At 38.4% G+C, this 116,093-nt stretch overlaps 1 protein-coding gene and 1 long non-coding RNA gene across 3 annotated transcripts; one reads left to right on the top strand and one right to left on the bottom strand.

The window, feature by feature from the left end:
- Nucleotides 1–6,642: 6,642 nt before the first annotated feature.
- On the bottom strand, nt 6,643–76,184 carry UFL1 (UFM1 specific ligase 1). 2 transcript variants are annotated; one of them, XM_006058050.4, is made up of 19 exons: nt 75,998–76,184; nt 74,667–74,812; nt 73,279–73,307; nt 57,620–57,717; nt 56,975–57,089; nt 54,407–54,537; nt 29,837–29,895; nt 27,686–27,832; nt 24,852–25,027; nt 24,039–24,218; nt 22,211–22,331; nt 19,842–19,958; nt 16,856–16,973; nt 15,597–15,763; nt 15,385–15,515; nt 10,219–10,299; nt 9,790–9,875; nt 9,113–9,293; nt 6,643–8,494 (listed from the first exon to the last, which is right to left on the bottom strand). In XM_006058050.4, the coding sequence occupies exons 1-19, from the start codon at nt 76,072–76,074 to the stop codon at nt 8,276–8,278; spliced, it is 2,379 nt and encodes a 792-aa protein (XP_006058112.1). In that variant the 5' UTR covers nt 76,075–76,184; the 3' UTR covers nt 6,643–8,275. The 2 variants fall into 2 exon arrangements, with proteins under 2 accessions (XP_006058112.1, XP_006058113.1); XM_006058051.4 differs by lacking the exon at nt 75,998–76,184 and adding an exon at nt 75,619–75,945.
- LOC123327706 lies at nt 11,329–15,467 on the top strand. The gene is made up of 2 exons (XR_006542382.1): nt 11,329–11,461; nt 15,311–15,467. It is a non-coding gene; the product is annotated as an uncharacterized LOC123327706 (long non-coding RNA).
- Nucleotides 76,185–116,093: the final 39,909 nt, after the last annotated feature.

Here is a 116,093-nt window from a genome sequence, read left to right as displayed (position 1 = left end):
ATGATAAAGATATTATGAAAATGAAAACATTGTGATGAGCAGCAACAAATTGATTCAGTGAAAGGACAAGAGAACATTCAAACTATTATAAAACATTCAGTCTAACATAAAACCTATTATTAGTAATAGCTTTTAATTCTCATGATGCCACGGGTAGACTGGCATTAATTTTCTCCTTTTAAAGGTGAGGAAGTAGAGTCCAGGAGTTATAAAGTTGCCTATGTCCCCATGTAGTTATGGAACCCCCTTTATTGCCCCTGTGTTTTCCTGAGAGGGTAATCTTCATTCACGCATCCAACCTAAGATCCTCCCGCTCCATTCTCAAACTATTCCACATAGCTCCATTAAGCTCATAAAATATCTTAGTTAACACTCCTAAGAGTAACTGTCTTTAATCTTACCTGAAATTTCTCATCTCTGCCATGTCCATTTCTTTTTGAAATTCTCTTCCCTTGGTCTCACTAAGTCATTCTCTCCTAATTTTCTCCTTGGGCTTAGCATCTTCAATCTCCTTTCCCTTTATTCACCTCACCCTTCCCTAGAACTTCATTCTCAGTTCAGGATGCTTCTCTACACTCTCCATGGGTTTTCTCATGAAAACGATCAGTAATATGACTGCTAAGCCTGTATTCTCAGCTGGTATTGCTGTCTAAGGTTCTAGGCCTGTATCCTATTGTCTCTTCGCTTGTATCCTCTTTGCACAGAGGTCTGTAGGCATCCCAAACAAACACTTATCTTTTCCCCACCTCCCACTGTACAGATGAGGTCTGCTGCATTTCCTGTCTCAGGACATGGCACAATCACCTAATCCATCATACCTTGGACTTCTCACTTTCCTCAGTTAGTCTCCACCATCCCCATTATTCATCCCCATCCTCAACTTCTGGTGGTTCTACTTTGTTAAATATTTCCTAGATTTGTCATTATCCCTGCATTCTGGCCCTCACATTTCTCACTTGGATTGTTGTTGCTGCTGCTGCTGCTAAGTCGCTTCAGTCGTGTCTGACTCTGTGCGACCCCATAGATGGCAGCCCACCAGGCTCCCCTGTCCCTGGGATTCTCTAGGCAAGAACACTGGAGTGGGGTGCCATTTCCTTCTCCAATGCATGAAAGCAAAAAGTCAAAGTGAAGTCGTCCAGTCCTGTCCGACTCTTCATGACCCCATGGACTGCAGCCTACCTGGCTCCTCCGTCCATGGGATTTTCCAGGCAAGAGTACTGGAGTGGGGTGCCATTGCCTTCTCCAGGATTGTTGTTATCAGTCATAAAACATTTGGCATCTACCTCAGTCTAGTCCCCTTCTATAATTTCTTTGTATCACTATAAAACAATATTTAAAGATATATTTATTGAATTATAAAATACACGCTTCTTGCAGAAAGTCTGAAATAATGAAAAACATTGTTAAAATGACTTGAAATCCAAGAGAGTCACAATTCATCACTCAAATATCTTTGAAATATTCTGTATGCATACATGTAGCTATACGAGGAAATGTTTATGTATTTTCATGCAAATGCTTACACAGCTATAGTTAAATACGTTTAATAAGAAAATCAAAACCACACTGCATATATCTTTTTTACTTAATATACTGTGATTTTCCAAATCAAATATTTTTGAAGTGGCTGTAAATAATGGCTGCAACATAATGAAGTATGTGATGGAATAATGTTTCCTCTTTTTTTCCTATGATCTGTTTTCTTCAACACTGAAACTTAGCCTCAGCATTTATAATTTATGACTCACAAGACTTAGATTCTTATGGGAAAGAGAGAAGAAAAAAAATAGAACACTCTAAGTTCATTAATTTAAACATTTAGTTTAAGGCTGTACTTTACTAGTAAGTAAAGACAGTTTAGTAGGAAAACAATTTGCTAAAATGATTTTTTCTTCTTTATAATGAATAATAAACACAGGAGAAAACCTGTGGGGATTTTGTCATAGCTTGACTAGTCAGAGAAAGGATTTTTCTTTGGTGGAAGACTGCCTCCGTTCCTTGAGAGATGTATCATCCACATTTCTATCAGAGGCTGGGGGGAAAAGATTTGTACACGTTTTTAAGTTCACATTTTACTTCTCAGGAGACACTGATCTCACAAATAATACATACATTTTAAAGGATTTTGGCAAACTGTCAAATTGCCTTTTAGAATGGATGATCTTTTTAAAAGACAATCACCTCACTTCCCTGGTTAATCTTTAAAGGCAACCTCTTGCTTTTAGGAGAATGGCTAACTTCTCAGCTTAAATGTAAGCCATTTTGTGATTCCCCCTCCTCAAGTCTCTCCAGCTTCATCTTACACTACTTCCCAAATCATTTTTCATATTTCTCATACTTTAGGAATTCCAAAATTTCTCGCTTCATATTATCTTAGTAGTCTGGAATCTCCTTTTCTTTGTCCAGAAATGCCCTTACCAGGCTAGTCCTACTTTTCTTAAGGGTCACCTCCAGCTGGTTCAGTTCCCCTCCCTGCAGTACAAGACAGTTTGACTTTCTTCTCCCATTACATCCTCTGCTTGCTGCTCTCTAAACACTGTATTGAACTATAACTGTTGATTCTTGCCATCACCTTGAAAGCAAGACACATTTTTAAGATCTGTATTCTTATTCTTTGTACTTAGTTGTCTTACAGGATCCAGATTATTGAGCCAAGGATTGAAACTCACCATGTCCTCTCTTTCCTCCATCACACCCCAATATAATCCCTTCCTTCCTGCTCTTCAAACACACATTCAGGTTAAGTCTTACTACTAATCATTGAAGAGGAACAGAGGTGCAAATAGAGACAAGCCTGGTAAAACAGATAAAACACAACATTGGGAACCTTAAAAAATTTAATACCTGTTTAATGTAGTAGTTCCTTCTTTTTGTGTGTGATGGAATAAACAGTGTGTGTTTATGTGTGGTTTAATGTAGTAGTTCCTTCTTTTTGTGTGTAAATGGAATAAACAGTTTTTGAAGATCCAAAAGTCAGGCTTGCTTTCTTAACGATTTGGAAAAAGTCTGACCTGGGTTCTATTTTTTTTTTTAAATTTATAGTTGATTTACCATGTTTCAGATATATAGCAAAGTGACTTTTTAATGATATATATATGTATATATATACACACATACATATATGTGGTACACACACACACACACACACACACACACACACACACTTCCCTGGTGGCTCAGATGGTACAGAATCTGCCTACAATGCAAGAAACCCAGGTTCGATCCCTGGGTCAGGAAGATCCCTTGGAGAAGGAAATGGCAACCCACTCCAGTATCCTTGCCTGGAAAATCTCATGGGCAGAGAAGCCTGGCAGGCTACAGTCCATGGGGTCACAAACAATTGGACACAACTGAGCGACTAACACTAAAACACATGCACACACAAATATATACATATATATTTTTCAGATTTCCCATTATTGGTTATTATCAGATATTGAATATAGTTTCCTGTGCTATACAGTAGGTCCTTATTATCTATTTTATCTGAAATTCCTAACTTATCTCCCCTCTACCCACTGCTATCCCCTCTGGTAACCATAAGTTTGTTTTCTATGTCTGTGAGTCTATTTCTGTTTTGTAAATAAGTTCACTTATATGGGCTTCCTGGGTGGTGCTAGTGGTAAAGAACCCAACTGCCAACGCAGGAGACATGAGACTCGGGTTTGATCCCTGGGTTGGGAAGATCCCCTGGAGGAGGAAATGGCAACACACTTCAGTATTCATGCCTGGAGAATCCCATGGACAGAGGAGCCTAGAGGGCTACAGTCCATAGGGTCACAAAGAGTCAGACACGACTGATGTGACATGGTACGCATGCATTTTTTAGATTCTATGTGACACCGTGTCTCTCTGACTTGATTCAATTAGTATGAAACTCTAGGTCCATCCATGTTGTTGCAAAGGGCATTATTTCATTCTTTTTTAATGGCTGAGTAATATACTATAGGAAAAGTGAAAGTTGCTCAGTCATGTCTGACTCTTTGCAACCCCATGGACTGTACAGGCCATGGAATTCTCCAGGCCAGAATATTGGAGTGGGTAGCCTTTCCTTTCTCCAGGGGATCTTCCCAATCCAGGGATCGAACCCAGGTCTCCCACATTGCAGGTGGATTCTTTACCAGCTGAGCCACAAGGGAAGCCCAATATACTCTCTCTCTCTCTGTGTATAATATATATGCCACATCTTCTCTTCCCATGTATCTTTTGATGGACATTTATAGGCTTCTTTTATGTGCTGGCTACTGTTAAGTAGTGCTGCTGTGAACACTGGGGTGCATGTATCCTTTCAAATTAGAGTTTTTGTCTTTTCAGGGTATGTGCCCAGGAGTGGATTGCTAGATCATACGGCAACTCCATCTTTAGTATTTAAGAAACCTCCATACTGTGCTCAATAGTGGCTGCACCAATTTATATCCCCACAAACAGTGCAGGTTTTCTTTTTCTCTGTACCCTCTTCAGCATTGTTTATAAACTTTCTGATGGCCATTCTGACCAGTGTGTGGTGATACACCTCACTGTAGTTTTGATTTGCATTTTTCTAATAATTATTATGTTGAGCATCTTTTCAAATACCCATTGACTATCTGTATGTTTTCTTTGGAGAAATGTCTATTTGGATGCATTGCCTATTTTTTTATTGCTTTTTTGTTATTGAGTTGTATGAGCTGTTTGTGTATTTTGGAAATGAATCCCTTATCAGTCACATCATTTGTAAATACATTCTACCTTTTGAGGGATGTCTCTCCATTTTCTTTGTGGTTTCTCTTGCTGTGCAAGGGTCTTAGGTTTAACTAGGTCCCATTTTAAAACTTCTGTTTTTATGTTACTCTAGGAGATAGATCAAAAAGTTACTATTTATGTAAAAGAGTTTTCTGTGTGTTTTCCTCTGCAAGTTTTATAGTATTGTCTTACATTTAGGTCTTTAATTCTATTGAGTCTATTTTTTTAATATGGTGTTAGATAATGTTGTAATTTCATTCTTTTACATGCAGCTGTCCACTTATGGAAGACTGTCTTTTTTCCACTGTATGTTTTCCTTCTTTGCTGTAGATAATTGACCTTAAACACATGGGCTTATTTCTGGATTCGATTCTGTTCCACTGATCTGTGTGTCTGTTTTTGTGTCAGTATCATACTTATTTGATTACTGTAGCTTTATATTCTTAAGTCAGGGAGCAGGATTCTTCCAGCTCTTTCTCGAAACTGTTTTGGCTATTTGAGGTCTTTTGTGTTTACATACAATTAACATTTTTTTGTTCCAGTTCTGTGAAAAATACAATTGGTAATTTGATAGGGATTACACTGAATCTGTAAAATGCCTTGAGTAGTATGGTTATTTCAACAATATTGATTCTTTTAATCCAAGCACATGGTAATCTCTTTCCATCTGTTTGTGTGGGCTTCAGTTTCTTTTATCAGCATCTTAGAGTTTTCTGAGTACAGGTCTTTTGCAGTTAAGTTTATTCCTAGGTATCCTATTCTTCTTTATATGGGTTTCCTTATTTCTAAAATTTCATTGTGAGCATCTAGAAATGTAATGGATTTCTGTGTATTTATTTTGTATCCTGCAACTTGACTGAGTTCATTGGTGAGCCCTAGTAGTTTTCTGGTAGTATCCTCAGGATTTTCTATGTATAGTATCATGTCATCTGCAAATAGGGACAGTTTTACTTCTTTTCCAATATGTATTCATTTCTTTTTCTTCCATTGCTGTGGAGTCCTGGGTTCTCTTTATTCTCTTGTTTGTGTAGTGTGGCCTTCAGAGGGGAACAACTTGAGTGAATCTGTAGGCTATTTTAATAGCCATAACTTTAATAGTGCTCTCAGATTTTGTGGACAATCTACATGCCAAAATTTATAAATTTGTTTCTTTCAATTTCCTTATATACTGTGTACAGTGGGGTCAAAGGCTTCATTGGTATTAGTCAAAGAGAGCAAAACTTCCATTGTCCCCACCCAACTCACGTAAGTTAGTTCTTGATAGAAAAAAAATCCCATTTGGTTGTGGGTCAAGTGGCATTTCTGAGGAAGGAATGAACTGTTTCTTTTCACTCTACAGACACACTACTTCAAATTACTGCTGCACTTTGACTTCACCCTTGGTGCTTCATGGTCTGACTGAAGTACATTCTCCAAAAAGTTCAAGATGGGTCTATATTCAGGTTAAGCAACTTCTACATTTATTTTTCTAATTTCGTATTAAGGTCTTTTTGGGAAATACACTGTTGATTTTTGGTTAAGATATGCCATTGTTCATTGACTCTTTCTGATGGTCAGAAATGAGTTTCCTTTGACTATTCAAAAACAAATGGTCTGGAGATACTACATATGAACATAAATACCTGAGCATATTATTCAAATATCCCTGCCATTATGTGCAACAGTAAGAAGTACTAATAGCAGATAAAAGTTTAGCTATACATTTGCTGAAATCCAGGTAACTGAAAATGATTTATTAAGGTGAAATGGTTCATGAATGGCAAACTTGCAAGGAATGAAAGGCACAGAGGACTATGGAACTATTTTTGTGTACAAACGTAATAAAATCCTCTAAAAATATTCAGAATAAAAATTTTAAAATGTAAATACATTACACATATACATCAATCCTAGTAATTAAAATAGAAGATTCAAAGTATATAAAATTTAATAGAAAGAGAACTTTATTCTAAATAACATTCTTAAATCTGCCCATTAAGAGCACAGTAAACATTTAACAGTTTTTATTTTATTAATGAAATTAGATTTTTTACATACAAAATCAGCTAAGTAATTTTATTTACAAAAATAATAAAGAAACTGCATATTTATTGTGGAAAAATAACCATTTTGATAAAAGAAAAAGAATTTAATGAAAGTTTAATGCAACAAAGTAAGAATGGCTTTTTGTTTCATGGTCTGATACTTTGACTTAAATGTGGATTACTCTGGTATCTCTTGAAACCTAAGTAATAAGATCTTTAAACAAGCACTGAATAAAAAATTAGGTTGGGTGTATTCTGGAAGCTGAATCAACACGACTAAGTGGAGTTTGTGGTCACAGAGGATTTGTCATTTTTCTTCCTTTGCCCTTATGAAAATACATTAATAGAAAATTACCAATGGAAAATATTTTAAAATTTGTTATATTCCTATCAACTTTGACATTGCTTAGCAAATTATATTAATTTCTTTCAATCAATGTTAATACTTTGTCTAGAATTAGGGTAGAGGTAGACTAATCTTTGTATTCAAACATTTTAAAACATTGTTTTAAATGCCATATAAGGAATAATATAAAATAGTATTTTTTTAAATATTGGAGATTTAATTTACTATTATATTTTAAATAATTCCTTTTTTATATACAATAAGTTGTTGCTTAAAACTCATTTGATTAAAATTATTACTCCCAGGAACTATTTTAGTCTTTTAATTGCTAATCTTGACAAATTAAGAATACCTATTTCTAAATAAGCTTCTATTTTTGAAAAAGTCCCAACGATTTAAATGCATTATAGATCCCCTACAACAAAGTATTAGGTGACAGTGTCTACTGATATGAAAAATGAAATTCAGAAATGCAAACTGGGTTATATAAAACTATTTGTACTACATTTTTAGTAAATGTGATTTAACACCTGTAAGTAGTAAATTATACTTTTTCTCTCACTCTTGTTAGCATCTTATTTTAGAATAGAGCACAGAAATGCATGGGACTCTCAGGTATTCTTCTACATCTGTAAACACATCCCTGAAGCCCCCAGACACACAGTTCACTCTTGTGGGGGGAATGAGAGGCCCTCAGTTGGCAAACTTCTTTTGAAGCGTTCTCTATTAATTTTAAAGAAAAATACACTATTTTCCTTTTGATACCAAAGGTTTTTCCTTTCTTTAAAAGACACTGACCACATTTTAAGTTTCTATGAAAATTATATTTACACGTCACCTGAAATCTAGTAACACAACAAATGAGTCCTTTCCTAGAGATAAAAGATATCAGAAAATTTATTTTTCATTCACCTAGGAAGAAAATAAACTTGAAATGTATAATTTTTAGAATAATGTGAAAAAGAAACCTTCCATGGAGAGCCCAATTTACAAAAATTTACATTTTTTTAAACTTACAATGAATACAATGCTACTGTTTTAACTGAATTGTGGGTGTGGGAGGTGCTATTGGGGGGATTCTGGACTGTGAAATGAGTATTTTTTTTTTTGGTAACCACTCACCTTTAACTTATTTAAAGTGAAAAATATTTACTGTATGACAACATTAAGTAAATTAAAATCATCACTCTTCTGTCACTGATGACTTCCTAGATTTGAGAACAAGGTCTTTAATGGATGAGGAAAGCTCCTGAAGTTCTTTACGAGTTGTATTGATGATATCCTCTTGTTCTTTGTCTAATTTATCACTCAAGGGATCTTCTCCCTGCCCAGTCTTCTTATTTTGACTGACTAAATGCTTTACAACCAAACCTTGATACTTTACTAAAAGAGTATGTTGATCCTGTGAAAAGAGAAAGGAGAGGAAGGTTAACAAACATGATTTAATTTTCTGTGGGACAAAGTAAGATTTATTCAACCATTATACACTGCAGGTCTTCATCTTTACAAATTACTGGTCATAGAAGTAGAAAGCTGAATCTAGCAAGGTCCTTGCTCTCAAGGAGGTTCCTTGCTCTCAAGGAGGTTAGTTTGGGGGAGATAAAACAAGAATACAGATAGTTTTAATGTAAGTTGACTGAGCTGGGTCTATCACCAAAGATAAAGTGACATGAAAGTTCAAAGAAGCCAGTTTACTTCTAGCTGAGAAGTCCCTCAGAAGAATGTGTGTTGGGTAAGACTTTTTAAGCTGACCCTTGAAGGACAGGTTAAACCTGCATAAACTGAAATGGAAGACTGAACATTATTATATCACTTCCAAAAGCTTAATTTCTAAATTCAGAATATTCTTTACCATAGATCTTAAAGGATCCTGAAACATTCCTGAACTATGCTGAGTTTTAAAAATCAATCTCCTCCTTCACTGTTCCCATTCTAGGAAGCAGAAACATGATGTTAATACACTCAAAATATTCAGAATCTAAAAGTTTTAAAAGTTTCAAGTACACTGAAAATATAATACCTCTGGAATTTTACTATTCAGAAAAGCAATGATCTGGGGGACACATCTTCCAGGTGCATGGAGCATGCTATGGGTTGAGAATTGAAACAACAGAACCGATGTGAGATGCAGAGTAAGAGCAGGGTCTTCTGTGACTTTTAGCTGTTCAACCAGTGCTTGTCGATGCTGAAACAGTACCTGCCTAAACAAGAAAGTAACACAAGCACGTTATCATATTCTAACAAGTTCTCACCAATTTCAGTTCTTCCCTTCTGTAGTCATTTTTAGGTTTCATAAACAATTTAAGGGACCTTTTATGCAACAGACACATAGTTCTGAACAGCATTGATAAACTAATATGCTAAAAAATAATAGAAAAACTATATAGATAGACAAACTATACATCAGAGATTCTCAAAGTATGCTTTTTATTTTGAATTGTAGGGTATCAAACAGAAGTGCCGTGGTTTAAATAAGGCTTCCTATAAAGAAGGTCTTAAGGCTAATAAGAATTATTAATTCCTAGGCTTGATCAGATATGGGATTAAGAACTCTGATACCTTATTCCATTGGGTCAGAGAGGGACACTTAAGGATATGAAGACTGACTACGTTTGAAGGTCTACAGCCATTTAGATACAACAGTTCTCTTTGCAGGATTCAGACAGACTCCAATTTCAGACATTAATTCAGTGTTACCTTTCTCTTTTTTTGTCTCCCTTCTTCAACATAATATCACAAGCTTCTGCTGCAGAATCCAGACAAGCAAGAAAGTCTTCTATGCTCTGGAAAGGTGTTTAAACCATTACTTACTTTTATAAACAGTCGCCTAAAGAAAAGCAGTCATTTAATGCTGTTTTATAATTTTATACCCCAAATACAATTTTTAAAAAGGTCATTTTGTCATTAGGTTTGAAACTGTGATTTAGGACTAGACAGTAAAGTGTCCCCCGCTTCATCTCTTTATTCACCCTCCAAAGAGGCTTCATCTCTTTATTCACCCTCCAAAGAGATGTCTTGAGTGTAGATTAATAGTTTTAAATTTAGTTTTCAGTTATTTTGATAAAAATCTATTCAAAGATCACAAATTCTAGCTCAAATATCTGAATACAGTAAAAATTTATTTACCTTTTCATTCAGAGAGTTGTGGAGTTTTGTGAGAGTCACTTTTGTTTCTTCTGATAATTTACTTAGAATTTTTTTTCTTACCTATAGGGCAAAAAAAAAAAAAAAAAAAATCCTTTGAGAATTGTATATGTACTACATGTCAAAGCTACAGAGTACACCATGAGAAACGCTGGGCTGGATGAAGCACAAGCTGGAATCAAGACTGCTGGGAGAAATATCAATAACCTCAGATATGCAGATGACACCACCCTTATGGCAGAAAGTGAAGAACTAAAGAGCCTCTTGATGAAAGTGAGAGAGAGTGAAGAAGTTGGCTTAAAGCTCAACATTCAGAAAACTAAGATTATGGCATCTGGTCCCATCACTTCATGGCAAACAGATGGGGAAACAGTGGCAGACTTTATTTTTTTGGGCTCCAAAATCACTGCAGATAGTGATTTCAGCCATGAAATTAAAAGATGCTTACTCCTTGCAAGAAAAGTTATGACCAACCTAGACAGCATATTAAAAAGTAGAGACATTACTTTGCCAACAAAGGTCCGTCTAGTCAAGGCTATGGTTTTTCCAGTGGTTATGTATGGATGTGAGAGTTGGACTATAAAGAAAGCTGAGCTCTGAAGAACTGATGCTTTTGAACTGTGGTGTTGGAGAAGACTCTTGCGAGTCCCTTGGACTGCAAGGAGATCCAACAAGTCCATCCTAAAGGAAATCAGTCCTGAGTGTTCACTGGAAGGACTGATGTTGAAGATGAAACTCCAATACTTTGGCCACGTGATGTGAAGAACTGACTCATCTGAAAAGACCCCGGTGCTGGGAAAGACTGAAGGCAGGAGGAGAAGTGGATGACAGAGAATGAGATGGTTGGATGGCATCACTGACTCAATGGACATGAGTTTGAGTAAACTCCAGGAGTTGATGATGGACAGGGAGGCCTGGTGTGCTGCAGTCCATGGGGTCACAAAGTCGGACACGACTGAGTGACTGAACTGAACTGAATATACATTCAAACAAAGCAAAACAAAAAATGTGTATTATCCTTGTTCTTAAATTTCAGACTGCAAACTTGGGATAAAATACGCTAAAATACTTTAACATCAGAACGCTAGTCAACAGCTAGCCAAAGAGGCTAGATGCAGCCTGCACTCATCCCATTTGCTCCTGCAGTAAAACAGGAGGATCAGAGAGCACGTGAGTGAATGAGCACATACCCACTGTTCATCTTGCAAGAAAAAGAGAATTTGGGGTAAGAGCTGCTCCTTATCTTTTCCATTGTGGTGGGAAGAGTATTTTTCCCTAAGGCCAGTTGAGGGAGCCCCACTCATAAATATCAAGCGTATCTATAAGTGAGGGGACTTGAGCCATGGATAGATGGATGCTATACTGTCTGGTGTGTGGAACTTTACCGCACTCCACCCCAGATATGCTTTGTAAAGTTTGGTGGCATTTGTGGACAGTCTTATGGCTCCTCCTAGTGCAAATGTTCTAGAGGAGGCCTTACTGGAATGGTGTGGGCAGCAGGCTCTAAAATTACAGTGTCTTGGAAGACTGGACAACCTACTGACTCCTGTCCTCCATGTTACACCAATCTTCCTGTGGCCCTTGAAGGGCATGGGACAGAACCCATGTATTTCCCACAGCGGAGGTTAGCATGCAGGCAGGTACATGAAAGAGTCCACATAGCTGGCACTCACTATTCAAGCTGAAGAATGGAAGGGAAACAGTGCCTTTCTTGGACCTCTGTTTGGGGGTTTAGGGAGAGTCCTTGATATGAGAAGGAGTTGCATGATAATAAAAACATTTCCCCCAAACAGCCTATCTCACTTATGTGACAAATGTCACATCAGGAGAGGCCACAAGCATTAGGCTGATTTGGTTTGAACTGGATCAATGCCAGTGATATGCAGTCAGTCTCATAAAGGCAGTTTTGTCTCTCATTCTTCCTAATCTCCAACTTTAAGTGGATCCAGGGTGTGGAAGGAGAGGAGGATGGGGCAGACCATACTTTTCTTCCTCTAGGCAAATAGGAGCCATAGCTCCACCTTACACTGCAAAAAGGGAAGAGAGGAGCTTTGAATTTGAGATTAGAACTTAAGAAAATGAACTGGAGTCAGTCTAAATAAATGAGACAGTGTCACGAAATGAAAACTGCAAAGTTATAGAATCTGGTCAGAACTCTGGTAAGGGATATACAACTCAACAGAAAAAAGGGGTGTGACACAACAATAATTAGGAGGAAATAAAACCTGATTTCAAAATAACTGAACACCATTACTCTTCCCCCTCTCCCCACCTTGTTCTGGCTATCTCATGGGATTCTAAACTGTTGTCCTAGCCTAGACCTCTAAGGATTGTTAAAATTTCAGCTGTTTTATTTCCTGTCTCTGTGACAGACACCTCTTCTCCCTGAACATCCACCTTAGGTAAGCCAGTCTATTTATCCTACCTCTTTGGATAGTCACCTTCATTCTCTGAAAGGTTATCTGGTAAAATTAATTCCAATCTAGGTCATCTGATTAGCTTAAAAGAAGATTTTGTACATTACAGAGCTTATTTGTGTGTGCATGCTTAGTTAAGTCCAACTTTTTGTGGCCCCCTGGACTACATGGGCCAAATTCAGACTTAAATTGAAGAAAGTAGGGAAAAAACACTAGACCATTCAGGTATGACCTAAATCAAATCCCTTAGATTATACAGTGGAAGTGAGAAATAGATTTAAGGGCCTAGATCTGATTAGAGTACCTGATGAACTATGGACGGAGGTTCATGACATTGTACAGGAGACAGGGATCAAGACCATCCCCATGGAAAAGAAATGCAAAAAAGCAAAATGGCTGTCTGGGGAGGCCTTACAAATAGCTGTGAAAGAGAAGCGAAAAGCAAAGGAGAAAAGGAAAGATATAAGCATCTGAATGCAGAGTTCCAAAGAATAGCAAGAAGAGATAAGAAAGCCTTCTTCAGCGATCAATGAAAAGAAATAGAGGAAAACAACAGAATGGGAAAGACTAGAGATCTCTCCAAGAAAATTAGAGATACCAAGGGAATATTTCATGCAAAGATGGGCTCGATAAAGGAGAGAAATGGTATGGACCTAACAGAAGCAGAAGATATTAAGAAGACGTGGCAAGAATACACAGAAGAACTGTACAAAACAGATCTTCACGACCCAGATAATCACGATGGTGTGATCACTCACCTAGAGCCAGACATCCTGGAATGTGAAGTCAAGTGGGCCTTAGAAAGCATCACTACGAACAAAGTTGGTGGAGGTGATGGAATTCCAGTTGAGCTATTCCAAATCCTGAAAGATGATGCTGTGAAAGTGCTGCACTGAATATGCCAGCAAATTTGCAAAACTCAGCAGTGGCCACAGGACTGGAAAAGGTCAGTTTTCATTCTAATCCCAAAGAAAGGCAATGTCAAAGAACGCTTAAACTACCACACAATTGCACTCATCTCACATGCTAGTAAAGTAAAGCTCAAAATTCTGTAAGCCAGGCTTCAGCAATACATGAACTGTGAACTTCCAGACATTCAAGCTGGTTTTAGAAAAGGCAGAGGAACCAGAGATCAAATTGCCAACATCCACTGGATCAAGGAAAAAGTAAGAGAGTTCCAGAAAAACATCTATTTCTGCTTTATTGACTATGCCAAAGCCTTTGACTGTGTGGATCACAATAAACTGTGGAAAATTCTGAAAGAGATGGGAATACCAGACCACCTGACCTGCCTCTTGAGAAACCTATATGCAGGTCAGGAAGCAACAGTTAGAACTGGACATGGAACAACAGACTGGTTCCAAATAGGAAAAGGAGTACGGCAAGGCTGTATATTGTCACCCTGTTTATTTAACTTATATGCCGAGTACATCCTGAGAAATGCTGGGCTGGAAGAAGCACAAGCTGGAATCAAGATTGCCGGGAGAAGTATCAATAACCTCAGATATGCAGATGACACCACCCTTCTGGCAGAAAGTGAAGAGGAACTCAAAAGCCTCTTGATGAAAGCGAAAGAGGAGAGTGAAAAAGTTGGCTTAAAGCTCAACATTCAGAAAACGAAGATCATGGCATCTGGTCCCATCACTTCATGGCAAATAGATGGGGAAACAGTGGAAACAGTGTCAGACTTCATTTTGGGGGGGGGGCTCCAAAAGCACTGCAGATGGTGACTGCAGCCATGAAATGAAAAGATGCTTACTCCTTGGAAGGAAAGTTATGACCAACCTAGACAGCATACTGAAAAGCAGAGACATTACTTTGCCAACAAAGGTCCCTCTAGTCAAGGCTATGGTTTTCCCAGTGGTCATGTATGGATGTGAGAGTTGGACTGTGAAGAAAGCTGAGCTCTGAAGAATTGATGCTTTTGAACTGTGGTGTTGGAGAAGACTCTTGAGAGTCCCTTGGACTGCAAGGAGATCCAACCAGTCCATTCTGAAGGAGATCAGTCCTATTGGAAGGACTGATGCTGAAGCTGAAACTCCAGTACTTTGGCCACCTCATGCAAAGAGCTGACTCTTTGTAAAAGACCCTGATGCAGGGAGGGATTGGGGGCAGGAGGAGAAGGGGACGACAGAGGATGAGATGGCTGGATGGCATCACCGACTCGCTGGACATGAGTTTGAGTAAACTCCGGGAGTTGGTGATGGACAGGGAGGCCTGGTGTGCTGCGATTCATGGGGTCCATGGGGTCACAAAGACTCAGACATGACTGAGCGACTGAACTGAACTGGACTACATGTGGACTGCCATTCTTCTCTGTCCATGGGATTGAACCTGTGTATCCTGCACTAGCAGGTGGATGGATCCTTTACCACTGTGCCACCTGGGAAGCCTAAGAACTTATCTTTTTTAAAAGAGATGATGTTCTCCTGTTACTTTCTATATGCTAACAGGAAGTAGAAGGCCAAGCATGCATGCTATCATATTTATTACAGCCATTTCCAGACACAATGTCTAGTATTTCCTTTTATTATTACTGTTAATAGACTGGTCATATTACCAGTCCTGGTAGCAACTGTATATACAGTGTACTAAACCTGAACTAAAAATCGGACAGATTTCTAAAAACTCCTTCCTGAATTTCATTTTCCTTTTAGGATGTGAGAAAATAAAATGTGCTTGGACTTCAAAGCAAAACACATCAAGAGTGGCAAGAAAAACACTAACTTACTTCACTGGTAATGGTTGCAGGATCATCTACTGCCATCATTAAGTCCGAAGCTAAGAAGTTGAAAATGAGATTAGTGATATCAGTACACACTGTTTTCAGCAAGTGTTTTGTAAGAGCAGCTTGGGTATCATCTGGAAAATAAAGATGCTTTATTAAAATGAATGTCTAAGAACAACTGAGAATCAATGAAAAAACACTATTAAGTATAATACCTGTAAAGAACTTCATCCCTTTTTCAAATAATCGAATATTATTGTAAAGGTTTGAAACCTCTTCTTGCAAGTCCTTGATCGTGCGCTTTCTACCAGTTCCAGAGGCTGAAGAAGTTGAAGTCATGTAAACTGAATGTACCACCTCGAGGTAAGTTTTATTTAAAGGTCTATGAGTAAGATAAATATATTTAGTTCATTAAAATGCCCTGGGTTTATGTAGATAGGAAACTTTGCTTCTATGGATATAAGGCTTTAAAAAGATCTCTATTTAAAAAAAAGAAGATTTGGAGAATGGTTCACAAGAATTTTTCCTCTAATTCCAGAAATTAAAATTAAGAATAATTAATTTGAAGTTATAAAGTAATTAAACTTATTGCACTAAAGACAATAAGAAAAACAGTTTTAACAAAAGCTTCAGTTCAAATTCAGTTTAGAGCAACTTTTTAAATTAGGTAATCTGGTATAAATACAGCAGATTATAAATTTGTTTCCCATTCTCAGGAATAATAACTTAAACTCTCAATTTCTAAAGTACTATAAGAAGATCTGTATTTTTAAAAATCCTTATGCTAAACACAGAATAGACTTTTAAAATGTAGTGGCAAATGGTTAACAGTAACTATTTTGACTTTTTATATATGAAAAATATAACTATGTAACATGTTTATGCACAAGAACATTCATTTAAATTTTTTAAAATTTGACTACAAAAGCTCTGTTTCTAAATTCAAAAAGTTAGTTAGATGCACTGGGCTCCTGGATTGCATTTAGAGAAGCTTATACATACAGACTAACTTGTGGGAAAACTTCATGGTAGTTAGGGATAGTCGTTATATACAATTTATTTCTGTATAAAAATAAATTTAGCCTGGCTCATTTATAAGGTAGTGCTGTCTAAATTTATTTTCTCTAAGGGCAGTTTGTTACTTTATTTTCTCTCTACAAGTGCACTGTTTATCTTCTGTTTGACAGAGAATAATCTTTTCATTTTAGATGTTACTTTTCATGCAATGTTGTTTTCTTCCAACTAGGACTGGAAGAGAGAAGGAGATGAGACTGCCTCCACATTCCTGCCCTGTATTTTCGGCACTGCCTTGCCCAGCACACTTAAATATTTGTTGAACTACTATAAGCAAACAAAATCTAGAATTTAGTGACTTAAATTTGAAGTTTTGAAAACAAAATATGTTTTCAATGAGGGTGTGAAAATTTTAGTAACTCACTAAATCTCTACCATAAAACAAAAAACATATACTTGCTTTATTAAATACTCTGCAAGCTCAGAAATAAACTCCTCAGGGGCATCTTGTAAGTGTTTTCTTAAAAAATCCTCAATCTCATCCTGGAACATAAAAGTAATCTCTGGTTTCTTCTTTCCTGTAAAAAAAAAAATGAGCCACAGGAAAAAACAAAGTAAGCAACCTACAAGCAAATAATATATTTAATAAGATAGTAATTTATTCACTGCTGATCATAAAGTCTCTAATGTTAACTTTTGTCACCAAAATTGCCCATGTCAAATAGCAGTAAGCAATGAAAACACTGTTAAAATAGAATATATAGTGGCATTTCGAGTAATAACATTTTAACTTGTTTTCTACATGTCAGTCAAAAATAGTAACGATGATTCTCCCCCTAATCTAACTAGGATGATGCAAATATCTGGAAATCAAAACAATCAAGTGGATTGTTAAAATCTTAGGATAAATTTTTTGTTGAACAATGGATACGGAGCAGACGGTCCTTCTTTATAAATATTTACTAAAAATCAAATCATCCTTATAATCAAGTGAACCACAATTCTAGTAGAATGAAGCTAAAAACTGTCTTTTTGAACAGGCATGGATGAAAAAAACCTACAATTTTATAGCCATAATTATTTTTGCTCTCACAAAAATAATTCTATGCCAAGGAAAATTTGTATGTAATGGAAATAATTGTTAACTGAGGAAATGTCATGCCTACTCACTTACTTGGAAAAGTATGGGTTGCAAAGAAAACTAACAATATTTCCATAATTAATTGTTAAAGTATAAAAAACTGATTATTTCCAGCTAAATTAGGTTATTGCCTCTAAAAGTGAAACCTTAGAGATAACAGAAGAGCTCAAAAATCAATTTTCAGTATGCATCAAGATCTAAGTACAGCTCCTTCTTGTAGCTTTAGGATAGGAAAGTACTATCCTTTTTTTTTTCCTGAGTTTTGCTATTCATTCCTGCTCTCTGACATCAAATAGTATTTGACTAGTTATTAAACTGTATTATTTCCTTCCGGTAATCTTTTACACAGAGTTGAGCGTGTATTTTAGCTGAGAATCAAACTGCATCCCCCATTTCTGAGATTACAACAAAACAGTTTTTCAAAAGCACTGAAATTTGCCTTTTCTTTAAATTCTTTTATAGCTCCTGTCCTACTAAACTATACACAAAAGGAGTATCACAATGCCTCAATTACTTAAGACTACAGATTTTAGAGAAGTATTTTCTTAAATGCCCCTTCACTAACTCCTTGTTTAACCTCTGAGGAACTCATACAGAATAGTCTTAATGCTAATTAAAAATAAGGGTTGAGTTCACAGTTTCCAAGATACTTTTCTGTTAATTAATATTGCTTTATGTATGTTGAGAACAGTACCTATTTTGACTTATTTTAGAATACTTTAGACAGATCTTAAGCAATTGTTCTATTACAAGTAGTGGCATATTAACATCTGAAGCCTTGTCACTTGATATTTATACTTCCCAAGCCGATAAATAATAAATTCTGTGGAAGAGGTAAAAAAAAAAATCTCAAATCATCATTTCAAGTTTCTCTTTGTGCTGGGGAAAAGGAGAAGGGGAGGTATCATAGTTTCATTAATTTTTAAAACAAACATAAAAAAAATCATACTTTTATTTAGAAAAGCAACGTAAGGTGTGTCTTGCTAACTTAACCATACCAAATACTAACTAAAGTCTAGATAAAGAAAGATTCATATATCTAGTTCCCCTGCTTAGATACAAGCAACCAACCAATTAGGTGTTACCATAAAAATTAAAATTATTTTTAATAATTTTTAATTTAAATAATTTTGGATAAAATTATTATTAACTTCAATTTGCAGAGTCACTTTTCATAAAATGTTCTACTTTGCTTTGCATGGAAGCTGGGAGACCATAAAAATCTATGCAAGCTGTAACTGCAAAGTGTTTGTAATAAACAATGGGAAAATTTATGATTGTTCTGTAACCTTTTAAAAATGTTTGTGAAAACATTCAAAGTTCTTATTGCTGGTTATGAATGTATATGGAAATGAAAAATAAGACTAATAATTCTAATATAGTACATTGTAATTTAGTGCATCAGAAACACTGAGAATGGAAATACTTTCTTTGTAAAAAACTTATCAAGAATAATTTGAACACTGCTTACCTTCGTCTCATCCTGTAACTTAAAATACAGAGCAAGCACCTTTTCTATGCCTGAGCAAGCTGTCATATTCCCTTTTTAACTCTCAATCAGCTTCCAACATTTTATTCTTTGCCCTCTCAACACTGTGAAACACTTATGAGAATTCCTTTAAGGTGAAGCTTTTTTGTCAATTTCATACCCTGAAGACATCTTTATCCTTTTTGTCATAATCATTTCCCTTATTTACGTCGTGTGCTTTACCAAGCTCCTCTGTGCAGCTAAAGTTTCTTGAACAGAGGCAACTTCAACATTCCCACAGTCAGATATTTCTTCTACAACTCCACTTATTCTTGATTCATATTTCCAGTGTTATCAGTTTCCTTTGCCACACATTCATCTTTGTTGGCCAATTTCCTCTTTTGATTATGCATTTTTATAAAATGTCACATGGATTTATCACTGGGGGACAAGGAGGTAACACAAACTACATGCTGTGTTTTCAGTGCATAAAGCAAGTTAAGAGACGCACAGTGATCAGTCTTTGACAAACTTGGAAATAAGTGATGTGACTGTCACAGACCATGATGCACATCTGTTATTTATGTGATCTGTGGACTAAGGAGCCAGCAGCCAAGTCTGTACCTTATGCAATTACTCAGTACACTACCCTGGTGACTGAAATATGAACTGCATTGTTGGGGTACTGGTGTTATTTAACTGTGAAATTGTGCCCAGTGAAACTCCACAAAGCAAGGACTTCCTGCATAATCACAGACACCTCACTGTATGCATCTTAAGAAAGTAAGTTAAAAAAAATCACACACATACAAAGGAGAAGTAAAATGAGCTACACACCTGTGTGAGATGACTCATCATCACTATCGTCATCTTTTCTTCCTTTCTTCTTGGTTTTTTTAATTTTGTACTCTCGGGCATTGCTGCCACCGCCTCCTCTCACGCTTCCACTGCCCTCTGATGGGAAAATGACATTAGTTAGTATTACCTAATACTGTTTTTAGAAATAATGACACTATATTGCCAAATAAACTTAACTTTTAGCCACTTTTTAATGTTGTGGTTTATTAAAATATTTTAAAAATTCAAACAATAAAAATTAATAAATAATAAGATGAAATATTTGAATTAAAGCAACTCACTTAGATAGCCTATTTACTCTAAATGCAGTCTTTCTGTAATAACATCTATTTTCTGAAGCTTTGACTTTTTCCTGGCCAAACTCATCCCTTTAGCTTCCTTCTATCTTCCTCAAAAGTGCCCTAAGTTGTTTATCTCTGTTACCACAGCCTCACTAACAGCCCCTATTCCAGTACCTCACAAATTTGGGTTTGTCTTCTTGATTGAAAGATTATTCCCCAGGTTTACAGGAGACATGCTGACTCTCCCACCACCCTAAAAAAGACAATGAACTTCTTGACAGTAGGGAGCCTCTCTCACTAATGTTCACATCCTCAGGGTTAAGGCAATGCTGGACAGATAACAGGCACTCAATAATTATTGACCATAAATTGGTTAAGTGGAAAAATATCAATCACCTACTGGCCAAATAAAGACTAAAAAAATACAAACCAAGAAACAGACTAAGACACTATCAATAAATTAGAGTATTCCTCTATTATATATCTACATTTAAAATATCTATTTGACAAAATAAAATAATAATGGGATTATAACATTGAAAATTATTTCATAAAAGATTCATTTTTAAAATAGAATGATATATATATGTATAAACAAAGATTCTTGTTCTAAACTCTAAGTAGAATTCCCTTAAAGTCAAAGTGAACTGAAAGTCACATAGTCATGTCTGACTCTTTGCAGCCCCATGGACTATACAGTCCATGGAATTCTCCAGGCCAGAATACTGGAGTGGGTAGCCGTTTCCTTCTCCAGGGGATCTTCCCAACCCAGGATCGAACCCAGGTCTCCCACTTTGCAAGCAGACTGATTATCAGCTGAGCCACCTAGATTTCATCATTTTCTGTAAGTTCTATTGCTTTTATGATAGAAAAACACAACTTTCAAATTAAAGTTTAAAGTGAATGTGTTTTTTACATTTGGTAATACATTTCTTATGGTAAATATGTTTGACATTATTCCATGAACTGTAATTAAACTATTTAACAGCAGTATCAGAACACCAGATGACCCTGAATTTTAAGAAGGATATAAAGCAGACTAGTTATACTGATGTAAGTACAACCAACTGATTAAGTGGATTTAAATCTTCAAATAACAAAATATGCATTGCTATGAAAATTATGATTTTTTACAGTAATTTACCATATTCTAGTTTTCCTAGAATAGAGAAATTTCAGAACACCATTATTGACTTTGTAGAAAAAGATTTTTGAAGAGAAAAATAATCTTGAAGTAGTGAGCTTCCACAGCAAATAAAGTTTTTATAATGGATGTTCAATATAGCTGTATTTATTGATTAAATACGTTGAATATCTAATTTCTTTAACCTTGATATAGCACTAATAAAATTTTTCATACTACAAAAAGTATGGAAAATGTGTGTTAATTTCCCAATGCAAGTTACTAGTATACCAGTGATACCTAGGATAATTTCCAGTGATTCTAAATTAAAAGAATACATAAAAACAGGCCCTCAGGAAATTCATTCACTCAATAAATACTTATGGAGCACTTAAAATATGCCAAGGAGTGCTCTAAGTATTAGGGAAACAATAAATGAGATGGAGAAGATTCCAAAATGATAAAAGACATCACAGTCATAAAAGTGATGTAAAAAACTAGGAGAATAATATATGGAGACTGACAATGTTGTCTACTATTCTGGGTGGTGGTTGGGCAGGCCTCTGTGAGGAAATGACATTTCAAGGGGAGCTCTTGATGATAAGAAGGAAACAGTTACTTGAATTCATGAGACCATTCCAGGTAGAAGTGAACATAAACTTGCAAAGTCTGAGAATCAAGAAGGAAAAAGAAAGCTACTAGGGCTGGAACATTAAACAGCAATGGGAACAGGAGGTCATGAAATTAGCTTAATTCTCACAAAATGAAGAGTAACCATCAATATTTTCATTTTTATAATCAAGTTAATTCATTAGCAAAAGATGTGGTTAATATCAGCAGGTGAATTAAACAAAAGGCCTTCCTAAAGGTCTGATAAATACAAAGTTCATGGCAATGAATAAAAAACTCATCTTGAATCTTCCATGTTGTTAATAATTTGTTACCTGTTGCTTTCCTCCTTCGTTCATCTTTTTTATCCTTTTTACTTGTATTAATGCTTTCTAAAATGGAGATTTGTTTCAGATCTTCTTCAGTGATTAAATGAACAGGATTGTTTTTCATTTCCTGAAATAAAACATGCTTATTTTTTGTAGGCAAATATATAAAATATTACAAAATGCATAAAATAAAACTTGTTTATATACTCATATCCTAATTGTTTTTTGTTTGGTTTCACTGCTAAGAATTATAGAGCTTTGTCTCAGCTGCCACTCAGATTGTTAGTCCTTGCCCCAAATCAATCTCCTTCCCTGTTGTCCTTGACTTCTTGTAATTATCACCAGGTAATGAGAAATCCTATGCTTGATCACTTAACAACTAACTGGTCACACAGTACTGGATATAATCCTCTTTAAATGTTATTGGCTAATTTTGCCACTGCCTACCAGGTGACCCTTTCTCCCTCTCTTTTCAAGACTCCCATGGTCTAGTACCACTTGGATATCCGAGATGACTAGAAAGATAATGAAATCTCCATTCCCACAATAATGATCACATATAAGTTGCATACTTAGTCATGTAAACTCTTCCCCACTCTGGACTCATTCTTGATCTCTGCTTTTTTATAAATTTATGTTAGAAACAATGAACTATTTAAAAGTTCAGAAAATGGTTCTAAATCTGTAGTGAAAAACATTTTGTTGAAAATATTTCCTTTTCAGTTTTCCAATGAAATGTTGTATCATTTTGTTTGAGTGTCATTTTATTTGAAATGACAGTTCAAACAAAGGAATTTTTTTCCCCCTGAATTTATTTTTGTGGTTGGAGGGAGGAAAACAAGAAAAAAAATGATAGTGTTAAACTGCAGTTTAGTGAAAGGTCACAAATGAAAATAATAATGTAGTCCTTTACTAACTGGTAGCTAACATGTATCAGACATTTTATTTACATCATTCCTTAATTCACATTTATCCTTTTAAGAATAGGCATCATCCTTTTCTTTGAAGATGGGGGAACTGGAGGTCTATTAGTCAAACACCTACAGGGTCAACAAGCTGAAATTAGAACTCAGGTTTACAGATATCAATCCAGTGTACTTTACACTCCTCTCTGCTGGTTTGCAGGCCAAATATAGAAAAGTTATGTCATTTTAAAGACTATTAAGGAGCTTAGAAGGAATACAGATAAACACAAATTATATACTTAATAGGCCCTCATGAATTATTAAGTCTGAGATATAAATGGGTTTTTTCTACCTATTTGTGAGCAGGCTTTATTATGGGGGTGCTGTTAACCAGAAACATGAATTCAACAGTCATTAAAGCAGACATGGTATGACCTCTGCTTCTAAACACTTCCACAGCAGTTGCTCTGAGGAACTAATCAATGTGGATAGTAACAATTTCTTTCCTCATTAAGTCATCTGGCTGGTAACTACTAAATAGGTAAAATTATGAGGTTCTGCTAGATATAGTAAATATAATGTGTATTGATAAATAGATACACTCTATATTATGCATATAATACACTGGTATCATTTTTATGGATTTTAATGTTGGACAAATACTCTCAGGCGATAAGTGTATAATTTCATTGATAAGATTTTGATTTATAAAATCAGCTTCCTATGTTCTAACTTCTATATTCTGATGGGAATGAAGGAGGAGAAAAACAAATCCAGGAGAGGAAATAAGGAATGATGCAGTGAAGGAAAATAATGTATGAAACAGTTTTCAGTTTTGGGTATATGGCTTACCTTATTTTCAAAAGTCATCAGATGACTGTAATGTGAAAATACTGTTAAATCAGTAGGCGAAAGGAAATCTGGCATACCTTTTCAGCTTTCTGGTGCATCAGTTCACTGAACAGGTCTGTACAATCATTTATAAATTTTTCACTGACTACAATAGTATCACTAAAGACTACAGCTGAAGCCTGTTTGCTGAGTGCTCTCATTACATGTTGCAGCAATATTGCAGCATCTTCAACTGATAAGGAACTGGGTAGCAGAGGCTAGAATTACAAACAAAATGAAAACAAAGTATAAGTGCGATATAATACAGATCAACCATTTGTTATGTATATGCCCTCCCTAAGTGATCTCATTAAGTTCAATGGTTTTGGAACCATCTATATGCTGAACAACCTCCCAAATTATATTTCTAATTTTATCACCACTCTGAACTCTGAAATCACATGTCTTACTGCTTCCCTAACCTACCTCAACCCATACCTAAACAGGCATCTCAAACTTTAACATGTCCTGTTCAAAACAACTTGGTTTGTGCCTCCGGGTGTGTCCAGAACCCAGCTCCCATCTTCTCTTCCCCACTGTTCCCTGATCTTAACCAATGGACCCACTTTCCATTCCGTTAATCAGGCCCTAAACCTCCAAGTCACGCTTCCTTCCTCTCATAAACTCACAATCTAACTTCAATTCTTGATACCTTTGTCTCCAATACACATTTCTTCTTAGCTCTTTCTACCATCTGAAATTATCATTTTCATTATATCCCTCTCCCTCCCCCAACCATGAAAGTATTCCTCCTGAGAGCTGTATCCTAATTCTTAAAATGGTCATATACTAGTGAAATACCAGCTGTTCTTGGCTTAAAGGAAAATTAAGAAGAAAAAGATAAAACATACTGCAATATCAACCCATGTTCCAGAGCTGATGGCTTCCTCTACTGATGCTTCCACCTGATCCACAAGTCCTTGGCCAACACAAGCTGCTTTCAAAAACAAGAGTTGTGTAGTCTTATATCTTTTCTTTATGTAGCTCATAGCATCTGGGATTCCAAGTCTGGATAAAGCATCAAATTCTAGAAATGCATTACAAGATTGGAATAGAATTGTTAATCACTCTTAGAATTCTTAGAAAATGTTAAGTTCTATCAAAATCTATTCTTTGGGAATGCATTGTATTTTAATAGAATTTTTCAAGAATATAACATATCACAGCCTCTTTCCTAGTTATATTACCTTGTGCTGTGTTTGCACGCATGCTCAGTTATGTCCAACTCTTTGAGACCCCATGGACTGTAGTGTGCCCGTCAGGCTTCTCTGTCCATGGAATTTTTCAAGCAAGAATACTGGAGAGGGTTGCCATTTCCTTCTCCAGGGGATCTTCCCAACCCAGGGATCAAACCCTTGGCTCCTGCTGCGTCTCCTATACTGCAGGCAGATTCTTTACTGCTGAGCCACTGGGGCCCTATGTTACACTCCCAAATTTTTATTACTAAACATATTTGTAGATAAATTGGTTCAAGTACTTCATTAATCCTGCTTTGTCTTTTACTCTCCAACTGAGGAGTCGAAGGGAAGCATGAGGACAAAAGACAAAAGGGCAATAAAAATAGAACTGAGGATAAAGGAATGTAATGATTAGAGAAACAAAAATTGAAATTTTTCTTATCACAGCAAAAGGAATGGAATTTATTTTTCAAATGTTTTAACAGACAATTGACGATAGCAATTCTCTAGTCTAATTTATACTAATAAAAGATCTAGTATATAAAAAGTAAAATATTTAAGACTTAAATTTGCAGCCATTAAAGTTACTGGAGATAGCTACCAACCTCTCTTTGTCCTCAAATAATAATATTTAAGAAAATTAATTACAACAAAATTTTAATTCAAATCCTTCGCTGCAAAGGCACATTACAGAAAGTCAAGAAAATGTAAGTCAAACCAGTACTCATTCTAGCACACATTTAAACTGAACGCTAATGACTTGAGAAACCTATATGCAGGTCAGGAAGCAACAGTTAGAACTGGACATGGAACAACAAACTGGTTCCAATTAGGAAAAGGAGTTCGTCAAGGCTGTATATTGTCACCCTGCTTATTTAACTTATATGCAGAGTATATCCTGAGAAACGCTGGGCTGGAAGAAGCACAAGCTGGAATCAAGATTAACGGGAGAATTATCAATAACCTCAGATACGCAGATGATACCACCCTTATGGCAGAAAGTGAAGAGGAACTACAAAGCCTCTTGATGAAAGTGGAAGAGGAGAGTGAAAAAGCTGGCTTAAAGCTCAACATTCAGAAAACGAAGATCATGGCATCTGGTCCCATCACTTCATGGGAAATAGATGGGGAAACAGTGGCAACAGTGTCAGACTTTATTTTTTTGGGCTCCAAAATCACTGCAGATGGTGACTGCAGCCATGAAATTCAAAGACGCTTACTCCTTGGAAGGAAAGTTATGACCAACCTAGACAGCATATTGAAAAGCAGAGACATTACTTTGCCAACAAAGATTTGTCTAGTCAAGGCTATGGTTTTTCCTGTGGTCATGTATGGATGTGAGAGTTGGACTGTGAAGAAAGCTGAGTGCCGAAGAATTGATGCTTTTGAACTGTGGTGTTGGAGAAGACTCTTGAGAGTCCCTTGGACTGCAAGGAAATCCAACCAGTCCATTCTAAAGGAGATCAGCCCTGGGTGTTCTTTGGAAGGAATGATGCTAAAGCTTCAGTACTTTGGCCACCTCATGCGAAGAGTTGACTCAATGGAAAAGACTCTGATGCTGGGAGGGATTGGAGGCAGAAGGAAAAGGGGATGACAGAGGATGAGATGGCTGGATGGCATCACCGACTCGATGGACCTGAGTCTGAGTGAACTCTGGGAGTTGGTGATGGACAGGGAGGCCTGGCGTGCAGCGATTCATGGGGTTGCAAAGAGTTGGACACGACTGAGTGACTGAACTAACTATCTAATGACTTATAGGTTACTTATTTTTAGGTAACTCATCTCTCGGGTTTCTCTAGTGGCTCAGGCAGTAAAGAATCTGCCTGCAATGCAGGAGACCTGGATTCGGTCTCTGGGTTGGGAAGATTCCCCTGGAGAAGGGAATGGCAACCCACTCCAGTATTCTTGCCTGGAGAATTCCATGGACAGAGAAGCCTGGTCCTCTACAGTGCATGGGGTAGCAGAGTCAGACATGACTGAGTGACTAATACATACACGCACTACTTGTTTTAATGATTAAATTCAATCAATGTATTTCATCCAAATGATGGAACCTCAGAAACAGAATTTAGTACAACTTCAATGTTTCTGAAATAGTGGATAACTAATAAAAATGATAAAACTTACAGCCAATAAAGTATTTCTAAGATTATGTAAACCAGGCAACTTCATAAGTTATAAGTTATAAAAACAATTACTTTTTATGAATTAAAAAGAACTGGAAGTATTTGATATATAGTATCACATTACTGGAAGGCTGGTAACAATCAATACCAGCTTTGGCCTTTCTACATTACAACTGTTCAGTGACTATGGAATTAAACTCAGTTGCATGACTCACAAAAACCTTCAATGTGACTACTTTCATATTCAAAGAGAACCACTCTAGTGTGCTGGCCAACAGTAAAGTACATGTGTACTCACTCCCAGGGTTAATACAGTCTTTCTAAGAATGTGTTTAACATTAGAAATGATTTTTCGTTTAAAGAAAAAAAAAAAAAATTTACCCAGATAGCCATTCTGCCTGAGAAAAGAATCCACCCAAGTACTCTGTGTTCTGGAGTAAATGTCAGGGATAAACACTGCCTTATCCTGTCTCCCACCAACCACAGTGCCTCGTAAGCGTCCATCATTAACAAGTTCTTCAAGAACAGCTTAAAAGAAAAACAAATAGAAACAGAGCAGATAAAAATCTCAAAAACACTTTACAATTTCACCATTTATTTATTATCCTTAAAAAAAGCAATTTAAAATTCAAATTGCCTACTAAATAAAGACATTATATTTTAGACAAAACTTTTCTGCCATTTATGAGAATACTCATGTCATAAATTTAGGAAAATGTGTCAACTAGATAAAGATGCTGAACTGTAATTCAAACTAATTAATATTAATGTTGAACTGTTTAGTCTGAGTTATTTTGGAAAAACATTCCATTATCTATCTCATGATTAAAAGTAGATGACTATACACTTTCAGAATAGATAATACACAATCACTGGTGTAACCAAGTTCAATATTCTCATATTTAGAAAATCAAGACACCTGGATCCTATTAGAATCAACAGTGTAAAATGAAGCCATGAAAATCTGTATAAATTATTATACTTCCACTGTTTAAACTGAAGCAACACATTAAAACCCTACCTATAACAGAAGTATAATGCATGGTTAAGAGGATGGGTATGGACCCAGATAGTGTAAACTTCAACTCTGCCACCTACTGGTGCTGCTATTAACACCAAATTTATGCTTTTTATTTAAACTGTAACACTTAACTACACTACATACTTTGTTGTTTTAAATACCAATCCCCTAAAAAAAAGATAAAGCAGATAGGAAGTAGTTATTTCTAAGTGTACCAACAAGAGCATTCAAAAGATGCCTGGGACAAAATGATTCAGGAAACTTAGCCTTTAACAGAAATAAAAATTAGTTTTAAAAATGAATTTCAGAATTCCATTGCTGAGTAAATTAGAATACATCAGAAAGGTCTAGATTTCAAACACATAATTTAAAATTTTGTGTGATTGTACAACACAAATCCAAGCTAAATTCAGACCAAAATTATCAAGTTATCAGTTATTACTTAAAGAAGTTTACATGATAATGAAATTCCACCAAACCCAATTAAGCAGATTCCAAAATACATCACATTTTTAATTTTAAATTTGTCTTAAAAAATTTATCTCCACATTCTGAAAAACATAGTGAATAAAAATTAAACTTTTGGTAGTAAATAAAAATTAAACTTTTGGTTCTGAATTTGAATTTCTTTTCCATTATTTATTTTAATTCTTATACTTGCATAGATACCGGAGTTGAAAAATTAAGCCACTGCTTTAAAAAATTATTCCAGCCAAGCTTAGGAAAAAAAAAAAAAAGCCTTCAAAACCTCTTAAGAGTTTCACAGATGAAGAGCGAAAGAACTCAGCCATATATATACATATAAACTACCACATTGTTAATCGGCTATACACCGAGACAAAATAAAAAGTTTACAGTTTGAAAAAAAAAGTTTCACATACAAAATAGGCAATGGACCAACATTATTTTAGAGAATTACTTATTTTTTAAATGCTAAGAATATACTTTTAATGCTATAAGCTTTTTTTAAAATTTTTTTAGCTAAACACCCCATGGATGATAACCCACCAGCTAGCTCCTCTGTTCATGGCATTTTCCAGGCAAGAATACTGGAGTGGGTTGCTATTTTCTACTCCAGAGGATCTTCCTGATCCAAGGATTGAACCCAGGTCTCCTGTATTGCAGGCAGATTCTTTACCATCTGAGGCACTAGGAAAGCCCCCACACACTTACTTTCATAAAAAAATTTAGTAAAAATTGGTAAGAACAAAGTGAAAATTATTCTTAATCCTAAAATTTTAAATCTCTCTATATATGCATACACACAACAGAGTATTTTATAGACACACACAATTTCTTTAAAAATCCCATTCTTTTGAGGTACCTAATACTACATGGTGAATATAACAGATAAGACACATACATGAAAAATGGTATAGAGAAACTTAGCAACTAGAAATATTTTAATAAGTTTTAAGATTAAAAGAGGTAAAAATACTATAATTAGTTAAGTTTTATATTTAGTCTATTCAAAAGCCAATTATGTGAAATGCAATTTAAATCAAACTCACAGTAAAGAAGCTGCTCCTGAAATCCATATCTTGAAATCAAAGAATTCACTGCTGTAGGCCTTTATGTAGAGGAAACAAAACAAAAACCTTTTTACTGATTATAGAGTTGCACATAGTTAGGAATTAAATAAACTAGTATGATTAGCTTATGAAAAAACATAAATTAATTTAGAAGAAAAAAAATGAAGGCAAAAATTGTATCAGAGATCAAGACGGTGGAAAAGAAAGATGTGGAGTCCATCTCCTCCCATAAATACATCAAAAATGCATCTACATGTGGAGTAATTCTCACAGAATACCTTCTGAAAGCTGACAGAACTCATACAACTGAAGTTGCAAGAAAGATCACCAAGAAACTGGGTAGGAAGAGAAAAAGGAGTTGGGACAGGATCTATGCCCTCAGAAAGGACCTGTGAAAGAGGAAAGGTTCCTTCACCCTGGGAACCCCTTTCACTGGCTGAAATGTCAACCAGGACGGAAAGAGAGCTTCGGAGACTGGGGAGTGTGTAGTAACTGGTCTGCCACAGGCAGAACAGAGAGAGATTGGCACTAATGGTCCTGTCCACCTCGCTGCAATCCCTAGCCAAGGACACACGTCTGCTAGTGGACATCACAGGCTGAGTGCTGAAACTTGGGGTCCAGGGGACAGGACAGGGGTTGGCTGTGCAGAAACAGCCTGAAGGAGGTGGAGTGCGCTTCAGAGGTGTAAACAGGATTGACCCTGAATCTGCTGTAGAAGCCCCATTGTTAATACAGTAACCCTCGAGAGAAGGGAAGAGCAGGGCCCCACCAGAGCATCTTTAATCTCTGTGTGCTCAAAGCAGTGTGGATCTTCCTTTATGAGCTCTGGGAGGATGCAAGAGCTGGAGTGATGCCCACATTTGGAGGTGGGGCTGAAATCTGAGCTGTCTCAGTGGCTGATCGATCTATAGATTTATGCCATGCTGGTGGTTTTGCAAGCTCAGCACCTGTTGGACATACAAGCAGATTACTGGCGCTCCTGTGGCTGGGGCAGGTCTGGCATTAACAGTTGCAAGCTTTGGGGGCATGCATATATACAGGTGGGACTGGGGTCTGTAGCTCTCATGGCAGGTCCAGGTGTGTGACCATGACAGTTTAGGTGCCTAACTACAGGGGACCTGAGCCTGTAGATCTGTGCTAGTGGTTTTGTGAGCACAGTGCTTGAGGGTAACCCAGGCCAATTTCCTGCGTTCCAATGGTTGAGAAGGGGTCAAGGGCAATTCCAACAGTGCACTTTATGAGCCCACATGATGACTGACAGGCAACACCACAGAGTGCACTCCCAGTGGGCAGCTTCTGCAGAGGAATTACGCAGTGGTTTCTCTCCCAGTGGGAGCACTCCAGTCCTGCCTTTCTCATACCACAGCTTTGAAATGGATCTGGGGATTTCTACTCCAACAACTGGGGAGCAGCTCTGTTCCCAACAGGGCTCTGAGAACCACAGAGAGAAGAGGAGGCCCTGCTCAATATCCACTGGAAGCTCTGGTCACAATAACAGTCACACCCCCATCAAGGGGATAATGGCCAGCACATACTGAGAAAAGACTTGACAAGCACCTGTACTAAAAAGAGCCCTCGCACCAAATATTAGACTCATGCAGGCTACCCAGGGATGCTCCTACATAAAATCAGTCCTCTAAGACCACAGTAGATAGCTATTTCTCCTAAATTAACAGAGTCAGAAAAATGTAAGTAAAATGAAGAGGGACCATACCCATTTAAAAGATCAAGACAATTCCCCTGTAAGGAAAAGATAAAAAAAAAAAAAAAGAAACAAACTTATCCAGTCTACTAGACCCTGAGTTCAAAAAGGAGGTAATAAAACTACTGAAGAATTAAGAAAGGTTATCAACAGAAATGCAGATCTCTGTAACAAGTTAACTATAAAGAAGAATCAAGAAAAACTAGAAAACTTATTTGTTGAGATTAAAGCCAAGTTAAAGGAAATCAATAGCAAAATGAATGATACAGAAAATGAATAAATGATCTGGAAGGTAGAATAATGGAAATCACCCAATAAGAGCAGCAGACAAAAAGACAAATGAAAAACAATGAAAGCAATATATGAGACCTATGGGATAATATGCAGAAGGCAATGGCACCCCATTCCAGTACTCTTGCCTGGAAAATCCCATGGGCAGAGGAGCCTGGTAGGCTGCCGTCCATGGGGTCTCGAAGAGTCGGACACGACTGAGCGACTTCACTTTCAGTTTTCACTTTTCACTTTCACGCATTGGAGAAGGAAATGGCAACCTACTCCAGTGTTCTTGCCTGGAGAATCCCAGGGACAGGGGAGCCTGGTGGGCTGCCGTCTATGGGGTCACACAGAGTCAGACACGACTGAAGTGACTTAGCAGTAGCAGTAGCATGGGACAATATAAAGTGTGCCAATCTGTGCATAACAGGATCTCAGAAGAGAAAAGGGGATTGAAAACACTGGAAGAAATTATGGCTGAAAATCTCCCAAATCTAAGGAAACAGATATCCAGGTAAAGGAAGCACAGAAGCTCCCCTCCAAAAAAGATGAACCCAAACAAACCCACAATAAGACATATTATAATTAAAATAGCAAAGTTAGAGAAAGGTTTCTAGGCAGCAAAAGTAAAAACAGAGTTACAAAGGGAACCCACTTAAGCCTATCAACTGATTTCTCTACAAAAAGGTTTCAGGCCAGAAGAAATTGACATTTGAAAGGGAAACCTACAACTTAGCAAACTCTACCAGCAATAATGTCATTTAAAATAGGAGAGAGAATTACTCAGACAAGCAAAAACTTAAAAAAAATACAGCAATACCAAACCTATCCTAACAGAAATATTGAAAGGTCTTCTTTAAATAGAAAAGAAGGAAGAATCTGTAGGGGGGGAAAAATCACAGCTGAAAAGTAAATGACTTAAATAGGCCACTACACAGATTAAAAAAATACTGTGAAAGAAAGTGACAACAACTACAATGACCAGCAAAAGGATAAACATGAAGGTGTGAAAGAGGGCATCAAAATCATAAAATATGGGGGAAAAGAGTAGTAAAATATAGATTTTTAAGAGTATGTTTGAGCCTATATGATTACCAGTTTAAAGCAAGGGTTTGGAATGTGTTAAAACATCTGAAAAATAGAGTAATCACAAATCAAAAACACACAATAGATTCACAAAACCCAAAAGAGAACAAAAGCATAATACAAAAGAAAACCATCAAACCACAAAAGGAAAGACAAAAAGAAAAAGGAACCATTAAGAAATACAAAACAACTGGAAAACAAGGTTTAAAATGGAAATATATACCAATAATTACCTTAAAGGTCAATAGACTAAATGCTCCAATCCAGTCAAAGAGTGGCAGATTGGATGAAAAAAAAATAAGGGCCTACAATATGCTGCCTACAAAAGATCCACTTTAGGGGGCAAATGACACATATGGATTAAAAGTGAGGGGATGGATAAAAGTATATCATGCAAATAGCAGTGGCAAGAAAGAGAGGCTAGCAATACTCATTTGAGGAAAAATAAACTTTGAAATAGAGACCATAAAAAAAGATAAACTAGGACACTATATAATGATGAAAGGATCAATACAAGAGGATATTACACTTGTTAACATATATACACCCAACTTAGGAGCATCTGAATACATAAAACAAATACTAACAGACATAAAGGGAGAAATTGATGGGAATACAATAACTGTAGCAAACTTCAGCACCATATTCATATCAATGGAGAGATCTTCCAGACAGAAAATCAATGGTACACTACAACAGATTTAATTGATATTTTCAGGACAATGCATTAAAAAGATCCAAGAATACACATAGTTTCCAAGTGCACATGGAACATTCTCAAGGAATGACCACAGATGAGGGGCTATAAAACAAACCTCAACAAATTGAAGAGGGTAGAAATTATTTCAAGTATCTTTTTTGACCACAACAGTATGAAACTAGAAATCGACCACAGAAACAGAAACAAGAAAAAAAAAACTGTTAGTGGAGACTACCCAACATGCTACTAAAAAAATAATGGGTCATGATGAAATCAAACAGGAACGCTGAAAATACCTCGGGATAACTGACAATGAAAGCACAACCATACAAAATCTCTGGGATGCAGCAAAAGCAATTCCCTTAGAGGGAAGTTCATAATGATACAGGCTGTCCTCCAAAAACAAGAAAAATCTGAATTAAACAACCTAACCTAACACCTAAAAAAACTAGAAAAAGAAGAAAAAATAAAACCTACAACAAACAGAAGGAAGGAAATAATGAAGCTCAGAGAAGGATAAATAAAATAAGTTAAAAAAATTAGAAATAATCCAATGAAAAAATGGGTGGAATACTTAAGACATACATTCCATAAAAGACATACAGATGGCCAATAGGCACATGAAATAATGTTCAACATTGCTAATTATTACAGAACTATAAATCAAAATTACAATGAGGTATCACCTAATACCAGTCAGAATGATCATCATCAAAGTCTATAAATAAATGCTGGGGAAGGTGTAGAGAAAAAGGACCCCTCCAACACTGTTGGTAAGAATGTGAATCTGTTACAGGGACTATGGAGAACAATACGGAGGTACCTTAAAAAACCAAAAACAGAGCTACCATGTGATCCTGTAACTGCACTCCTGGGCATACAGCTAGACAAAACTATAATTTGAAAAAAACATGCATCCCAATATTCATTGCAGCACAGTAACCTAATGTCCATTAGCCATAAGAAAAATGGTACTTTCTGCAGAAACATGAATGGAAGTAGAGACTATCATACTAACAGAAGCAAGCCAAATAGCATATGATATTGCTTATATGTGAAATTTTAGAAAATGATATGAATAAACTTATTTACAAAACAGAAACAGACCCACAGGCATTGAAAACAAATTTAGTTACCCAAGGGGAAAATGGGGGGAGAAATAGGGGAGGGATAAATGAAAATCTTGGGATTGATACATATACACTACTATATATAGGGCTTGCCTGGTGGTTCAGATGGTAAAAAATCTGCCTGCAATCTGGAAGACCTTGGTTCAATTCCTGGGTGGGGAAGATCCCCTGGAGAAGGAAATGTCAACCCACTCTGGCATTCATGCCTAGGAAATCCCATGTACAGAGGAGCCTGGTGGGCTGTCATCCATGCAGTTGCAAGACTCAGACACAACTTAGTGACTAAACCACCACTGCTATACATAAACAGATAAACAAGAACCTACTGTATAGCATGGGCTTCCCCAGTGGCTCAGGTGGTAAAGAATCTGCCTGCAATGCAGGAGACAACCTGTAGTGCAGGAAATGCAGGTTCAATCCCTGGTCAGGAAGTTCCCCTGGAGACGGAAATGGCAACCCACTCTAGTGGAAAATCCCATGGACAGAGGAGCCTGGCAGCCTACAGTCCATGGGGTCACAAGAGGTGGACATGACTTCATGATTAAACCGCCACCCAAGCCAGGCTTGTGAACCATGAACTTCCAGATGTTTAAGCTGGTTTTAGAAAAGGTAGAGGAACCAGAGATCAAACTGCCAACATTCGCTGGATCATTGAAAAAGCAAGAGAGTTCCAGAAAAACATCTATTTCTGGTTTATTGACTATGCCAAAGCCTTTGACTGTGTGGATCACAATAAACTGTGGAAAATTCTGAAAGAGATGGGAATACTTCTGGGTGAACCAGAAGAACTTCCAGAGTTCCAGAAGAAACCTGTATCCAGGTCAGGAAGCAACAGTTAGAACTGGACATGGAACAATAGACTGGCTCCAAATAGGAAAAGGACTACATCAAGGCTGTATATTGTCACCCTGCTTATTTAACTTATATGCAGAGTACATCAAGAGAAACGCTGGACTGGAGGAAGCACAAGCTGGAATCAAGACTGGCAGGAGAAATATCAATAACCTAAGATATGCAGATGACACCAACCTTATGGCAGAGAGTGAAGAAGAACTAAAGAGCCTCTTGATGAAAGTGAAAGAGGAGAGTGAAGTAACTGGCTTAAAACTCAACATTCAGAAAACTAAGATCATGGCATCTGGTCCCATCACTTCATGGCAAATAGATGGGGAAACAGTGGAAACAGTGTCAGACTTTATTTTTTGGGGGCTCCAATATCACTGCAGATGGTGACTGGCAGCCATGAAAAGACGCTTACTCCTTGGAAGGAAGTAGACAGCATATTAAAAAGCAGAGACATTACTTTACCAACAAAGGTCCGTCTAGTAAAGGCTATGGTTTTTCTAATAGTCATGTATGGATATGAGAGTTGGACTATAAAGAAAGCTGAGTGCTGAAGAATTGATGCTTTTGAACTGTGGTGTTGGAGAAGACTCTTGAGAGTCCTTTAGACTGCAAGGAGATCCAACCAGTCCATTCTGAAGGAGACCAGTCCTGGGTGTTCATCGGAAGGACTGATGTTAAATCTGAAACTCCAAAATTCTGGCCACCTGATGCGAAGAACTGACTCATTTGAAAAGACCCTGATTCTGGGAAAGATTGAGGGTGGGAGAAGAAGGGGACAACAGAGGATGAGATGGTTGGATGGCATCACCAATTCAATGGACATGAGTTTGGGTAACCTCTAGGAGTTGATGATGGACAGGGAGGCCTGGCATGCGGCAGTTCATGGGGTTGCAAAGAGTCAGACACGACTGAGTGACTGTACTGAACTGAACCACTGTATAGCATAGGGAGTTGTACTCAATATTTTGTAATAATCTATAAGGAAAAAGAATCTGAAAAAGAATATATATACATACACATATACATATATAACTGAATCACGTTGTTGTACATCTGAAACACACTGTAAATTAACTATACTGCAATTTAAAAAAAAAAATAGAAAAAGAAAATCAATAAAACCAAGAGTTGGTTCTTTGAAAGGGTAAACAAAATTACAGACCTCTAGCCAGGCTCACCAAGAAGAAAAAGAGAGAACCAAATAAAACAAGAAATGAAAGAGAAGAAATAACAACCAATATCACAGAAATACACAATATCTGTTATAAGAGAATACTATGAGCAATTACATGCCATCAAATTAGACAACCCAGAAGAAATGGACAAGTTTCTAGAAATACACAGTCCACCAAAACTGAATTAAGCACAGATAATTTGAACAGGCTAATCAGTTTAAGTAAAATAGCATCTGTAATAATAATAATGATAAAAAAACTCTCTGCAAACAAAAGTATAGGGCTGGATGGCTTCAATAAGGAATTCTAGCAAGTATACATAGAACTTATAATGATCCTTCTCAAACTCTTCCAAAATACTGAAGAGGAGGAAATACTCCAAAAGTCATTCTATGAAGCTACCATCAGCCTGATACAAAAATCAGACAAAGATACACCTGAAAGTAGCACAACACTAGAAATAACTATACTTCAATTTACAAACATAGAAAAAAAATCAGCCCACCAAAACTGAATCAAGAAGAACTACATAATTTGAACAGACCTATCCCTAGAAGTAAAGTAGAATCGTTAATTTAAAAGCTTTCTACAACAAAAGTCCAGAACTTGATGGCTTCACAGGCAAATTCTACCAATCATACAAAGAATTATACTGATCCTTTTCAAAATCTTCCAAAAGACTGAAGGGGAGGAAACACTCCCAAAGACATTCCATGAAGCCACAATCATCCTGATACCAAAACTAAACACACCATCAAAAAAAAAAAAAAAAAAAAAGAAAAGAAAAGAAAATTACAGGTCAGTATGTTTGATGAATATAGATGCAAAAAATATCAACAACATATTAGCAAACTGCATCAAACAACACATAAAAAAGACCATACACCATGCCCAAGTGGAATCTATCCCAAGTTCACAAGAATGGTTCAACATATGCAAATGAATGTGATAAACCATATAAAGAAAAGAATAGACAAAACCACATGATCTCAACAGATGCAGAAAAGCATCTGACAAACTTTCATTATAAGCAGATGACATGATACCATATATCAACAACCATTCATGATAAAAATTCTTACCCAAGTGGGTAAGACAGAACATATCTCAACATAATAAAAGCTATGTATGACAAATCCACAGATAAGGTAATAGTCAATGGTGAAAAGCTGAAAACTTTCCTAATAAAATTTTGGAACAAGACAAGCGTGCCCACTCTCACCACTTCCGTTCAACAGAGTATCAGAAGTCCTAGCTGCAGGAATCAGACAAAAAAAAGCAATAAAAGGTATCCAAAATGGAAGGGAAGAGGTAAAATTTTCATTATAAGCAGATGACATGATACCATATACAAAAAAACTCAAAAGATTCCAAGAGATGATTCTATGCATGGACATCACCAGATGGTCAATATTCTTTGCAGCCAAAAATGGGAGATGCTCCATACAGTCAGTACAAACAAGACTGGGAGCTGACTGTAGCTCAGATCATGAGCTCCTTATTGCAAAATTCAGGCTTAAACTGAAGAAAGTAGGGAAAACCTCTAGGCCAGGTATGACCTAAATCAAATACCTTATGATTATACAGTGGAGGTAAATAGTTTCAAGGGATTACATCTGGTAGACAGGGTGCCAAAAGATTACAGATGGAAGTTCATAACATTTTACAGGAAGAGGTGACCAAAACCATCCCAAAGAAAAAGAAATGCAAGAAGGCAAAATGGTTTTGAGTAGGCTTTACAAATAGCTGAGAAAAGAAGCTAAAGGCAAGGGAGAAAGGGAAAGATATACCCAACTGAATGTGGAGTTTCAGAGAAGAGCAAGGAGAGACAAGACGGCCTTAAGTGAATAATGAAAAGAAAGAGGAAAACAACAGAATGGGAAAGACTAGAGATCTCTTCAAGAAAACTGGGCATATTAAGGGAACATTTCATGCAAAGATGGGCATGATAAAGGACAGAAACGGTAAGGACATAAGAGAAGCAGAAAAGATTAAGAAAAGATAGCAAGAATACACAGAAGAATTATACAAAAAAGTCTCAATGACCTGGATAACCATGACAGTGTGGTCACTCACTTAGGGCAAGACATCCTGGAGTGTGAAGTCAAGTGGGCCTTAGGAAGCATTACTATGAACAAAGCTAGTGGAGGTGATGGAATTCCAGCTGAACTATTTAAAAATCCTAAAAGATGATGATGTTAAATACTGCACTCTGTATGTCAGCAAAATTGGAAAACTCAGCAGTGGTCACAGGACTTGATAAGGTCAGTTTTCATTCCAATCCCAAAGAGGGGCAATGACAGAAGACTGTTCAAAGTACTATAGAATTGTGCAAGCTTATGCTGCATGTTAGGCTTTAGCAGTTATGTGAACCAAGAATTTCCAGATGTACAAGCTGGTTTCAGAAAAGGTAAAGGAACCAGAGATCTCGTGCCAACATTCGTTGGATTACAGAAAAAGCAAGAGAATTCCACAAAGACATATACTTCTGTTTCACTGACTACACTAAAGCCTTTGAGTGTGTGGATCCAACAAACTGTGGAAAACTCTTAAAGAGATAGAAACATCAGACCACTTTACTTGTCTCCTGAGAAACCTGTATGCAGGTCAAGAAGCAATAGTTAGAACTGGACATGGAATAATGGACTGGTTCCAAATTGGGAAAGGGGTATGACAAGACTGTATACTGTCACCCTGCTTATTTAACTTCTATGCTGAGTATATCATGTGAAATGCTGGACTAAATGAATTACAAGCTGGAATCCAGACTGCTGGGAGAAATAGCAACAACCTCAGATATGTAGATGATACCACTCTAATGGCAGAAAGTGAAGAGGAACTAAAGACCCTCTTGATGAGGGTGAAAGAAGAGAGTGAAAAAGCTGGCTTAAAACTCAACATTCAGAAACTAAGATCATGGCATCTGGCCCCATCATTTCATGGCGAATAGAAACTAAAAGAGTGAAATGGTGACAGATTTTCTTTTCTTGGGCTCCAAAATCACTGCAAATAAGCACTACAGCTGTGAAATTCAAAGATGCTTGCTCCTTGGAAGGAAAGTTATGACAAACCTAGAAAGCATATTAAAAAGCAGAGACATCTTTTTGCCAACAAAGGTCTGTATAGGGAAGTCGCTCAGTCGTGTCCAACTCTTAGCGACCCCATGGACTGCAGCCTATCAGGCTCCGCCATCCATGGGATTTTCCAGGCAAGAGTACTGGAGTGGGGTGCCATTGCCATCTCCAAAAGGTCTGTATAGTCAAAGCTATTATTTTCAGTAATCATATATGGATTTGAGAGTTGGATCATAAAGAAGGCTGAACACTGAAGAACTGATGCTTATGAATTATGGTGCTGGATAAGACTCTTGCAAATCCCTTGGACAGCAAGGAGATCAAACCAATCAATCCTAAGGGAAAGAAACTCTGAATATTAACTGGAAGGACTGTTGCTAAAGCTAAACCTCTAATACTTTAGCCTCCTGATGCAAAGAGGCCACTCATGGAAAAGATTTTGATGCTGGCAAAGAATGAAGGCAAAATGAGGTAGGGGCGGCAGAGGATGAGATGATTGGATAGCATCACAAACTCAATGGACATGAATTTGGGCAAATTCCAGGAGGTACTGAAGGAAGGACAGGGGAGCCTGGCATGCAGCACTCCATGGGGCTGCAAAGAGTCAGACATGACTTAGTGACTGAACAACAACAAAAAACTCCACACAAAAACTACTAAAACTGATAAACGAATTAAGCAAGGTAGCATGATATAAGATTAACATATAGAAATCTGTTGCATTTCTTTATACTAATAATGAAAGGTGTCAGAAACAGAAAGTAAAAAAGCAATCCTTTTTAAAATTGCATCAAAAAATACTTAGGAATAAACCTCATCAAAGAGGTGAAATACTTAGATGCTCAGAAGTACAAAACATTAACAAAGGAAACTGAAGATGATGCAAACAAATGGAAAGGTATCTCATGCTTTTGGACTGGAAGAGTTAATATTGCTAAAATGACCACAGTACCCAAAGCAATCTACAGATTTAATGTGATCTGTATTAAATTACTCATGACGTTTTTCACAGGACCAGAAAAATCCTAAAATGTGTATGAAACCATAAAAGACCCAGAATTGCCAAAGCAATCCTGAGGAAAAGGAACAAAAGCAGGAAGCTCAACCCTCCCAGACTTCAGATAATATTTTAAAGCTACAGTAATCAAAACAGCATGGTATTGGCACAAAAACAGACATCTAGATCAATGGAACAGAAAAGAAAGCCCAAGGAATTCCCTGGTGGTCCAGTGGTTAGGACTCGGCATTTCCATTGCTGATGGCACAGGTTCAGATCGGGGAATTAATATCCTGCAAACCACATGGCAAAACAAAACCAAACAAAATACAGAGAGAGCTTAGAATAAACCCACCACCCATGGTCAATTTATCTTTGACAAATGAGGCAAGAATATACACAGAGAAGAGTCTCTTCAGGAAGTGGTACTTGGAAAGCTGGAGAGCCATATGTAAATCAATGAAATCAGAACACTCCCTCACACCGTACACACACACAAAAACTCAGAATAGCTTAAAGACTTAAAATGTAGGACATGACACCATAAAACACCTAGAAGAGAAGACAGGCAAAATATTATCTGACATAAACTGTAGCAATGTTTTCTTAGGTCAGCCTCCTAAGGCAACAGAAATAAAAGCAAAAACTAACAAATGGGACCTATTCAAACTTTTAAGTTTTTACACAGCAAAGAAAACCATAAACAAAATAAAAGGACAGCCTACATATTGGGAGAAAATATCTTCAAATGATGTGACCAACAAGGGATTAATCTCCAAAATATACAAACAGCTTACATATCTTAATTAAAAAAACCCAAAACCCAACCAAAAAACGTGCAGAAGACCCAAATAGACATTTCTCCAAAAAAGACATAGAGACGGCCAATACGCACATGAAAAGATGCTCAATGTAACTAGAGAAATGCAAATTAAAACTTCAATAAGGTATCACCCTCATATGGGTCAGAATAGCCAACATCAAATAATAAATACTGGAGAGGATATGGAGAAAAGGGAACCCTCCTACACTTTTCATGGGAATGTAAATTGGTAAAGCCACTATGGAAAACAGTATGGAGGCTCCTTAAAAAACTAAAAATAAAGTTGCCATATGATTCAGCAATCCTGCTTCTGGGTATATAAACCAGTCAAAACTATGATTCAAAAAGATGTATGCACCCAATGATCAAAGCAGCACTATATACAACAGGTAAGACATGAAGCAACCTAAGCATCCATCAACAGAGGAATGGATAAAGATGTGGTACATATATACAATGGATTACTACCCAGCCATAAAAAAAGGATAAAATACTGCCATTTGCAGCAACATGGATAGACCTAGAGATTATCATACTAAGTGAAGTTAAGTCAAACACAGAAAAACAGATATCATATAGTATCATTTGGATGTGAAATCTAAAATATGATACAAATGCTCTTATTTAAAAAACAGACTCAGACACAGAAAACAAACTGATGGTTACAAAGGAGAAAAGGGGTAGGAGAAGGATAAATTAGAAGTTCTGGATTAGGAGACACTAATTACTATAGATAAATAAGGTTCTACTGTATAGCGCAGGGAACTATATTCAATACCCTGTAATAAACTATAATGGAAAAGAACATGAAAAATATATACATATATATGTACACCTGAATTACATGCTTTACACGAGAAATGAACACAATACTGTAAATTAACTTAAAAAAAACCACAAAACTGCACCAAACTTTATATCCTTAAGCAGAATTATGCTACTGAAATACCAGGTAATTGATCTGTCTTCCTATTCCAAGATCAATTTCCTTTCCAACCAAAATTTAACTTCAGATTTAGTGATTTTGATCCTGGGTGTTCATTGGAAGGACTGATGTTGAAGCTGAAACTCCAATACTTTGGCCACCTGATACGAAGAGCTGACTCATTTGAAAAGACCCTGATGCTGGGAAAGATTGAGGGTAGGAAGAGAAGGGGATGACAGAAGATAAGATGGTTGGATGGCATCACTGACTCAATAGACATGGGTTTAGGTAGACTCTGGCAGTTGGTGATGGACAGGGAGGCCTGGCGTGCTGCAGTTCATGGGGTCGCAAAGAGTTGGACATGACTGAGCGACTGAACTGAACTTAGTGATCTTGACTATCTGCTCTTTATTATATATTAAGTTTTTGTTTATTCTATTCTTTCTGTCTGAGAGACTGTCCTCACCTGGGAAGTCACTGAATCTTATATGATTTTATTTTTGAAGAAAAATGAGATCATACACAAACTGAAAGGAAATTGGAATGCTGTATTCCAGTTAAGGAATTTGACTGGGAGAGATCCACTTTAATTAATCTCTTTTGTTTATCAATATTTTCTGTAATGACTACACATATTTTTTAAAACAGCTTGAATGAGATATACAAAACTTACATATAAATCTAACCAATTCTAAATACAGCAATGACCTCAATAAATTAATAGAGCTGAGCAACCAACACCACAATCCAGTTTTAGAAGGTTTCCATTACCCAAAAAATTTCTTCCTAGATGTCTGCAGTTAATTCCTGTTGCCACTTGTAACCCAGAGAACCACTGACTGGATTTCTGCCTCTACAAATGTGCCTTTTTAGAGATTTCTCATAAATGGAGTCAATATGTGTCTCGTGCATTTGGCTTCCTTTGAGTGAGTGAGTGAGTGAGTGAAGTCGCTCAGTCGTGTCCGACTCGTTGTGACCCCGTGGACTGTAGCCTACCAGGCTTCTCCATCCATGGGATTCTCCAGGCAAGAACACTGGAGTGGGTTACCATTTCTTTCTCCAGGGGATCTTCCTGACCCAGGGATCGAACCTGGGTCTCTTGCACTGGAGGCAGATGCTTTAACCTCTGAGCCACCTGGCTTCCTTTACTTAGCATGTCTTTGAGGTTCATGAATAATAAAGCAGAGATCAGCATTCATTCCTTTTTATTGCTAAAGAGTATTCTGGTATATGGATATACCACTTTTTGTAGTTTATCCATTATCAGTTGATGGACACTTGGATTATTTCCAGTTTGGGGCTATTATGACTAAGGCTGCTATGAAGATTTGCTTCATGTCTTTGTGTGGAGATATGCTTTAATTTCTTTTGGATAGATTCTTGTGAATGCTTTTCTTTTATAATAATTATAATTTAAGTAAATCATTAAAAAAAAATCCAGATTTTTTTCTGACTCCAATTCTTTTCTTCCCTATTTATTTTAAGCCAATTATACCAGTTCTCTAGTTTAGGTTTAGTCTTTATTTTTGTTCTTATGCACTAGCCAGAGACTCATGCAGTGCACAAACAAAACCCTGTGCTTACCAGGATCCCAGGAAAGAAAGGAGCAGTAACCACCACATGACACTGAGCCAGACCTGAATCAGTGTTTGAGGATCTACTGGAGAGGCATGGGTCAGCAGTGACCTGCCATGGGGACAGGGACAGTTGCCAGCAGTCCTAGGAGGTGCGGCTTGTTGGCATAAATCCTCTTGGAGGAGGTTGTCATTAGGCCTAACAGAGACTATACCCCTTCCACAGAGACTACAAGACTCCAGGACTGGACCACCTCAGGCCAAACTACAGGGAGGGAGCACAGACTCACACATTAGCAGATAATTGGATTAAACATTTACTGAGCGTGGCCCTGCCCACCAAAGTGAAACTGAGTTTTCCCCACAGCCAGTCTCTCCCAGCAGGAAGCTTGCACTAGCCTCTTATTCTCACCCATCAGTGGGCAGAGAGAATGAAAACCACAATTACAGAAAGCTAACCATATGATCACATGGATCACAGGCTTGTGTAACTCAATAAAACTGTGAGTAATGCCATGTAGGGCCACCCAAAATGGATGGGTCATGGTGGAGAGTCCTGACAAAACGCAGTCCATTGGAGGAGGGAATGGCAAACTACTTCAGCATTTTTGCCTTGAGACCCCATGAACGGCATGAAAAGGCAAACAGATATGACACTGAAAGATGAACTACCCAGCTCAATATGCTACTGGAGAAGAGCGGGGAAATGCTCTGGAAAGAATGAAGAGGCTGAGTCAACGTGGAAATGACGCCCAGTTGTGGTTGTATCTGGTGGTGAAAGTAAAGTCCGAAGCTGTAAGGAACAGTACTTATTGTGTAGGAACCTAGAATGTTAGGTCCATGAATCAGGGTGGTCAAATTGGAAGTGGTCAAACAGGAGATGGCAAGAGTGAACATCGACATTTTAGGAATCAGTGAACTAAAATGGATGGAAATGGGCGAATTTAATTCAGATTACCATTATATCTATTACCGCAGTCAAGAATCCTTAAAAGAAATGGAGTAGGCCTCATAGTCAACAAGAGTCTGAAATGCAGTACAAGGGTGCAATCTCAAATACAGCAGAATGATCTCCGTTTGTTTCCAAGGCAAACCATTCAACATAATAGTAATTCAAGTCTATGCCCCAACAACTAATGCTGAAGAAGATGAAGAATGGTTCTGTGAAGACCTATAAGACCTTCTAGAACTAACATCAAAAACAGATGTCCTTTTCATAACAGGGTATTAGAATCCAAAAGTAGGAAGTCAAGGGATAACCTGGAGTAACAGGCAAGTTTGGCCTTGGAGTACAAAATGAAGCACGGCAAAGGCTAACAGTTTTGCCAAAAGAACGCACTGGTCATACATAGCAAACACCCTCTTCCAACAACACAAGAGATGACTCTAGACATGGATCATCAGATGTTCCATACTGAAATCAGGTTGATAATATTCTTTGCAGCTGAAGATGGAGAATCTGTATACTCTCAACAAAAGCAAGACCAGGAGCTGACCGTGACTCAGATCTTGAATTCCTTATTGCAAAATTCAGACTTAAATAGAAAAAAGTAGGGAAAACCACTAGGCTCTCAGGTATGACTTAAACCAAATCCTCTATGATTATACAGTAGAGATAACAGATTCAAGGGATTAGATCTGATAGAGTGCCTGAAACACTGTAGACAGAGGTTCATAACACTGTACAAGAGATGGTGACAAAACCATCCCCAAGAAGAAGAAATGCAAAAGGCAAAATGGTTGTTTAAGGAGGCCTTACAAATAGCTAAGAAAAGAAGAGAAGCAAAAGACAAAGGAGAAATGAAAGATATACCCATTTGAATGCAGAGTTCCAAAGAATAGCAAGGAGAGATAAGAAAGCCTTCCTCAGTGATCAAAGCAAAGAAATAGAGGAAAATAATAGAATGGGAAAGATTAGCGATCTCCTCAAGAAAATCAGAGATACCAAGGGAACATTTCATGCAAAGATGGGCTCAATAAAGGACAGAAATGATATGGACCTAACAGAAGCAGAAGATAGTAAGAAGAAGTGGCAAGAATACACAGAAGATACAAAAAAGATCTTCATGACCCAGATAACTACGATCATGTGATCACTCACCTAGAGCCAGACATCCTGGAATGTGAAGTCAAGCTGTCCTTAGGAAGCATCACTATGAGCAAAGCTAGTGGAGGTGATGGAATTCCAGTTGAGCTATTTCAAATCCTAAAAGATGATGCTGTGAAAGTGCTGCATTCAATATGCCAGCATATTTGGAAAAATCAGCAGTGGCCACAGGACTCGAAAAAGTCAGTTTTCATTCCAATCCCAAAGAAAGGTAATGCCAAAGAATGTTCAAACTACTGCACAATTGCACTCTTTCACATGCTAACAAGGTAATGCTCAAAATCCTTCAAGTGAGGCTTCAACAGTATGTGAACCAAGAACTTCCAGATGTTCAAGCTGGATTTAGAAAAGGCAGAGGAACCAGAGGTCAAATTGCAAACCACCACTCAACCATAGACAAGTGAAGGGAATCCAGAAAAACATCAACATCTGCTTCACTGATGACGCTAAAATCTTGACTATGTGGATCACAACAAAATGGAAAATTCTTAAAGAGATGGGAATATCAGACCATTTTACCTGACTCCTGAGAAGCCTGTATGTAGGTCAAGAAGTAACAGAACTGAACATGGAAAAATGGACTGGTTCAAAATTGGGAAAGGAGCACATCAAGGCTGTAAACTGTCCCCTGCTTATTTAAATTATAATGCGGAGTACATCATGCAAAATGCTGGGCTAGATGAAGCACAAGCTAGAATCAACATTGCTGGGAGAAATATCAATAACTTCAGATACGCAGATGACACTACTCTAAAGACAGACAACAAAGAGGAACTAAAGTTTCTTGATGAGGGTGAAAGAGGAGAGTGAGAAAGCTGGCTTATAACTCAACATTCAAAATATTAAGATCATGGTATCTGGTCCCATCACATCATGGGGAAAAAATGGAAACAATGGCAGATATTATATTTTGCTCCAAAATCACTGTGGACAGTGACTGCAGCCATGAAATTAAAAGACGCTTACTTCTTGGAAGAAAAGCTATGACAAATCTAAATAGTATATTATAAAGCAGAGATACCACTTTCCCAAAAAAGGTCCATCTAGTCAAATCTATGGTTTTTCCAGTAGTCATGTACGGATATGAAAGTCTGACCATCAAGAAGACTGAGTGCTGAAGAATTGATGCTTTCTAATTGTGCTAGAGAAGACTCTTCAGAGTCCCTTGGACAACAAGGAGATCAAACTAGTCAATCCTAAAAGAATTCTACCCTAAATATTCATTGGAAGGACTGATGCTGAAGCTCCAACACTTTGCCCACTTGATACAAACAGCTGACTCATTGGAAAAGACCCTGATGGTGGGAAAGATTGAGGACAGGAGAAGAAGGATGAGATGGTTGGATGGCATCACAAATTCAATGGACATGGGTTTGAGCAAACTCCAGGAGATATGAAGGACAGGGAAGCCTAGCGTGCTGCAGACCATGGGGTCACAAAGAGTGGGACATGACTGAGCAACTGAACAACAAAAATATGACTAACAGACTTTTAAGTTATTCAAACTACTTGACCTTCTCTTGTTGACTATTTAAAACATTATAATTTTTCCATATAACAGACCTAGGAGAGCAGAAAATATTAATTCAAAATATGACTTAATATTTAAAACCTCTGTATGGGGATTTTTGATTCAATTATTATTTTTACCAAATTTCTATATAGGCCAATTTGGTTTTATTATTTTACTTAAAATATTCAGCTAAATTATCTACAGTTCCTGAAACCAATTAGCCCCTTCATGGATCACTGTCTTGTGGTGGTGAAGGGACGTGTCAGACTCAGTGAAGCTATGAGCCATGCCATGTAGGGCCACAAACACAGACGGGTGAGGTGGAGAGTTCTAACAAAACATGGTCCACTGGAGGAAGGAATGGCAAACTATTCCAGGATTCTTGCCATGAGAACCCAATGAACTATATAAAAAGGCAAAAAGATACGACACCGAAAGACGAGGCCCACAGGCTGGATGGTGTCCAATATGCTACCGGAAAAGAGCAGAGGACAACTACTAATAATAGCTCCAGAAACAATGACGTGGCTGGTCCAAAGTGGCAGTGACGCCTGGCTGTGTATGTGTCTGGTGATGAAAGTAAAATCCAATACTATTAAGAAAAGAATTACATAGGAACCTGGAACGTTAGGTCCACAAATCAAGGTATATTGGATGTGGTCAGCAGGAAATGGCAAGAAAAAATACTGACATCTTAGGAATCAGTGAACTAAAGTGGATGGGAATGAGTGAATTTAATTAAGATGACCATATATCTACTACTTCATGGGGTTGCAAAGAGTCGGACACGACTGAGCGACTGATCTGATCTGATCTGATACCTACTACTGTGGGCAAGAATCCCATAGAAGACGAAGCAGTCCTCATAATCAACAGAACAGTCTAAAATGCAATACACTTGGGTGCAACCTTAAAAATGACAGAATGATGCGGTTCATTTCCAAGACAAGCCATTCAACATCAGAGTAACCAAAGTCTATGCCCCAACGGATGTGGAAGAAGCTCAAGTCGATCAGTTATACAAAGACCTACAAGACCTCCTAGAATTAACACCAAAAGAATATGTCCTATTTAACAGAGGGGACTGGAATGCAAAAGTAGGAAGTCAGGATACCTGGAGTAACAGGCAAGTTTGGCCTTGGTGTACAAAATGAAGCAGGGCAAAGGCTAACAGAATTCTGCCAAGGGAAAACACTGGTCAAAGCAAACACCCTTTTTCAACAAAACAAGAGACGACTTTACACATGGACATCACTAGATGGTCAATACCAAAATCAGACTGATTACATTCTTTGTAGCCGAAGATGGACAAACTATATACAGTCAGAGAAAACAAGACCTGGAGTTGACTGTGCCTCAGGTCATCAGCTCCTTATAGCAAAATTCATGCTTAAACTAAAGAAAGTAGGGAAAACCACAAGGCCAATCAGGTACGACCTAAATCAAATCCCTTATGATTATACAGTGGAGGTGACGAACAGATTCAAGGGATTAGATCTAGTAAATAAAGAACTGAATAACTATGGACAGAGGTTCATAATATTGTGCAGAAGGCAGTGAGCAAAACCATCCCAAAGAAAAATAAATGAAAAAAAGGCAAAGTGTCTGAGTAGGCTTTACAAAGTGGTTGTCTGAGGAAAGAAGAGAATTGAAAGCAAGGGAGAAAGGGAAAGGTATACTCAACTGAATGCAGAGTTTGAGAGAAATGCAAGGTCAGAGGAGAAGGCCTTCTTCAATGAACAGTGCAAAGAAACAGAGGAAAACAAAAGAATGGAAAGGCTAGAGAACTCTTCTAGAAAACTGGATATATCAAAAGAACATTTCATCCAAAGGACACATTTCATAAAGGACACAAACTGTATGGACCTAACAGAAGCAGAAGTGATATAGAAGAGATGGCAAGAATACATACACAGAAGAACTGTACGAAGAAGATCTTAATGACCCAGATAACCACGCTGGTGTCATCACGCATCCAGAGCCAGACATTCTGGAAGTGTGCAGTCAACCAGGCCTTAGGAAGCACTGCTGTCAGTAAAGCCAGTGGAGATGATGGAATCCCAGCAGAGCTATTTAAAATCCTAAACGACGATGGTATTAAAGTGCTGCACTCAGTATGTCAGCAAATTTGGACTATCCAGCAGTGGCCCCAGGACTAGAAAACTTCAATCTTCATCCCAAATCCCAAGGGTAATACTAAAGATGTCTGAACTACTGGACAATTATATTCATCTCCCATGCTAGTAAGGTTATACTCAAAATCCTTCAAGCTAGCCTTCAGTGGTTTGTGAACTTTAAGAACTTATAGATATTCAAACTGGGTTTAGAAAAGGCAGAAGAACCAGAGATCAAACTGCCAACATTTGCTGGATCACAGAGAAAGCAAGGGAATTCCAGAAAAATATCTACCTCTGTTTGATTGACTACATTAAAGTCTTTGGTGGATCATAACAAACTGTGGAAAATGCTTAAAGAGATGGGAATACCAGACCATATTATCTGTTTCCTGAGAAACCTGTAGGCGGGTTAAGAAGCAATAGTTAGAACCTTGTATGGAACAACTGACTAGTTCAAAATTGAGAAAGGCATATGACAAGGCTGTTTATTATAACCCTGTTTCTTTCACTTTTATGCAGAGAACATCATGCAAAACACTGGGCTGGATGAGTTACAAGCTGGAATCAAGACTGCTGGGAAAAATATCAACAACCTCAGATATGCAGATGATACCACTTTAATGGCAGAAAGCGAAGAGGAAGCAAAAAGCCACTTGATGAGGGTGAAAGAAGACAGCAAAAAAGCCAGCTTAAAATTCAATATTAAAAAAACTAAGATCATGGCATCTGGTTCCATCCCTTCATGGCAAACAGAAAGGGAAAAGGTGGAAGTAGTTCCAGATTTCCTCTTACTAGGCTCTAAAATCACTGCAGATGTTGACTGCAGCCATGCAATTAAGAAACGAATGGTTCTTGGCAGGAAAGTTATGACAAACCTAGACAGTGTATTAAAAAGCAAAGACACCCCTTTGCTGACAAAGGTCTACTAGTCAAGGCTATTGTCTTTCCAGTAGTCATGTATGGATGTGAGAGCTGGACCATAAAGAAGGCTGAGTGCCAAATAATTGATGCTTTTGAACTGTGGTGCTGGAGAAGACTCTTGAGAGTCTCTTGGACTGCAAGGAGATCAAACTAGTCAACTCTAAAAGAAATCAACCCTGAATACTCATTGGAAGGACTGATGTGGAAGCTGAAGCTTCAATACTCTGGCTAACCTGATGTGAACTGCTGACTCATTGGAAAAGATCCTGATGCTGGGAAAGACTGAAGGCAGAAGAAGAGGGTGACAGAGGATGAGATAGTTGGATGGCTTCACCAATTCGATGAACATGAACCTGGGAAAACTCCAAGAAATGGTGAAGGGCAGGGAGGCCTGGTGTGCTTCAGTCCATGGGTTGCAGATTTGGATACGACTTGGCAACTGTACAACAACAACAAACCAATTAGGTCCAATTACATGCTCTGTGAATTTTGCTCTCCTCTGTTTATCTTATTACAAGCTTCTCATGTTTTTTATTTTCTGTTCCTTTCTACCTGAACGTATTCCTACAAACATGCAAAGGGCTCCTTGAAGAACTCTATCTTAAAACTACTGGGTGCATAAATTATTGTGGATGTTCAATAAAAGTTTAATTGGACTGCACAAAATTTCTAGCTTTTTTAGTACAATGAAACTTAGCTGCTGGATTTTTATTTCAACTTGGAATTGCAACGTAGTTTACCTACATATCTCATTCTTCTAACTAATTACTTCAGTGTGAACTCATGGTTTTTGATACACAAAAATAAAAATGCAAAAAAGAAAATATACATATAGGGGTGTACATGTATGTTGTCGTTGTGCCACTCAGTTGTGTCCAACTCTTTGTGATCCCATGGACGCCAGGCCTCCCTGTCCTCCTATGTGTATCCTTTAGCTTGTCTGCTGAGGGCTTGGGAGCAGGAACAACCCAAACAGCAATAAACAATCTAGTGTCCAGATCTTGGTTTCTATATACTCTACTAAAATGGCTGATTCTAAGGTTGAACAGGCAAAGGATGAACTGAGCCTGGAACTCCTTTGTGTATCAGAAAGAAAAGAAGTATTGGAAAGATTGAGAAATGTCAAAAGAACAAAGAAGCCAGGCTGAAGGGCATTCCACTAGCCTAAATCAGAGGCAACCTGAAAATCTAAATAATGATAACAATGGATTATAATCCAAAGAATGATACAGAAAACCGTAAGTCTGTAGTGATTTAATAAATGAATAAATTGAAAATTTGATGAAAAACAGGGTAACTCACAAGATCTCAAATTGCCCTCCCCACAAATAATTACAAAGGGAAACAAAAAACCTTAATGAGAAATCTACATACATTCTTATTAAGAAGTTACAATGCACCTCATCAGTAATTCCTGGAGAAGGAAATGGCAACCAACTCCAGTATTCTTCCTGGAGAATCCCATGAACTGAGAAGCCTGGCAGGCTACACACCATGGGGTTGCAAAGAGTCGAACACGACTGAGCACAACACAGCAGCATCAGTAATCGGAAAAATCTAAATTGCATGCCACCTGATAGGGTTCAATGACAAAGACATATAATTACTTCTGTGATATTCCTGCCAATGATGAATAACCTGAATTATCAGTAGAATCATGTAGCAGAAAGAAAAGAATGAATATTCTCATGAAAGTAAGGTAGGTATTCGAGATTGAAAGTGACCAAGCAGACTTGACAAGTAAATGCAATATGTGATTCTGAACTGGATCCTTTTTCTATATAGAATACTATTAGGATTCAACTGGTAAATCACAAATGGGATCCAAAGATTGGATGGTAGTAATGGATCAAGGTCAATTTTCTGATTTTGAGGTTTGTATTGTAGTTTTAGAGGACACTGCCCTTGCTTATAGGAAAGAGACTAAAGTATTTTTGGTCATGGGACATAATGTCAGCTACCTTCTTTCAAATGGGACAGAATTTGAAAAAAAGGTTCTCTTTCAACTTTTCTATTAATATAAGCGTGAGATTAAAAAAAGAGAGAGAAAGAATACTATTGCATTAGATTGCGAGCTCTCTCTTCTAACCTTCTATTGTTTTGTTCTACTAGGGCCCTGCATGTATCAGGTATTCAATCAGCGTGCCTGATTTACTGAATGACAAAAGGAAATCACTGTGGCTGCCATGCAAAAGAGCATCCTGAAACACAGTAAGAATAGAAGAGGAGGGACTTGTTAGAAAGCTACTAAAACAGTCCAGTAAAAAATGGCCTGAATTGGTGAGAACGGTGATGTCAGAGAAGTAAATATTACATAAATATTTAGGCTATGACTTCAAAAGATGTTGTGTTATGGAAACGGAGGTAAGAGAAAGGTGGCATAAAGGACGACTCCCAGGTTTCTGGCAAAACCAACCTGATGATTGCGTTTACTGATAATGGAAATACAAGTGGAAGAATTCAGAAGAGACGAGGAGTGGGACAGCTCAGGACAGTGAGTTAAATATGTTGAATTTGAGGCACTTGTAAAACACTTCAATAGAGATACTGTACAAGTTGTATGTGTCTGGAACTTAAAAGTAAAAGCACCTATGCAGGAAGTGCAGGACTGAGAAGAGAAGATGGCCTCAAAGAAAACTTTCAAGGCTAGTGAATGGAGGAAGAGCCAGAAAAGCTGACTTATAAGGCACAGCCAAAAGAGGTTAAGAAGAAACCAGGAAAGTGTGGTGTTAAAAAAAAAAAAGAGAGAGAGAAGAGAAGAGAACATTTCAAGAAGAAGACATAATTGGAGTTAAATGGTGCTACAAAGTCAAGTAAAACTTTAACGAGACTGACATCATTGCTATGTACGTGGAAGAAGCCAGATGGGTAAGCTGAGAAGTGACAGAAGGTAAGAAAACTGAGACAATAACTGTAGACATCAATTTGAGATGGTTCCCTTTAAGGAAAGGAATAAACAAGATGGTAGAGGGAATGGAATCCAGGGTTAAGAGAGGTTTGATTGTTTTAAAATGGAGAAATCTGGACATTTATATGCTGGGGGACCAAAAAAACTACTGAGATAAATTTAATGACACAGGAGAAAAGAGAAAACTGAGAATGCAGGTTTTCTTAATTCCATGCTGGAGTTTGTCACAGAGGCCCCAAACATTCAGTTAAAGTGATTTTGAAAGTACAATGGTTATTCATTAGACTACTAGAATTTTATTTAGTAAAGAGTTCTAAAGTCATCCAGCACCATCTGAGACTCAAAGAAGTTAGGTGACTACATGGTTACTATATGATAGAGCTATGACCCAGGGGTTTCTAACTGCATGCTCTTTCCACGATCCCAGAGTGACTATATATGATCTGAGTATTCTGCAGAAGTGCATTTGGGGTCTTAAGGGTGGTGAAGTAGAAGAAAGAGATGTGGGTTGGAGATAATGTGGATACATTCTAGAGTCTGGAATCCCCATTCCTATTTCATGGAAGTTCCCCTTCTGTTTAATAAACTAGGGTCCTGAATAAGATTTAAGGGAAAAAAAAAAAAGGCAAACAATGATCAAAGAAATGTAAAAATACACATACTTTAAAACTTGCTTACCGGGTAATAGCACTGAACAGTCCACGGATGCGTGCTTTATGTCTAGATACAAAAGCTTCAGTAAATATTACTCCTCTGTTATCAAGATCAATGTGTCCATTAATAATTCTACCTAGTCGCTGAGTTAGTGCCTGAGGGTAAAGATGGATGAAAATTCTTATTAAAATGATAGAACAAAATTACAGATTTACATTTGTACAGGTTTACTAAAGTCATGCGGCATGCTGATGTTGTATTAATCATACGTTGAGTAATTTCAGCAAGCATGAATTAACAAGATATATAAAGTAAAATGAAGACTTAGGATCTAGGAAACTTCATAATCTTATGACAAGAATTGAATGAGTCTGATAACTGATATGTTAAAAAACTCGGCTACCTGCTAATAAGGCCATAGGCAGCTTGAAACACAGACAACCAAGACATTTACAAGGATCCTGGAGAGGATTCTATATGGAACCGCTAATACTAACAGAGAAATAAATATTATCCCAAGATTCTGCAACCTAGGGATACATAAAACCTGAAAAGTTATACTCTGTGATGCAAATATTAACAAATTGTGGCCATAAATCTATACTGACAGACAACCTGATTTCTTGGTAACCTGAGGAGAGCATTTCTCCACAGCTACACTATGACTGGGATCAGGTTTGTGAAATAAGCTTGGACATACTTCCCTTTCCAGGACAAGTTAAATCTATTCGAGTCAGCCTGGCTGATACTTCTATGGTACAGAAAAATGGTTTCCAAACAACTTTTAAGGATCCATTTTTTTGCTGCCCCATGAGGCATGTGGGATCTTAGTTCCGTGAGCCAGGATTAAACCCATGCCCTTAGCATTGGAATTGGAAGCTCAGAGTCTTATCCACTGGACTGTCAGGGAAGTCCCCCAAACAACTTCTTAGTGAGCTTTTACAATACTGCCTATGATACTGAGAAAAATTAAAACTGAAAAAAGAAACCATACATATTTCTAAAATGTATCAGTAGCACAATAAGAAACCACTTGATCTGTTCTGATATTTTAATGTAAAACTGACTAAAAATATCTTTTTTTTTGCCTTCTGTGATTTACATGTATTTGCTCATTTTATCTTCTGTAATTTACATACACTTGCTCAGGAGCTTAGTTCTCCTGAAATACTTTGTAAAACAGATCTATATGCTCAATGGTATTTTAGATGCAATGAGGAGAAATCACCCACTTAAAATGAGTGAGTAAATCTGTTTCATTATAAATTAATCTCATGCAATTATGGTTTGGTAATTTCTGTAAGATGGATTTTTTTAAAGTATACCTAAAATGATTTGGCTTTTCCCTTATTTGTTCCAGTAAATATATAAACAAAACCATCATTAATTGAGTACTTCCTCTAGGCCAGCCATTTCACCAGATATACCATGTATTTGACACCTCACTGACATCTATGAGAGACAATTATTCCCATTTTCAGATATGTAACTTGAAGCACAAATAGGCATAAATATAATTTTTCTGACCCTAAGTAACAAAGCAGTGTCATAGACAGAATTCAAATCATGGCCTGTTTAACTTCCACTGTTCCAAACAGACTTCTAAAACGTTAAACAACTTTAAGAAAACCAAAATAACAAGGAAATAGCCTCTATTTTCAGGCACCATTGTAATTTAACTTATAAAGATAATTTGATTTGAGTATTGACCACAAGTACCAAAAATTAAGTGACTATAAGCCATTCCTTGATTTCTCTCCCTATCATGCTCTCAGTTTAGAGGAGGAAAAAAGGTGACATCAAAAGAAGTTGGTACTATTGACATTTGGGGAAGAAAATTTTCTATTGGGAAGGAATGCTCTGTGCACTGCAGGATGTTCAGCAGCATCTGTGACCTTTACCACACAAGATGCCAGTAGCACCTCTTATAAATTATAATCTTCATCAGCTGTTTCTTAAATTATAACTAGCAATCAGAACTGAAGATTTCCTTGCTAAAGAAGCATTCAATAAAGATATACACTTCTGGTATACTTGCTACTGCATCCAAGCAGGCTGAGACCTTAAGTCTACCAAGTTTAGGGTATCTCTGGGTTCAGGAATGGAGAAGGCAATGGCACCCCACTCCAGTACTCTTGCCTGGAAAATCCCATGGATGGAGGAGCCTGGTGGGCTGTATAGTCCATGAGGTCGCTAAGATACAGACACAACTGAGGGACTTCACTTTCACTTTTCACTTTCATGCATTGGAGCAGGAAATGGCAACCCACTCCAGTGTTCTTGCCTGGAGTATCCCAGGGACGGGGGAGCCTGGTGGGCTGCCATCTATGGGGTTGCACAGAGTCGGACACAACTGAAGCGGCTTAGCAGCAGCAGCAGGGTTCAGGAAGATGAAAATCACTTCTAAACAATCTTATCAGAGCCATCAATGTTTAAGTATCCCCCAAATATATTGCTAGAACATAGTCAAAACTAGAGAATAGTCAAAACACTTGCAAAAAAACAAATAATAGTAAGTCTAGTTTATTCCCACCCTTTCAAACTTGGCATTTATTTCAAAAGACAAATTATACCATTAAGGAAAAAAAATACCTGTGTCAGAAAGTTTCCAGGAAGATCATACGTTTTACACAGTTCTGCTATGGTTACCTGACCACTTTCCTGTAATTTATCATTTACTTCTTCTGCTAAACGATCCAAATAGTTCCTAATAGTTTAAATTAAAAAAAAAAAAAAGAAAAAAGAAAAACTTAAATAAGAATAATAATTTTTCTCTATCTTTTTATGTTTAATTTCTGCTGCAATAAGGCATTCCCCAAAAGTAATTAATATGGTATGTTTAGGTAAACACCATTCATTAATCATAGTCTGAAATTTTTCTTATCAATGTAACTAAATGGAAGGTTAATCAAATAAATGCTGAAATTGTTTTCAACAATTAAAATTCTACAGTCATTTTCATTAGGACTTTTTAACAATTCTGCTTTCAGAGTTAAGCTCACATAGGAAAGATGATAAAAATTGTGTTTTGTGTTGCTTTAAAACAACAGAAAAAATTAAAAGTTCATATTATTCCCAAATATTCCACACAAGTAAGCACTTACTTTTTAAGTACAATAATGAAAATCAGTACTAGAAGAGTACTAAAAAATGCCGTAGTGCCACAGTTATTCTAAATTTAAGTATAAACTTACAAAAAAAGAAACACAAAAAGGTATTCTTAATTATTGTACTTACTCATCTATCAGTTGTCCCAACACTAGTTGAACATGTTTTTCTGATTTAACAATGTCACCAATTCTATTTTCAATATGAGTCAGATCCACATTAATTACCTGGAAAATAAGTACACATTCTATTAGTGATAAGTTCATATTGTTTTAAAATTTGAAATTATATATTTTAGAACTTTTAAAAAAATGAAAACTTACTTCCCCTTAGATGAATTTCAAACTGATTTGAAATATTATAAAAAATCTCAAACAATTAGGGGCTTATTGCTCATTCACTTTCATTTCTGAACCTGTAGACTTTCACTTGCTAAGAAAGCTTGCACTACAAAAATCACACAACTTCAAAGGTCTTTTCACCTCCAGAGTCCCACCTAGTCTCCAGGGAGGCAGACAGGAGTGAGAGGGAGCGCCTGAAGCAGTGCAACAGCCAGGTCCTGACCTGCTGACATCATGCAGTGAGTCTGTGAGTCTATGACCCAAACTGCCCACTGCCTCTGAGCAATCACTGGACTGCTGCCCTATGGGGAGCCTCCTGGCCCAAGGACCATCCCAGCCCTGATTCACTCACTCAAGAGAGGCTCTGTAGGCCAGCACTCAGGGGGTCAAGCCTGCTGATACATCTCAGCCCATGGTGTGATCCATGGGCTTGCAAAGAAGTCAACCAAACCCACTGTCAGCGTCGTGAATGAGGTTTCTCAGCAGATCCTGGCTCGTGGTTCTGAGGTAGGAGGTAGATGGGTCCCTGAGCTAAACAGCTGGATATTGTCAAGTGGAGTAAACTGGACCTTTGCTTCCCCTAGACATTTCAAGGATAAACTTAATAGCAGAAGCTGAGCTCTGCTGGAGTCAAGAAATAAGATGACTACATCTATCACTCCTGAGATCAGGATCTCCAGGACTGCACATGTGTAGAAAGACTTGGGGGTCAAAAAGGGAGGGGCGCTATCCCATAATAGGTGCTGTCAATCTCCGATAGGCTTCCATGCTGGAATCCATCTTGGCAATAAGATGCATAAGTATATTAGGAAGAGCCTTGAGTCAAGTCTGAGGTGGGAAATGAAGAAAGATGACTGGCCAGAGGAAATAAAAAACCAAGGAAAAACTGCTTCCATATAAGTGATTTAAATCACCTCTCTGGGATGCTCCTCATTAGGGAGGACACCCACACTCTTTCCTGTGTGTGTATTTCTGCTTTGTTTTAAATAGACTGCTTCTTTGTTCTCTTTGCATGTACTATGCTTCCAATAAATTTTGTGTCTGCTTTAAAATGTCTCTTTGTGGAATTCTTTCTCTGAAGAAGAAAAGAACCAAGGTCCTCTCACTTGCCATCATCATCATCATCTGGTGCCATGATTCGGACTGCTGCCAAGGTAATTTGCAGGTCTCGCTCAACTATGGCAAGAGATCTCTGCATGCACTATCTTCTTTGCTTCTCCTTTGGATTGTGCCTTTCTTTCCTACTTATCTTGCACAGAAGGGCCTGTTTTTCACTACATATGTTCAACATCCTCCTGGGAAAAGATCTTTTGCTTTTTATTTCTAAACTGCCAGTGCTGTCTTCATCAGGCTGAGTGCACAGGTACCCTGAGGTCTTATCTTTGTTACAAAACACACACATCTGAAATAATTATGCTTCTCAACTCTAATTCCTCCAAGAGTTTTTCCTTTTACTTCTCAGCTGCCCCCCTCACCCTGACCCCAGGCTTTGGCAACCCATACACTGCTACGGACAGCCTAGTGAGCTGGCCAATTCTCGGTAGATCACAACATAAATTTTATAAATACTCAATCCTGAGGAGTACACCCCAGTGTAGGAAATCTTGTTATAGGACACAGGGGAGATCTGTTGTCTATAAAGGCTTAAGGGAAAACCTGGCAACTGCTTTGCACTGGTTCAAATGTCCACCATAGGCAGGGAGGGAAAGCACCTTGAAAGGAACCAAAGCTGACCAGAGATGTCTGCTTAGAAAGCAGTGAGGGAGTAGAGGATGCTCCAAAGCCCATCAGCGTAAAGATCAAAGGTAATTCAGAGGATGTTATGAATCCCTTACAGGTGCCTCCTAGTAATGTTTCCAGGATGCTGGACTTCATTTCTAGGAGTGCTGTTCTTGGTTGCAGGTTATTCAACTTGGGAGGATCTCCTTCTAAACCCAAAGAAGCACCCCTTGAAAACGCTCCTAGGACACTAAGTTTTTTTGTTCTTTCTGTCCACTTTCAGTTATAAACACCACTGACAGTACCCCTGGGACAACATTTCATCAGCCAGTCTGCCCCTCTTATTAGTGTCAGTTTAAGCACTATTTGATTTAAATTTTAGCTATAAAACTATGAATACAAAAAAGGTAATCTTTTTTGACACTGTGAGACCACAATATTCTTTAGATTCCAGAGAAAACTGGTTAAAACTCTTTTGAAATTGCAAAATTGGTTCTTTCTTAAATTTGTTTTTAATTGGAGGATAACTGCTTTACAATATTGTGTTGGCTTTTGCCATACAACAACATGAATCAGTCATAAGTATACATATGTTCCCCTCCCTCTTGAACCTCCTCCAACTCCATCCCACCCCTCTAGATTGTCATAGAGTACCACTTTGGGTTCCCTGTGTTATACAGCAACTTCCCATTAGCTATCTATTTTACACATGGTAATGAGTAAAAATGTGTTTCATGCTTTTCCCTCAATCTGTCCCACCTCTCCTTCCCCAACTCTGTCCACAAGTATTTTCTCTATGTCTGCATCTCTATTCCTGCCCTACAAATAGATTCATCAGTACCACTTTGCTAGATTCCACATATATGCATTAATAATGTACTTCACTCTGTATAACAAGCTACAGGCATATTCACCTCACTATAACTGACTCAAATACATTCCTTTTCATGGCTGAGTAACATTCCATTTTTTAAATGTACCAAAACTTCTCTATCCATTCATCTGTCGATGGACATCTAGGTTGCTTCCATGTCCTAGCTACTGTAAACAGTGCTCTAATAAACACTGGGGTACATGTATCTTTTTGAATTATGGTTTTCTTAGGGTTAAAGTTCCAAAATATAAAAGCAATTCATGCAACTTACTTAAGAAAAATAAACAACCCAATCAAAAAAGTGGGTGGAAGACGTAAAACAGACACTTCTCAACAAAATTGGTTCTTTTGTATAGGCAATTAGAGAAAGTTAGCTTGTTAAAATATTTTTTTCCTTTGGAATTCTGACCTTGAGAGAAAACACACCTAGAAGAAAGCTTGAAGTTAACTCTTACTATGTCCTTGAGATACAAACATAGCCCACTTTTCCTGGGACTTTGCCCTTGGATTCATTAGTAGAACTGCAAGCCAAGGTTTAAAAAAAAAAATGTAAAGAGGCATTTTAAACCTTGAGCAGAAACTGTGAGACCTCTGTTAGTCTGGATTTATGTATGTCTCCAGTACGTGTCTTTGCCTTTGGATAATATTGCTGAAGTTAATCTGTGTGGATCACAACAAACTGTGGAGAATTGAAAGAGATGCAAATACCAGACCACCTTAACCTGCCTCCTGAGAAACCTGTGTGCAGGTCAAGAAGCAACAGTTAGAATCCTACATGGAACAAGTGACTGGTTCAAAACTGGGAAAGGAGTACATCAAGGTTGTATATAGTCATTCTGCTTATTTAACTTATATGCAGAGTACACCATGTGAAATGCCGAGCTAGATGAATCACAAGTAGGAATCAATGTTTGTGGGAGAAATATCAACACCCACAGATATGCAGATGATACCACCCTAATGGCAGAAAGTGAAGAGGTACTAAAGAGCCTCTTGATGAAGGTGAAAGAGGAGAGTGAAAAACCTGGCTTAAAACTCAACATTCAAAAAACCAAGATCAGTGCTGTTCAGTTCAAGATGGCGGAGTAGCCGGATGTGTGCTCATCTCCTCCTGCAACACCACAAAAACTGCAACTAGCTGTTGATCAACCACTGACAGGAGAATGCTAGAACCCACCAAATAAGATACCCCATGTCCAAAGACAAAGAAGCCACAACAAGATGGTAGGAGGGGGCACAATCACTGTAAAATAAAATTCCATTCCCGTGGGGTGGGTGACCCACAAACTGGAGAACAATAATATCAAAGAAGTACTCTCATTGTTGTGAAGCTTCTGAACTCCACATCAGGCTTCCCTGCCTGGGGATCTGACAAAAGGAGCGGGAACCCCCAGGGAATCTGGCCTTGAAGGCCAGTGGAATTTGTTTGCATGACTTCCACAGGACTGAGGGAAACAGAGACTCTAATCTTGAAGGGCACACACAAAATCTTGCAGGCACCAATACCCAGAGGAAAGCAGCAGTGACCCAACAGGTGACTGAACCAAAACCACCGGCTAGTGTTGGATGGTCTCCTGTGGAGGCATGGGTTGGCAGGGGCTCACCACAGGGACCAGGGCCCTGGCAGTGCATCAGGTTGGGAAAGTCTCCCTTGCAGTTCACCATTAATGTTACCATAGAGCCCACAGGAACCAGTGGTCAAATTGCCATATCCGTTGGGTCATTGAAAAAACAAGAGAGTTCTAGAAAAACATCTATTTCTGCTTTATTGACTATTTCAAAGCCTTTGTGTGGATGACAACAAAGTGTGGAAAATTCTTAACAGATGGGAATACCAGTCCACCTGACTGGTATTCTGCATGCAGGTCAAGAAGCAACAGTTAGCCTTGACTAGATAGACCTTTGTTGGCAAAGTAACGTCTCTACTTTTTAATATGTCTAGGTTTCTCATAACTTTTCTTCCAAGGAGCAAGGGTCTTTTAATTTCATGGCTTAGTCACAATCTGCAGTGATTGTGGAGCCCAAAAAAATAAAATCAGCCACTGTTTCCCCATCTATTTGCCATGAAGTGATGGGACTGCATGCCATGATTTTAGTTTTCTGAATGTTCAGCTTTAAGCCAACTTTTTCACTCTCCTCTTTCACTTTCATCAAGTGGCTCTTTAGTTCTTCTTCACTTTCTGCCATAAGGGTGGTGTCATTTGCATATCTGAGGTTATTGATATTTCTCCCAGCAATCTTGATTCCAGCTTGTGCTTCATCCAGCCCAGCATTTCGTATGATGTTCTCTGCATATAAGTTAAATAAGCAGGGTGACAATATAAAGCCTTGACATACTCCTTTCCCGATTTGGAACCATGTCTAGTTCTAAATGTTGCTTCTTGACCTGCATACAAATTCCTCAAGAGGCAGGTCAGGTGGTCTGGTATTCCCATCTCTTTCAGAATATTCCACAGTTTGTTGTGATCCACAGAGTCAACAGCTTTGGCACAGTCAATAAAGCAGAAGTAGATGTTTTTCAGGAACTCTCTTGCTTTTCTGATGATCCAGTGGATGTTGGCAAATTGATTTCTGGTCCCTCTGCCTTTTCTAAATCCAGCTTGAACATCTGGAAGTTCACAGTTCACATACTGTTGAAGCCTAGCTTGGAGGATTTTGAGCATTATCTTCCTAGAGTGTGAGATGAGTGGAATTGTGTGGTATATTGAATTCTTTAGCATAGGCTTTCTTTGGGACTGGAATGAAAACTGACCTTCTCCAGTCCTGTGGCCACTGCTAAGTTTTCCAAAATTGCTGACACACTGAGTGCAGGACTTTCACAGCATCACTGTTTAGAATTTGAAATAGTTTGACTGGAATTCCATCACCTCCACTAGCTTTGTTTGCAGTTATGCTTTCTAAGGCCCACTTGACTTGGCATTCCAGGATGTCTGGCTCTAGGTGAGTGATCGCACCATCATAGTTACCTGGGTCAAGAAGATCTTTTTGTATAGTTCTTCTGTGCATTCTTGCCACCTCTTCTTACTATCCTCTGCTTCTATTAGGTCCATACTATTTCTGTCCTTTATTGAGCCCATCTTTGCATGAAATGTTCCCTTGGTATCTGTAATTTTCTTGAAGAGATCTCTAGTCTTTCCCATTCTGCTGTTTTCCTCTATTTCTTTGCACTGATCACTGAGGAAGGCTTTCTTATCACTCCTTGCTATTCTTTGGAACTCTGCATTCAAATGGGTATATAATTTCTTTTCTCATTTGCCTTCAGCTTCTCTTCTTTTCTCAACTATTTGTAAGGCCTCCTCACACAGCCATTTTGCATTTCTTTTTCTTAGCGATGGTCTTGCTCCCTGTCTCCTATACCATGTCACGAATCTCTGTCCATAGTCCTTCAGGCACTCTATCAGATCGAATCCCTGGAATCTATTTGTCACTTCCACTGTATAATCATTAAGCAATTTGATTTATGTCATACCTGAGTGGTCTAGTGGTTTTCCCTACTTTCTTCAATTTCAGTCTGAATTTGTCCATAAGGAATTCATGATCTATGCCACAGTCAGCTCCCAGTCTTGTTTTTGCTGACTGTATAGAGCTTCTCCATCTTTGGCTGCAAAGAATATAATCAATCTAAGTTTGGTATTGACCATCTGATAATGTCCATGGTAGAGTCTTCTTTTGTGTTGTTGGAAGAGGGTGTTTGCTATGACCAGTGCATTCTCTTGGCAAAACTCTGTTAGCCCTTGCCCTGCTTCATTTTGTATTCCAAGGCCAAATATGCCTATTACTCCAGGTATTTCTTGACTTCCTATTCTTGCATTCCAGTCCCCTATAATGAAAAGGACATCTTTTTTAGTGTCAGTTCTAGAAGGTCATGTAGGTCTTCACAGAACCATTCCACTTCAGGTTATTCAGCATTTCTGGTTGGGGCACAGACTTGGATTACTATTATATTGAATGGTTTGCCTTGGAAACGAACATAGATCATTTTGATTCCTAAGATGTTGATGTTCACTCTTGCCATCTCCTGTTTGACCACTTTCAATTTACCTTGTTTCGCGGACCTAACATTCCAGGTTGCTATGCAATATTGTTCTTTACAACATCGGTATTTACTTCCAGCACCAGTCACATCCACAACTGGGTGCTATTTTAGCTTTGGCTCCATCTCTTCATTCTTTCTGCAGTTATTTCTCCACTGTTCTCCAGAAGCATATTTGGCACCTACCAACCTGAGGAGTTCATCTTTCAGTGTCCTATCTTTTTGCCTTTTCATACTGTTCATGGGGTTCTCAAGGCAGGGATACTGAAGTGGTTTGCCATTCCCTTCTCCAGTGAACCATGTTTTGTCAGAACTCTCCACCATGACTCATCTGTCTTGGGTGGCCCTACATGGCATGGTTCATGGTTTCATTGAATTAGACAATGCAGATGGCCAAAAGCATGAAAATATGCTCAACATCACTAATTATTAGAGAAATGCAAATCAAAACTACAATCAGCTATAACCTCACACCAATCAGAACAGCCATCATCTGAAAGTCTCCAAACAATACATATTGGACAGTGTGTGGAGAAAAAGGAACCCTCCGAACACCGTTGGTGGGAATGTAAAACTGGTATAACCATTACAGTGAACAGTATGAAGTTTCTTAAAAAACTAAAAATATAACTACCATATGGTCCAGTAATCTCACTCCTGGGCATACATCTGGAGGAAAGCATATTTTGAAAAGATACATTCACCCCAATGTTCACTAGGGCACTATTTACAACAAGTAAGACATGGAAATAACCTAAATGTCCACTGACAGAGGAAAAGATATAGAAGATGTGGTACATATATAGAGTGGAATATTACTCAGCCATTAAAAAAGGAGTGAAATAGAAGTGAAAAGCAAAGGAGAAAAGAAAAGATATACCCATTTGAATGCAGAGTTCCAAAGAACAGCAAGGAGAGATAAGAAAGCCTTCCACAGTGATCAGTGCAAAGAAATAGAGGAAAACAATAGAATGGAAAAGACTAGAGATCTCTTTAAGAAAATGATGGACTCAATAAAAGACAGAAACGGATGGACCTAACAGAAGCATAAGATACTAAGACGAGGTGGCAAGAATACACAGAAAAACTGTACAAAAAAGATCTACACGACCCAGGTAATCACAATGGTGTGATCACTCACCTACAGCCAGACATCCTGGAATGTGAAGTCACGTGGGCCTTAGAAAGCATCACTATGAATAAAGCTAGTGGAGGTGACGGAATTCCAGTTGAGCTAGTTCAAATCCTAAAAGATGATGCTGTGAAAGTGCTCTACTCAAATGCCAGCAAATTTGGAAAACTCAGCAGTGGCCACAGGACTGGACAAGGTCAGTTTTCATCCCAATCCCAAAGAAAGGCAATGCCAAAGAATGCTCAAACTACTACACAATTGCACTCATCTCACACGCTAGTAAAGTAATGCTCAAAATTCTCCAAGCCAGGCTTCAACAATACATAAACTGTGAACTTCCAGATGTTCAAGCTAGTTTTAGAAAAGGCAGAGGAACCAGAAATCAATTGCTAACATTCACTGGATCATTGAAAAATCAAGAGAGTTCCAGAAAAACATCTATTTCTGCTTTATTGACTATGCCAAAACCTTTGACTGTGTGGATCACAATAAACTGTGGAAAATTCTGAAAGAGATGGGAATATTAGACCACCCGCCCTGCCTCCTGAGAAATCTGTATGCAGATCAGAAAGCAACAGTTAGAACTGGACATAGAACAACAGACTGGTTCCAAATAGGAAAAGGACATCAAGGCTGTACATTGTCACCTTGCTTATTTTTCTTATATGAAGAGTACATCATGAGAAATGCTGGGCTGGATGAAGTACAAGCTGGAATCAAGACTGCCAGGGGAAATATCAACAACCTCAGACATACAGATGACACCACCCTTATGGCAGAAAACAAAGAAGAACTAAAGATCAAGAACTCTTGATGAAAATGAAAGAGGGGAGTGAGAAAGTTGGCTTAAAGCTGCACATTCAGAAAACTAAGATCATGGCATCCGGTCCCACCACTTCATGGCAAATAGATGGGGAAACAGTGCAAACAGTGGCAGACTTTATTTCTGTGGGGCTCCAAAAATCACTGCAGATGATGACTACAGCCATGAAATTAAAAGACACTTGCTCCTTGGAAGAAAAGCTATGACCAACCTAGATAGCATATTAAAAAGCAGAGACATTACTTTGCCAACAAAGGTTTGTCTAGTCAAGGCTCTGGTTTTTCCAGTAGTCATGTATGGATGTAAGAGTTGGACTATAAAGAAAGCTGAGCACTGAAGAATTGATGCTGTTGAACTGTGGTGTTGGAAAAGACTCTTGAGAGTCCCTTGGACTGCAAGGAGATCCAACTAGTCCATCCTAAAGGAAATCAGTCCTGAATATTCATTGGAGGGACTGATGTTGAAGCTGAAACTCCAATAGTTTGGCCCCCTGATAGAAGAGCTGACTCATGTGAAAAGACCCTGATGCTGGGAAAGATTGAAGGCAGGAGGAGAAGGGGATGACAGAGGATGAGATGGCTGGTTGGCATCACTGACTCAATGGACATGAGTTTGAGTAAACTCCAGGAGTTGGTGATGGATAGGGAGGCCTGGCATGCTGCAGTCCATGGGGTCACAAAGAGTCGGACACGACTGAGTGAGTGAACTGAACTGATACACAGTACTATGTATAAAATAATTAACAAGGACCCACCGTATAGCACAGGGAATACTATCCAATGTTCTGTAATAACCCATGTGGGAAAGGATTTTGAAAAAGAACTATAAATCAACTATACCGTGAAAAAAAATAAAAAAATTTGAAAAAATAAGAAATTAAACCTATTCACACAAAAATGGCCAGTTTCCTGCATATAGTGTAGTGTACCTTACTGATGCCCCCTAATGGATCACAGCTTTGTCAAGGTGAAGGGGCTTGCAAAACTCAATCAACCTATGAGCTATGCCCTGCAGGGCCACCCAAGACAGACGGGTTATGTTGGAGAGTTCTGACAAAACATGGTCCACTGGAGGAGGAAGTAGCAAACCACCCCAGTATTCTTGCCATGAGAACCCCATGAACAATAGAAAAAGGCAAAAAGATACAATATCAGAAGATGAGTCCCCCAGGTTGGAAGGTGTCCAATATGTTCCTGGGGTAGGGCAGAAGGCAATTATCCCAGATTGATAGCTCCAGAATGACTGAAGCAGCTGGGCCAAAGCAGAAACAATGCTCAGCTGTGGATGTGCCTGGTGGTGAAAGTAAAGTCCAGTGCTGTAAAGAATGATATTGCATAGGAACTTGGAAAGTAGGTCCATGAACCAAGGTAAATTTCATGTGGTCAACCAAGAGATGGTTAAGAGTGAACATCAACATCTTTGTAATCAGTGAACTAACATGGACGGGAATGGGCAAATTTAACTCAGATGACCATTATATCCACCACTATCTCACATGCTAGTAAAGTAATGCTCAAAATTCTCCAAGCCAGGCTTCAGCAATACGTGAACCGTGAACTTCCTGATGATCAAGCTGGTTTTAGAAAAGGCAGAGGAACCAGAGATCAAATTGCCAACATCCGCTGGATCATCAAAAAAGCAAGAGAGTTCCAGAAAAACATCTATTTCTGCTTTATTGACTACGCCAAAGCCTTTGACTGTGTGGATCACAATAAACTGTGGAAAATTCTGAAAGAGATGGGACTACCAGACCACCTGACCTGCCTCTTGAGAAACCTGTATGCAGGTCAGGAAGCAACAGTTAGAACTGGACATGGAACAACAGACTGGTTCAAAATAGGAAAAGGAGTACGTCAAGGCTGTATATTGTCACCCTGCTTATTTTTCTTATATGAAGAGTACGTCATGAGAAACGCTGGACTGGAAGAAGCACAAGCTGGAATCAAGATTGCCGGGAGAAATATCAATAACCTCAGATATGCAGATGATACCACCCTTATGGCAGAAAGTGAAGAGGAACTAAAAAGCCTCTTGATGAAAGTGAAAGAGGAGAGTGAAAAAGTTGGCTTAAAGCTCAACATTCAGAAAACGAAGATCATGGCATCTGGTCCCATCACTCCATGGGAACTAGAGGGGGAAACAGTGGCAACAGTGTCAGACTTTATTTTTTGGGGCTCCAAAATCACTGCAGATGGTGATTGCAGCCATGAAATTAAAAGATGCTTACTCCTTGGAAGGAAAGTTATGACCAACCTAGATAGCATATTCAAAAGCAGAGACATTACTTTGCCAACAAAGGTTCGTCTAGTCAAGGCTACGGTTTTTCCTGTGGTCATGTATGGATGTGAGAGTTGGACTGTGAAGAAGGCTGAGCACTGAAGAATTGATGGTTTTGAACTGTGATGTTGGAGAAGACTCTTGAGAGTCCCTTGGACTGCAAGGAGATCCAACCAGTCCATTCTGAAGGAGATCAGCCCTGGGATTTCTTTGGAAGGAATGATGCTAAAGCTCAAACTCCAGTACTTTGGCCACCTCATGAGAAGAGTTGACTCACTGGAAAAGACTCTGATGCTGGGAGGGATTGGGGGCAGGAGGAGAAGGGACGACGGAGGATGAGTTGGCTGGATGGCATCACTGACTCGATGGACGTGAGTCTGAGTGAACTCCGGGAGTTGGTGATGGACAGGGAGGCCTGGTGTGCTGCGATTCATGGGGTGGCAAAGAGTCGGACACGACTGAGCGACTGAATTGAACTGAACTGATGGGCAAGAATTCTGTCTACCAGATATAAGCCCTTGAATCTATTCATCACCTTTACTGAATAATCATAAGGGATTTGATTTAGGTCATACCTGAATGGCCTAGTGGTTTTCCCCACTTTCTTTTAGTTCAAACCTGAATTTTGCTGTAAGAAGCTGATGATCTGAGCCACAGTCAGCTTCAGGTCTTGTTTTTGCAGACTATATAGAGCTTCTCCATCTTTGGCTATGAAGAATGTAATCAGTCTGATTTTGGTATTGATCATCTAGTAATGTCCATGTGTAGAGTTGTCTCTTGTGTTGGTGAAAACGGGTGTTTGCTATGATCAGTGAAGTCTCTTAGCAAAGCTCTGCTAGCCTACAAGAGTCTAAAATGCAGTATTTGTGTGAAATCTCCAAAACAACAGAATGATCTCAGTTCATTTCCAAGGCAAACCATTCAATATCACAGTAATCAAAGTCTATGCCCCAACCAGTAATGCCACAGAAGCTGAAGTGGAATGGTTCTATGAAGACCTACAAGACCTTCTAGAACTAACACCAAAAAAAGATGTACTTTTTATTATAGGGGACTGGAATGAAAAAATAGGAAGTCAAGAAATACGTGGAATAACAGGCAAATTTGGCCTTGGAATACAAAATGAAGCAGGGCAAAGGCTAGCAGAGCTTTGCTAAGAGACTTCACTGATCATAGCAAACACCCGTTTTCACCAACACAAGAGACAACTCTACACATGGACATTACTAGATGATCAATACCAAAATCAGACTGATTACATTCTTCATAGCCAAAGATGGAGAAGCTCTATATAGCCTGCAAAAACAAGACCTGAAGCTGACTGTGGCTCAGATCATCAGCTTCTTACAGCAAAATTCAGGTTTGAACTAAAAGAAAGTGGGGAAAACCACTAGGCCATTCAGGTATGACCTAAATCAAATCCCTTATGATTATTCAGTAAAGGTGATGAATAGATTCAAGGGCTTATATCTGGTAGACAGAATGCCTGAAGAACTATGGACAGAGCTTTGTAACACTGTACAGGAGGTAATGACCAAAACTATCTGAAAGAAAAAGAAATGCAAGAAGGCAAAGTGGTTGTTGGAGGAAACTTTACAAATAACAGAGGAAAGAGATGTGAAAAGCAGTAGAGAAAGGGAAAAATACATCCAATTGAATGCAGAGTTCCAGAGAATAGCAAAGAGAGATAAGAAGGCCTTCTTCAATGAAGAATGCAAAGAAACAGAAAAAAACAGAATAGGAAAGACTAGATATCTCCAAGATAATTGCAGACATCAAAGGAGTATTTCATGCAAGGATGGGCATGATAAAGGGCAGAAACAATAAAGAATTAACAGAAGCAGAAGAGATTAGTGGCAAGCATACACAGAAGAACTGTACAAAAAAGGTCTTGATGACATGGATAATCACAATGGTGTGGTCACTCACCTAGAGCCAGACATCCTAGAGTGTGAAGTCAAGTAGGCCTTAGCAATCATTACTACCAAAAAAAAAAATAGTGGAAGTGACAGAAATCCAGATGAGCTATTTAAAATACTAAAAGATGACTGTGTTAAAGTGCTGCACTCAATATGTCAGCAAATTTGGAAAACCCAGCAGTGGCCATAAGACTGGAAAAGGTCAGTTTTCATCCAAATTCCAAAGAAAGACAGTGCTAAAGAATGTTCAAACTATTGGACAATTGCACTCACCTCCTTGAGCTAGTAAGGTTATGCTCAATATCCTTCAAGGTAGGCTTCAGCCGTATTTGAATCAAGACCTTTCAGATGTACAAGGTGAGTTTGGAAAAGGAACCAGAGATCAAATTGTAAACATTCACTGAATCATAGAGAAAGCAAGGGAATTCCAGAAAAACATCTACTTCTGTTCTACTGACTATGCAGAAGCCTTTGACTGTGTGGATCACAACAAACTGTGGAAAATTCTTAAAGAGATGGGAATACTAGACCATCTTACCTGTCTCCTGAGAAACCTGTATGCTGGCCAAAAGTCAACGGTTAGAATCCTGTATTGAACAACTGACTGGTTCAAAACTGGGAAAGGAGTATAACAAGGCTGTATATGTCAGACTGTTTATTTAACTTGTATGCAGAGTACATTAGCGAAATGCTGAGCAGAATGAGTTATAAAATGGAATCAAGACTCCCAGGAGAAATTATCAATAACCACAGATATGCAGATGATATTACACTAATGGCAGAAAGTAAAGAGGAACTAAAGAGCCTCTTGATGACGGTGAAGGAGGAGAGTGAAAAAGCGGGCTTAAAACTCAACATTAAATTGCTGGGAGAAATAGCAATAACCTCAGATATGCAGATGATACCACCCTTATGGCAGAAAGTGAAGAGGAACTAAAAAGCCTCTTGATGAAAGTGAAAGAGGAGAGTGAAAAAGTTGGCTTAAAGCTCAACATTCAGAAAACAAAGATCATGGCATCTGGTCCCATCACTCCATGGGAACTAGATGGGGAAACAGTGGCAACAGTGTCAGACTTTATTTTTTGGGGCTCCAAAATCACTGCAGATGGTGATTGCAGCCATGAAATTAAAAGATGCTTACTCCTTGGAAGGAAAGTTATGACCAATCTAGATAGCATATTCAAAAGCAGAGACATTACTTTGCCAACAAAGGTTTGTCTAGTGAAGGCTATGGTTTTTCCATTGGTCATGTATGGATGTGAGAGCTGGACTGTGAAGAAAGCTGAGCTCTGAAGAATTGATGCTTTTGAACTGTGGTGTTGGAGAAGACTCTTGAGAGTCCCTTGGACTGCAAGGAGATCCAACCAGTTCATTCTAAAGGAGATCAGCCCTGGGTGTTCTTTGGAAGCAATGGTGCTGAAGCTGAAACTCCGGTACTCTGGCCACCTCATGCAAAGAGTTAACTCATTGGAAAAGACTCGGATGTTGGGAGGGATTGGGGGCAGGAGGAGAAGGGGACAACAGAGGATGAGATAGCTGGATGGCATCACTGACTCAATGGATGTGAGTTTGAGTGAACTCCGGGTGTTGGTGATGGACAGGGAGGCCTGGCGTGCTGCGATTCACGGGGTCACAAAGAATCAGACACAACTGAGCTAGTGAACTGAACCAAAGGTCATAACATCTGGCCCCATTCCTTCCTGGCAAATAGAAGGGGAAAAAATAGAAGCAGTGACAGATTTTTTTCTTCCTGGGTTCCAAAATTACTGCAGATGGTGACTGCAGCCATGAAATTAGAAGATGTTTGCTTCTTGGAAGGAAGGCTATGACAAACCTATACAGTGACAAAGGTCTGTATACTCAAAGCTATGGTCTTTTCAGTAGTCATGTACAAATGTGAGAGTTGGACCATAAAGAAGGCTGAATGCCAAAGCATTGATGCTTTTGAACTGTGGTGCTGGGGAAGACTCTTCAGAGTCCCTTGGACAGCTAGGAGATCAAACCAGTCAAGCCTAAGGGAAATCAACCCTGAAAATTCTTTGGAAGGACTGATGCTGAAGCTAAACCTCCAATACTTTGGCCACCTGATGCGAAGAGCTGACTCATTAGAAAAGACCCTGATGATGAGAGAGATTGAAGGCAAAAGGAGAAAGGGCAGAAGAGTAAGAGACAATTGGATGGCATCATTGATCCAATGGACACGAACTTGGGTGAACTTCAGGAGATGGTGAGGGACAGGGAGGCCTGGCATGCTGCAGCCCATAAGGTCGGAAACAGTTGGACATGACTTTGCCACTGAACAACAACAACAAAACCCTTACTGATGACATGTACACTTGTATTTTCTAAAAATATTTTCTAGGTTTAACTTCCACATACTAAAAACAAGTCACCATGAAACTAGTGATTTTTCTCTCAAAATTACATAAACTCTATAATTAAATAAAATGGTAACTATGAGTTTATTTTTTAAAGAATAAAGTATAAGCAAGTCAACTGAGAAAGAAAAACTTGTTAAACTGATTAAATGTATCAGTGAAGGTCATATAATTATTTCTTCACAAACACAATACGATACCAATATCAAGTGGCTACTTAAGGCATTGAAAAAATTAGTAACATAAAAAGTTGAGAAATCAAAGTAAAAACTGTTACAAAGCTGAAATTTACCTGTTGCAGATCAACGATGTTTACTCGACCTTTAAAGAAAAGACATTCATTTAAGTTATCAGAAAGTAAATACCAGCTCCAAACTGCAAATTCCAACATATTTATGTTTTGGACATTTCAAGATCCAAAACATAAATCTTTCTGCAAAGGACACAATGAAAGTGAAAAGTGAGAGTCACTCAGTTGTGACCGACTCTTTGTGACCCACCAGACTGTAGTCCACCAGACTTCTCTGTCCATGGAACTCTCCAAGCCAGAATACTGGAGTGGGTAGCTGTTTCTCCCAAGGGAGGGATCGAACCCAGGTCTTCTGCATTGCAGGAGGATTCTTTACCATCTGAGCCACCAGGGAAGCCCAAGAATACTGGAGTGGGTAGCTGTTCCCTTCTCCAGCGATCTTCCCGACCCAGGCATAGAACCAGGGTCTCCTGCATTGCAGGTGGATTCTTTACCAACAGGGCCACAGTAATTAATGCCTTCAAAGACAAGTTATTATCATAATAAGTATCCATGGCTAAAATATAGAGGATAGCTTATTTTCAAAGTTCCATGTGTCATATCAAACTAATAACCAGCATCAGCTGACACTGAGTAGGGCAGACCTATGAGGGTTATTTTCATCCCTTCACAATTTATCTACTGTGACCAAAGACATATTGACAACAAAATTCAGATAAATTATTTTCAATTATTTGAAACTGGTATGTTATCACTTATTACCTAAAGAATATCTGTTAAGCATTTCAAATTATAGCTAGTATTTTATTAGGACTATGCAGTAAGATAAAAAACAAACACCAAGGGTATATCTAATAACATCTAACAAGTTGTCTTCACAGATGCATCTATTTTAATCAAACAGTATTCAAATTTGCTCAGTAATTTTTTCATATTTCAAAAACGCAATGGAAACAAAAACTTTTTCGTGTTTGTAGTAGCTTTTCCTACAATCTGATATAACATCATACTAAATTATTTTGTAATTTGCAAACAAAATTTAAAAAAGACCATTACAGTCTTGATTTTCAATGGTCTGTAATTTAAAACCTCTGTTCCCTTTTCATAATTATCACCTGATAACAGACAGCTAAGTCCACCCTGAGTCACCCAATAAATTCAAGAACTGTGAAAAGAAACAGCTGATTAATTCACAAACAGAAGACATAACTCAAAATAAAAAATGCGATTCTGTAAAGTGACAATATTTGACTTCATTTAAATTATATAATGTTCACCCAAATCTATTTAAAAGTATTAAAGCTGATTATCATATTAACAATTGAGAAGGGTGTCCTATAACCTCCAAATCATTTATGATTTATGGTTTGAAAGGTCATGCCCAGGCCCCTTTCCAAAGAACCAGAAGAAAAAACTAAGGAATTACTTACCACCTCGAACATGTAGCTCATCTCTCATTTCTTTACTAATTTGGGCTGGAGTAATATATTCCTTCCCATCAAGTGTGTGAACTACTTCCAGCTGTTTCTGAGCAATCAATTTATTCACAATCTCAATGCAGTTCCGTTCTGACAATCTGAGGGAAACAAAAGTTTTAAAAAAGGAATTTGTTACATCCAGTGTTCAATAATGTTTAAGGAGATGTATGACAATGGGTTTTTAAAAGTTTGGACAGTCATTAGGTTCTATATTACAGCATCTGCATCTTTTTTAGTATAATACTAATTCAATACATTTAAAAAAATTCTAGGGCGTAAACAGGTTTACATTAACTTAAATCATGTAGTTCATTGTTACAAATCTATTTTAGATTTCGAGTTTGCTCTTTTAGGCATGCTTCTAATCTTCAATGTAAATAGAAAAGTAAAGACACGTAATTTAAGTAAAAGAAAAAACACGTCCTACTTTTGGTTCAACTTTCGCTTTCGCTTCAGTTTAAAAAAAAACCAAAATTTTATTTTATTAAATGCATAGTTGCCTCACTCCTATCTATAAGCTTTCTAAGCAGGACACCTAGCTAGGCCATGGCTAGGCCAGGAAAACCATAATTTGCAACTGATAGTTACACAAACACTTAAGTGTCCTCATTTGCTAGCAGTGATACAAAACACAGCATTAGAGGATTAAAGTCTTTAGCTCCAGGAGGAACAAGGCAAGAAGTAGTCAACAGATAAAAAAGGGTTCTATTAGCGTTATAGGTGTTCCATAAAGGTGAAAAGCAAATTTAGGGGGCTTTTTCAGGACACACCTCCAAAAACGTCAAGTGTCTGGAGTCCCTAAAAATGACAGATGGGAGTATGGCTCTGGCCTAGCACACCTATACTGGTGAACAAGAAGGCAAATTGTTTACGGACTCAACATAGTATTTGCAAAATACTGTACCTTGGGGTTAGCCTCTCCTTTCAAGCTCTAAGTCTGGAAGTGTATAATAGGCAATGACGCTTCAGGGACTTGCTAACAGTTAAGCAAGGATCAGAGGGATAGTCTTAGGAGTGTCACCGGCCCCAGCCATTGAGGTGGGGTGGCCTCGCCTGCACCTTGCTGGGGCTTGGAAGGGGTGGGAAGGAATGTTCTACGTCTTCCCCACCGAGAACTATTTTGGAAACCGCATTCCAGTCTCTGGGAGGAAGGGAGGGGGCGGGAACGCTGACAGGGGATGGGAAGGTCCGGGATTCAAGGCCTGGGGTTTGCAGCCTCAGATCGCGGAGTGGCCACCCGAGGCTATTTTGGACTCCACAAACGGAGAGGGAGGGTCAGGCACCTTTGCGTGGCCTCTGCGAACTGCGCCCGCTGAAAATCTGCCGCCAAACGCCTAATCTCTTCCCAGGCGTCCGCCATCTCGGCCCTATTCGCCCAGCCGCCGACGAACCGCGGACACGTCAGCCCAAAGGTCGCGGGAGCCGAGGCGGAACGGGCCGCGCAGAGGGACAAGAGACTCTCCGCGACGCAGCTACGGAACGTGCGCGACTTGCGCCGGCGGGGGCGGGGCCAGAAAAGCAGCAGCCCCGCCCTCCCCGCGCGGGAGGTTTGTCCTGGGCTGTGGGATCCCTCGGAGAAGGCAATGGCACCCCACTCCAGTACTCTTGCCTGGAAAATCCATGGACGGAGGAGCCTGGTAGGCTGCAGTCCATGGGGTCGCGAAGAGTCTGACACGACTGAGCGACTTCACTTTCACTTTTTACTTTCATGCATTGGAGAAGGAAATGGCAACCCACTCTAGTATTCTTGCCTGGAGAATCCCAGGGACAGAGGAGCCTAATGGGCTGCTGTCTATGGAGTCGCACAAAGTCGGACACGACTGAAGCGACTTAGCAGCAGCAGCAGTGGGATCCCTTCGCGGCTGCGGAGAGCCAGCCCTCCAGTTTGTGTACTCGTCTGCCAGAAAGCCAAGTTAATAAAGTGTTACTTCAAGGGTTTGTTTGCATTATTCCTAATATTTTGGCGCAGTGATAATAAAGTTAAGCACTCTTTTTTTTTTCTTCCCTGCCCTCTACTTGATTTATTTTGGCGAGGCGGGGGAGGAGCTGTTCCCCAACCTGCAGTTAACATTAGGTCTTCTCTGTTAACGTAGGGCAGTTCGATTTGTGTAGGGAATCATGCTATGGGTCACAGAGTTCCTTTGGATTTTCCCATAACATTTTACAGGAAAACCTGAACGAAGGTTTTGACTAATCCAATAAGGTAAGTAGCTCAGCAGTGTCTGACTCTTTATGACCCCATGGACTGCAGAATGTCGGGCTTCTCTATCCTTTCCCAGCTCCCAGAGCTTGCTCAAACTCATGTCCATCCAGTCCGGTGATGCCATCCAGCCGTCTCATCCTCTGCTGTCCCATTCTCTTCCTGCCTTCAATCTTTCCCAGCATCAGGGTCTTTTCCAATGAGTCAGTTCTTTGCATGAGTTGGCCAAAGTATTGGAGCTTCAGCTTCAGCATCAGTCCTCCCGATGAATATTCAGGACTGATTTCCTTTAGAATTGACTGATTTGATCTCCTTGCAGTCCTCTCAAGGGGACTCTCAGACTCTCAAGAGTCTTCTCCAACACCACAGTTCAAAAAATTAATTATTCGGTGCTCAATTCAAGATTGTAATTTGTAGAGACAGCTTGTGCTGCCTAAAAGGATAGTCACTAGACAGATGAAGCTATTTAAATTAATTAAAATTAGGCTGGAAGAAATACAAGCTGGAATCAAGATTGCCAGCAGAAATATCAATAAACTCAGATATACAGATGACACCACCCTCATGGCAGAAAGTGAAGAGGAACTAAAGAGCCTCTTGATGAAAGTGAAAGAGGAGAGTGAAAAAGTTGGTTTAAAGCTCAACATTTAGAAAGCGAAGATCATGGCATCTGGTCCCATCACTTCATAGCAAATAGATGGGGAAACAGTGGCAACAGTGTCAGACTTTATTTTTGGGGGCTCCAAAATCAATGCAGATGGTGATTGCGGCCATAAAATTAAAAGACGTTTACTCCTTGGAAGGAAAGTTATGACCAACCTAGATAGCATATTCAAAAGCAAAGACATTACTTTGCCAATAAAGGTCTGTCTAGTCAAGGCTATGGTTTTTCCAGTGGTCATGTAACGATATGAGAGTTGGACTGTGAAGAAAGCTGAGCTCCAAAAAATTGATGCTTTTGAACTGTAGTGTTGGCGAAGACTCTTGAGAGTCCCTTGAACTGCAAGGAGATCCAACCAGTCCATCCTAAAGGAGATCAGTCCTGGGTGTTCATTGGAAGGACTGATGCTGAAGCTGAAACTCCAATACTTTGGCCACCTCATGCGAAGAGTTGACTCATTGGAAAAGACTCTGATGCTGGGAGGGACTGGGGGCAGGAGGAAAAGGGGACAACAGAGGATGAGATGGCATCACCGACTTGATGGATGTGAGTTTGGGTAAACTCCAGGATTTGGTGATGGACAGGGAGGCCTGGTGTGCTGTGATTCATGGGTTCCCAAAGAGTCGAACACGACTGAGCAACTGAACTGAACTGAACTGAAGATTATATCAGAAACAAACAAATAGAGATTGAAAACATAATGTTTTCAGTAACAACCCCCCAACTGAAATACTTAGGTATAAATCTAACAAAATATGTATAAGATCTACATGAGGAAAACTACAAACTCTAATGAATGAAATCAGAGAAAAACTAATTAAAGGGAGAGATAGTCAATATTCATGGATAGGAACAGTCAATATTGTCAAGATGCCAATTCTTCCAGACTTGATCTGTAGATTCAGTACAATCCCAATCAAAACCTAGGTAACTGTGGCTTTGTAGTAGAGCCTGAAGTCAGGTAGGTTGATTCCTCCAGTTCCATTCTTCTTTCTCAAGATCGCTTTGGCTATTCAAGGTTTTTTTGTATTTCCATACAAATTGTGAAATTATTTGTTCTAGCTCTGTGAAGAATACTGTTGGTAGCTTGATAGGGATTGCATTGAATCTATAAATTGTTTTGGGTAGTATACTCATTTTCACTATATTGATTCTTCCAATCCATGAACATGGTATATTTCTCCATCTGTTAGTGTCCTCTTTGCCACAGTTATCAAGACAGTATGGTACTGGCACAAAGACAGAAATATAGATCAATGGAACAAAATAGAAAGCCCAGAGATAAATCCACGCACATATGGACACCTTATCTTTGACAAAGGAGGCAAGAATATACAATGGATTAAAGACAATCTCTTTAACAAGTGGTGCTGGGAAATCTGGTCAACCACTTGTAAAAGAATGAAACTAGAACACTTTCTAACACCATACACAAAAATAAACTCAAAATGGATTAAAGATCTCAATGTAAGACCAGAAACTATAAAACTCCTAGAGGAGAACATAGGCAAAACACTCTCTGACATACATCACAGCAGGATCCTCTATGACCCACCTCCCAGAATATTGGAAATAAAAGCAAAAATAAACAAATGGGACCTAATTAACCTTAAAAGCTTCTGCACATCAAAGGAAACTATTAGCAAGGTGAAAAGACAGCCTTCAGAATGGGAGAAGATAATAGCAAATGAAGCAACTGACAAACAACTAATCTTGAGAATATACAAGCAACTCCTACAGCTCAACTCCAGAAAAATAAATGACCCAATCAAAAAATGGGCCAAAGAACTAAATAGACATTTCTCCAAAGAAGACATACAGATGGCTAACAAACACATGAAAAGATGCTCAACATCACTCATTATCAGAGAAATGCAAATCAAAACCACTATGAGGTACCATTTCACACCAGTCAGAATGGCTGCGATCCAAAAGTCTACAAGTAATAAATGCTGGAGAGGGTGTAGAGAAAAGGGAACCCTCTTCCACTGTTGGTGGGAATGCGAACTAGTACGGCCACTATGGAGAACAGTGTGGAGATTCCTTAAAAAACTGGAAATAGAACTGCCTTATGATCCAGCAATCCCACTGCTGGGCATACACACTGAGGAAACCAGAAGGGAAAGAGACACGTGTACCCCAATGTTCATAGCAGCACTGTTTATAATAGCCAGGACATGGAAGCAACCTAGATGCCCATCAGCAGATGAATGGATAAGAAAGCTGTGGTACATATACACAATGGAGTATTACTCAGCCATTAAAAAGAATACATTTGAATCAGTTCTAATGAGGTGGATGAAACTGGAGCCTATTATACAGAGTGAAGTAAGCCAGAAAGAAAAACACCAATACAGTATACTAATGCATATATATGGAATTTAGAAAGATGGTAACAATAACCCTGTGTATGAGACAGCAAAAGAGACACTGATGTATAGAACAGTCTTATGGACTCTGTGGGAGAGGGAGAGGGTGGGAAGATTTGGGAGAATGGCATTGAAACATGTAAAATATCATGTATGAAACGAGTTGCCAGTCCAGGTTCGATGCACGATACTGGATGCTTGGGGCTGGTGCACTGGGATGACCCAGAGGGATGGTATGGGGAGGGAGGAGGGAGGAGGGTTCAGGATGGGGAACACATGTATACCTGTGGCGGATTCATTTTGATATTTGGCAAAACTAATACAATTATGTAAAGTTTTTAAAAAAAAAAACCTAGGTAATTTATTTTGTGGATATCAACAAGCTCTTTTTAAAGTTTATATGAAGAATCAAAAGACCCAGAATTGCCAACATGGTGTTGAAGAAGAAGAAAGTTGAAGGACAGACACTGCCTGAATTTAAGACTAATTACAAAGATACAGTAATCAAGACAGTGTGGTATTGGTGAAAGAATAGACAAATATATCAATGAAACAGAATAGAGAGCTCAGAAATAAAACCACATCAGTTCAGTTCAATTCAGTTCAGTCGCTCAGTCGTGTCCAACTCTTTGCGACCCCAGGAACAAAATCAATACAATGGAGCAAAGATAGTCTTTTAAGTAAATGGTACAGAAACAACTAGGCTTTCACATGCAAGAAAGAAAAGAAGAATCTAGATATAGATCTTACACTCATCATATGAGTTAACTGAAAATAGATCACAGACCTAAATGAAGAATGCAACTATGAAACACCTAGGAAATAACGGGAGGAAATTTAGATGACTTGTAGCATGTCAGTACTTTTTAGACACAACAACAAAGGCACAACAGATAAATCATTGATAAACTGGACTTCATTAAAATTAAAAATTGCTCTGCAAAAGTCCATGTCAAGAGAACAGAAGACAAGCCACAGCATGGTAGTAGATATTTGCAAAAGACACATCTGATAAGAACTGTTTTTCAAAAGATATAAAAAAGTCATGACATTCAACAATAAAACAAAAAATGAAAAATGGACCAAAAATTTTAACAGATAACTCACCAAAGTAGATATACAGATGACAAAGCAGCATATGAAAAGATGCTCCGTATCATATATCATCAAAGAAATAAAAATTTAAACAATGAGATGCCACTACACACCTATCAGAATGACTAAAATCTGGAATGCTGACAACACCATATACTGGCTAGGATGTGCAGCAACGGAATCCTCATTCATGGATGGTAATGCAAAATAGTACAGCTATCTTGGAGACAGTTTGGCGCTTTCTTACAAAGCTAAACATGCTCTTAACATATGATTTAGCAATCACACTCCTTGGATTTCACTCAAAGGAATCAAAAAATTATGTCCACATAAAACCTGCACACAGATGTTTATAGCATCTTTGTTTGTAATTGCCCAAACTTGGAAGCAATTAATATTTCTTTCAAAGGGTGAATGGGTAAATGAACTATGGTACATACAGCCAATGGAATATTATTCAATGCTAAAATGAAATGAGCTATCAAGTCATGAAAAGACATGCTGAAAATTTAAATGCATATTACTAAGTGAAGGAAGCCAATCTGAAAAGCCTACATACTGTATAATTTCAACTTCATGACATTATGGAAAAAGCAAAACTATGGAGATTGTGAAAAATCAATGGTTGGCAGCATTTGGGAAGGGAAGAAGGATGAACATGTGGAACACAGAGGCTTTTTTAAGACAATGAAAATACTCTATATGATACTATAATGAGAGACACTTGTCATTACACATTTGTTCACATAAATTGAATGTGCAACATCAAGAATGAGCCATTATGTAACTATGGGCTTTTGGGTGGTTTTGATGTGTAAATAAATGTAAGCATATCGATTGTATTAGTAGCAAATGTACCACACTAGTAGGGGATATTGATAATGGAGAGGTTATAAGTGTGTGGAGGAATGGCGTATATGGGAAGTCTCTGCATGTTTCTCACAGTTTTGCTGTGAAGTTAAAACTGCTCTAATAGTAGTCTTTAAAAATACATGTATCATTTAATATTAGTTGTTTAGTCACAATAGCTACCTTTCAAGTGTTCAATAGCCACATGTGGCTCATGGCTATCTTATGGGACAGTATAGAAAACCAATTTTATCCTCACCAAAAGTTCTATTGGATGGCTCTGGTTTAGACCATTGATAAGGGCACACATTTGTTCAGATTCTGAGATCATGAGATTCAAAGCAACCACCTCCAGTTAGCAGCCACATATCATAACTATAATTTCAGTCATTTTGAATGAAGGATAAACATTTGAATGGGAAATAGTTCAATGTTGGACAACCTCTGATAGATTACCCGATAGGATAATGGTAAATAGCACAAGTGGCTACTGAATAAGAGATGAGAGATTCCTTTTAAGAATAAGCTTGTGTAGATTTGAAAAACAGCATGTCAATTCTCTAGAATATTTCCTAACAGAAATTTTTATTTTCTACAAACCTAAGTCAGATTTTGACATGTTCATTATGTGGAAAGGACTCAAGGTCTTTTCAGCTACACTGGTATGTGGTTGTGGCACCATCCTTAGATTCATCTAAGGCTAATTAGATATTCTAACATTTGTAATGTGGGTTGTTGGCTTCACTGAAATGGCAGAGGATGTGATCCTGTAAAGTTCCTCCAAGATAAACTTTCTCCAACTCAACTAGGAAAATGAAACAAAACAATGGCAAAATGGGTATTTTCATGCAAGTCAGTATTTACTATTTGTTACTGTACAGAAATTACAGAGATATTGTTAATTACATGGCTAACATTATCTTATTGCCCTTTGGGATTTAACAGTTACCTCAATCCCACCATGAAAAATGGCACTATAATCCTACACATAGAAAGCATCAATGTCTCAGGAAACTAGTATGAGTCACGGGTGGAAGAAATCCATTTGCTTTTAGGGCAAAGAGGTTGAGATTTTTTTTTTTCCTTTTGGTTGCTGTGTGGCATGTGGGATCTTAGCTCACCAACCAGGTATAGAACTCATGCTCCTTGCATTGGAAGAGTGGAGTCTTAAACACGGGACTGCCAGGGAAATTCCTGGTTGTGACTATTAAGAGGCAATTTCTTTTTTCCCTTCTGAGGTTTCAATGAATGTTTGATTGTAGGACTACCTCACGAGCAAATGAGAGTAATGGGAGAAAGAACAAAGAGGACTAATTGGGTATTAAATAAAAAAAAAGTCAATGAAAATAGAGATTATTATGATGTTGAAGAGATAGGCAGTGAATCACTCAGGGCTTATAGAATCAGAGAGTATCAGGGCAGGAAAGGCTCTTCAGATCATCCATGCTAATACCCATCTACAGCAATAATTTCTTTGCAAGCTTGTGGCAGATTATGTACTTTTTGCTTGAACACTTAAAATGATGAAGTGTTCCCTTCTTTGCAGGGCAGATTAATCCTGTTTGGGACAAATCTAACTGTTAGAAATTCCTTCCTTATACTAAAGCAAGATCTGTTTCCCTGTCACTTCAATATTCTTTCCTTGGGTGACTCAGAGGATGATTCTAATATATCTTTCCCATGACAACTCTTTAGATATTCAAAGCATGTCCCTCTTGCTTTCTTTTTCCAAGTTAAACATCTCAGATACTTCAATTTTATCTCCTGACAAGATCTCCAGATTTCTAAATATCTTGGCTACCCTCTCTTGTTAAACTCTAGCTTGGCAATGTCAGCTTTAGAAACTGATGCCCAGAAGGAATTTAGTATTTTACACATAGTCTGACTAGAGCGGTGTCAGTGAGATTAATTTCCCTAGATATTATACTTCTGTTAATTGGACTCTTGGCTTAAATTGAGCTGGTAATGAACTGTATCTGACTGGTATTTATCTAAATTGCTATCAAACCAAGTTCAGTCTATTCTGTACCTGAACAAATTAATTTTATTTGATAACTTTCACCTTGTTATTTTTGACCCATTCATTCATTTATTCTTTCAACAAATAGTGTTTGAGGTCTACTATATGCCAGAATTTATGGTATACCCTGGGGATATCAAGAAGAACAAACTATTATTAAGCTCAACTAATTAGCTGAGATTAGTTCAAAAATTAACTGTGTCATTCAACATTGTTATTTCTGCCATCGCCTGCCTTCTATAGTGATTAAGTATTCAACTTAATAACAAAATTGATTAAGAGTGAATCAAGGATATATGCCTGTGATAACTGGTGACACTCATACAATAAGATCTTAGATTTAAAAAATTTTAGAGCCAGAAGAAATTTAGGAACATCTAATAGTGTGATTCATATATTTTTTAAAAGAGAGTTAGCATAACTATAACATTGTCTTAAACACCATGCATGTGTCTGTTCTAAGTTACTTTAGTCATGTCCGACTCTTTTTGACCCCGTGCACTGTAGCTTTCCAGGCGCCTCTGTCCTTGGGATTCTCCAGGAAAGCATACTGGAGTGGGTTGCCATGCTCTCCTCCAGGGAATCTTCCTGACCCAGGTTTTGAACTCACATCTCTTAAGTTTGCATTGGCAGGTAGATTCTTTACCACTAGCACCACACCATGCTAGTCCTTTTGTTTAAGGGGAAGATCATGGAATATCACCTGGTTTATAGAATTTCATAATTCAAATTTATTAATCTGAGGAGGAGTAAATTTTTAAAGATTTAGTGTTAAGAAATTCACACTATTTTCTACTAGCTACCATTTTAAAGATTTAAACTGTATGAAGTCATTTACTTAATGATTTCTCTTAGAATATGTCCTATTTTGCATATTGTTCTTTTTCTTCTTACTCCAAAATAAAGCTTAAAATTCCCTTTTGATATCGGTCAGTTTTGCTGGGAGGTAAGGGAGCAAATTTCTGCTCATTGTGACCTTTCACCCTCATCAGTAAAGCAATAACCAGCATAGCTTCTGGTTCCCGTCAGTTTATCTTTGGTATATAATCGGTGTAGTCTTGACCTATGAGTTAAATGCATGTAAACTATAAAATTTTATGTTTATCCTCCCTATTTATTCCTCACTAAGGCAATGGCACCCCACTCCAGTACTCTTGCCTGGAAAATCCCATGGACGGAGGAGCCTGGCCTCCGTCCATGGGGTCGCTAAGAGTCGGGCACGACTGAGCGACTTCACTTTCACTTTTCACTTTCCTGCATTGGAGAAGGAAATGGCAACCCACTCCAGTGTTCTTGCCTGGAGAATCCCAGGGACGGGGGAGCCTGGTGGGCTGCCGTCTATGGGGTCGCACAGAGTTGGACACGACTGAAGCGACTTAGCAGCAGCAGCAACTCCCATGGACGGAGGAGCCTGGTGGGCTGCAGTCCATGGGGTCACTAAGAGTCAGACACGACTGACGACTTCGCTTTCACTTTTCACTTTCCTGCATTGGAGAAGGAAATGGCAACCCATTCCAGTGTTCTTGCCTGAAGAATCCCAGGGACGGGGGAGCCTGGTGGGCTGCCATCTATGGGGTCGCACAGAATTGGACACGACTGAGGAGACTTAGCAGCATCGGCAGCAGTGTTATTTGTGATTATATTGTCAGAATTTCATTTTAGAGCCACACCTTTTGTGCTACTATTTATTCCAAAAGCACTAAGCATTCTTTTGTTTCCAAGGGAACAAATTCTATATTAGTCTTTTCTGGTTTCACTTTCCTCCCAATTCCTTCACAATACTGTATTTAGAGCCAGACTTATTAGCTCCAGGCAACACTTGCTTTCCTGTATACGCTTCTCCACAGTGTAACTCCCAGGCAAAACGACAATAAGGCAAATTCGTAAAGGAACAAGTTAGTGCTCTTGTCAGTGCTTGAGCTTTGTTCTCCAAGGAGCTGAAATTTCTTCTATTTCACCAACAAAATATGATTTAAAAGAATATATTGCCAGCTTGTATCAGTGCTAAGGCAGTCGTGTGTAGAGTTAATAGACACAGAAACACATTCTAAAGAAGTACTTAATATCTGTGCTTCCTGCCAAGCAAGGGAAAAGTTAGGCTGGCCCAGATCTCCAGGAGCAACTTGTGTCTTTCTTTTTATTTTTCTTTTCCTCCCCTTGTTCTTCTCCTTGTCATCACCATCATAATTATCATCTTCCTTCTCCTTTCATTTCTTTTTTTGTACCATTGGACAACATTCACCTTTTTCATCCACTCCTAATCCTTTATCTCTGGCAACTACTAGTCTGGTATTTGTATCTATGAGTTAAAAAAAATTTTTTTTTTAAAGATACAACATATAAGTGGTATCATTCAGTATTTGTCATTGTTTGATTTCTTTCTTTTCTCTCTTGTTCTTCCTCCTCTTTCAGTTTCCTCCTTCTTCCTCTATGTATTATTTATTAATTACCCCAACAAGATGACATGTTGTAAAGGAATAGGACTTGCAGCAGATGCTACTCTATAGCAGCAGCAGTGACAACATCTGGGAATTGTCAAGAGCCACAGCTGGCATCCTTAAAATTCACCTTCCTAAATTTCATTTTGAGGAGATGGCTTCTGAAAGTAAGTTCAGCCAAGTTCCTAAAATGCCATAATCAAGAGTAGTTGGCATCTATCCTATTTCGTGTGAAAGGTAAAAATATCCTCGGATATATAGATATACAGGCTATGCAACTGCACTCTTTAAGGCAAATCTTATGCTCTTTTAAATGAATTTGTTATTCTGAATCTTAAAAAAATGCTTATATTTTAAATGAATTGAGTTTGCTTATGAGGGAGATATTGTCACTGATATCTGTTATTATCCACCATAGTAGCTATATTTTTGGGTAATTTTTTCATGTACTAAACATTTATTGTCTTTCTCTGTAGCTGTTTGACCACAGCAATTCTAATAGATTTTATAGGGTCAGAAAACACACATATACAAGCTAACACATCTAGGACTCAGGGCAGACCACTAATCAATGATGGCATTTGTCTTGCCAAGCCTGGAAATACCTCAGATTTCTTCGCAATGTTCCAGCCAACTGCTAACAATATATCAGAGTTGGTACTTGCTATGAAATATATTTGTCATTCCAGAGCAAGGCCATATCTCAGAAATAACCTCATGTAAAAAGATCTGTGGACAGTGGTATCAGAAACGTAAGGGTCACTGATCAAGGATGTCAGAAATCTCTCTGATTGGGGAATTTTGCCAGGAAAATCAGAGAGAAATCCTAATTTCTCAGGAGCCAGGAATTGATGAAAGGTAATTCTGATTTGAAGTAAATGTCAGATGGAAGTGAAAAGAGAAAACGAACTTTGGGGCTGTACCTCTAGATCTGTATACTGTCTATCTGTGTAGCCACCACTCATATTCCTCTCATTCTATTGAGCATTTTGTGTGTGTGTGTTCAAGATGTTGCCCAATCATGATATCATAGGTGTTCCCTGGGACTAGCAGTCCAAAGGAGGAAAGAAAAAAAACATTTATTTTCAGTTTTGTGTTCCTACTACATGGAGGAAGGAGCTCCATCTGTTTAACCTTTGCTGTTGTTGTTCAGTTGCCAAGTCAGGTGCGACTCTGCAACCCCATGGGCTGCAGCACACCAGGCTTCCCTGTGCCTCATCTTCTCCCAGAGTTTGCCCAAGTTCATGTCCAGTGAATCAGTGATGCCATTCCAAACATCTCATCCTCTGTTACCCTCTTCTCCTCCTGCCCTCAGTCTTTCCCAGCATCAGGGTCTTTTCCACTGAGTCAGCTCTTTATATCAGGCAGCCAAAGTATCAGAGCTTCAGCTTCAGCATCAGTCCTTCCAAAGAACTGTTGTTGAGTCGCTAAGTTGTATCCCACTCTTTGCTGCCCCATGGACTGTATACAGCCCACCAGGCTCCTCTGTCCATGGGATTTTCTCAGCAAAAATACTGGAGTGGGTTGCCATATCCTTCTTCAGGGGATCTTTCTGACCAACAATCGAACCCGACTCTCCTGCATTGCAGGCAAATGCTTTACCACTGAGGCACCTGAGAAGCCCCTTCCAAAGAGTATTCAGGGTTGATTTCCTTTAAGATTGACTGGTTTGATCTCCTTGATGTCCAAGGGACTCTTAAGAGTCTTCCCCAGCACCACAGTTAGAAAGCATCCATTCTTTGGTGCTCTGCCTTCTTTATCACAACAAACTGTGGAAAATTCTTAAAGAGAGGAGAATACTAGACCACCTGACCTGTTTCCTGAGAAATCTGTTAGCAGGTCAAGAAGCAACAATTAGAACTGGACATGGAACAACACACTGGTTCCAAATTGGGAAAGGAGTACATCAAGGCTGTATATTGTCACCCTACTTATTTAACTTATATGCAGAGTACATCATGAGAAATGCTGGACTGGATGAAGCACAAGCTGGAATCAAGATTGCTGGGAGAAACAATCTCAGATATGCAGATAATTCCACCCTTATGGCAGAAAGCTAAGAAGAACTAAAGAGCCTCTTGGTGAAAGTGAAAGAGGAGAGTGAAAAAGTTGGTTTAAAACTCAACAATCAGAAAACTAAGATCATAGCATCTGGTCCCATTGCTTCATGGCAAACAGATAGGGAAACAATGGAAACAGTGAGAGACTTTCTTTTTTGGGGCTCCAAAATCACTGTGGATGGTAACTGCAGCCATGAAATTAAAAGATGCTTGCTCCTTGGAAGAAAAGTTATGACCAACCTAGATGCATGTTAAAAAGCAGAGACAACAAAGATCCACCTAGTCAAAGCTTTGGTTTTCTAGTAGTCATGTATGGATATGAGAGTTGGACTATAAAGAAAGCTGAGCATGGAAGAATTGATGCTTTTGAACTGTGGTATTGAAGAAGACTCTAGAGAGTCCCTTGGGTTAAAGGAGATCCAACCATTCCATCCTAAAGGAAATTAGTCCTGAATATTCATTGGAAGGACTGATGCTGAAGCTGAAACTCCAATACTTTGGCCACCTGATGCGAAGAACTGATTCATTTGAAAAGACCCTGATGCTGGGAAAGATTGAAGGTGGGAGGAGAAGGGGACAACAGAGGATGAGGTGGCTGGATGGCATCACCAACTCAATGGACCTGAGTTTGAGTAAGCTCCAGGAGTTCATGATGGACAGGAAAACCAGGCGTGCTGCAGTCCATGGAGTCACAAAGAGTCAGACATGTCTGAGCGACTGAACTGAACTGCCTTTTTTATTGTCCTTTTTAGCTTAGTGATTCTCATTTTTTACTCTCAGGAATATTTCATGGTCTTAATCATTTTGAGTATCTCCTATGGAGCTTTTGTATATGCGTTATATCTAACAACATTTATCATGTTAAAAATTAAAACAGAAATAAAATAATCATTGAAAATGTTTTCAGTAAATGCCTGTTAACATATATATTTGTGGTAAAATTATCAGTCTTCTAGAACAAAAAAAAAATACTGAGAAGAATGTATTGTTTCACATTTTTGTAAATTGTTATAACATTTGGGTTTGCCAAAAGAAAATTCAGAGAACTTTACTTGATACAAATATTTTATTGATTAAGAAACAAATAACTTGTGAACAAGGAGACTTCAAAACTAAGCGTGGTAAAAGATTGACTTTCAAAGTTATAGCTCAGGTTTACAAAGCATGAGTGAGGGAGTACAGTGATTCTTATTGTGATTGGTAACTAGAACTTTACAATTTTTTAGGGTAATAGCAATTTATTATTTGAATTGTTTGTATATATGGTCACTTGATTGGCTAGGAAGCTGTAAGTTGATGCTGATAAGAGGAAAACTAAAGCTTCCTTTAAGGTCAGAGTCAGCATTATAGGGAAATTGCTGCTGCTGCTAAGTCGCTTCAGTCGTGTCCAACTCTGTGCGACCCCAGAGACGGCAGCCCACCAGGCTCCCCCGTCCCTGGGATTCTCCAGGCAAGGACACTGGAGTGGGTTGCCATTTCCTTCTCCAATGCAGGAAAGTGAAAAGTGAAAGTGAAGTCGCTCAGTCGTGTCCGACTCTTCGCGACCCCATGGACTGCAGCCTACCAGGCTCCTCCGTCCATGGGATTTTCCAGGCAAGAGTGCTGGAGTGGGTTGCCATTGCCTTCTCCGATAGGGAAATTGGGGCAGGTTTAAATTTTGGTTACAAGACTATAAGCATTTAGCCTAGAGGTATATTCAAACTGTGCCCTCCCTTTTAGTGTCTTTTTAAAAGGTTAATAGAAAGTAGCTAGTTTCTTAATTCAATTTGTTAAGCTATCCACACATCATGCAGTCTCCAGAAAATCTCACTATATACTCTTGACAAAATAAGTGTGAAAAAGGCAAATAATGTCTTAGTACTATTTTGAAAATAGTTTTGACCTTGCAGAGCCCCCCTTGAAAGATTCTAGGGACATCAGAGGTTCCTGACTGATGTTCCCAGACCTGACTCCTTAACCCATTCTGGGAAGACTGCTGACTTGATGTAAAATGAATGCTGAGAGTCTCTTGGTAGGACTGTCTCTGTCATTTTTTACCATGCAAAAAGTATCAAGCTTTTGGAAACAATATATGTTGACTGAGTCAATTTATTCAATTAAATGTTTATTGAAGATATTTTCAAAATCATTGATTCAGAAATAAACATTACTTAGCTGACAAAGGTCTGTCTAGTCAAAGCTATGGTTCTTCCAGTGGTCATGTATGGATGTGAGAGTTGGACTATAAAGAAAGCTGAGCGCCAAAGAGTTGATGCTTCTGAACTATGGTGTTGGAGAAGACTCTTGAGAGACATGGACTGCAAGGACATCCAACCAGTCCATCCTAAAGGAGATCAGTTCCAAATGTTCATTGGAAGGACTGATGCTGAAGCTGAAACTCCAATACTTTGGCCACTTGATGTGAAGAACTGACTCATTGTATAAGACCCCAATGCTGAGAAAGATTGAAGGCAGGAGGAGATGGGGAAGACAGAGGATGAGATGGTTGAATGACATCACCAACTGAATGGACATGAGTTTGAGCAAGCTCTGGGAGTTGATGACAGACAGGGAAGCCTGGAGTGCTGCAGTCCATAGGGTCTCAAAGAGTCGGACATGACTTGAAAGACTGAACTGAACTGATAAATAAAAAACGGGCCTCCCAGGTGGCTCACTGGTAAAGAATCCTCCTGCCAAAGCAGGGGATGCAAGAGACACAGGTTTGATACCTGGGTTAGGAAGATCCCTTGGAGTAGGAAATGGCCAGCCACTTTAATATTCTTGCCTGGAAAATTCCATGGACTTAGGAGCCTTGTGGGCTTGTAGGGTCGCAAAGAGTAGGACACGACTTAGGACTCACCCAAATAAAAAACAATGTGGTGTAGGAAAATACCAGAAAAACTGGAAAGTTGAGATCTGGAGAGAAAATGATAGTGTAGGGTTTCCCTGGTGGCTCAGTGGTGATAAATCTGCCTGCCCAAGCAGGAGACACAGGTTTGATTCCTGGTCTGGGAAGATCCCATGTGTTGTGGAGGTACTAAGCCTGTGCACTACAACTATTGATCCTGTGCTCTAGAGTCTGGGAGCTGCAGCTACTGAGCCTATGAGCCACAGCTAATGAAGCCTGTGCACCCTAGAGCCCATGCTCTTCAAAAAGAAAAGGCACAGCAAAGAGAAACCTGAGTATGGCAATAGGAGAATAGCCTCTGCTCACTGCAACTAGAGAAAGCCAATGAAGCTATGAAGATCCGGCACAGCCAACAAGTAAATCAATCAATAAATAAAAATTTAAAATGACAGTGTAGATATTCAGGCCATGTAACTTTGTAAAGTTGCTCATTCATTTATTTAATAAATGTTTATTGAGCACCCCGCCAAATAATTGATGCTTTTGAACTGTGGTTCAAGTGGAGAAGACTTTTGAGAGTTCCTTGGACTTCAAGGAGATCCAACCAGTCCATCCTAAAGGAGATCAATCCTGAGTGTTCATTGGAAGGACTGATGTTGAAGCTGAAACTCTAATACTTTGGCCACCTGATGCGAAGAGCTGACTCATTTTAAAAGACCCTGATGCTGGGAAAGATTGAAGGTGTGAGGAGAAGGGGACAACAGAGGATGAGATGGCTGGATGGCATCACTGACGCAATGGACATGAGTTCGGGTAAACTCCGGGAGTTGGTGTTGGACAGGGAGGCCTGGTGTGCTGCAGTCCATGGGATTGCAAAGAGTCAGACATGACTGAGTGACTGAACTGAACTGAACTGAACTGATCCAGGCATAGGGGATACATGAATGTGACTAAGACAGTCCCAATTGTTACCTTTATTGAGCTTATCTTCTAGTTGTATAACTTGTATCCTAAATATGACTTCAAGCAATATAAGAATGAAACAAAAAACCAAAACCAAAATCAAACAAACTAATATGTCAATCATAAGATAATCACTGACAAAAGTAAAAAGGACCTCTCTGGGGAAGCAAAGATTTTTGGAGATGTTTTAGAGATGATTTTTGGACATTTCCTACAGAAATGTCATAATGGATTTCATAAAGCTATTTCTTAAACCCTGCATTGATGAAAGCTGATGGCATGAGAACACAATGCAGCTGAGACTATCACAGAAACCACTTTTTATGAAATGAACATTATAATCCATTTGTTGCCAGTCTTATGAGACCATGACTCTAAAATGAAATTACTTTTCTTTTTTATATTCACATTTTCATAGTACAAGCCCCTACTGGTCCATTAGAACTGCATACTGCCTATTGAAAATTAGTCCCAAGGCTCTAGCTTATAGCAAGAGGGCCAGGAAATGTAGAGGAGCACAGGATATTTGATGGGAAGTAAATGTCTTATACAGAAGGAACTTTGAGGGAATAGTTCTTTTGAAGGGAAGTTTTTGTTGCTACTGTTGTTTTCAGAGTGGGAAAGAATGGTTTGTGTTATGCCCTGAATTGTGCTTGCCCCAGATTTATAGGTGGAAGTCCTAACCCTCCTTCCCCCCTCATCAGAATGTGACTATATTTGGAGATAGGGTCTTTAAAGAGGTTATTACACTAAAATGAAGTCATTAGAGTGGTCCTTAATCCAATATGACTGATGTCCTTATAAGGAGAGGAAATTAGGAGACAAATTTACAGAGTGAAGACCATATGAGGAGAGAGAGAAGAGGCTGCCTTTAAGCCAAGGAGACAGGTTTCAAAGGAAATCAATCCTAACAACACCTTGATCTCAGACTTTTAGCCTCCAGAATTGTGAGAAAATAAATTTCTGTTGTTTATACCACCCAAACTGTGATACTTCATTATGGTAGCCCTAACAGACTATGAATATATGATGAGGGAAGGAAACCATTGACAAGGAGGAGTCAAAGGTATGAGGGGAAGGGAGGAAGAGGCAAGAGGTGGGGTGAGAATCAGAGGGAGAAAATCTCAGCAGAGGTAGGAAAGTATGGGATGAAACCACAGATAGATGGTATAGTGAGTTGAAAAAGATATTCCTGTTAATTTCCTAAAATCTGTGAATAATATATGATAAAAGAAATGGTAAAGTTAAGTCTCTTGAGAGGAAAGTTTTATTTTGGGTCATCTGTTGTTTAGTTGCTAAGTCGTGTCCAATTCTTTTAAGACCTCATGGACTATAGTCCACCTGGCTCCTTTGTCCATGGGATTTCCCAGGCAAGAATACAGAAGTGGGTTGCCATTTCCTTCTCCAGTGGAATCTTCCTGACCCAAGGATCAAACCTGTCTCCTGCAATGCAGGTGGATTATGTACCGCTGAGCCACCAGGGAAACCCACTTGGATTATCTGCTGCTGCTGCTGCTAAGTTGCTTCAGTCTTGTCCGACTCTGTGCGACCCCATAGACGGAGCCCACCAGGCTCCCCCGTCCCTGGGATTCTCCAGGCAAGATCACTGGAGTGGGTTGCCATTTCCTTCTCCAATGCAGGAAAGTGAAAAGTGAAAGTGAAGTTGCTCAGTCGTGCCCGACTCTTAGCGACCCCATGGACTGCAGCCTACCAGGCTCCTCCGTCCATGGGATTTTCCAGGCAAGAGTACTGGAGTGGGGTGCCATTGCCTTCTCCGTGGATTATCTGAGTGGGCCATAAATGCAATCACATATATCCTTGTAAGAGGTAGGTAGCAAGAATTTCAAGACAGACACCAGAAGAGCAGAAGATAAAGTGATGCAGCCTCCAGTCAAAGAACATCTGGAGCTGCCCAAAGCTGGAAGAGGCTAGGAAACTTCTGTTATTTAAGTTTGCAGTAATTTGTTACAGTAAACACAGAAAACCAAAGAGGACTAAGCTTGGATATCAGAGGCAACAGTTTTTCCTTCTAGACCTGAAGTACAAAAGTAAGTATGGTTATACAATGATTATCTTGGAGGTGGTGGTGATGAAGTAAAGTAATTGGAGACTCTCCATTTTGTATATAATGAACCTCAAGAACTTTTCTGATTTTTTAATTAGGTAGAAAACTCAGAGTTTAGACTGGAGCCCAAATATAATAGAAATCATTGAGTTTCCTTTAAATTTTTTAAAAACTTTTAATACCAACAGTAAAGCTTCTTAATTTGCTTCTTTAAGTCTTTAGTTATAAATAAAACATTAGAGGGTAAACAGTGGGTCAGTAAGAAAATACCCAACTCCTCAAGCTGTGTATTTTTCATAAGTTGTTAGAAATTTTCAATTGCTTTCCCTGAGGTTGAAGCAAATTTCATAACAAGATTGTTTCTTTGAAATATGTTAACATTACAATGTTCTAGATTATGATATACTGCAATATGTTAAAATCTAGTGATTTTTCTTCATAAAAATCCATAATATTACTATGATTGAACTCTGCTTCAGAATTTGGTAAATACACGGTTTTTCTAAAATCTTGTATTTGTTATCACACTTATTGTGGCAGGTGGGGGAACATTTGGGTGAATGTTTGTTGTTAACAGAAGGATGAATTAGTTCTGCAGCATGAGTTGGCATTCTGTAAAATCCATTCACAAAATAATTGCTTACTGGAGTTTTTCATCATTATAGCTGAGAAAAAGACGCATCTGTGCTCCTTGCAATATGAGACATTCATCTATCAAGCAAATGATACATGCTAGAATAGATTGGGATACAGAGGGAAAAATATTCAGTAGTTCTACTTGAAACTGATCCTAACACTAGTGGCAGAATTGAGATTCAACTCTATAGCTATACCATGAAAAGCCACAATAACCATATGGAGGTTTCACACATTTTAATTCTGTTTATGATAGCTTTCTTTTGGGTAATTTGGTAGAGAAAAACAATATGAAAAAGAAACATGTTTAGAAGTCCACAAAGTATTACTAATTATTTATGGGCTTTCAGAAATTTGATATATTGCCATCTTAAGTGAAGAAGAAATGCTCTAATTTAAATGTACAGCATGAAATAATATTTTAAATCCAAAAATGTTTTCTCTTCCTAATAACATTTGTTCAACAACATACAAGCCCCAAAATGGAAAAGGACACTGTATGTGCCTGGGTGTTAGTGAGGGGAACAGGAGGTACAGGAAAAGCAACCACAGGAAACATCCTTTGGTACTTCTTGAACCCCAAAGATTCTTTGTTTCTTATCTCTGACATCCTTCACTTCTTTCCAATTCTAACAACCACCAGCAACCTATCTCATAAATTACCTAAGTCTAGGGAAAAGTCATTCATTTTTGTACTCAACAAGTGTATACAGCACAGTACCTTGTTATTGTTCAGTTGCTACGTCATGTCCGACTCTTTGTGACCCCATGAATTGCAGCACTCCAGGTTTCCCTGTCCTTTGCTGTCTCCCAAAGTTTGCTCAAACTCATGTCCATTGAGTTGGTGACGTCATCCAACCATCTTATCCTTTGTCGTCCCCTTCTTCTCCTGTGTTCAGTCTTTCCCAGCATTAGGGTCTTTTCCAATAAGTTGGCTCTTCACAGCAGATGACCAAAATATTGGAGCTTCAGCTTCAGCCGCAGTCCTTCCAATGAATATTCATGAATTTCCTTTAGGATTGACTGGTTTGATCCCCTTGCTGTCCGAGGGACTCTCAAGAGTCTTCTCCAAGATCATGGTTCAGAAGCATCAATTCCTGGCACTCAGCCTTCATGTTCATGTTCAAATTTTCACATCCATTTGTGACTATTGGGAAAACCATAGCTTTGACTAGATGGACTTTTGTGAGCAAAGTGATATCTCTGCTTTTTACTATACTATCTAGGTTGGTCATAGCTTTCCTTCCAAGGAGCAAGTGTCTGAATTTCATGGCTGCAGTTACAGTCTGCAGTGATTTTGGAGCCCAAGAAAATAAATCTGTTACTGTTTCCATTTTTCCCCCATCTATTTTTCAAGAAGTGATGGAACCAGAATCCATGATCTTAGTTTTTTGAATATTGAGTTTTAAGCCAGCTTTTTCACTCTCCTCTTTCATCCTCATCAACAGGCCTTTTAGTTCCTCTTCATTTAGAATGGTATCATTTGCATATTAGAGGTTGTTGCTATTTCTCCCAGCAATCCACCTTATACTTGATTTTTAGCAGCTGAACAACAACTTGATTTATATATATATTATATGTATATTTAAATATATAATTATTTTATAATTACAGTTATTTTTATATATTTATAAAAAAAGTTATGAACTGTTTTGTTGATTCCTTCTTTTTGTACACTGAGGGTTATATGTATTTATGTTTTTGTTTGTTTTTGTATGTTTTATTGTTGTAGTTTAGTTGCTAAGTTGTGTGCTAAGTTGTGTTTGACTCTGCAACCCTTGGATTATAGCCCACCAGGCTCCTCTGTCCATGGGATTTCCCAGGCAAGAATGCTGAAGTGGATCGCACTTTCCTTCTCCAGGGTGCTTTATTGATTTCAGTTTACATTTTACAACATATCTGTATTTAAAACATAATTGTATCAAAATATAGCTTAAGTCATACCACTTGTGCTTTTAAAAACATTTGATGGTTCTTCATTGTCAAAGAAATAGACTCCTAAAAGTCTCCTGAAATAAACCTACACAACCTATTCCCAAATAATAGCCCCAGCTGCAGCCTGAGGAAGGCTGGGATCCAGGCTTGTGCCACATTATCACTCTTTTAGTACCTGCAGGATTCCTGGAAGACTGCAGATTTACACACAAAAGTTTATCTTTCTGAAATACCCTTCCCACTCTTGTTCATCCCTGGCAAAGTAGGTTTCCTCTCATTTTTGCTCTAACAATCTTTATCTGCTCTACTCTTAAATATTACAAAAACCTGTGAAATGGAGTATTTCCTGCCATATCAATATACAAGGATGTCATCAGTTCAGTTCAGTTCAGTTCAGTTGCTCAGTCGTGTCCGACATACGCCAGGCCTCCCTGTCCATCACCAACTCCTGGAGTTCACTCAGACTCACGTCCATCGAGTCAGTGATGCCATCCAGCCATCTCATCCTCTGTCGTCCCCTTCTCCTCCTGCCCCCAATCCCTCCCAGCATCAGAGTCTTTTCCAATGAGTCAACTCTTCGCATGAGGTGGCCAAAGTACCGGAGTTTCAGCTTTAGCATCATTCCTTCCAAAGAACACCCAGGGCTGATCTTTAGAATGGACTGGTTGGATCTCCTTGCAGTCCGAGGGACTCTCAAGAGTCTTCTCCAACACCACAGTTCAAAAGCATCAATTCTTTAGAACTCAGCTTTCTTCACAGTCCAACTCTCACATCCATACATGACCACTGGAAAAACCATAGCCTTGACTAAACAGACCTTTGTTGGCAAAGTAATGTCTCTGATTTTCAATATACTATCTAGGTTGGTCATAATTTTCCTTCCAAGGAGTAAGCGTCTTTTAATTTCATGGCTGCAATCACCATCTGCAGTGATTTTGGAGCCCCCAAAAATAAAGTCTGACACTGTTTTCCCATCTATTTCCTATGAAGTGATGGGACCGGATGCCATGATCTTCGTTTTCTGAATGTTGAGCTTTAAGCTAACTTTTTCACTCTCCTCTTTCACTTTCATCAAGAGGCTTTTTAGTTCCTCTTCACTTTCTGCCATAGGGGTGGTGTCATCTGCATATCTGAGGTTATTGATATTTCTCCCGGCAATCTTGATTCCAGCTTGTGCTTCTTCCAGTCCAGCGTTTCTCATGATGTACTCTGCATATAAGAAAAATAAGCAGGGTGACAATATACAGCCTTGACATACTCCTTTTCCTATTTTGAACCAGTCTGTTGTTCCATGTCCAGTTCTAACTGTTGCTTCCTGACCTGAATATAGGTTTCTCAAGAGGCAGGTCAGGTGGTCTGGTATTCCCATCTCTTTCATAGCCATCAGCAATTCCAGTCCTCCAGAGCAACCAGGAAGGAGAATAATACCTGTGATCTGGCAGTGCCAGGAACCAATGCCAGTCCCTATGGTGAGAGAGGAGCTAAGGATGTGAGAGAGGAGCTAAGGATGTGAGAGAGGAACTAAGGATGTGAAAAATCAAATCTCAGAATGTTGGCCCCAGACAGCTGAGATGTATGTGAAAGGAATGATTTCAGTATCTTCCCATACATAGAAAAGTGTTAAATCCCTTAACTTGAGATATCAGGTTTTCCTTAAATAACAATAATCTTTTGATATTCAGACTACTTTGTGGAAAACTTCTGACTCCTCTCCACTCCCCAATTCCCCCCTCCTTGGAACAGTTCCCCCAAGGTCACTTGAGATGCTATCTCCTGGACTTGAAGTTCTAAAAATTCTCACCAAGTAAAATATAACTCTCAACTTCTAGGTTGTGAGTATTTTTTAAGTCAACAGACCTTAGCAAACTTTAATTTTTCCACTTATTGATTTTTAAACTTTATTCTACTGTTTTTATTCTTTAAATTAGTCAGAGGTTTAATATTTTCTTTCCTCTGAGTTTCATCTTTCATCTATTCCTTTCTTGGTTCAAATTACTTCATTATGAAGTAGATCCTTTTTTTTTTTTTTCCAGAGAGTTTCAAAGTACACTTTATTTTTATTTTATTATTTTTTTAAATTAAATTTATTTATTTTAATTAGAGGCTAATTACTTTACAATATTGTATTGGTTTTGCCATACATCAACATGAATCCGCCACGGGTGTACACATGTTCCCAATCCTGAACCCCCCTCCCATCTCCCTCCCCATACCATCCCTGATCCATTAGTAATGCTCTCTTCAAAGAGCTATTAGTAGTAAAACTATTATAGCCTTTAACTATTCATTAGTAAATCCCATCAGATCCTCAAAATATCTGCAGAAATCCAACCACTTTTCACAACCACCACCACCATCACCCTGAAAGTAAAGTGAAGTCGCTCAGTCGCGTCCGACTCTTTGCAACCAGTGGACTGTAGCCCACCAAGCTCCTCTGCCCGTGGGATTCTCCAGGCAAGAATACTGGAGTGGGTTGCCATTTCGTTCTCCTTCACCCTGGTCCTCTCCAAATGGGTGATGGAAAGAGTTCACCAACTGATTGTCCTACTTCTATGCTTAAGTATTGCTAATTACTTCCCAAAGATCCATTCTCTCCTCTTTTGTTAAAAGTTAGAGTAACAAAGTAACTAGATGAAAAAATTTTAGTTCCTCACATTTATTGCAAATGAAGGGGTCAAGGAGATGCCAGAGTTGCCTTTGGGGGAAAGCTCTTTGAAGTTGATAAATCTGGGAAGAAGAGGTTTCTCTTGTCTCTTCCTACATTTTAATGCCTATAACGTGGATATAATAGCAAGAATTTTAGGAGCCGCTGAATCCACAAAGTAAATCCGGGAGAGTTACTGAGACTTTGGTACTGAATCTTTGACTAGAGTTCATGCTAGTAATCTTCTAGTAGCTCCTCAATAGCTTTCTTGGTGTTTATTTCTTCTAGGTTTCCTAATGCTACCTGAATCTGTGGCTTGATCTCTTTTGCCAGCTTTGAAAATTCCATAGTTATAATCTTTTCAATTATTTTTCAGCCTCATTTTTCTCTCTGCTTCTTCTGAACTGCCAATTATACATCTTTTCAAACTTTTCACTGTATTCATTATCAATCTCCTATGTAATTTTCTCCTTTTTCCTTTCCTTTTGTTTCTCTGTAATTTATTCTGTACATTATTTTCTGACCTATTTCCCAGGTGACTTATTCTTTTACATCTGAACTGCAAGGAGATCCAACCAGTCCATTCTAAAGGAGATCAGTCCTGGGTGTTCTTTGGAAGGAATGATGCTAAAGCTGAAAGTCTAGTACTTTGGCCACCTCATGCACAGAGTTGACTCATTGGAAAAGACTCTGATGCTGGGAGGGACTGGGGGCAGGAGGAAAAGGGGATGACAGAAGATGAGATGGCCTGGATGGCATCACCGACTCAATGGACGTGAGTTTGAGTGAACTCCAGGAGTTGGTGATGGACAGGGAGGCCTGGCGTGCTGCAATTCATGGGGTCTCAAGGAGTCGGACACGACTGAGAGACTGAACTGAACTGAACTGGACTGTAACTAATTTACTATGACCCTATATATTGATTTCTTAGTATTTGGTCATTATTTTTCTCAGCTCTAGAATTTTTATTTGATTCTTTTTTATGCAACTTTTGGTTATCTGCCATGTTTTAAATCTTATATTTTATTGCCTTGAAAATATTCAAATCTATTTCTAAAAATATATTATTTGAATTTTTTCTTTGTTTCTATTATCTGTTTTTCTCTTGGTTGTGATCAAGCTACCTTGTCTCCCTGTATCTTGTTTATTTTTTAATGTAAGCGTCACATTTAATACAAAGTAATAGAAATAATTTAGGGGCATATTAATGTCATCTTCCACCAGAGGGGATTTATATTTTTTCTGGTAGTTAGCTAGAAATTTCAGATCATCTCAATTTAATGAAAGTTTGAGATGATTCTTATCTGGGCTTTAGTTCTCATAAAAGCCTGTCTTTTAATGATAGAATCATATTTGTAAGATATATTTCTTTGTGGTTCCAAACCAGTGTCCAAGGTATTTATCATTACCCCTGTCTAGGCAGGCAGTGAACTCCAATATTTGTTCCCTTGGCACAATGATCTGTTGAAAATCCTGCTAAGTTCCTGATTCTCTCAGATGTTCTTTATGGTATAAACGTGTACATAAAAGTGGCCTCAAATTCATAACTCTTCTTTTTTATTTCATCCCCTAGATCTTGCTCTTTTAATTAATCCCTGCCGCTTTCATCCTCAAATGGAATCCAGCAGATTTAATAAAAAAAATTTTTTTTGCCAGTTTAATAGTTCTTAGCTTGAAGGTGGATCTGATTTACTTTGCTAAGAATTACTGGGAATGAATTCTTATAAGTTCCTTTTACTTTTAAAACATTTTTCTACAAAGTCTCCTTCTTCTGGTATGTTTTAGATTCCCATCACTGACTTGATGGATGTGAGTCTCAGTGAACTCCGGGAGTTGGTGATGGACAGGGAGGCCTGGCATGCTGTGATTCATGGGGTCGAAAAGAGTCAGACACGACTGAGTGACTGATCTGATCTGATACATCTTCTATTTTTATTCTAAAGATAGTTATTTTGTAGTCTCTACTCAATAATTACATTATTAGAGGTCCTTGGAGAGTATAAAGGGTTTCCCTGGTGGCTCAAACAGTAAAGAATCTGCCTACACTGCAGGAGACCCAGGTTCAATCCTATGTGGGAAAGAGCCTCTGAAGAAGGTAATAGCAACCCACTCCAGTATTCTTGGGCTTCTCTTGTGGCTCAGCTGGTAAAGAATCTGCCTCAAATGCTGGAGACCTAGGTTCAATCCCTTGGCTGGGAATGTCCCCAGGAAAAGGGAAAGACTGCCCACTCCAATATTCCGGCCTGGAGAATTCCATGGACTATACAGTCCATGCGATCACAAAGAGTCGAACAGGACTAAGTGACTTTCACTTTCACTTTTCTGTATTTACATATTAGATTGATCCCTGAATTGTTGTGTGACTTTAGACAGTCTGCATAAATTTTTAAGGCTTGATTTTCTCTACCTTTTGAAATGGAAATAATGTTAAACATAATTTACATAGTTAGCTGTTGCAATGTAGATTTTTATATTTACCTATTAATATAATAGTGAGAAATCATGGATGATTTTTTGCTTTCTACCAGAAAATAAGTTATAATACAAATATTTCATTCTGTAGATAAATAAAACTTGGTATTTTAGAGCTCCTCATAATTGCAGTGTTTCAGTTTGACATTACCTTGACAGACAGAACTCACACTTTTACTGCTAGAGAAACTTCAGGATTTTTGCTTCCAGCAATATCGAGGGCTAGATCACCTACTACAAATGCACTGGATATAATGCAACAACATTTTAAAGTTCACAAGGACACTCCTCATTGTTTACAAAAAAAGAAAAAGCAGCAATCTGGCATGGTAAGTCTATATTAGATTTGTGACTGCAAGCAGGTATTTTCTGATTCAAGGAGACTTGTGTTTTCATGATTCGATACCTTTCACTTATGCAAAGTGATCCCTATAGTCAATTCCTTCAAAGGGATATTTGCTCAGTGAAAAGACAGGCTAGGAAAATAACATCTTCTTACCAGTAAAGATATATGACAAGGTCACTTCTTTGTCCTTGGCTCTTACTCTAGGTAGGGCAAAAAGAATGTGCTTCTTAACAATTTCTAAATATAAGCACAACTTCATGTGGAATCTGTAGTTGGATTTATATAATCTAAATCCTGGAAATTAAAATAATGTGGCCATGGGTATCTGGCAGAAACAAATAAAGTTACTCTCTATAAAGATCCACACTTAACTCAGATCCCCACATTATAGGTTTAGATTAACTGAGCTTAAAATTCAAAATCATAAAACACTCAAGAAGTAAATCATCACAAATGGGAATCAATATGAACAACAATGGAGTTTGAAATGTGGTACAGCATCAATGGGAATTTTTGTTTTGCTTTGTTTTGTTTTTTTTTTTAAAGGTGGAATAGACTTAAGTCTATTTCTAGGTCAAGAGGAAAAACAGATTTTAGATGGGAAAGTCAGGGGAAATAATTGATGGAAATTCTGCCAGTACACTGGAAGAGAGATGAAGAGCAGAAGCTGAAGGGAGAGGGCCCATTCATCCCCTGAGGAAGGGAAGCTGATGTTGACATGTTGAGTTAGGAATGGACAAGTCCTTGACAGATTCATGGTTCAATTTTCTCAAGTAATAGGAAGACAAAAAAGGTGAGAGTGGGTAGTCGAATTGGAAGCCTGTGGAACTACGTGAAAGTTCAGATTCTGCATGAAAGAGAGAGAGATGAACAAGGAAAAGAGAAGGGCTGCTGATCAGTGTTGACAACCTGAGTATGGATATGGCAATTTGAAATATACTCATTTTGTGATGTTGTGACATATCAACCATGGAAATGTGGAGAAGCTGTAAACCACAATTATAATTAAAGGCACAGTTAGAGCAAAGGCAAATGAGTAACTAGAATTCTTGTATCAAGAAAAAGATGAAGTTCTATTTAGTGTTCAGATTTTAAGAAAGAGAGAAATTATTATAGGAATTTTGAAGTCTTTGGTTGAAGATTATTATATTATAAATATAATTATAACTATATATATTATATTATAAATATAATATTACAAATTATTATAAATTTAAAAGTTTTATGCTAGAAAAAATAAACTATCATGAAAATTTCCTTACATCTACAAATACTGGACAAATGAACTCTTACTGAATTTCTTTACTTTTTACCTGATCAAATTGATTGCCAAAATCAATTAAAAAAATTTTTTTTTCTCTTTCTCAATGTGTATTTAGTGAAACATAAAGAAAAAAAAATCAATCTTAAATCTCTTTCAAACAATATATTCAGAAAATGGCTAGGTACTATGCATGTTAAGTTTGAAATCTTGATAGCCATAAAATGTGTGTATGAATTTTAAGTGGTTTCCAATATCTTCATTTCAACTCCACTGGAATCATTCACTGTGTTAGGTGTTCTAATCATTTATTGATCTTCCAGTAACTAGCATGGCAGCTTCAACAAAAGCCCTGCTGTATTTCTGTCCAGAATCCCTGCTGCACTACAGCACCTGCTGTGAAGAAAATTAAGTATGGATGAGAGATCCTTGTTGATTTCATTCCCAGCAGGCCACATGAGAGAAACACACACACACACACGCACACACACACAACTTTGGTTCAGGAGATCCTGAAGCAAAAGAGAAAATAAGGAGAAATTAGAAGGATGTTAAATGATAAGAGAAAAAATAAGCTGAAAAAGTAAACAAGGTCTGACAGTTTTAAACGATTGTGAAATCCAGAGATTATAATAAGGAAGAGTATCTCCAATAATGGTTTGGTGAGAGAGTTCAATTTGGGAAGTGCCCAGAGTCTAAGAAAGAAGCGACTTGATCTGATTCCAGTGTTCTTGGCATCTCACACAGCTCTTTGGCAAGCACGCCTGCTCTGGAGGCTGCTAACTGCTTAGGGCCCTTCAGGGGGAGTTTATGCAGAACATTAGGTAGTCTAGAGCCTTGTTTAACTTAGTTGCTACGTCCAGTTGGTTGCCAACACTTTCTTTTTGTTATTTGATATCATTGTGATGTTAATTTTGAAGGACAGTGGGAATTAATTAGAATGAGGTGTATTTTATGTCTGACTAAAATATTATCAGGGCCAAGAAACTTCTCATCCCAAATCTCTTGGACTCATTATTTTGACTCAAGCTAGGAAGCTCAAGGAAGCTACTATTTCCAAACCACTCAGTTGCTTAATCCCTGGACAGCATGCTACTTCAGTTCCTCTGCGCTCTGCTTCAGCTTCTGCCTTCGGAGAAGGAAGCACCTAGTGGGGGCGGGTCACTGAAAATCAACAGAAGCATACTCACTGAAAACATCCTTTAAAGGAAGTAAAATTTTTGTTCATGAATGTGACAAACTGACTGCTTCTTACAAAATGGTGGTGATATACCATAAAAACAGAGCATCTGCAGCGAGAGAAAAATAAGAGTCAGGGTGTTTAAACGTCACATCATAAGGCCCATAGGCTTTATTTTACAGGAAATCCCCTCAGGTCCTCATCCAGAGCTATTTTGTGTATTTTGTGTAACACTCCTACGTGCCTGGTTGTCTACTTTTCCAACTTACAAATGGTATATAGAATATGTAAATCTAGATAACTGTGAGAAATCCGCTATCAAGCTCCATGAGGATAGAAGGCTGTATTGATCTCATTCAGTTTTTGGATTTCCAATGCCTAGTATATGCCTACCATACAGTAGCAGTATGAGAAATATTTGTTGAATGAATAAATGAATGGAAATTAATTAGAGTTATCAGGAAATCTAGATTTTTTCCACTGAACCAGATGTGTGATATATCCTGAGAGACTCGAAAAAAGTCTCAGCTGTGATGCTAACTGTGTTACTTTTTAGAGGTAGTTGGAATGGAAAATATTTCACCATTTTTTCCCTGAAATCTGTCAGCTCTGTCTTAAATGACTTAAACTGTGAAATCTATAACAGAATATTCACAACTATGTAGATTGAAAACAAGTCAACCATAATCAAAATAGTGACCTCCAATAGAAAACCAATATCCTTTTATTAGCTTCTTAAGCCAGACTTTGGGCTTCCCTCATGGTTCAGTTGGTCAAGAATCTGCATGCATTGCAAGGGACCCTGGTTTCATCCCTGGGTCAGGAAGATCCCCTGGAAAAGAGAATGGCTACTCACTCCAATATTCTTGCCTGGAGAATCCCATGGACAGAGGAGCCTGGTGGGCTATGGTCTATGGGGTCGGAAAGGGTTGGGCAGGTCTGAGACTAACATTTTCACTTTTCTTTTCAAGCCAGACTTATTTTTAATGTGTCTTGAGTGTTTGAAACACAGCCCTTACCAAACGTAACTCTAAAGTACAATGCCTATGACCTAAATCTTATCTCTTCCAAGAATCTTTTAATGAAACTAATAATCTACTTATGATTTAATTCAACACAGAGGATCTGGTTTTATTTTACAGTGGAATACAATATCTGAAATAAAATAAAACAGCAGGTAAGATGGAGTGGAAGAAATAGACAGGGGCAGATTATGTAGGATACTGAATGCCACATCTAGAATTCTGGTTACAATTCTAGGTGTAATGAGAGCCATACAAGGGTGTTAGAAGAGTAATCTCAGTTGTTGCAGATAATTGGACTGGCCTTTGCATAGTAACAACTGTAACACATACATGTGTGTATGTTTGTGTGAATATAATTTGAAGGCATTGAATAGTAACTAGAAGCAAAGAGACAGGATTTAACCCTTAAGAGAAGACACTCATATGCACCGGAGATATTCACATTTATATGACCCCCCTCCTTTTTTTTACACAAGTCTCTCTGCTGTCTGCATAATATAGAACACCTAGACTTAAGCAGAAAGTCAGAATACTACTGGCTTGAGAAATTAAAAGTTGGTGTTCAAGGATGCCAGAGTGGCTGAAAATTTGGGAGGACACACTTTAAGAGGAATTCCTAGACAAGGAGACACAATAATATGAAGATGAACTCTATTCAAATACTTGGCTGACTTCTAGAATATGTAAGTATGAGGGAGACTCCAAGAAACTCACTTAGAAAGTAGTAGCTGAAAGGATGAAAAAGTGAGTAGAGATATTAGATGCTTCTCAAAGCAGAAAAGAGTTTCGAGTCTGAGTTCTTTCAAATTAAGATTTTGATAAACTCCCAGGGTTTTTCAACTACCTACCCTAGCAAATCATAACAATAAGCATCCACAAGTTCTAGGTGATCATCCAGTAATTTAACTCACTTCTAGAACAAAAATCAATGATCTTCCAGTGAAGAAAATAGATTACAGTATTTTACAATGGAACATAATACTTGATATGAGATAAAAGCTATAAATATGCAAAGCAGAAGAATGTGACTTTTAATCAAGGGGGAAAATACCCCAACATGAATCAGGTATAAAAATTAGCATATGAAGACTTTAAACTTGATTTTATAAACATGTTTAATGACCCAAAGGAAATGATGGTTATAAAGAGTGAACATGAGAAATCTCAGTAAAGAAAGAAAATCTATTCAAAAAAGAAATTTTAGATTTGAAAAGTACAGTTTCTGAAACGAAAAAAAAAAAGAAAAATTACCAAATTGGCTTAACAACATATTGGATGATGCAGAATAAAGTCAGTAACGAGAAGACAAGTCAATAAAAATTAACTAATCTGAAGATGAGAAGGAAAGCAAAGACGGGAAAATACCACATCTTCAATGGCCTCTGGGATAATATTGAGTGATCCAATATATGTCTAGTATGAATTCCAAAAAAGGAAAAGACATAGAAGGGGAAGAAAATGTTTGAAAAACTAATGACCCAAATTGAGTGAAAAATATAAATTTACAGATAGGAAGCTCAGAACACTCTAAACAGGATAAATCAAAGAGAACCAAACTTTAGGTACGTCATAGTCAAAGTTTTGGAAAAGCCAACATAAGTTTAAATTTTGAAAGTGGTCAGAGAACCAAGACACATTCCATACACAGGAATAATGATGTGAATGGTGGCTGTTTTCTCACCAGAAACATTGGAGGACTGAGGACAGTAGAATGACATTTTTAAAGTAGTGAAATAATATATGTATACCTCTATCATCTATGGTTCTATATCCAGTGAAAATATTCTTCTAAAATAAAAGCAACATATAGATGTTTTCAGATAAATGAAAGCTGACAGAATTAGTTATCATCAGGTCTGTTCTTTCAAGAAACTCTAAAGAACGTCCTTCAGGCCAGAGGGAAATAACACCTGATGAAAATTGAATCTATTGCAGGGGAGAAGAGAACAAGAAATGGGAAATATATACATAAATATAAAAGACAATTTCTTTCTTCTTTCATTTCCTTTATAATACAACTGACTGAGGTTTGTGAAACATTTATAGTACAAGTAAAAAATAATTAAAATAGTACAAAAGAGGAGATAGTCAAATGGAATTTTACACTTATAAGATTCCTAATTTTATATTAATTAACACACTATTTAGTATAAGTAGAGTGTGGTAATTAATCCCTAGGATAACCACGACCAAATAATACAAATGGTAGTTCTAACTAAAAAGTCAATATATAAGTTAAAATAAAATGATAAAAATTATTTGATTAACCCCTCCATCATTACTCAGCCATTAAAAAGAATACATTTGAATCAGTTCTAATGAGGTGGATGAAACTGGAGCCTATTATACAGAGTGAAGTAAGCCAGAAAGAAAAACACCAATACAGTATACTAACGCATATATATGGAATTTAGAAAGATGGTAACAATAACCCTGTGTACGAGACAGCAAAAGAGACACTGATGTATAGAACAGTTTTATGGACTCTGTGGGAGAGGGAGAGGGTGGGAAGATTTGGGAGAATGGCATTGAAACATGTATAATATCATGTATGAAATGAGTTGCCAGTCCAGGTTTGATGCACGATACTGGATGCTTGGGGCTGGTGCACTGGGACGACCCAGAGGGATGGTATGGGGAGGGAGGAGGGTTCAGGATGGGGAGCACATGTATACCTGTGGTGGATTCATTTTGATATTTGGCAAAACTAATACAATTTTGTAAAGTTTAAAAATAAAATAAAATAAAAAAAAATAAACATAGCAAAAACAAAACAAAACAAAGAAACAAACCAGGGCAAATAGAAACCAAGTGGTAAAGTGGTATAATTACAATCAACCGTATCAATAATTGCATTAATCTTTTTTTTATTTTAAAAAATTATCTTTATTTAGGTTTCTGATTCAGCACATATCTCAAAGGCTAATCAACAAAAAGAAATAAGTAAGACATTAATTGAAAGTCTTACATCTGCCTAAATTCTGACCAAGAAATGTCAAGCTTGCCACTATTAGCAGAACTCCAAGTTAGTCAAGTTGTAGATAAGCTATCATGAATGACGTACAATGTGCACAGATACACAGAGGCCAAAGACATGCTAGCACTTGGTTCTCTCCTCTTCCTTGTTGATGTCTTTCCTTGGGACAGTCCACTTTTGCTTTCCATGTCAGCTGCTGCTAAGTCGCTTCAGTCGTGTCCAACTCTGTGCGACCCCGTAGACGGCAGCCCACCAGGCTCCCCCGTCCCTGGGATTTTCCAGGCAAGAATTCTGGAATGGGTTGCCATTTCCTCCTCCAATGCATGAAAGTGAAACGTGAAAGTGAAGTCGCTCAGTCGTGTCCGACTTGTAGCGACCCATGGACTGCAGCCTAGTTCCAAATAAAATCCAAAGAAGACTCAGGGTCACCCTGATTCAACACTCTGCTGGAGGAATGCATTCTCTAACTGTTGTGCCGGCAGCTTTGTTTTTGCCAGGATGAAGTTCAGATTGAGATGTGCAATACAACCTAGATGACAGTGCAGACCAGGTCAAGAACTAAAGTTGATCAGTAATCCGAGTTAAGGCATGAATGCACACACACACACCTGCACGCACACACATGCACACACACAGCACCCACACTATCATGAATAGAAGACTCATTATTTATTCATCATTTAATTTAATTGCATTAAATTTAAATGGTCTACTGGACCAATCAAAAGGCAAAGTTGATGACAGTAAAGATGGAATTAAAAGGATGAAAGGGAGAAATGCACTGGTAGTAGGTGCTTACTATTGTTGTTCAGGAGAAGTTGTATAGTGTGAAGATTATCTGATGTAATGTGATATTGCTGTATTGTATATGTTAGAGCTTTGACTGATTTGTCAGGCTTAACTTTAAACTACAAGTAGAACTCCCTGTTGTTGCTGGTTTACCTCATTCTGTGCACACTGGAAATGAAAGCACACATCCAGGTACTAAATTATCTTTCTTTTGGATGTTTACAGTCTGGAAAGCATTGAAATAGCCAAAGAATAATGAAACAGGAGAACTGGGGCCAATGCACCCCTGGTTATTTCTTTCCTGAGTTATTACTTTCCTTTATATCATCCAGCACAAAATAGCATGTATCTATTTTTAATGACACCCAGGGGATAATATTCCTCTTGGAAACTTAGAGCAATGCTTAGCAGGTTTCTCTGTAAAGGGATGCTTTATATGTAGCATGAATCCCTTGTGCTGCTCTTTGAGTTTATTTTGAATGAATTAAGAATTTGTTGAACACCTGCTATGCACTGTACACGGGGGAAGGACAATTAAATTCAAAAGCAATATTAAAAGAGTGTCTCTATCCTTATTAAAGTCAAATTTATGTGAAGAAAGATATATAAATATTCAAGTATTTAATTAAAAATCCAAGGAATAGGGTAGATATTAATTGGCTAGCAAAGATAATAAACACAATACAAATCACTAATAAGTATAGGGACTGTGAAATGCGCTGATAAGGAAGAACTTCAGAGAGAACGTGTGACTTTCTCTGAACCTGAAAACATGGGTAAGGTTCAGATGGTAGGGAAAAGGATGAGAACTCATTCCAAGTGGAGAAAATTGGGTAACAATACTGTGCCACAGTGACTCACATGTGCTTGAAAGGCCAGACAAGCCCAACTAGAAGAGAGACTTTGAGTAGCCATACACCAGGCTCTAAGGCAGGAAATGCAGGCTGGACAAGACCTATAGGAGGCATTGAAGATAGGATAGGTTGCTTCAGCTTCCACCAGAAAACCACTGGTTGTGTTTGAGGGGAAAAGTCACATGGCAGACATAATTCATGAAAACAGATTAATCTGAGTGTGAAGAGTTGCAAGGACAGGAGGGGAGAAGATTCCTCTTATTTCACCCTTAGTATATTCAGAGGAGGAGTTGAATAAAGCAAAGTTGTCTGTGGAAAAGAGTAAGTACATTTATGATAGTCTACCTTTAATAAACCAATCAGATCAGATCAGATCAGTCACTCAGTCGTGTCCAACTCTTTGCGATCCCATGAATTGCAGCACGCCAGGCCTCCCTGTCCATCACCAACTCTAAACCAATAAGGAAATGTTAATATTAATTGTGGAACTGTTTCAATGGAATATTATACATTGTTGAGTATCTGTTACTTTTTGGTTGAGGAAATCTATGTGACCTCAGTTATGATCTATTAGTAATCATATAGTTGTATCCTCTAACAGCCTAGAACTCCTTTTGGATGAACTGCCCTGGGTCCCTAGGAGAAAGGGCTTGGAATTTTAAAGTCTTCATTGGTGCATCTTCATTAACTCTCCTTTGTTCATGGGGGATAGAAGCTATCCATAAAAACTTAATCTTTTTTTTTAAATAAAAATAAATTATTAATGCCTCCATAGAGACTTTCATTCTGTATTTCATTTTGACTTCAGGCTTATTTCAATCATCTTTGTGATAGAGTGGAAACACATTTTTATCATGTTTGCTGTGAAAGATTTATGTAATTCAGGTACCAAAATATCTAGAACACCTGCATAACCTGGAAACTTTATAGTGCTAATTGGCATTATGGTACCCTGCCAGATAAGCACATTAGATGGAACTCTTAAAAAAGAAGTATCAAAAACTCTTTTTTGATAGTGGCTAAATTTGTTTACTGTGAAATATTGGAAGTGGAGTTAGGGGCCAGACTGGAAGAGAATTTAAGAAGATATTTTAATGTAAAAAAATTTTAGAGAAAAATATATTCTTTTGAGCTTTCCTTGTGATATTGTATCACCTGCTTCCATGATGCTAATGGGCATCTTAGTCAATGAAATTTTCTATGAATTCTACTCTACCTTGTATATATCATCCTGGTATATCAAGGAAGCTCTATCAAAGGAAGTCCTGGGAGCTGTATGGATAGGACTTTGCAGTGTGATGATATGATCACACTATATATTAGAGCATTTCATGGAAAAATTTGGTAATCATTAGACTATATATGATTTATCATACAGTTATGAATGAAAACTCTAGGAACCCATTCAATTCTGATTTCTTTTAATTTTTAGCATTTACATATCATTTTGAATCACATGAGGTTACTAAGATTTGGTGAATGAAGAGATCATTTACTATTATCCAGAATTCTACAAACCTAATATTATTTGGAAACACTGTAGATGGTTAGAAATAGTGACCTTAGATGAATGAGTGGTGTGCATCAGGATAATTTTATATGCAAAGTTTAGTCATTTCTAAGACATGATTTTTGAATTACTTTCTGCTTTTATATTGCTTTAGAAGAAACATTAAAAGAAATCAGGGAAAATTCTCTTGCAAAAAGTATCCTGCGTGTTAGAATCTGGACATGTTCTTGGCCAGGCCATTACCACCATAGATAATTCTAAGATAAATATTCTTAACTATTTAAGAATAGCCATTCAGAGTATGAGAGTAAAAGAGTAGCCATTCAGAGATAAAATGGTTTATTCTGTCATCCATCCTCTTCTTGTTCTGAGATTTCACATGAATAAAATTTTAATTTCCATGAAATGAAAGCTTCCTACCTATAAATGTGAAGGATGAATATGCAAATATTCACATGTTGACTTTTATCTGTATCTCTCAATGCTTTAGAGATGTCCTACTGAAAGGTTGTTGCTGAGCCATGAAATACACCAGGATTCTTGGCCTCCAGAGGAGAAGAATTCAATCTGAGACCAGTGATGAGGCTTGAACCCTCAGAACTTTTGTGTAATTAAGTTTTATTAAAGTATAAAAGAGATAGAGAAAGCTTCTAACATAGACATCAGAAGGGGGCAGAAAGAGTGCTCCCCTGCTAGCCTTTGCGGCTGCTGCCAAGTCGCTTCAGTCGTATCCGACTCTGTGCGACCCCATAGATGGCAGGCCACCAGGCTCCCCCATCCCTGGGATTCTCCAGGCAAGAAGACTGGAGTGGGTTGCCATTTCCTTCTCCAATGCATGAAAGTGAAAAGTGAAAGTGAAGTCGCTCAGTCATGTCCGACTCTTAGCGACCTCATGGATTGCAGCCTACCAGGCTCCTCTGTCCATGGGATTTTCCAGGCAAGAGTACTGGAGTGAGTTGCCATTGCCTTCTCCTCTGCTAGTCTTTAGCAATGCTATATACCTATCAGCAAGCTGTTAATTAGAGAAAGGAGATATCCCAAAACTCAGTGGCACCAGGCCCCTCACCCACAACATGCATTTTGAGATAATATTGGCAACAGGTGAGTCACCCCGGGCCATAAAACCATTGGCACGAATCTTCAAGAAAGGCAGGTTTCCACATAAGTGTCTAGATTCATTAACATAGATTAGGAGAACAATGTATAAGTAAAACATCCAGGTTTGTTGAGCCCTTATCAGTTCTGAGTCTTAAGCAGAACCTATTTGAAGAAAGACAGAGTCTAGGGTAAATACATATTTCAATTAACATAGCTGAAGGAAAACATTTCCATAAGAAAAATGCATTGTTTAGATCAATGTTTGAGAACAGTTAAGTTCAGGTGGAAATAGGTGTCATCACAGCAACACAGAATTTTAAGAGAAACGTCTTTTAAAATTTGTATCAGTCAGTCAGCTCAGTCGATCAGTTGTGTCTGACTCTTTGTGACCCAATGGACTGCAGCATACCAGGCTTCCTTGTCCATCACCAACTCCTGGAGTCCACTCAAACTCATGTCCATTGAGTTGGTGATGCCATTCAACCATCTCATCCTCTGCTGTCCCCTTTTCCTCCCACCTTCAAACTTTCCCAGCATCAGGGTCTTTTCAAATGAGTCAGTTCTTTGCATCAGGTGGTCAAAGTATTAGAGTTTCAGTTTCAGCATCAGTCGTTCCAATGAATATTCAGGATTGATTTCCATTAGGATGAACTGGTTGGATCTCCTTGCAGTCCAAGGGACTCTCAAGAGTCTTCTCCAACACCACAGTTCAAAAACATCAATTCTTTGGTGCTTAGCTTTCTTTATAGTCCAACTCTCACATCCATACATGACTTCTGGAAAAATCATAGCTTTGACTAGACAGACCTTTGTGGGCAAAGTAATGTCTCTGCCTTTTAATATGCTGTCTAGATTGGTCATAACTTTTCTTCCAAGGAGCAAGTGTCTTTTAATTTCATGGCTTCAGTCACCATCTTCAGTGATTTTGGAGCTCCCCCACCCCAAAATAAAGTCTGTCACTGTTTCCACTGTTCCCCATCTATTTGCCATGAAGTGATGGAACCAGATGCCATGATCTTAGTTTTCTGAATGTTGAATTTTAAGCCAACATTTTTACTCTCCTATTTCAACTCCAAGTAGGGGCATTAGCCAACTCCAAATTCCCATCTCCAGAAAGATCCCCCAAAGAGAGACTGTAGCCACCCCAAGAACTCTCCAGCTTGTTCTTTGAGATCCTGTAGGGTCTGAATGTTTTTCTTGAGGACTGTGAGACTTGCTTTAACTTAGCTGGAGGTATTTACCCAGAAACAACACTCTCATTCAAGATGGCTCAAGTCCTTCCTTGCTCAGGGATCAGGAGATCTATCTCCTGTCTATTTTGGAGTACAACCCCTGCCAAGCTGTGTTGGCTTTTAGAGATATCCTGAGAAATCTTATCTCCAGAAACTTAATTTTTGGGGTGTTCATAAGAATGGCACTCATTTGTAATTCTGAATAGGTATCTGAGATCTTCCAGGGGCTCACAGGTGTATTGAGTGTTCTCTTCTGTTTACTTCCATGGCTTGACTCGGGAGTAGTGAATCTGGGAGTTGTGTCCTTGTACCTTGACTGCTATGGCGGTAGAAAGTATTACAGGGTAGGGGCCCTTCCATGTTGGCTGGAGTTGAGCCTTTGGGGACCCATCTTTCCAGACTTTAATTAGGACTTGAGTCTGTGGAGCATATAGTGGTGACTCTTTAAAATCTTTTGGGTCCTGGTTGACACCCCACAAGCATATATCCTGTTGGATTTACCCAGTGGCCATGGTATAAGACTGGAGGGTCTGAGCCTCTGGATCTAGGAAGAGGTCATTGACATAAACAAAAGGTCTCCCATATAACATCTCATAAGGACTAAGACCAACCTGTTCCTTAGGGACAATAGGGGTGCAGAGGAGAGCTATTGGTAACCCCCCCTTTCATTCCAGGGAGGTCTCCTGGGTTATCTTTTTTATCGCTGATTTTAAGAATTGGTTGGCTCTTTCTACTTTTCCTGAAGATTGAGGCCTCCAGGCACAATGGAAATAATAAGTAATGCCCAATGTTTTAGAGACCCCTTGGGTTACCTTTTCCTTTTGAAGTTCTGTGTCTCTATAGGAAGTTTTCTGAGAAACTGTATTCTTGTATTTAAGGGCATCTCTGGTGGTGCAGAGGTTAAAGTGTCTGCCTGCAATGTGGGAGACCTGGGTTCGATCCCTGGGTTGGGAAGATCCCCTGGAGAAGGAAATGGAAACCCACTCCAGTATTCTTGCCTGGAGAATCCCATGGACGGAGGAGCTTGGTGGGCTACAGTCCACGGGTCGCAAAGAGTTGGACATGACTGAGCGACTTCACTTTCACTTTCACTTTCACTTGGGTGACCTTTAGAAACAAATGATGTCTCATTGTCATTTTGTAAAACCCAGGCAGACCAAATCTAGGAATGATTTCATGGAGCAGTTTTTTTTACCACCTCCTCAACCTTCTCAATCCAGGTGGGAAAGCCTTCAATCCATCCTGTGAATGTATCTATCATGACTAATAGGTATTTATACCCTCAAGAAACTGGCATCTGGGTGAAGTCCATCTGCCAGTCCTCTCCTGGGTACATCCCATGTCATTGGATAGGCTGGGCCAGCTGGGGTCTTCGAGTTCCTTGTGGGCTGTTTAATTGGCAAGTGGGACAAGAGGAGATCCCTTGCCTTATAGTCGTTTGGAGGCCTGTTCTCTGAAAGACCTTTCTAGCAATCTTTGGAGGGTCTTCTCCCCTAAATGAGTGGTGGCATGTAAGGAGTTAATTAATTTCCACTGGAGGTTCCCAGGCATAAAAAGGAGTCCCTCCTTTTGGAACCACCCCATATGATCTTCTTGAAAGACCCCACTCTTAGCTTTAAGAGTCTCACCTTCAGCATATGAAGGAGTTTCTAGAAAATTAATGTGTGGAACTAAGGTGGCAACCCCTATTAGGTCATTTTTCTGTAATGTGCTCTCTTAGCTACCTGATCATCTGCTTGGTTCCCTCGTGCCACTTCTGTGTTCCCTTTTTGGTGTCCTTTACAGTGGGAGACTGAAACCTCAGCGGGCAGATGGATTGCTTCCATGAGCCTAAGGATTCGATCACCTTATTTGACTGGGGACACTCGGGTGG

Source organism: Bubalus bubalis, chromosome 10 (genome assembly GCF_019923935.1).
Source record: "Bubalus bubalis isolate 160015118507 breed Murrah chromosome 10, NDDB_SH_1, whole genome shotgun sequence".
Lineage (NCBI taxonomy): Eukaryota > Metazoa > Chordata > Mammalia > Artiodactyla > Bovidae > Bubalus > Bubalus bubalis.
The sequence above is the reverse complement of the archived record's forward strand: the minus strand, read 5'-3'. Positions and strand labels throughout refer to the sequence as shown.

Coding starts and splice junctions, on each gene's coding strand:
- UFL1 (XM_006058050.4), bottom strand. CDS start 76,074: ATGGCGGACGCCTGGGAAGAGATTAGGCGTTTGGCGGCAGATTTTCAG. Junction 29,896..54,406: donor CTGTTCAGTGCTATTACCCG/GTAAGCAAGTTT, acceptor CTCTACATAAAG/GCCTACAGCAGTGAATTCTT. Junction 19,959..22,210: donor ACGAAGGAGGAAAGCAACAG/GTAACAAATTAT, acceptor TTTTCCCATCAG/AGGGCAGTGGAAGCGTGAGA.